The 135,974-nt window shown below is 47.4% G+C and overlaps 1 protein-coding gene and 2 long non-coding RNA genes across 4 annotated transcripts; 1 reads left to right on the top strand and 2 right to left on the bottom strand.

The window, feature by feature from the left end:
* Nucleotides 1-37,208: 37,208 nt before the first annotated feature.
* Igsf9b (immunoglobulin superfamily member 9B) lies at nucleotides 37,209-92,805 on the bottom strand. The gene is given in 24 exon segments (XM_006976571.4): nucleotides 37,209-47,592; nucleotides 50,744-50,865; nucleotides 58,698-60,350; nucleotides 60,871-60,916; nucleotides 61,550-61,711; nucleotides 63,856-63,940; nucleotides 64,754-64,980; nucleotides 66,444-66,619; nucleotides 68,697-68,808; nucleotides 69,680-69,830; nucleotides 70,073-70,189; nucleotides 70,286-70,426; nucleotides 70,712-70,854; nucleotides 73,298-73,443; nucleotides 73,637-73,758; nucleotides 73,760-73,779; nucleotides 74,843-74,873; nucleotides 74,875-74,904; nucleotides 74,906-74,962; nucleotides 75,280-75,332; nucleotides 75,335-75,430; nucleotides 80,288-80,434; nucleotides 82,333-82,530; nucleotides 92,521-92,805. Coding segments are annotated over 24 exon segments (4,308 nt in total). The 5' UTR covers nucleotides 92,585-92,805; the 3' UTR covers nucleotides 37,209-47,383.
* A 1,113-nt stretch (nucleotides 92,806-93,918) lies between these two features.
* On the bottom strand, nucleotides 93,919-94,692 carry LOC143274210 (uncharacterized). 2 transcript variants are annotated; one of them, XR_013052659.1, is made up of 2 exons: nucleotides 94,620-94,692; nucleotides 93,919-94,226 (listed from the first exon to the last, which is right to left on the bottom strand). It is a non-coding gene; the product is annotated as an uncharacterized LOC143274210 (long non-coding RNA). The 2 variants fall into 2 exon arrangements; XR_013052660.1 differs by having other exon boundaries at nucleotides 94,428-94,664.
* A 17,526-nt stretch (nucleotides 94,693-112,218) lies between these two features.
* Nucleotides 112,219-122,129, top strand: LOC121831068 (uncharacterized). Its single transcript, XR_006074464.2, has 3 exons — nucleotides 112,219-112,382; nucleotides 114,858-115,016; nucleotides 121,881-122,129. It is a non-coding gene; the product is annotated as an uncharacterized LOC121831068 (long non-coding RNA).
* The last annotated feature ends 13,845 nt before the right edge of the window (nucleotides 122,130-135,974 follow it).

Below are 135,974 nucleotides of genomic sequence, written 5' to 3'. Positions count from 1 at the left end.
GCAAAGCTACACAGAGAAACCCTATCTCGAAAAACCAAAAAAAAAAAAAATAAAAAAAAATAAAAATAAAATGTGTGTTAAAATATATGCATGTATATGTGTGAGTATAAGGATCGTTACAAACACATAAACTGTTTCAACTTGTGGTACCACAATACTGCTCTCCTCTCAGCAGATGTCCTCAGAACACGTGAATAAGTCACTTTAAAGGGCAAAAGGAATTTTGAAAATAAAATCAAAGTTAGAAAAGAAGACATGGAGCTTCAGAGAAAGCTTAGTTGGTAAAATGAGTTTGAGCCTCGGAACACATAGAACAAAAGTTGGGCTTGGTGGGACATCCTTGAAATCCCAGCAATGGGGACACGGAGACAGGTAGATGCCCAAAAGCATTGGCCAACCAACAGAGCCTTCTTATGAATTCCAAGCAAGTGAGAGACCCTCCTGCATCAAACAAATAAACAAAGAAAGAAAAAAGGTAGGTGGCATCTGAGGAGCAACATCTGAAGTTATCTGGCCTACACACACACACACACACACACACACACACACACACACACACACACACACACACACATGTTCTTAGGTATACTGGGATGGTTTAATCTCAGTCTAGCAACGTGAATCCTAGAAAGTAGAACAGTTTCTCTGGCCAAAGGCAGAGAATTATGTAATAAGCAAGGAAAGCCAATGGAGCTGGAGATGCGATGTGGCTCAGCAGTGAACACACGTACTGCTGGTGAAGAGGGTCCCCATTCGGATCCCAGCACCCAAGTCAGGCAGCTCACTTCAGCCTCTAACTCCAACTTTAGAGATCTGAGGCCTGGCCTCCCTGGGCACTGCACTAATACACACACACACACACACACACACACACACACACACACACACATACACACACACACACACACTGCATTAATAATTTTTAAAATGAAACAGTTAAGTAAATAATCTTTTTTAAAAGGAGAAAAGAAAAGACATATGTGGGAAAGGAACCTGGCTAGAGGAGGCAGAAGTGGAAGCTATCATCAGAGAGACTCAAGGTGTGAGAAGAATTCAGCTCACCAGTGTTAGTGCTGAAGATGGAGAGGATCAGAGCAAAAACACAGAAACCCTCTAGAAACTGAGACTAATGCCTGGCCAATAGCCAACATGATAATGGAGAGTTAAGTGCAAACACACGAAGCTGAATGTGGCCACAACCTGAGTGGGTATGAATGCAGACTACACACAACCTCAGAAAAGCACCCAAGCCAGCCAACACCCAGATTCTTGCCTATAATAAGAGTTGGAGCAAAGAACAAACACTACCATGCTTTGAAAAACAATCAGTTAAAGTAACAAATGACAGAACCCAGGGCCTTGCACTTGCTAGGCAAATGCTCTACCACTGAGCTAAATCCCCAACCCAGCATTCTCTTTATAGTGAGAAGAACAGTGTTCCTACAAAATTCTTACTCATTTAAAACCTCAAAATGAGACCTTATTAGGAAAGAGTCTCTCCCCACACACACACCTTTCTCTCTCACCCTCTGTGTGTATGTTTTTGTGTATATTTAACATGGGAACCCGATGAGGACATCAGGTGTCTTGCTCTCTCTCTTTTCTGCCTTATTCCTGTTGCAGAATATTATTTTAAGGTGTGTTACTTTTGTTTATGTTGCATTTGTTTAATTCTGTGAACCTGTGTTACTGTGCCTGTCTAAAACACCTGATGGTCTAATAAAGAACTGAGTGGCCAACAGCAAGGCAGGAGAAAGGATAGATAGGGCTGGCAGGCAGAGAGAATAAATAGAAGGAGAATTCTGGGAATAGAGGAGGAAAAGAGATAGAGGAGTGAAAAGAGGAAGATCTAGGAGCCAGAAAAGGAGGAGGACTCCAGGGGCCATCCACCCAGCTGCACAGCAAACCATGGAGTAAGAAACAAAGAAAGGTATACTGGAATAGAAAAGGAAAAGCCCGGTAGCCAAAGATACATAGGATAATTTAAGATAAGAAAAACTGTCAAGAAACTAAGCCAAGATAAGGCCGGGTATTCATAATTAAGAATAAGCCTCTGTGTGTGATTTATTTGGGAGCTGGGTGGTGGGCCCCCCAAAAGAGCAAAAACAACAACAATATTTTGGCATATCATCTTGGGGCTCAAATATCAATCTAGAGCCTGAGAAAGCTGAACAAAAGAAAGAGGGATATGGTTATGGTTCCTTTAAGAGTTTCTGCCAGACAGTTTCTGCTAGTGGGCAAGCTCCTGAGAAGCAAGTACATTAAGTAGGAACAAAAAGCTAATTAAAAAAAAAAAAAAAAAAAAAAAAAAAACCTGCCACATTGCAAGCATCAGCATTCTAGAGCTTTAGGAAGATTGAATGCAGTTCCTGGTCAGACAAACCTCCGACCAGCCATGAGTTTCAATGCTTGGCTTTCATGACCAGAGAAGCAGGCAGAGCCAGCCAAGAGCCATACATGAAGGATCCAGGTGACCTTATCAGCCTAAAGTTTGCTCATGCAGTTAAAAAAAGCTCTCAGGAGGCAGAGCCAGGTAGATCTCTATGAGTTCGAGGCCAGCTTGATCTACAGAGTGAGATTCAGGACAGGAACCAAAACTACACAGAGAAACCCTGTCTAAAAAAATAAAATAAAATAAAGACTAGATATATGCAGTAAAAGTAGAAGATATCCAGATGGAAAAAAAAAAACTTTCAACAGGTTACAGTGTGTTTAGCAATGTGCATAGGCTTAAGAAATGAAAAAAGGTATAGTCATGGAAAAATGAAAATTGTTTATAAAATAAAGTCTTTAAAGAGAGGGTAAAAAGAATAAGCCATGTAGAAATGGGAAATTCACAGGGAGTCTAGATCCTGTATGTTATTGTGTTGATTTTGAATTTTTTGAGTGTTGAAAAGCAAAGGACAGCTACAAAGAGACCAGGAATTGAAACAAGGACTGTTGAAATAAATCAGCCTATATACTTTAGGAATGCCTTAACTTTTAAAAAGTCAAAAAATGTATTTGTCAAATGGAAATCAAAAATGCTTTAGAGTTTTGCTCCACAGGAGATGAGAGGCTATATATTCCTTCAGTGTTAATATGGATCAGGTTTGATCAGGAGAGACCTCCTGAAACGTGACAGGTGATATCTATCAGCAAAGGTTACTCCTGGTCTTCCCAGTACTTGGTCATTATCTCAAACTTTTCTCCCTGGGACCCTAAAGATACTTCATCCACAGACAGCAGGAAGCAGTTTGGAGAATGCAACATCCACATCCCAAGAGGGGTGTGGGAGGCTTTTGGTAATTTGGTGGGTTATGGATGCTTGTCATCATTAGTTGGAGTTGTTTATTAATTGTTTGGTATTGACAAGGGAGGAAATTATGCAAATGATATTATATTCAGGGATCTCTTTGAAAAAAAGAGGGGATATAGGAATGATAGGATAAAAGAGTGTATTGTTGAACCTACTATAAAGGACAATTATTGATCTCAAGTATTTTGTATTTGTAAGAACTTTTGTATATTGATATAAATTTAAGGTAATTTTTGTTACAACACACACTATATATATGTGTGTGTATATATATGTATATTTCCAATTTGTTACAACACACACACTATATATATATATGTATGTATATATATGTATATGTGTGTGTATATATAGTGTGTGTATATATGTATATTTCTAATTTTGTTTAAAGGTTTTTTTATATTGATATAAATTTAAAGTTATTTTTGTTACATTGTATATACTCTTGTCTAAAGGGTTTTGTATATTGAGGCAAATTTAAAGTTGTTTTGTTACCACATACTGTATATGTGTTTCTACTCTTGTTTAAGGTATTGTGTCTGTGCAATCTATGAAGTTCATTTTAAAATGTAAGGCAAAGTTCTAGTTTTTGAAAGCTATATAAATTATATAGGACAATCAAGAAACATAGGTCAGTAGTTAGTCATTTATAACAATAAAATTTGTAGATATGTTAGATATGTTTTCTAGGTTAAATAGATATATTTTAGATAGATGGACTTCAAATACTTCCAAGTTCTATAGACTATGTCATTTAAAATGTTTTGTTAATTAAAGTTTTTCATGGCAATGAGACATATCTGCTCCTGGCAGCACCAATTTACTTCAGAGAAGATGATGGTCTAATGTAAGACAAATTGCTAAATAATGGTCTTATTAATTAAAAAAAAAAACCTGGAGCCACATATTGGGGTGAAAGCTGAAAGATCAGGGAAATAGAATGAGCCACAGCCAACCCACCTCGCCAACTCCTCAGTCAATCCTGTTTCCTCAGACTGGAAGCCTCTGAGTCCTTACCCCAAGGGTCTCAGTTGAACTGCTGCTAAAAGCCTTCTAGGAAATCCTTTATCCCAAGAGCCTCTGAGTCCTCACCTGAAAGGGCCTTAGTTGAACTGCTTTAAAGGCTCTAGTTCCTGGTTCTCATGCCTTATATACCTTTCTGCTTCCTGCCATCACTTCCTGGGATTAAAGGCGTGTGTGCTTCCCAGTACTAGTATTAAAGGTGTATGCCAGTACTGCCTGGCTCTGTTTCCAATGTGGCCTTGAACTCACAGAAATCTGGATGGATCTCTGCCTCTGGAATGCTAGGATTAAAGGTATGTGCCACCGCCAACTAAGCACCAGGAACAGGTCCCAATCTCAGTGCTAGGAGCCTTACAAATAGACCAAGCTACACAACTGTCACACACATGCAAAGGGCCTGGGTTGGCCCTATGCAGGCTCCCTAACTATTGGTCCAGAGTCCATGAGCTCCCTTGAGCTCAGGTCAGCTGTCTCTGTGAGTATTCCCGTCATGACCTTGAGCCCCCTGGCTCATATAATCCCCCCCTTACTTTTCTCAACAGGACTTCAAGAGCTCAGCCCAGTGATTAACTGTGGATCTCTGCATCTGCTTCCATTAGTTACTGGATGAAGGCTCCATGATCACAGTAGTCACCAATCTGATTACAATAGATGGCCAGTTGAGGCACCCTCTCCACTATTGCTAAGAATCTTAGCTGGGGTCATCCTTATAGATTTCTGGGGCCTTCCCTGGCACCAGGTTTCTCCCTAACCCCAAAATGGTCCCCTATCAAAATGTCTCTTTACTCTCCCCCTTTGTCCTGCCCCCAACCCACCTCCTGCACCCAGCCTGCCCAACCTGCTCCCTCAAGTTCCCATCCTCCATCCCTCTCACCCCTACCCCCCAGTTTACCCAGAAGATCTCTTCTGTTTCCCCTTCCCAGGGAAATCCATGTGTCCTCCATGTTATCTAGCGCCTCTGGGGCTGTGAAATGTAGGTCAGTTATCCTATAGTTTACTCCTAAAATCCACTTATGAGTAAATACATACCATATTTGTCTTTCTGGGTCTGGGTTACCTCACTCAGGATGATATTTTCTAGTTCCATCCATTTGCCTGCAAATTTCATGAGGGTATTGTTTTTTACAGCTGATTAGTACTCCATTGTGTAAATGTACCATGTTTTCCTTATCCATTCTTCAGCTGAGGGGCATTTGTGTTGTTTCCAAGTTCTAGTTATTATGAATAATGCTGCTATGAACATATTTCATAGTAAGTGTTCTTATAGTATGATTGAGCCTCCTTTGGGTGTATGCCCAGGATTGGTATAGCTGGATCTTGAGGTAGATTGATTCCCAATTTTCTGAGAAACTGCCATATTGATTTCCTAAGTGGTTGTACAAATTTGCACTCCCATGAGCAGTGAAGGAGTGTTCCCCTTGCTCCACATCCTCTCCAACACAGGCTGTTACTTGAATTATTGATGTTAGCCATTCTGACAGGTGTAAGATAGTATCTCAGAGTCATCTTAATTTGCATTTCCCTGCAGGCTAAGGATGTTGATCAACTCTTTAAGTGTTATACAAGACTTTTAAGGAGGTTCCAGTGACTCAAACAGGCGCTCATGCTTGTATATCAAGTATTCTTATTCACTGAGCCACCTCCCTTGTCCTAGGAAAGAGATCCTTACAGATCTAAAACCTCATACTGACTGCATGGTACATTAGCATGAGCTCTCAGTTCAGAAAAGCTGTTTTTCCATGACACAGAAATGGTTTGCAGAGGCAAGCAGAAGAAAACAGAGACTGGAATTACACTTCCACAGGCCACATAAAACATGAAGTCAATAGAAGCTAGAAGAGTATAGGTGTAATTCTAAATGGTCTTATTAAATAAGAAACACAGAGCCAAATAAAGAGCCAAAAGCCCAGAGATCAGAGCAGTAGCCAAGAGCTAAGACCACCTTATCTTACCACTCACTGCCATCCTTCCCCTGAGAGAGAGACCTTCTTCCTGTGTCCTGTCTTTTAATTGCCTTTCTGTTCTGCCTTCTCATTGGCTCTAAACCCAACCACATGAGTTCCTCATCACCGCCTGTCTATACAGACCTCCAGGTCTCTATGGTTGGTACTGGAATTAAAGTTGTGTGTCACCATGCTGGCTGTGTCCTTGAACACACAGAGACTCTGCCTGCCATATGATCAGATTAAGGGCAGGTGCTACCACTGCCAGACTTCTGATTAATGTCTATGACCTCTGATCTCCAGGCAACTTTATTTATTAACATACAAATAAAATCACATTTCAGCACAAATAAAATATCACCATAGAAGAGGCAGTAAGGGTTCTTTCTAACAACTTTCAGAATGAATATGGACCCACAAGCAACCATCTTTATTATAGATTTCTGACCAACTCAGTTGACTTGCTTGAAACGACATACATTTGTTGTGTGAGTCTCTAGAGAACAGAAATGCTACACTGTCTGGGTATGGGTGTCACAAAGTCAGTAGTCAAGGTATCAGCTCTACTTGAACTCTTATCAAGAGACCAGGAAGAAGCCACTTGCATGCTCACTCAGGTTATTGACAGAATGCTTTCCATCGGCGCTTTAAGAATGAGGCCTCCATGCCTTGACCCACCTTTTGCTTGGAGTCACTGACCTCTGCTGCAGCAATTCTTACTCCAGTGAATGAAGTGATGAAGTGCTCTGCTTTTGAGTGCAAATGTGATTAGCATGGCTCATTTGGATAATTTGCTATTCTCCTGGTTTTAAGTTCTGAAATATATCTAGGAATTCCCTTTTACCATTTCTATCATATCATATAGTATACTATAGTAAAGAATTTTAAGGTCTAATACTCACAAAACAAGCTGGGCGGCGGTGGCACACATCTTTAATCCCAGCACTCAGGAGGCACAGGCAGACAGTTCTCTGTGAGTTCAAGGCCAACCTTGGCTACAGAGTAAGTTCCAGGAAAAGCTCCAAAGCTACACAGAGAAACCCTGTCTTGAAAAACCAAAAAGAAAAAAACTCACAAAGCCTGCCCCTAGGTCACATAAACAGTAAGTAACTGGTGGATGAGCAAAGACTTTACAATGAAATTGACCATAAAGTCATGAAATGGGCAGGGAGCTCTAGGGATGCTGCTCTTTGTGAGTTCCATGCATGCTAAGATGGACTTTTTTTGTAATATAGCAGTCTCTGAGTTATCCTTTCCCCTGCAAGTAAAACCCTTGGTTCATCAAGCTAGACTAGACTGTTCTTTGGTCTGTCACTGGGATTGATATTGTTTAATCCCAGTTCTGGAGAACAGAACAGTGCCACCAGTTCAGCTCAGGGGAGGCTTCATGGCAAGTGCCAGCACAATGACTAGACTACATCTGGAAAAGAACTCAGGTAATGCCTAAGGGCTTAGAACACCCTATTCTAGTGTGACCTAAATCCACTCTTACAGGACTCAACCCACTCATGTAAGCAGCATTAATCTAACCATGAGAGTGAAGCCCCCATAAGCCTTCATTCTCAAACTCTTAAAGGCCCTATCATCTCCAAACTGCCACACTGGAGGCCAGGCTTCCAACACATAAACCTCTAGACCAGTGGTTCTAAACCTTCCTAATGCTGCGACACTTTATAATACAGTTCCTCATGTTATGGGGACCTCCAACCACCAAATTATTTTGTTGCTACTTTATAACTATAATTTTCCTGTTGTTATTAATTGTAATGCAAATATCTGATGTGTGAACCTAGGGGTCATGACCCACAGGTTGAGAACCACTGCTTTAGAAGGAAGATTGTATATAAGCCAAAGCAGCAGCTAAGCTAAAAACCTTAATTCACACGGACACTGTTAAAAGGTAGAAACCATCTTTTGTGTGTTTGCCCATAAAACACACATAACATTTACTAAGCAGAAAATTACTTTCTATAAGTAGAATGAGAACAGAAGACAGGCCCCTGTGACAATGCAGTAAACCAGGAATCACAAGAATGAACTTACAAAGAGCAAATAGGGGGACTGAATCTATTTGTTAAGCTCTTGGGTCAAGAAGAAAATCAAAATACAAATTAAACACACATGTGTTGTTGTTGGTTTTTATTCTTTTTACTCTTTTGGGGAGGCCTGCCACCCATCTCCCAAATAAACCACACACAGAGGCTTATTCTTAATTATAAATGCCGGCACTTAGCTTGGCTTGTTTCTTGCCTTTCTCTTATTTCTACAAATCTTACTCTTACTCCATGTCTTGCTGTGTAGCTGGGTGGCTGGGTGGCTGGGTGGCTGGGTGGCTGGGTGGCTGGGTGGCTGGGTGGTTGGATAGCTGGGTGGCTAGCCTCTGGAGTCCTCCTCCTTCCTCTCTAGTTCATTGATCTTTCTTCCTCTCAGATTTCTCCTTTTCCTCTCTGCTTGCCATCCCCACCTATCCTTTCTCCTGCCTCACAATTGGCCATTCAGCTCTTTATTAGACCATCAGGTGTTTTAGACAGGCACAGCAACACAGCTTCACAGTGTTGAACAAATGCAACTTAAACAAAAGTAATACACCTTGAAATAATATTCTAACACACACACACACACACACACACACACACACACACACACGACTATTACCTTTTTTTCTTTAAGTAGACCTTCACACATTCCAGTCAAATAGGAGCTACCAATCAGCCATGAATAAAAGTGTAACAAGTTAAAGGGGTCATTTATCCTAAAGAAACTAAAAAGAATTCTCTTCCAAAGCCAGACATTTCAAGCCACAGGCCAATCAGGCCTACACTGTGTTCAGCACTGAGGTCCTCTTGAGACCATGTCCAGGGTCTAGGACCCAGGCGGAAGACTCTTCCCTATAGTGATAATCACTCAGGCAAGAATACGAAGCCCCTGAGGAAAAGACAGCACAATGAAAAACAATAGAATGAACAATGCCAGGACACCAGCAAAGATCAAATAAGACTGTAAGAATTTTATCATTAATGAGCGATGCCACCAAGAGGGGACCATGAGCTCATGGCAAAGAACAGGCGATAATGAAAGAAGACCGAATGGCTGGCTATCATAAGCGACCAATTAAAAATTTTAGCAATGGCTGACATGACAGAAGCTTAAAGACCAATACAAGGATCTTGATTTGATATTACGCTAATGGCAAATTCATGAACTGATGGACCACATTGAAACACTTAACACCTAATATTATACAAAAAAAAATAGGGATTTGTTTTTTAATACAGCAATTAGTAACCAACAAGACAAAAGAAAAACAGAGGAAATGATCACATATGACAAGAAGACATTCACGAGAGAGCAAAGAATGGCAGCAATTAAAGAATAAGCTTGATAACATCTCATAATTCAGATGTAAGTCCCTGCCTGCTCCCCCACGTGGACAGGGCTCCCTCCAGGGGGCCCTGCTCCCCCCCTCCCTATGCAAAGCCTGCCTCCAGCACCACCTTGCCTTTTATTTTCTTTCTATATTTTTTTATTTAAAAATGTTTTCATACAATGTATTTTAATCATTTTCCCTCCCCAATTCCTCCCAGATCCTCTCCATCTTCCTACCCACCATATTTCATGTTTTCTCTCTCTTTAAAAAAAAAAAAAATGGGCTGGGCGGTGGAGGCACACACCTTTAATCCCAGCACTCGGGAGGCAGAGGCAGGCAGATCTCTGTGAGTCTGAGGCCATCCTGGTCTACAGAGTGAGTTCCAGGAAAGGCACCAAAACTACATGGAGAAACCCTGTCTCAGAAAACCAAAAAAGAAAAAAAAAAAAATGGAAAAAGAAAATTAAAACAAACAAGTGAAAAAAACAATACAATTAAAAAAAATGCCAAAACAAAATGAAGCAAAAAGCCTAGAAACAAACAAGCAAAACAAAAACAAAAAACGTGGAGTTCATTAGGTGTTGACCAACTACTCCTATGCTTGGGCCTCCCCTGAACTCTAATTGATACAGTTGGTGACACTCTGTTAGAGAAAACTGACTTTCCCTTTGCCAGCAGCTATCAGTTGCAAACAGCTTTTCTTTTCTTTTCTTTTCTTTTTTTTTTTTTTTTTTTTTTTTTTTTTGTTGTTGTTGTTGTTGTTGTTGTTGTTTTGAGACAGGGTTTCTCTGTGTAGCTTTGCGCCTTTCCTGGAACTTGCTTTGGAGACCAAGCTGGCCTCGAACTCACAGAGATCCGCCTGCCTCTGCCTCCCGAGTGCTGGGATTAAAGGCGTGCGCCGCCGCCGCCGCCGCCGCCGCCGCCGCCACCACCACCGCCCGGCTAAGCTTTTCTTAATGATAGCCGTTTTTATTAGGATGAGATAGAATCTCAAAGTACTTTTAATTTGCATTTTTCTAATGGCTAAGCATTTTGAATACTTTAAAAAATATTTATTGGTATTTGTTGTGCTGCTTCTTTTGAGAACTGCCTGTTCAGTGCATTGGCCCATTTATTGATGAGTAGAGGTTTTGCAGGGTTTTTGTTTTTCGTGTGTGTGTGTGTGTGTGTGTGTGTGTGTGTGTGTGTGTGTGTGTGTGTGTGTGTGTTTAACTTTTTGACTTATTCTTTATCTATTCTGCACATTAAACCACAGGCTGAATAGTTCACAAACATTTTCTTCCATCCTGTAGAGTGTCACTCTGTGGATAGTTTCCTTTGCTATGAGGAAGATTTTTTTTTAGCTTCATTATAATCTTATTTATCAACTCTTAGGGTCATATCTAGTTTTAAATCAAGATCTTTAATCACTTTGAATTTGTTTTATGCAAGGTGAGAAATATGGTTCTAAAGTCATTCTTGTGCTTGTACATACTCAGCTTTTTCAGGACTATTTGTTAAATAGTCTGTCTTTTCTCCAGTATATATTTTTTATATTTTTGTCAATAATTAGGCAACTATACCTAGATGGATTTATTTCTGGGTCTTCTATTGTGTCCCATTGGTATGTGGGTCTGTTTTGGAGCCAGTACCCACTCTGTCTCTGTCGCTATGGCTCTGTAGTATAATTTGAGGTCACGTATTGTGATACCTCCAGGAGTGTTCTTTTGCTTAGGATTGTTTTGGTTATCTATCTTTGGTCTTTTGTGTTTCCATATGAAATTCATGGGTTGGTTTTTTTGTTGTTTTTTGTTTGTTTGTTTGTTTGTTGTTTTTTCTTTTTTGGTCCTATGAAAAATGGCATTGAAAATTGAAATACCTTTATAATAAAAACTTAAAGACACTCAAAAGTAGAAATTGAAGAATGGACAAGACTTTGAAAATACCATCCACAGGCCTGTACTAGCAGAATTAATATTGTGAAAGTGGGTATAAAACATAAAATAGTCTATGGATTCAATGTAACCCCCATCAAAAGTATATTTTCTAAATACAGAAAATTAAATTACAAACAATGGGGGAAAGGGAGATTTTTGGAAATATTTGAAAACTAAACAGCATACTGATAAAGGATACCTGGGTAAAATGATTAGGGTACTTGAACAGATTTGAACTGAATTCACATGAATAGTTTGTAGAATAAACACAAAGGTACAAACAAAGTTGGGGATATAGCACTTCACTGGCATGTGCAGTGCCTCCGTGCAATTTCCAATACCAAAAAAAAAAAAATGGGGGGAAACAGTATGACAAAGGTAAGCTTACCTGTATGCCTGTATTAGAAAAGAGTAATCTCAAATCAATAACATACATTTTCACTTGGATGAATTCATTTTTCTGGTATTTTGTTTTGTTTTTGAGAGCTTCTCATATAGCCCAGTCTGGCTTTAAACTTGCTATAGGGCTGTAGATAGCCTTGAGTTTCTGATTCCACTGACTCTAGAGAGCTGAGGTTATAGACATCTGTCACCACGACAATCTTACCAATATTATGGAGGATTGAATCCAAGGCTTTGTGCATGAGCCAAATGCCAAGGCCCTGCCTTAAAAAAATTGTCAAAGAACAAATAAAATCAAAGCAAGCAAAAGAAAATTAAAGAAAACAAACAAAAATTAGAATTAACTTAATTAGAGACCAAGAAAGCAATAGAGAGGAAAATAGAGAATTTTACTGCAAACAAAAATGATCTTTGAAAAAACAAATTTTAATGAAAATCATTAACAAGAATGGACAGGAGAAGAGGAAGACTCATTTTAAAAGTCAAAATTAGTATTGAAAGAGGGATGTTGCCCCCAAACCACTTCCTGGATAAAGCATCCGTAGAAATGTCAGGATACTGTGCCAACCAGTCAGGCAGCTTAGCGAAGTAGATCCACAGCTTCAAATCAATGCCAATTAGGATTGCAACAGATTGCTTTCTTCACCCTGTTAATATAAGGAGTTAATTACATTGACTTCCAGATGCTGAAGCATCCTTGCAGTATGTTGATGCATTACATTTGCTACATCTTATTAAGGATTTGACATCAGTGTTCATAAAGGACATTTATCTCTAGATTTCCCCTCTTTTGGTGCCTTTGGCTTAGGTATCATGTCAATGCTGACCAAAAAAAAAATGAGTTTCAAAGTGTTCTTCCCTGTTGAGTTTTTTGTTTGTTGGTTTTGTTGTTGTTTTTGAAAAAATTGGGGAATTAAATACGTGGCACAGTCCCTCAGTTGAGCCATCTGGCTCTGGACTTTTCTATATTAGGAGGGGCTTTATCACTTTAATATTTTTAATATTAAATATTTATATATATTTATATATAATATAAAAATCTTTAATATTTATAAATCTGTCCAGATTTTCTATTAAAGATTCAGATTCAGCCTTGATGGATTATATTTCAAGAAGTTTTTCTAAAGTACCAAATCTGTTGGGAACAAATTGTTCATAGTATTGCCTTATAATCCTCTCAATTTTTACAAAATTGGTTCTGATCTGATGTAATGTTTCTCTTTTTAATCGGTTGAGTCATCTCATTTTAAAATATTGTGTAGTTAAATGCATGTCAGTTTTGCTGATCTTTTCTAAAAAGACTTTTCTGTTTTCTCTATTACTTTGTTAAGACACATCTCTACTATAATCCATTTCTTCCTTCCTTTCTCCACTTTTATGCTCAATTTATTCTTCTTTTTTAAAGTGCCTTAGAATACAATTTACTATCAGATCTTTATTCTTTTAAATGTAAGCATTTACAACTACAATACTAAAGATACAAGAGAATGTTCAGGGTGGTACTGAGAAAGAAAGCGGCTGTAATTGTTAAGGAGATCATCATGACTCAAGAGAAAAATGCTTGTGCTTCATGGTACAACAGGAAAAAGTGTCCTGCGACCAAAGAGCCTAAGCCTGGAAGAGTCCATCTTGTGAAAATCTAAATTCATTTAAAGGAAGAAAGCCCAAGCTAAAGTTGTTGAAAGCAGCTGTCTAGGAGTGTGTTTTCCCAGGGTCAGCACACATGAGCTGATCCAGGATCTGATCCAGGCCCAAGGGGTCCAGGCTCCATCTTGAACTGGAAGAACTTGGCATTGTCACTATGTAGTACTGGCTGCAGAGGCACAAAAAGTGCAAGATTGGAGGGGTCACTGAATCTTCTGCGTGGTTCCAGAGGGCATCTGAAGCCAGGCACTATGTGGCAGGGTCAGAGAACTGAGCGACAGCATACATTCCTGACTACAGATGCAGGTGGCTGGCTGCTTCAAGCTCCTGTGATCTTGACTTCCCTGCCATGATAGACTGCACCCCAGATGTGAGCCAGAATTAGCTCTGGCTTCCATTAGCTGCTAATGATTAATCTATCATAGCAACAGAAAAAATATTTAAACCATTGTTTATTCAAAAGTACCTCTACACTACCTTTCCTAAAGAATTGTTTTTGTGGACTGGAGAGATGGCTCAGAGGTTAACATCACTGGTTGTTCTTTCAGAGGTCCTGAGTTCAATATCCAGTAGCCACATGGTGGCTCACAACCATCTGTAATGAGATCTGGTGTCCTCTGTTGGTGTGCAGACATACATGCAGGCACAACACTGTGTACATAATAAATAAATATTTTTTAAAATAAGAATTGTTTTTTGCTGAACATAAATTCATGATTGACTTTTTTCTTTCATCACATTCAATAATACACTCTTCCCTCAGTATCCAAAAAGTATTGATCACAGAATACCCTGTGAATACTAAAGTCCAGGGGTGCTCTTTCCTTATATAACATGACAGTATGCAATACTCCTATACACTTTAAATTTTCTCTTGATTACTTACAAGGCCTGTAACTTATATAAATAGTTGTTATACAATATTCTTAGTGAATAATGATAATAGTAAAACTTTAATATCAGTACAAATACAGCATTAAAATACTTTTGAAAGTTTATGCTAATTATACATAATGTAGTGGTTTGAATGAAAATGGCCCCCATAGGCTCATAGGGAATGGCACTGTTGGGAAGTGTGGTCTTGTTGGAGTAGGTATAGTTTTGTTGGAGGAAGTTTGTCACTGAGGATGAACTTTGGGGTTTCAGATGCTCAAGACAGGCCCAGTGTCACTCTCTCTTCCTGTTGCCTGCTGATCGGGATGTAGATCAGCTATTCTCCAGCATCATGTCTGTCTGTACGCTGCCATGCTTCCCACTGTGATGACAGTGGACCAAACCATTGAACTGTAAGCCAGCTCCAAGTAAAAGTTTTCCTCTAGGGCTGGAGAGATGGCTCAGAGGTTAAGAGCACTGACTGCTCTTCCAGAGGTCCTGAGTTCAATTCCCAGCAACCACATGGTGGCTCACAACCATCTGTAATGAGATCTGGTGCCCTCTTCTGGTCATACATGCTGCATACAAAATAAATAAATAAATAAATAAAAAGTGATTCATTTAAAAAAAAAAAAAAAAAGCCCAAGACACGTAGTAATGGTCTCATTGTTGCATTTCATACCTGGGCAAGATGTATTTTAGTTGTATCCACTCCGAGTCACCCTCTCCTGTCCCCTCCTCCTGTTGCTGATCCCCTTCCTCTTCCCAACCCGCCCGCTTTCTACTTTCACGTTACTTCCTTTTTCTTTTTGTGACCCAGGGAGTTTCATTAGGATTGTTGACAAGAGCCTGGTTTGGGACTGTGTCCACCTTATCATTGTCACACCACTGAAGAAAGTGTCTCTCCCCCTCTCCCATCACCCATTAACTAAGTGTAAATTCTCAGGAAGGATTGGGGCCCCATAAGCCCCTCCACCGTCTGTGACAGGGTGCCGATGGTCTTCATCTTGCACAGATCTTATGCTGGTAATCACAAATACTTTGATTTCAAGGATGCAGTAAACCAGGGAAAACAAAGATGGTGGAGGCTACCTGTACCCTCTGCGAAGCTCCAAGGAGTGTGAGAGACCCATGAAGGCCCTGAGGGGTGGGGTAGTGGCAGAAAAAGAGTCTGCAGAGTCTGCAGTAGCCCCGGAACAACTGAAGTTGGGGGAAACAAGTGTTATGGGAAGATGCTTTTAAAAAGTGAACTCAGGAAATTAGAAAGAAAGATGGCAGAAGAGAGCTTTGAAGCGGAGAATGATGAAACGATACCTTTCACTGCCACATCTCAGCCAGCAAGCATCAAGCACAAAGGTCCTGCCCAATGAGCCATGGGGCTGGCGGCACTGACTTCAGGGAAATGTGCGGAGGCTGGCTGGAGCCCCTGGAGAAAAAGATCATTACTGAATAGGGCTGGCTCTAGGCCCACCAGCAGGTCTTCCCCCAGCATGGAGCCGCCTCAGCTGTAGCCTGTGCTGTTGGCCCTGCTCGAAGACAGTTCGGGGCAGCCTACAAGCTCAACACTCATGCCTGGTAAACCTCAAGGAGGCCAGCACCAAGGACAGGGGGATGTGCAGCAGCCTGTAGCTCCCCCAGAAACGTCGTTGCTGAATAGTGCCAGTCCTAGGCCCACAAGCTGGTTTGCCCCCAACATGGAGCTTTGGCTGGAGCCCACGCTGCTTGTTCTGCTGGGGGAAGAGCGCGTGTGTGGGGGCCGGGGGGGGGGCTATGCAGGCTACAAGCACAAAGATTGAGCTTGGGAGCCTTGGGTGTCAGTCACTGAGGGCATGGAGGTGTGTGGCAGCTAGGAGCTCACACAGAATCTCTCACCTAATGCTCTGTCTAGCCTCAGTATCACCCTGACTCTGGCCAACAGTAGGATGTCTGATGAGACAGGTCTCAGCAATGGTCCAGTATTTATGGTGCTTCAGAAACCAGAAACCTTGAACCAGATCAATAACCTACTATAATGAATGCTTGCATGTAAAGCTATTTGAGCTATATATATACTGTGTGACACACTGTAGTTTCCAGTGCCACTATGACAAAGGAATATGCAATGATGGAGAGGTGAGAAAGATGGAGGAATGGAGCTGTAGTGCATGGTGGAGACACATGGGACTAGAGATGCAAAGGTTGGCAGGGCCAACAGGGTGGTGTGCAGCAGCCCAGAGCTTGTGCTCGCCCTGGTTCTTAGCAATGACGGAATGTTCACCATGACAAACAGCTTGTTTTCTGGGTTGGACCTCCTCAAAAAGACCTCTATTGTCCTTGCTGCCCCTGGAGGCCATGTTGATGTCCTTAGCCTGTGCTGCTACCTAGGGCTATGAAGGTCCATGGTGCACGCTGTGGCCAAAGACTGTGTTGATGTCTGTGGTCTGTACTGCCACCCGAGCCTGCCACCATGCTGAGGTCTGTGGTCCATGCTTGCACCAGAAACCATGTGGAAGAAAGCTACTTTGGCGTTGCTATCGATGACTGCAGATGCATAGTTGAGAAAGAGGGACATAGCAGGCTTCCATGACAATCCCTTCCCCTACCCCACCCCACCCAGCAACAGCCTAGAGAGAAAACCATCGAGAAAACTCTTAAAAATTGTGATAAGGATGCTGACGTGTAACTCTCCACAACTGATGGCTTCTGGCAGGGGTGTGGGTAGAAAAGGACTCAAATTCCTTTAAGGGGCTGGCCACTGGGACTTTTACCATGCTCCAGTAAGTATATGGGCAACACAAATTAGACTTGCTTTTTCACTCTCTCTCTCTCTCTCTTTTTTTTTTTTTTGGTTGGGGGGGCACAGGGGTGGGGAGGCATGGGAGGTGGGTTTGATCAGGTACATGATATAAAATTCCTGAATGATTCATAAAAATAGTACATTAACAGAAAAAGAATACAGTAACCATGCCATGCCCGAGAGTCAGTGTTCCATACCATTCCCCACTTGGCCTCTGCCTCTTGCATTCTGTCTGCCCCTTCTTCCATGATGTACCATGGACCTTGAATAGGGTGATGGGCGTTCACAGTCATTTATTCTCAGCATGCTGACCAGTCATGCAGCCACTCCTGACCACTGCGGAGAGAGGCTCCTCTGACCAGAACTGACAGTGGCACTAATCTATAGGCATGGACATATATTTAGAAGGTGATTGATAGGCACATCATGTTTATTTAGCAAAACAACACACACCTCCAGGGCCTATGACCTCCCCGGGAATAGCTTTTGACCAGTTTACAGTACAGACATGAATTGCTTCTTGTGGAACATGAATCAAATCCAGTCAGAAAGCAAAGGTTACTCAACGACAATCTTGTCGCTATGACATCAGTGTTTGGTCAGTTAGTATTGTTGCATGCTGAGTTCTTAACTGAGTAAGACTATTGGTGACAATTCTCCTTCAACAGACTGCCATAGATCTGCTAGCATTCTAAGAGCTCAACGTTATCACATTGGGACTCAAGTGTCAGCATGTTGGCCTTGAGAGGAAATCAGCACTCAGAACACAGCAGCAAGTTAGTAAGGGTTCGGCTAGTTGGGCAGGCCAGTAGGGGGGTGGGGAGGAGCTGGGGAAAAGTGGGGGATGGGGAGGAACTGAGGGAAAGTGGGGGATAAGGAGGAACTGGAGGGGAAGTGGGGGGTGGGAAGGAACTGAGGGAAAGTGGGGGATGGGGAGGAGCTGGGGGAAAGTGGGGGGATGGGGAGGAACTGGGGGAAGTGGGGGATGGGGAGGAACTGGAGGAAAGTGGGGGGATGGGAGGAAGTGGAGGGAAAGTGGGGGGATGGAGAGGAACTGGAGGAAAGTGGGGGGTGGGGAGGAACTGGGGGCAAAGCAGGTGTGATTCTGTTCCTCTAGAGAACCTGATTAAAACAGACTTCTATCTGAAAGCATAGGCTTAAACAAACATTTTGCACCTCCCACACCCCAAACAGCCTGACTTGGCATGTCCTGAGACCCTGAAATTGAGACAGGAACATATGAAAAGATCTTTATGCATCTGGGGACATTGAAACCCTAAGATTTTCTGAGTCAGCGGCTCCTTCATCCATTCCAGCCACACTGACCCCATGATGGGCCCCCTGAGGTGCTTGTCTTGCAAGGCAGGGCTGGCTCTCCTCAGAGCCTGCACCACTTCCTCTCTTTCCTGCTAAACCTCTATGCACATTCAAGGCCCATCAGTCCCTAAAATGTGAGATAACGACCAAGCAGAAGATAAGTTACAAAAACTATGCTATTTTTAAATTTTATATTAGAAGAAACTTGGGGCAAGCGTATGCAGAGGGAAATTAAGCGTGTGGGGGACTAGAAGAAGGAGCATACTGTTGAATCAGGTTAGGTTTATTCACACTAGTCCACTAAGCAGAAGTTCTAAACAGAGCTCTGCAGCTTGAGAGCAAAAAGGCACCATTTGTGTGCTCTGTTCTGCGCATGCTTCCAAGTGTTTACTTCTTGTACTTGGATTCTTGAAGAGGTGTTTCCAATGCAGTGGTACACTAGTTCTGTGTCTAGTCTATGAGGCGCAAATACTTTCTACCAGTTTATAATCCTTACTTTTTGATAGAGGACCTTGGTTACAAAATAGTATTCCTGGAAGGTTGCAGATGACCTTGCTCAGTCAGCCCAGAAAGGAATGCTTGCAGAGATAACCCATTTTCCAAGATAATCTGTCTTTGATTGATGCAGACAATCCCAGGAAAGAGAAACTTTCTGCATGTAGCATACAGGGCTGCAACAATTTCCCCATTCTCAAGCCTCTCACCTCCCCCAAAAAGGGTCAACACCAGCTTTTCCCCCTGGCAGACCCCTCAGTTTCTCACAGGAGAGAGGCTACCCCTCTCTATGTAGGCTAATAAACACAGTCCTATCTGTTGAAGGTCAGACTCCAGTTTCTTTTCGCTGCCTCAGAAATCAAACATGTTTTGACATGCGTATGGTGTTTTGATATATAAAAGTGTTCCTAGATTCTTTGTAAGTAAAAGTATTGTTTCTAAATGGTATCAGGATTTGAGTTCTAATAAATTTTTTCTCACACTAATTTTGTGAGGATGAGCATTATGTTTAAAAGTTTAAAATCACTGTGCTTATTTAACTATTTAAAAAATGACTCAAACCTGTAAGCCTCACTGCCCAAGGACAGATAATTTCCTTGAATGCTGGGAGCTGCTGTTCTTGTAATTGCATGGTTTTGTACAAACCACATGCTTTCACTTCTGTGAACAAGCTTGCTTGCCCCTGACTACATGTAGGCAGGATGTGTGCCTGATTACATGTAGGTAGGAAATATGTGAGGATGTATGCTTGCCCATGATTTTACAAAGGCAGTAAGTATGCAGCCTTGTGAGTTTTGCCTTTATAAACCCCTAACTAGGAAATTAGGCACCGTGTCTTGAGAGTGCTCTTGAATGAGGTCCAGGTACTAGTATCTGAATAAAGCCTCTTCTTTGATAAAATTTATTCATGGTCAGACAGTGAACTTCTGAATAACCCCAGACCCATAGCAGATTTATATAGGAATTTACCTGTGATTTGTTCTAAATATGTATAGATACAGTTTGGCTCTTTAGTCCTTCAGCAGTTAAGAACATCAGTTACTCCTGTCCATCAGTTCCTACTTTTCTCAATAATGACACATTAAAGATCAACCCCATGACTGGGGATGTGCCTAGAATACTTGCCTAACAATACCAAAATCCTCTATTTAACCCCCAGAACTGCATAAACTGGGTGTAGTGGTGTACACCTATAATCTCAGCACTCAAAAGGCAGAGGCAAGAAAATCAGAAGTTCAAGGTCATCCTCAGCCTGGAATACCAGAGATTCTATCTCAAAAAAATTAATGTGTCAATGGAATAGAGTAGTATTTATTGCTATAAACTCTTAGGACCATGAACACTTGGTAAAAAAAAATCCTGCCTTCATCATCATGTCAGTCTTGGTCTTGAATAGTATCACCTTCACCTCTGGGCACCAGCTGACCTACCCTGGATTCCTACACAGTTCTAATTTGAGCTGTTACAGCTGTGTAGTTCTGCTTCACGTGTTAGTAATCTCCCAACAGGCTTCCATGGCACGTTCTTACAGCAGTGGCAGACCAGTAGAGCCACCTCTAAAGCAGGGCTCATCTCAAGCCTTTACCTGTGTAATATCTACTGACAATGAGAGAAGAAAGAAGAAAAGAGGGAAACGCCAGCTGCCACTGCAGAAGGAGCAACAAGATGCCAGGAGACTGGTAATGCCACGGCCACATGGCAACTTATAGATTAATAGAAATAGATTAAGTTATAAGAGCTAGCTAGCAAGAAGCCTGCCATAGGCCATGCAATTGGTAATTAATATTAAGCCTCTGAATGATTATTTTATAAGTGGCTGAGGGGGTCACAGGGCTGGGCAGGACAAAGAAACTTTCAACTACATTTGACTACCCAAAATGTTGACTCAAGTTTCGACTTAAAATCTGAGAGAACTTAATAAGAGATTCTAAAACAGAGCCCCAGACAGCTTCCTACTTTATGTCTCATGTAGGCCATGAGATGCTGCAGCATTTGGGCTTGAGTGCAGCATGGCAGACTCTTGCTTCAGTGCACAGAGGTGTCTCCAAGCTGCAGAGCACACTGCATGGTGGATTTGGTCTTTACTCATACAGACAAAAAGGGTTTATGTGCCAGTTGCATGCTACCTGATGGCAGAATGGACCCCAGAGTTGGTGGGATAAGCATGACTCTCCTGGGTACCTCCACCATATTGTTTTTATGCGGCTCTCTTACCCTGCAAGGAAAAGTCGCTATCAAGAGTTTTATTAAGAGGAGGAAAGGACAGGATGCGATCAGGCCTGCTGGAAAGACATGTGAGGAGAAGGGGGAGGTTACATGGGATCTGCCTTTTAAGGAATACCCCTCGAATGCACATGGATCACGTGGTCATGCTGTGCACAATTTACGGGACTATGCAGACATGGATTACTTAGGATGTATGACCCAGAAATTATTAAGTGTCTCGCCGGGCGTATGTGACCATGGGAGCTTGGCTGGAATTCCTATCACACCATGTTGAAAAGCTGAAGTGGGTGGAGTCAGCAGCCAGGGCTGCCATTTCAATCTTAGCCATGCTGCAGTGTGCAATGATCAGAAAAGGGTTATAGATACACAAAATACAGATTCAGATGGAATAAACCTCTAAATGGTTTACATTATGTATAAAAATGTACATGGGCCTGGAAGAGAGAGGAAAAGGAGGATAGACAGTTATATACAGAAATAAATAATTTTTAAAAATAAAGTCTTTAGCCGGGCGGTGGTGGCACATGCCTTTAATCCCAGCACTCGGGAGGCAGAGGCAGGTGGATCTTTGTGAGTTTGAGGCCAGCCTGATCTACAGTGCGAGATCCAGGAAAGGCGCAAAGCTACACAGAGAAACCCTGTCTCGGAAAAAAAAAAATAAAGTCTTTAAAGAGACAATAAAAATAACATTAAAAAAATAAGCCATGTTGTAGTTGGAATTTTCTCCAGTCCTGCCCAGCACCATGGACTCCCACAACCACTTATAAAATAATCACTCAGAAACTTGTATTAATTAAACTGCTGGGCCATTAGCTCAGGCTTACCACTTACTAGCTCTTACATTTAACTCAGCCCATTTCTGTTAATCTATATGTCGCAACATGTTCCATGGCTTTACCTATTGCCTTTACATGTTGCTCCCTGAAGGGCAGGCTGGCATCTCCTCCAGCTTCAACCTCCCAGCCTCTCTTCTCTGTTTGTCCCACCTATCCTATACTTCCTGCCTGGCAACTGTCCAATCAGTGTTTTATTTATCAATCAATCATAGCAACATATATTTATAACATACAGGACATTCCACAGCACCATGTAAAGATAGAAATCACATAGAGAGTCTGGATTATATTGTCTTTGGGATTTTTTTACTGCAGAAAGACATTTGACTGTAAAGGCTACTGAGTTAAACCTATATATATATATATATATATATATATATATATATATATATATATATATATAAATTTTTTAAGGTATCTTGACTTCAAAATTTATGTCTAAGGATACATTGCTTTGGGAAAGAGGTTCTGCTTTTGTCTCCACAGAAGATGAGAACCTGTGGATTGCTTTCAGGCTAATATAGTTTGATCAGCCAAGACCCCCTAAAAGGTCTCTGATGACACCATGGCCCAAATGATCCAACATCCAAAATCAGCTTCAAAGCAACTGGCTGAGATGATCCATCCTCATAGACTATTACAGTCAAAATTTAATTATAATTCTTAATTTTCTCAGGATCCCCATCAGATCATCAGCACCCTCAATCAGCAGGAAGTAATAGAAGAATCTATGCCCAAATTCCCAAAATATTGTTTATAAATGTTTATTTTTATTTAAAGTGGGTTTATCATAAATGTGATCTCTTTCTAGAGAAGAAAAGGGGATATTGTAGATATAATAGGATGAAAAAGTAGATTATTGAGTCTTTTAAAAAGCAATTTGTTCAAAATGTTTTACATTGCTATGGATTTTAGTTTATTGATACAAATTTAAAGTTAATTTTGTTATACTATATGTATATTTCTACTCTTATTTAAGATATTATGTTTGTACAGCTCATTTGAAATTGTAATATATAATTAAGAAATACAGATTAATAATTAGTCATCTATGATAATCACACTCATAGTCATGTTAGTTTTCTAGGTATACATAAATATATTTCAGTTAGGTAGATAATCTTCAAACACTTCAAAAAGCTACAGAATATGGAATTTGAAACATTTTAAAAACTTAGACTTTCTGGACAATGAGATACATATGCTCCTAGCAGCACTGATTTACTTCAAAGAAGATGATGGGCATTGAAGAAACTCCCTATGGAGTTTGCTTTCCTTATGGCAAAAGTTAGCCATTTGGGCAAGAAACTGTTCTTGCCTGGACTGCTTGACAAAATGTTGTATCAACTGAACATGCAGGACCCATGGAAAAATGACCATTAACTTTTACCAAAACAAGGCAAGATGATCCTTCAGGTTCCTGCTTCACAGAAGAGACTGCCAGACATTCTGCAGGACACAGGGAGAAGCAACTGAAAAACTTTAGGCCTGTAGGCTGAAGATGGATACTCTAACATTGCTGAAGAACTTTGGATGACTGTCCAGGCAGCCAGCTGTTTCTGTCATTTCCAGAATTTTAGAAGTTGCTTACAAAGCACTTCCTGTTTGCTTAGGTAATATTATATCCTTCTGGGGTCTTGGATGTAGTCGAAGACTAGATAGATATAATTTTTCTTGGTTATTATAAAAGATAAATTAGATATGAAACTTTAGACTCACAAATATAGAATAGATGATAAAATATTTTCTTTAATTTTGCCAAATACAAATAGACTAGATATTGTAACTGTAATTCATGCTTGATAACTGTTTGTTATGTATAATTTTACTATATTAAAGCTAAAACCTTCCTTTTTGATTAGATAGAAAAGGGGAAGTGCTGAGGGATGTCTTTCTGTATGTTGTGAATATATGTTGTTCCCATTGGTTAATAAATAAGCTGCTTTGGCCTATGGCAAGGCAGCTTAGAGGCAGAAGGGAAAATCCAAGAGATATAATGAGAGAAAAAAGGAGAGGAGAGGGAGATGCCAGCTGCTGCTGCAGAAGGAACAATAAGATGCCAGCAGACTGATGTGCCACAACTACGAGGCAACTTACAGATTAATAAATATGGATTAAGTTTTAAGAGCTAGCTAGCAAGAAGCCTGCCATAGACCATGCAATTGGTACTTAATATTAAGCCTCTGGATGACTATTTTGTAAGTGGCTGAAAGACTGCAGGGCCAGGCAGGACTGGAGAAACCTTCTGGCTACACTCATCCACCCTAGCAAAGCAGGAAGGCTCTAGGAAGCTATATAAGGGTTTGACTACATGGAAGAGTAAGGAATGGAAAGCACCTTTGTAATACCTCACAGCCTTCAACCTCCTATTATCCTTCTTTTATCTTAGACTTCTTTGAGAGTTTCATGACTATCTCTATTTCTTCATCTGCCCTCTTGCCCAGTTCTCAATAATTTGGCTTCCTTTCCTGGTTTTTCTACCCAGATCAATTTTCAGCAAGGTTGTCATTGGTTCTAAACAAACACCCAACATACAGTATACCACTTATATCTTATGTCACTAATATGTTAATGGAGCATAAAGCTAAGAAGATGTTCTGTTAAAAGGTCATGTTTATGCGGGCTACCTTCTTGTTGCCTCCCAAGACCAACTTCCCATTGTTTTCTCCCTGTTTTCTTCCACTACATGGGACACATCACTGGAATCCTGAGCCTTGTGGCTTTTAGCAGGCTTCCACCTGCGGAAACCTTGGGCTCGAGGTTGGAAGGGGAAAGGGCAGTGAGATCAAAGTGTTTGTTCCATGTCTAAGAGGTCAACTGGGGCTCTCATGCATGTTATGCCTCCTTTAACTTCAACGTGTCCTGCAATATGGGACTTTTCTTTTCCGATTATGGTAGGTTCTTCTTCCCTTTTAACCTTCAAACCTATGACAGTGCAATGTTATTATTGGTTATCAACCTGACTGAAGTGGTTTTCCCCTCTTATAATAGGGCCAGCTATTTTTTTGCTAAGACTTCAGCCCTATATTACCCCACCATCCTATGTTGACTCATGTCTGGCTTCAATCAGGAAGTATGTCTACTCTGGCAGCCAGTCAGGGTCCTATCTAGCCACGAGCAGGAACTGTTCTTGCTATTTTCAGTCAAACAGGCCCCTGCCACAGCAAACAGACCCTGGCACTGCAACCACATAACCAGATCTTGTGAGCCAATCATAAAATGATTCCTGTACCAATAAGGGTCTATACTCATCACTTCAAAGTACACTTAACCATAGCTGAAATTCCCCTAGCTGTGCTTAAAAGGAGCCTGCAAGATTCTCTCGGGGTCTTCATTTTGCCACTTTGTCAGATAGTTTGACCTCTGCATGCTGGAATTTTTGCTCTTGAGAATTAATCACTCTTGTTGATTACATACGTATCTGGTGGTCTTTTATGGGACTTCTTGTGGACCCTAACAGTGACAGAATTAGAATCACATGAGAAATGAGGCTCTGGGGATGCCTTTGAGGAATTATCTTGTTAGGTTAACTGGTTAAGAAGACTCATCTTAACTGTGGGTGGGACCATTTCCTGGAAAAGGGATCCTGGGATGTATACAGAGGAGAAAGTAAACTGAGCATCAAATTTGCATTTGTTGCTGATTCTTGACTTTCAATGCAATCCAACTGGCTGTCTTCAGCCTCTGTCACTGTTGATTTCTCTACAATGGTAGGCTGTAACCCTGAACAATAAGCTATAATAAATTCTTTCTCAATTAAGTTGCTTTTGTCAGGGTATTCTCTCACAGCAACAGGAAAAGATATCGAAAACAATGACAACGTCTAGGCATTAATTACCCTGGGTTTTTGCTCTAACAATAGAGTCTTCCTACACCCTGCCACATCTACGAAAACAGCCTCTTTACAAATAACTCTTCCTATGGTTGTTTGTTTTTTATTAAAACCCCAACTTACACAGTGTGATGTCATTCACTGACACCCCTCTAGTATATCCATTTGTATTTAAACTTGAATGTTATTCCTTTCAGACATCTAATCAAATCCAATAAGGTGCATGGAAGCAAAAATGAGGAAAATGGAGAGAGTCCCTAATCATGACTCTTAGAGGGACTAGAAATTGAATGTCCTGACAGTAAACAAACATAACCCCATCAAACAGCAAGTAGGACTCTGTGTGAGCAGTATATGGTTCTCTGAGGCCTGAGAATCACAGTGCTAGGATTTGCATCCATCCACGTTTGGCTGCACCGATTGCTACTTCACTGGCAACAGCGTGAGCAAGAGGGATCCTGACATACACTGTAGAGCCTTTGAGCTGGATAGGGCTCTTGAGCTTGCCTCTTCACCACCAGCCTCTCCAGGATTGCTTCTGTCACTCAGGGAAACACTCCAATGACTCTGAGAAATACAAGAATGAGGGACCTGAGAAAAACTGCCCCTTATACTTGGCAAACGAGATACAAGGACATTGAAATGTGAAAGTTCAATGGATTTTTTTTTTTCAAGGCAGGGTTTTCTCTTTGTAGCTTTGACTGTCCTGGTACTCACTCTGTAGACCAGGCTGGCCACAGACTCACAAAAATCCACCTGCCTCCAAGTGCTGACGTTAAAGGCATATACCACCACCTCCCTACATGTTCAATGATAATTTAATCAGTACCATCCCAGCTAAAGACACACAGATAGCATTTATGGGATTCTCATCAGATTTGACCCTGCTAATAACTCCCAGGTCTCCCTGATTCTCTCTCATCTTTCTGATTTGTCTTTCTCCTATACCATTTTTTTTTCTGCCTGCCCCTTAGATACCAGCATCTCCCAATATTCTAATCTTGGCCGTCATCCATCTCTTTCTCCACATTTTCATAAACAAATACCTCTTGGTTCATGGCTGAGCCTGAGGCTCCATCTGCTCTTTCTCTGTAGCATACTGAATTAGTAAAAAGAATTTGGAAAACCCCGGAGCCAAACAAGGAACACAGTGAATCCAGGATAAATTCTGGTGTGGAGATACTGAACCCCTGGAAAGACTATTACAGTCCACGGTGCTATGCCTGCTTTCTTTCTCATTACCCAAGGAGCAGAGGAGAGCTGAGCGAGGGAGCTGGGTCTTCTTTCCCCTGGTGACAGGAGAGATGACCAAAAACCTGCTGCTACAACTAAAGTCCATGTCTCAGAAAATAACTGGATAGGGCACTGGACTCTCAAAAAATAAATCAAAATCACAGATTTTTAAGATGGATCAGAATGGAAAAGCAAACCATGAGTAATGAATACGTGGAGACTCATATGTGTATTTGTACTCATAAAGACCATTTTACATACATTTAGCTACTATTGAGAATATACATCTGAGAATATGTAATATAAGAGTTAAGAATACCTGTGGGTGGAGAGATGATGCAGGAATTAAGAGTATTTGCTGAAGGAGAGCTGGTCCCACCCCCATGGGAGAGCTGGCCCCCACACTCCGGAGAGATGACCCCACCCCACACCATGGGTTGATTCCTATGGCCTGAGCCCGGGAGACCTGGCTCCACACCTTGCCTGAGGGGGCAGTCCCAGTGGCCCTGACCAACCAACTCAGGTACCACCCAGAGTCACATCCTGGGCCTTGGGTTGGCCCACCCTAACATCTACCCCATCTATAACCTGCAGAAGTGCATGAAGGAACTGGTCTTGCAGAACGATAACTTCAGGATCTCCGTGACTCATGGCAACAGCAGGATGTCCAAGAGGAATTTCAGTGAGGGTCCAGGGATGATGGTGTGCCAGAGGCTTTGAACCAGACCAAAGACTCATTGCAATGAACATTTTGTGGGTGGGGCTCATTGGACAAAAGGGTCCAATACTGTGTGGCACATTGCAGCTCCCAATGCCACTAGGATGAATGAAGAGGAGTTGGAAAGACAGGGGAGCAAGGTGGGTTTTTGTTGTTGCTGGGTTTTTGTTTTGTTTTGTTTTGTTTTGTTTTGTTTTGTTTTGTTTTGTTTGTTTTTTGTGTGTGTGTGTGTTTTGTTTTGTTTTGTTTTATTTTTAATTGTTTTTTTGCAGGGTTTCTTTGGGAGCGGATGCTGCAGGAGTGGAGAAGGAATATAGAGGGATTGTGAGGTGAGCAGTATTGGGGTGCATGGTATGAAATTCCCAAAGAATCAATAAAAATTATGTTTAAAAGAAAAAGAGAGGGCTGGAGAGATGGCTCAGTGGTTAAGAGCACCGACTGCTCTTCCAGAGGTCCTGAGTTCAATTCCCAGCAACCACATGGTGGCTCACAACCACTTGTAATGAGATCTGGTGCCCTCTTCTGGCCTGCAGGGACACATGCAGGCAGAATACTGTATACATAATAAATAAATAAAAAAAAAAAAAAAAAAAAGAAAAAGAAAAAGAGAGAGAGTACTTGCTACTCTTGCAGAGAAGGACCCAGGTTCAGTTCCCAGCACCCTATGGCAGCTCACAACCTCCTGTAACTCTAGTTCTAGGAGATCTGAAGCCTTCTCACCTCCACAGACATGAGGCACACACATGGTGTACTTACATACATACAGCCAAAACACTCAAGAACAGAAAATAAAAAATAAATAAATGGTTAAAAGAAAATAATTTTGAAATAAGAAATGCCCTCATACACAGGTTTCATTCTAATAATTGCTTAAAACAAATACACTACACTGTCACCAAAGCTGGGGTTGAGATGGAGAAGTAAAAACATGTCCAAAGGTATAATTCAGGTTAAGAAAGAAAGAGCATCCTATCAAATTTCAGGTAGAGGGAGCAGTCAGCCAGTAGGGTCCTGGTAGAGGAAGAGCTGGTGTCTGTTGTCATCTAATAGTGGCAAAGGACATATGGTACTGACTGAGTGTTTGGAAATGAAACATAATCATTATTGGAATGAAAATAATAGTTAAGCTCCCAAATTTAATAAGGAAGTAAATAAGCAATAAATATCAATTGAAAATAAACAGCACAAATCAGAAAAAATATACAAAGAGAAAAATCAAGAAACTTTAAAATAAAGGGAAATAAAAACATAAAGCAATATTAAGCACCATGTAAGGGATGATAATTTACTCAGGGTGAGCTAACTGAATCCCCCTCTGCAAAACAGACACTGCCACACTGAGTTTCTTCATGTTAAGAAGACAGGCAATGCTGGGCTTATGACCAACACCTATATCTCAGTAGTAGAAACACTGTAGCGTGGGAATCATGAGTTCCAAGACAGGCTGTACTACATAGCAAGATCCTATCTTTTAAAAACACAAAATTGGGCTGGAGAAATAGCTCTGCACTTAGGAACACTTGTTACTCTTGCAGAACACCCAGGTTCAGTTCCCAGTACCCACATGGCAGCTTACAACCATTTGTAACTGAAGATCCAGGAGATCTGATGCATTCCATAGGCTCCTGAGTACACATGGTGCACATATATACACTCAGGAATACACATGCATTAGGTAGATGATAGATAGATAGATAGATAGATAGATAGATAGATAGATAGATAGATAGATAGATAGATAGATAGATAGATAGATGATAGATAGATGATAAATAGATAGATAGATAGATAGATAGATAGATAGATAGATAGATAGATAGATAGATAGATAGATAGATAGATAGCCAGCAACATTATTTAAAAGCCTCCTGACTATGAAGGCTAGGTGAGCTATGACAGACTTCTAAATGCAGAGCTAAGTTTATTAATTGCTGTTAACCAAAAATAAGGAGGGAGCTGATGCTATTGAGCTGAGCAGAGGGAGTCAGCAGGAGAAGGAGGAAGGTCTGAGCTTGTAAAGAAAGATCTTTGGTTTTGGCACCTGGAGCAAGATGTTAAACACACAGGCTTGTACAAGGCAGACTATTGGTCCTGATAGACCCCTAATAGGATCACATCCTCACCAAAGGAGCAACACAGGGAGGCAGGGATGCTCCACTGGCTTAGCTTTGATCACACCTGCAAGCCTATGTCTTTTCTTACATTTCTCTCTTAAATTCTACCATTTATCTATTTTTTCAGTGTTTGTTGTCTTCACTATTACAAAGTTACCTCATGTGTGTGTGTGTGTGTGTTGTTGTTGTTGTTGTTGTGTTAGTTTTTGAGATAGCATCTTAACTCTGTAGCCCAGGCTGGCCCTTAGCCTCCCAAGTGATGGAATCTAAGGCATGTACCACCATTCTCAGCTAAATTTACCTTTTAAAATACCATTTTAATACCATGGTGACACATGCTTGTAATCCAAGCAATGGAGAGATAGAGTCAGGCTGATCTCTGGGGTTTGCTGGTCATCCAGGCTACTCTGCATTGAGAGTCTCAGGCTAGTGGGAGCCCCTGAGGAGTGATACCAGGGTTGTCCTCTGACCTCAACATGCTTGCTCACATGCATACACCTGTATACACATGAGTACAAACAAACATACATACATACACAGAAAAAAAAATTAAGAAATCAACTTAGTCTGTTGCTAATATATACACTACCTGTCTTGGGCTCAGCAAACTTTCCTTGGTCTCTTACTATTTCTAGTAGCTCATTATAGATTCTGTCCTTATTAGTGTTAACTGTCCATTTGATTCAGCCCAGAGTCATCTGAGAGCAGAACCTCAACTGAGGAATTGCTCAGATCAAATTGGCCAGTGGGTATGTCTATGGGAGGTTATCTTGATTGCAAATTGATGTAGGAGAGCTCAGCCCACCATGGGCAGCACTGCTCCTGGTCAAGTGGTCCTGGGATGTACAAGAAAGTTAGCTAAGCATGGGTCAATGAGTGAGCCAGTGAGCATTGTTCTTCCATGGTTCCTGCTGGAATTCCTAGCTATGAAGTGAGTGCCTTGGCCCGAGATTGTTGTGGTTTGAATGAGAAATGCCTCCCTTCCACAGTCTCAGGCATTTAAACATGTGGTCCCCAACTGATGACACTATTTGGGGAGGTTTAGGAAGTATTGCTTTCTCAGAAGGAGTATGTCACTGGGGGGAGGGGTGGGCTTTGAGCACTAAAGCCTCATGCTCTTCCAGTTCATTCTCTCTTCTTCACACCTGCTGTTCAATATGTGAACTCTCAGGCTCCTGTTCCAACCACCTTGCCTGCTGTTTTTTGTAATGTGATGGGCTCTCATCCCTCTAGAACCATAAGCTCTAACAAACTCTTCCTTCTATAATTTGCTTCAGATCATGGTGTTTTATCACAGCAACAGAAAAGTAACTAATACAGAGGTGATTCTGTTTGGATAGTACACATGCCTGCCTTCAGTTCCTATCTTGATGTCCCTCGATGGTGGACTTGACCTGGAAGTGTAACACAAATAATCCTTCCCTCCCATAAATTGCTTTTGGTCATGGTGTTTCTCACACCAACAAAAAGTTAATTAGAGAAGATCTTGGAGATTTTTTATGTTGATATTCATGTTATTTGAAGATAATGAAAGTTTTGTTTAATTTGCTGAAGTTCAAACCTTCCCTTTGGTGAATGTTAACTGTGAACATTAACTATACTCATTAGATTTTCAGTACAATATTTCATGATGGAGCTGATGTCTTTTTTTTTTTTTCCTAGCTTTGAACTTTAGAGGAAATGCTACTCATTTCACCACTGACAATGATATCCTTCCTGCAAGGTTCAATAGGCATCCAGATTTGAAACAGCATGTTAATCTATCAACCCCCACCTCTGGAAGATAGCCACTGCTAAGCTTCTCATCCAGGCTGGGGCCATCTTCCTAATTCATCTCTTTCTTGGTGAATGGATGTTCCACTATCCCAACTAGAAAACTTAGTAAGCTGTTGGGTTTTCTGGACTGATTTTAGAACAAATCCATTTTATTGTGCCTACTCTCTACGCCTTTCGAAACCCCTAGTCACAGAACTCAGTGGAGTCCTAACATCTGTTTTGGGTGGGCCATCCCTCTCATCGAGCTTCACAGAACCTTCCAGAGCCAAGATTGATAAACCCTGCCCTCAAATGTGCAAAATCTCCCCCCTTGGAGCTCTGCAGTCTGGTCCCTTGATCCAGCAGCCTCAGCACTTACCTGCTGCTCCCATCAGTCACAACTGGCCCACTCTTCTTCTCAGGAGTACTTTTTCTCAGTATCTCTAAAATACATACCTTCGCCTGCACCCTGCCTGAGCTCCACAGAGGCGACAGTCTCAACAATTGCATTGTTAAGGCATGTTAGGGACCACTGCAACTGTATGTAGCATTGTGACAGTGTCCTCTTGGCATCTGGCTTCTGTGGAACCCACCCTCAGAATTCCATCCTTAAGGTCGTCTGGCCAGAATATCTTAGAATGTGTTTCTTATATGCAAAGACTGAGTCAGGCATTTGGGGGTGTGCAACATTGCAGGAACGCTCTTTGCAAAGAAACTTAAATGGATAAAGGAATGCTAGGTAGGATATAGAGAAGTAAATAACAATGTCATTTCAGATAAATTCCAGCCTTGGCCTGATCCAGAAGATCGTGATAGAGGTGGCCTTTGTCTCTGACCCAGCCACAATGGGACACAGTATATAACCTCTTAACTGAGGAGACTTGTGTCAACAGAGCAAGACCTGGCAGCAATGGAACATGTGACACATTAGCCACCAGGACCCAAAGGAGTTGGAGACCTGGCATGCCCGCCTAAGGAAGAGGGTCTGCTGGGCTGCTGCTGTACCTACGGTGCCTCTAAACCCTAAAGCGGTGTCCTGAGAAATGCCTGCTCTGGTCAGCAAGTTCTCTCATCTGCCTCCCAGCCCTGGATTAGGTCATAGCTGTTGTCTCAACTTTCTCCTCAACCCGCTCCAGCTGGGATGGCTGTCCCCACTATTCCACTGAGACGGCTCTTGTCAACAGCAACTACCTCCTCTGTTCAGCCCACACCAGGTGGCCACTTCTCTGTCCTTCACTGAGGACTTTACCATCCTCCGCCCTTCTGTATCCTGCCTCTCTACCTAGGCTGTTTCCTTATTAAATGTTTTAATTTATTTTATATATCAACCACAGTTTCCCTCCTCTCCTCCCGTCCCCCCGCCCCCGCCTTCTACGGCTCCCCATCCCTTCCTCCTCCATCCATTCTCTAGGTTTTTAATACCGCCTCCAGGCTCCCACTAGAATTCCAGGCTCATATCCAGTGGCATCTCCCCTGGATGTCTAGCAATCATTTCAAACTCCATGACTCTGGATTACCTTCCTCTTTCACCTCTCCTCTCCTCCCTTGCCCTCCATTCCAGGCTGGCAGATAAATACCTGTTTTGTTTGTTTGTTTTTCCCCCATTCTCCTTCCTGTACCTCTGATGGCAAGTCTCTCAACAAGTGTGGCAACACTCCCCTGTCAGCACATCTTCACTGGCTTGACTTCTCTTCGTCCCCACTACAGCATCATCTTTTAAAAGCAATGTTCTTAACTTAGGAGGGTACTAGTGATCTTTTCACTGGCCTCCTAAGCAGATACTCTACCCCCAAAACAAAATGGTCTTGATTTGTAAAGCTCATGAAGTTTGCTGCCCTGTGAGCTCCACCTAGCCCTATCTTTATCGTGGTAACTAATCTGAATTTTCACGATTAGAAGTATTACATTGCTCATTACTGTTGGGTTCCCAGGAGCTATGTGACCAAGTCTGGGGGGCGGGGGGGGGGGGAGCGCAGGTGTCCTTGGACTGTGTCATGTCCATAGAAGGGGGTTCTTGCTAGGATCTCATTTCTGTTCTGCAGACATCAAAACTGATGTGAACAAGGAGGAAAGGAAGAGGTAAAGGGATGGGCAGAAAGAGGGAAAAGGGAAAGAGAAGCCACTGAGTGGATCCCTCACTGGTCCATAGGGATGAGGAAGATACATTTTCCTTAGCACATGAGGTTACTGTGAGCACAAAAATGAAATCTGAAATATTTTTGTGAAGCATGGAGTTAGGGGAATGTTTAAAAAGGAATAGGTTAAGGAGCAGGACAGACGGCTCGGCCATTAAGAGCACTTGCTGCTCTTACAAAGAACCCAGGTTTGGTCCCCAGCACCCACATGAAAGCTCACAGCTGCCTGTAACTCCAGTTGCAATGCATCTGACACCATCTCGTGACCTCTGTGGACTCCTGCATGCATATGGTACACATAAAAACATGTAGGCAAGCATTCATACACAAATTTTTAAGGGTTAAAAAATTATATAAACACTATTGAATATAGAAAAGGTCCTTGGCTATGTTCAGTTATTTTTTTAAAAGGCAGAAAATAACTGTATCTGCTTTTAAAAATTAAAACCAATGCATATAAAAATATCAAAACATTTTCCACAAGCCCTGCCAACAAAAATAAAGAGAGGGCAGAAGACATGGAAACCAAGTAGGAAGGAGAATTGCAGCAGATTGTTGAGGCAAAGGACAGCTGTATGAGTGTTGATTCCTACTCATCACTTACATGTAAACTTTTTAAACTATAGCACAAGTTTTTCAATTTGTAGATGAATCTATGTGTGAGGGATTGGTTGACTGGTGCTATGACTTATAGCATGGGCTACATGCTAACAGCTTTGTCTGAAGCCTGAATATTATTGGAAGATCAGGGATCCTTTAGGTGGTAGTACTTAAGAGAGTATCGGAGCTTTTCCCCAGTCATAGACTGAAATAGCTTTTAATTTTATCTTCTTGGGTGTTTGGTCACTGTGCTGGAATGGTGACTGGCATAGTTAGTTGTTTTCTTCACCCAGAACCATAGGCTTATATTTTTTAAAGCCCATGTTTGGTGTTTGTCCTCTACCAAGTCCCAAATAAAGTTTAGAAGGCAGAAAAATGGTGAGTTCAAGACCAACCTAGGCTACAGAGCAAGTGTCTGTCTCAAGAAAAGACAAAAACAAAACTTCCTATGCATAGAGTTGACAAGATAAGGAGGGCTGTTGCCTAACAACAGAGAAGAAAGGATGTCAAGGCCTGAGGGCAGTGTGGTCAGAGAAGGAACCTGTGCCAGTGGTGGCAGCCACACCCACCAAATAACCCTGGCGCTGAGTGTAAGAGTGCAAGCCTGCTGATGCCTTCCTGTGGAAGGGAAGTCAGTCCCTGAGCCCTTGATGCTCATCAGTGAGACTATCACAACGGGTTGAGACTCAGCTGGTTAGGGCTGACTTCACAAAGGTGGAGTCAAACTAGAAAGTAACCATTGGCACACACAATGCCAGGCAGAAGTAAAAGACTGCATGGGTTTTTGGTAAAGACAAAGCTTCCTTCTCGCTCTTTCTCAAATGTCATCTTCCTTGGGAAGCCTCTGAATATCTTTTAGCCCACAATTGACTCTTTCCTTCTACACTTGAGTTGTACCTTTCCCCACTTTTTCCCCACTCATGTTTACCCCATTTTTTCCAGTCACCAACCACTTTATAACATCCAATGCAGTTCTTACCGCAATCATTGCTGACTGCCCGGGCACCACTACAACGGAAGTTCCTAGTGGATAAGGAGGCGTATCTATTTTTACCCCTGGTGGATCCCAGGTGCAGACTACAGGGACTCATGCAGAACAACCCCTCAGAACACACCTAACCAGTAAATGAAGAACAACTAGTTCAGAATCACATTGAGCCGTGAGCTAAAATGAGCTGATGCGGGAGATCTGAGGCCAGTATGAAAACTATGATACCATTAGCAAATACTCTAGATAATTAGAAAATAAATAGAAAACAAACTTTTTAAGCAAATTTTTATTTATATCAAAATACAAAACATTTCTGAAGCAGAGTAATGTTACATGAGGAGCAATTAAATACTAAACGTTTTATAATCAGCTTCGCTTGCAATGTCCCCAAGGGTGCCTTCACTGGCTACACATCTGGCTACTAGATGTGCCTTCTTTCTCTCACGGTTGCCGTGTTTGCTTATGTACTGTTGTCTGTTTGCAGAAATGAGCATGCAGTGTTATGGGTGATGAGTTGGTTAGTTTCAGCAAGCCTGAAAGAGCCAGCAGGTGAAGCAAGCCTGGAAGAACAGTCCAGGCCAAGGCAGACTGCACATCTCCTTCCGGGTGAAAATCTTGGGTGGGTGCTCAGCTTTTACACTGACAAGTCTGAGGCCAGTGGAATCACTGTCCTCAGCAGCCAGGGCAGGCATTATTGATTGGGACCACGGAGCAGGTACAGCTATGGGTCACCCACAGTGAGGCCTTCTCAATGGGCTAGGGAGCCCATCCAGGCCGAGGAACCGGAGATGTGGAGATCCCTGGAGGAAACTTTGTCCCCAAGAAACTAGGCAAGGGCTAGAGAAGAAAGAGCTTCCTCCCAGCCTTAGGCGGTGAGGATTTGGTAGCTGAGGTACCTGCCCCATGGACAGGCCCTTCACAGATAATTTGGAGATTTTGAGGGGGAAAGCACCTGTTTGAGAGGGTAGCTGTTTCTGATACACCTCAACTACTAACCTAGAAGAAAGGGGAAATGGGAAACAGGAAGGAGCATGCCCCTCACTCCCATGGCCACCCCACACCCAGGCCTACCTGGGTCTCTCTTCCAATCCCCAGGTAGTGCATTCACTTTGGCACTATGCACTGGTGAACTCATGTACACATGCATGCACGCACGCACACATGCATGCCACACACACCAACACCTGGTTCCCCTTCAGTATCGGCTCAGGCAAAAGATGGGTACTCCACTTCCACCATCATCTTCTGCTCCCAAGAGTCCCCTCGACCCACGGGTCTCCAGGCCGCAGCCCCAGGCTTGACACACACTGGCATGCCCAGGCTTTTGAGAAGAGTGGTAAAGCAGGGGGCTCCCCAAAGACAGAAGACACAGAGTGTAGAATACGTCATAAGGCTTTGGTACAGCACCAATTCAATGTTCGTATAGTTTGATTTTTAAGTTATCTTTTAGAAGAAAAAAAAAAGCTTACTGAAAAAATAGTGTTTTTATTTACTTTTCAGTTACATACCTGAAGTTCAAAAAGTATGCCTCTAGTTGCCATCCAAATTCACACTCAAAGGTGTTCTGTGTGCAGCTGTACAATGTGTGGTTTAACTGTAATTTGGAACCAAAGTCAGCTGCCCATGATAACTGACTTTAATCAATCCATACATACATACAGAGAGGAAGAGGAAAGAAGGAGAGGAGGAGGAGGGAGGGAGGAGGAAGGAGAGAGAGAGAGAGAGAGAGAGAGAGAGAGAGAGAGAGAGAGAGAGAGAGAGAGAGAGAGAGCACAAAAGCTACCCCTAAATCTGCCACCCCAATCCCCTAGGGAAAAACATCTAATAGAGACAAAATACAGCAAGATCTAGGGAAGCAGAGGAACGAAGGTGGCTGATTTCGTCCCGCTGGCCCCTTCCAGAGCAGCACCATGAAGCACCCTAGCGCAGTGATGTAATAATACTCAACATTCAAGAGATGGAAATGAGGTCTGAATGGTCTCCATAGGAAGACCGGGCATGAGTGGGGAAGAGCCCCAAAGGAAGTCAAAGGAAGAGTAAAGGTTTGAAATGAGAGCAAGGAATCTCATGACAAAACTGGTAGTCATGTCCAGATATGTTAAAACTAACAGCCAAGAGGTTGCCAGGTGCAAGAGGTGCACAGCCTGTGAGGGACCCTGGCAGGGAGCTCCAGGATCCTTCACCTCCCCATTTCTGTGTCTACAGACTATGGGGGGGGGGGGATAACGGGAGGAAAGGAATTCATACAAAAATTGCCTTTAGGTGAGTGAGGGAAGAAATATGTCCACGATGATATAGTCCCTCCTCGTGAAAGAGAAACAGGCGGTGATAAAGGGAGCCCCAGAGTGACTGACCAAAACAGGCCAGCATCTGCTCAGTCGGGGATTACACAATGACAGGTAACTTGGGAAAGCATGCCCCACCCCTGGCCCCATTCTCCGGCCCCACAAATGTCAGTTAAGAAGTTAAATTTGAATGGAGCTTTAAGACTTTCTGAGAGTGATATACAGGACTCCGTGAACAGAGCATTGGTCTACCGCTCCCTTTGTGACACCTCAGCCTCAAATTCCGACATCAAGATCATTTCACAGAGCAACTCCTTTCAGTCCTTGAAGGTGGCACTTGTCACTTCCTCAACAACAGGACAAAAACTCCTACTCCAACATCATAATCCACCCCTCACTCTCACCCACAGGAGGGGTGCTGTGTCCTGCCCCCCCTTCATGCTTTTATATTGCCCAAAATGGTTCCACATGTGTACCTTACACAAGGTGAGGCCCAGGCAAAAACTGAGGAGTGGTGGATGTGCTTCTTTCCCCCAGGCTCCGGGTTGAGGACAGTAGAGAAAGGACAGAGCTAGAGCAACCCTTGGGAGAGCAAATCCCAGATCGGTTTCCACACTCATTCCAAAGAGCAGAGATAACCAAACTCAATCTCTTTAGACTCCCCCTGTCTCCTACCAATAGGGAAGAACTTCACAGTTCAAAAACCTTCCCATGACCTAGGGACCAAGATGAATCACAAGTATACAAAACAGTTCAGGGTCCTGGCAGCAGCTTTATCAAAGCACCCCTCCCATTAACTGAGAGATTCAAAGATAAGACAACTGGCCTTTTCCATATATAATCAGACCCTGACCTCCTTTGCTCTGTGTTCCCTTGTGGAAAGCTGGCTCTTTTGCAGACTAGGTGACTGATGTTGGGCCACCAGACCTTTCTCCTCCAGTGCTCACCTTATACCATCTTCCTGAGGTCATAGAAAGGGCAAAAGTAACATATTGCCCAAGCCCTAAAACTTCAGGGGAAGGGACATGTCCATCTTCCCATTTCCACAGAAGGGTCCAGTTAGACATCATGAAATAGCAAGGCGATTTCATGTATCTCAGTGCTGCTGAGGTTTCTAAGGACCAAGCCTTTGGCTCAATGTGGAAAGAGTAGAGTCAGAGCAAACCTGGGCTTCATGGAGTATGAGCCCTAAGATGCTAAAATGATGAACTCTGCTGGTCTCTAGGACCAGAAGTGAGACAGAGTCTACATACAAAGAGAACCAAAAAAACTGTAATGGAAACCCCTCTTCGGTAAGTAAGGAGGGGACTCAAGCTAGGAAGGGACAAAGAATTTGCTGTTCTTCCTCTTGTTCAATCTCTCAGAAAATTTACAAAAAACGCCTAGCCTTATCCTCCTTTGGTCTCCCGAGGAGGCTGCAGGTAGGGCCTGCACCTAACACTTCCAGTTAGACCCAGTGCTGGAGTCCATCCAGTACTACAAGGACAGAGCCCATTTTCCCACAATATCCTTGGAAAAATTCGAGCATGTTGAGCAGATCATGAAGGGAATCACAAGGTCTCCATAAAGCTCAGGAATTCGACTCAAGCTCCACTCCACCCTACTCTGCCTATCACCCCTGGTCCCCAAAAAGCCCATCCCATGGTTGAGGCATCCGGGGTAGGAGCTCTTGGCTAGCATTGTGTTCTGCTTGGGAAGAGGGGTTCTTCGGCTTCTTCTTGAGTGAGAAGCAGGAAGCCTGGACTACAGCCTTGAGTCTCTCCTAGCTTCTGCAGCTGTTTCAAGCATATCACTCTGATCACTTGGCACATGAGAAGAAAGAGCTAGCACCAGAAGACGCCAGCTAAGGCTGCAAAGTGTGGCCCTTACAGCGTATGTGAGGTCTCGAATTCTCAGAGAGGTATTCCTCAGAGTACACAGCTTCCTGGCCAAACACAAAGGAACTCCTCCCATCCACACCACATTCTTCCAATACGTTACTTAGTTCCAGAGTCCTGGGCTGAGTAGGAGGAAGAAAGCAGTGGGATTCATCCTTCAAGTCCTGCCCAGCATCGGTCTCTCATTTCTGCTCTTCCATTCAGTGTTCCAGGACTAGACCACCCACCCCATTTCCGATAACAATTTATTTTCCAATTAAAAATAAGTGAAAAAGCACAGATGCTATATTTATACTAGATATCACATTCACACTGGTTCCAAGAATCTGCAGCAATAATTACCGGGGTGTATCTTCTCCAAAACTGAGCCCACGCAGTCAGCCTCCAAAATCTCACCACCTTCTACAGGGGACTGCTTGAGCCCAGGCGTTACAAACCAGAACAGGTATTGATTGCTGTAAGACCCAGACAACCTGACTCCCTCTGTCCAAGATGCTGAGCTAGATTTTTTCCAAGGAACTGAGTACCAACCCTTAGCCATAGGGGCATGGATTCATGCTTAGCTCTCCATCATCCTTTCTACACTGAGCACCTCTACCAAATAGCATGAGTTAGGGAACCCTCCAGACAGAGACATAGCAGGACCTCCCTGCCTTCAGCGCTCTTGCCCTTCCGGCAGATGACTTGAGTTTTTTCATATATACACGTTTCTATTGGAAAGACTCGAGAAGCTCCAAACAGACAGCATGTCTCAGGAAGGATGGAAAGTAGGTGGCATGAGCTAGCACCCCGGACCACCTGGGGGAGGTGACACTGCTCAAAGTGTCTCTAAGCACAGGTACAAAAATAAAGCAAACTATGACTTCATATAGATATAGAGATATAGAGATATGCTAGATAGAGAGCTTTATATAGGTTTTCTTTATATTTATATATGAGTGCCGAGGGCACGAGCCTCCACTCCTGCCTGGCTAACATTGCTTCCCCACCCCCTCCTCCCACTCCCCGTGTGGACAACTTACCTGAAGCTCCCACTGTTAGTCAGCACTATTGCATCTGATTCTCCCCCTCCCCCCAATAAGTCTCATCTCACCTTAAAATAGAACAAGTTATATATATTTATATAATTTTATATACAATCTCCATAAAAAATACACTCAAGATGGTATATTACGAGTATGACCCTCCTACCAAAACAGAAATTTGTCTAGCAAAGAAAGAATCAGCCATAACTAGACCTGATGCTACCCAGGCAAAGCGGTGTCTCTACAGTTCCCTCATACCCACCCTCATATCAAATACACATACAAACCATACCCATACAACACACACACCACACACACACACACACACACACACACACACACACACACACACACCATACTGCACACACATACTGCACACACAAATACCTTGCATACACCACATCCATCCCAGATACTCACACCCATCTAACACACTTACTTCTGAACACTGGAATAAACAGTTGGCCAGGGGTTCATGACCAGGCAGATAACCTGATGCCTACAGAGAAACATGTGTGATCATTCCATTTCTCCAACCCAGCCAGGGCAAGGTCAACCTGTGACAGACTGTTTAATTGTTCTCAGTAGGCAATATACTCAGGGACAGAATGAGTTTCCCTTCTAAGGTTTGCAGGGTGATTGTGAGGAGGCTTATTCTCCTCTACCAAATAAAATAGATCCCTAAGCCAAAAAGACGCCAAATGCCCCCTAAGTCCCCACCTCCCATAGGAGGAGCATCAGGCATTTTCCCTAACCCTAGTTTATGTGAAAATCCCGGGTCACCCCAAAACATGCTTACAGTATTTTTAAGGTTGAAAATGCAAATTTCCTTCCCCAGTCCAACCCCTACACCCTCCCCAATTCTCTCCCTGACCCAACCACCTCCCTATTGCAGACCATGCACAAGCCAGAGGTCCTGGAGCCACACACAAGTGGAGAGAAGGAGGAAACAGAGCTGGAAGGGTAGAATGTGGGTGGAGGGAGAGCTTGCTCTCCTTCCTGAAATAGATCCAGGAAATCCAACACCAGTGGGAGATGGGATTGGTGGGATCCATTTCCTTGGGACTCAGAACAAGCCCTGTCAATCACTTGCCGTCTAGATAAGGTGGGTGGGAAAGGTACAGTCATGGCCCTGGCTGCGAGCTGAATTTCTTGTGATGCTTTGGTTGAATTCCCTAACCAGGGGTCCAAAGCTGATCACTGTTCATCAGTGCTCTTCAGAATCCTTAACTGCTGCAACCAACCCACTGCAGAAGAGAATGTCCAAGTGATTCAATGGCTGGCTGCTGATCTACCCAACTACTTAGCAGTTAGGACACCCCAACTCTCCCCTCCTAAGGCACGGCCAGCCACTAAAAAGGTTTGCACTAAAACATTTATTTTTTAATCTACACAGAAATCCCTATGATCTGGGAGTGTCTTTGGATCAGACTCAGTTGATTAGGGATTTTTATTCTTCTTATTATTTTAAATGAGGTCATGAAAAAGAATTCTACCCTCTTGGCAATCCAAGACACCAAACATCTGGTGTAGACAGTGTATTTGTTCCTGAAAGGCTTATTTGGAAATATAGACAGGGGCCCAGATATAAGGCTCTGGACTCATGCTGATTCAGCATCAAAAGGTGAAATAGTTACAAGCCAGCTCCATGTAAATACCAAGTTGAATGAGTTGGTAAGAGTTACTAGAGTCCAACCAGAGCTTTGATTCTCATTTAGCGACTTCTCTTAAAGAAATTTTCCATTATTCCTCTTGATCCAAGAGGAAGTTGGATACATTAAGGAGTAGAGAATAGATGGTCTCTGATTTCAGATGAAATTACTTCACTCTCTTAGCTACAGTGCAGTAAATGTAACCTATCAAAGGAAGAGAAATGGAAGGCAAAACCTCTAGACACCAGGCCACTGTGTAGCCTCCAGGATGAAGAAATTCTCTACGGCTCAAGAAAGACTGACAGGTCCGGAGGCCCCGCCTCCTGTCCACCATCAGCACCAGTGTCCGGTGGGCATTTTCAGACACAGATGAGAAGAAGCACAGTGTGACGCAGCTGCCAGAAGAATGGGCACCAAGCTCCTAAACCCAGCCTTCCCTCCCCACTGGAAAGCAGTTACCGGTGGCATGTGAACGCCAGTCTCCCAGTGTTCACCGGAGAAGTTCCACAAACAGAAAAAAAACTGAGGAAGTCTCTATTCTGCACTCAGCGTTAGAGGCCAGTTCTACAAGCAGAAAAGCCCTGCCTTAAGCAAGAGTTCCTCCAAGATCCAGTCTGGGCCTGCTTACCAGGCCCTGCCCACAACCTGGTCTCCGTGGCTACATCCTTCCTCACATCAGGGGTACCTGCTCCTCATGACCCTCCCTGGCAGTGACTCGTTTCCTTGTGAGGACTGCCCCCAACCATCTACACTGTCATCTGGGCTAGCAGAGTGGCCATAAAGAGAACTGGAAGCTTGGTGCATTATTTGGGCTTTAACCTCGTCACCCCAGGTTTCCTGTACTCTCTACAGTGGATTTAATACTCGCTCCCTCTCAGCCTCACATACCTGATCACAATCAAGCCTTCTCTCCATGGTCCAACCCTCTAACTTCTCTTCCTGAATCACACCTGCCCTATCAACTATTGTATCCAATGCAGAAGAGCTACTTAGGCTCTTCCCGAGGCCCTTCCCAAAGAGACAGAGGTAATCCACAAGACCCTGAGCCTCCATTGTCTTGGAGACTGCAGAGAGGGTAGGGCCAAGACAGTGAGCACTAGCGGAAATACTCAGGATCCCAGAGAAAGCATTAATGGCACCTCCCTATACCCCCCATCTCTGCCCTTGACTCTATCCTCCTACCCCCATGTCCTGCAGTGCCCCCCAAAGCACTTTTACATGCAAGCAAAGCAAGTCCAAGCCATTAGCTTTTCAATTCCTAGAGTTCTCTACATACTAATAAAATGTCCTTACCTACAATTCTCCCAGCCCACCCCCAAGCCCTCTAAAGGATTTTGCTATCAAGATCAGAACTGGCTCAAGCTACGCACACATCAGCCTCAAATACAGATCCTAGGGAGCAACTAAGATGCTCTAACATTCTGGGATGCCTCCCCTGAAACTAGCATGTACCAATCTCACCAGGAGGGGAAAAGAAAGGAATCCCACATCTCAACCTTACCCAGTTCTCTCTGTATAAAAAGGGCAGAAGAATGAACAATTAAAATCTGTTTAGCCTCAAATAGTTTAGATCACTGTGCAGAAACCAAGAGAGAACACACTGGAAAAAAAATGTCAATAAGTAACTATTCTACTCCACCCTGCTGAAATCTCCCCCAAATGCATAACCCAAGCCCGCGGAGATGGAGTACAGCTCCTGCTCATGCTGTGTGATCCAACACCCTTTCCACTGAGAAAGAATCTCTGAAGACCTTTTCTCTCCTATCCTAGTCCCTCTAAGAAAACTGGGGAGAAGATAGGCTGGCCATTAGGGAGGGACCAGCATCAGATGCTGGACCAACAGCCACCAATGACCATGGATGCACAGAATTCCACCCAGAGCCTTGAAGTGAAGCTCTGTATGGTCAGCCACCAAATAAAGAAGTTCACTTCTTAGTTTTCATCTTCTCTCCCCCAAATTGAAGTCTTTCTGGCCCCTTAGAGAACCAGTTTACTCTCTTTCTGGATTGTGGTTTAAACATTGAGATAGCATTTCCAGTCAAGGTGCAGAAGAAAAAGATAGGAGAAATACTGAGTACAGGAATAGATTTTGAACTGGGTTACTTCTGCAAGGCTACCAGATGCAAAGGGAGGTTTTGGAAGACACGATCTCCCACAGCAAGGAGGGTGAAAGCCCCAGGAAGCTCAGAGTGGTCACTGCCAGGTTCAAAGGCAGAGTATAAAGGTCATTGGTCCCTAGAAGTGGATACACCCCAACATCACACACCTCTAACCAGACTGTCAAACATGTGCCCAGATCCAGCACTTGAGAGTGTGTGCCTATGACACCCCGATCGTCGCACTGACCATGGGGACTGTATCCTGCCAATTTGCTTTGCAGCCACCAAAGGAAGCGCTGAAACGCTTTCCCAAAGTGCGGGAATGCTGCTGGCCTCCAAGAAAAGTCACAAGAAGAATGCACCAGAGGCCACTTTGGAATGGATAGATGTTGTGCCCCTTCTGGTCCAGGGGACAAATAGCACAGCTGCCACCCAGCGGCCAGTCACAAGCAGTTTCTACCATTTGGTCAGCTAGGCAGAGGTGAAGGGCACTGCCAGAGGCAAGAAGAGGAAGAAGTCAGCACCTTTGTTTGCCCAGCCTGCAAGCCCAGCCTGCAAGCCTAGCCATGGACTGAGGCATCTCAGCCCACAAGGTTTGGCTCTTGGCCCTACAACATCCAAAAGAAGCAGTCTTCCACCTCAACTTCCCCTCCGTTCTAACCTCAAGGTCCAGACAGTATCAGGGCCAGAATTCCCAGGAGGGCTCTCTGAATACTTAGCCAAATTCAGTACAAAGTCTACCAGCCCCAACAACCTACTTTTATACTCCATGGTTCAGGAAACACGTGCTGTGAGAGAACAGGCAAAGACCACAGACCAGGCCACTGTGAGCCTCCAAATACTACCCCAGTATTTCAAGTAGATTTGTTCCCAACAGCCCCAGGAGACACTTGAGTGAGCAGCCCGTTGTGGCACAGTGGCAGAAGCAGTGGCCCACTTCTGAAAAAGGACGTGAGTCTTCCAACTCAACTCTTCTATTTTGACGGAGTTGAGGTCTAAGGTCAAGTGCTCTCCAACACCTCTGAGAATCACATCAGTTGGACGGTCTGAGGTACATGGCCTAATCTCAGAGCAAAAAAATACTCTGCCCTCAGCACCTCTTTTCCCCATATGTCTGGAAGAATGCTGCGCTAGTGTGGCTTGTGTGGTGAAGCCTCAAGTATGGAGTCCGTCTCGAGCTCACTGGGAGAGAGAAGGAAGCACCAAGGCCTGGCTGCAGGGATGCAGTTGATCCCCCAAGATGGAAGCGCTAAGAAAGGTCAGTTTCCTAGCCCCTGGGACCTCATCAAAGTCACTAAGCCAAGTGACTGGCAGCTTCTGTGGGACCAGCAGAAGCCTTCCAGTAGACATGGCTAATGCCCGAGGAGGTCACTGGGGAGAGACGGATACAGCAGCACCAAGAAGGAATACTTCCAGGAAGCTGGCAGTTACCACTTCTTTAGGCAAAGCAGGAGGGAAGGAGAGGGCGGGCCCACTCTCCGCCTTTTCTACTCTTGAGCAACGCCATGACATTTTAAGGAGAGAGAGAAGTATCTGAATTGACAAATGGCGTCAGGAAAACTTCCAAGTACTAACAGTTTGAACCAGGGATCTGTACAGAGAAAAGCCCTGGTGCCTGCCCACCGCTCCTCCCAACATCATTCCTGTGCCTCAGCCAGCGCCACACAGGAGCAGTGAGGAAAGAGGAGCCCGGAACTCAGCCATCTGAGGGTACCCTCACTTCTTCATCCATGCACTGGAGATTGGGTCCAGGGGGTGGAGAAGGACCCTGGAGCAAAGCAGAGTGGGCAGGCGGCGCACGGAGGGTATGCCAAGGAGCCGCAGGCAGGCCCCACAAACGGCAATTAATCAATCCGGAGAATTAGCAGACACAAAAGGAAAGGAGGAGCCAATGGGCCGCAGGGGAGCAGTGCTCTGAGTTCAGAGCCAAGCTGGGTATAAATAGGGCTGTGGCAGCTTGCTGCTCAGCACAGGTGGCTACGGAACAGGAGGACCTTTGGCTGCAGGGCTCCGAGCCCTGGCTGGACCAGAAGAGACCGACGCATGACCACATGAACGGGGCTGTACACCAGGCCTGCCTGTCAGCCCCGCGGCTAAACCACCACCACTTGTAATGGTGAGTGCCAAACTGCAGAAGAAAGGAAGATGCCCGTCTGGCCTTAAGCCTGACCCAGCAAGCAGGCAATAAAGGCTGGGGTTTAGTTCAGGGGTAACTTGGTGCTAACCCCTGCAAGCAGGGAGCTAGGAATCACGGCAAGGCCCCATTTCTGCTCTAGAGGGTAAAGGTTAGAACAATGGTGAAGTCAGCTGAGAGGCATGAATCCTGCTTCAGCTGGAATGATCTCCTCCCAAGACAGACATGAGGACACCCACCAGCCCACAGCCCGCCCTGCTCACCAAGCCCAGCTGTTCAGTACCTTCCTCAGTCCTTCACCGAGCACAGGGAGAAACAGTACTTTGCTTCAATGTACATATATATACACATAGAGAAACCCACCAACTACACACGAGTGTATTTGTATCTATATCTATATATATGTGGAGTTTGGAGGACAGGATGTAATTCTAACCCCCTCCCAGGACTTGGAAAACTGAAACAAACGCAGAGTAGGAAAAGCCATTGATTTTTCTCTTCTTCACGTCCTAAGACATTTGAAGAGGTGAGAAGAATCTAGTAAAGTGGGAGAGGCAGTGTTGAGATAGATGTTTCCTGTCCTCACACACCCCCAACTGACCCACAGGTAAAAGCTCTCCCCCCAGTCCTCTGTCCTGTGGGCAAGGCTAGCCAGCGAGATCGTGAGGGAGAGGCCCACTGGCAGGAAGGAACACACATAGGACAAGGGCCTGAGCCATCCCATGATGGGCAGAGGAGGGCAAGGCCCTGTACAGTGGTCCCTCTCTGCCCCCTTAGCCTAGCACCCCTCCCTGGGGACACTTAGAGAGACGTCAAGTCATAGCAGAGTAGCGTGGCCTGGGTCATCATGATCCACGCTGTTGAGGATCGCCGTCTGGTCTTCTGGAAGCTGACGGTGGTACAAGTCCGAAAGCCGAGCAAAGGGGTCAGGACGAGAGTGTCTCTTCTTCTTTCGGAGGCAGACAGCTTCGTCGGGCCACAGAACCTGAGAGTTGGGAAGCTGCTGAGCCTGGGAGGCAGAACCGTCTACAGAGAAGGAGACAAACACACAGAAGGAGAGGCATGAAAAGGTGGGTCAGATCCTCACACACTCCATGCATCTCCCAGGGCTGAAGTCCAAGTTACCACTGAAACCAAGGGAGCACCTGTGTGTATGGCTCTGAGACCAAACCGCCACAGAGAACCTTCTCGTTACCCACTGGAGCAACCAGCAACCCAGCCTTGAGTCAACGAAGCAAGGTAGGTATTTTCCCTTCTATGAATTCTTGGCTCTCAACGATCAAGCTGTTTCCGCCATCAGTCTACAAATGTGTACTGTGCTGTGCTGTGCCTCTTGGATACCAGTTATCCTCCGAGGTGGCAGGAAGCAGGGCTTCAATATATCTTTATCATCTATGCCAAACAATGACAGACATTACACGAGACTTGAGACTTCAATCATGAGCGACAGTCAGGCCCGCACACCTCTACCACAGCCAGGGCCATTCCTCTGCCTCACGGCCCTTCTGAGGATACAGTAGGAAGGTTTTGTTTTCTAGATGCTACTCAGCAGGGCAGTAGGGAGGAAGAGGCAAACCGTTAAGACTTGAAAGACACAGAAACTGGATTCTTAGGTGTTGCAAGCACAATAGCAAAGGAAGATGTAATAGGAATGTGCCAGGGGCCAGGGCCCTGCTTCTGTTTCCCCAAGTGTTAATATCTGGCTGGAGTCTTGAACCAGGAGTCTTCCCCAGAGAGCAATGAAAATGGCTACCATCATAAGAACAGCCAGTGCAGAAACCCGAAGTTAAGAGTGGGTGTAAGCCAGTATAGCGGTACAAGCTCATAATCCCCATACTTGGGAGACTGAGACAATAGGATTAGGAGTTCGAGGCCACTGGACTATATAGTGGGACCTTGCCTTTTAAAAAGGAAAGGGAGGAGGAGAAACAAGGAAGAACAAGAAGAAGGAGGAAGAGAAGAAGAAGAAGAAGAGGAGGAGGAGGAGGAGGAGGAGGAAGAGGAAGAGGAAAAGGAAAAGAAGCAGAAGAAGAGGAGGAGGGAGAAGAAGAAGAACAAACAGTACGCTCTAGAGAGAGAAAGATGGCAGTTATGCCAACAGAGTTTAAAACTTCTACTTGATGCAAGGAAAAGCTTCTAGAAGATTTTTGTGTGAGAGTGTGTGTGCATACAAGTGTGTCTGTAAACACACATGTTAAAAAAAAAAGAGAGAGAGAGCTAGAGCTCACTCGGGTGAAAGCCAGAGTATTGGAAGTTCAAGGCCAGACCTCGATAGTTTCAGGACAGCCTGAACTGTACAATGAGATCTTGTCTCAAAACAATAACAAAAATAATTTTCTTTTTCACTGCTTCAGTATTCCCATTCGCAGACTGATAGGAAACCAGCCAACCCCAAAGGCAAAGTGATCAATGAGTGATGGCTGTCTCCCTAGGTAAGGTTCAGGGTGTCAACTCTATAGGATTCTGTAAGAACGTAGATGGAGCAGGAGGGCAACTGCCAGGTACTGCACCAGTCCAAAAAGGAGAGGAAGGGACTGGAGTTTCCATTTTTGCAGTGAGAACAACCAAAGAAGAGCAGATACATTGCAAAGGTTGACCCAACACACCTCACCAAAAGGATCAGATGTGAGCCATGAGGGCGAAAGAGTCCGGGGAGAAGCTGAGCATCAATGCAGCATTTACACACTGAAGAGAAGTGGAAGAGGTTCAATGGCCAACCAGAAATATAAGATGTCCAGAGAAGACACCTGGGCTAAAGGCAGACACCAGAGAGGGATTAACACAAAGCAGGCACAAGAGAGAACATGTGCAGTTGATGTGGCCTATTTTACAATAATTAGGTGACATTTATTTATTAAAACGGACAGTTGTGCACTTCACAACAATGTTTTAATGGAGAACAGGTCACATATTCAATGACAGTCCCATAGACTGTATTACATAGTGACTGTCTGGTTAATATAGACATAGTCTGTGATGGTCACACAGTACCCAAATCATTAACTGTGCATTTCTCAGCATGTAGTCCTATCATTAAATGATGAGCACGCCTACACACAAAAGGAATATATATGTATGTATGTTGTGTATATGTTTAAATTGAATGAGTTTAAATTCAGCTTTCAGTCAATCCTGACCCAAGCCCCAGAAAATTCATTTTTGCTGAACATGGCAGCACACACCTGTAATCCTAGCTATCAAAGGGTTGCAAAAAGACCAAAAGTTCAGGGCCAGCCTAGGCTACACAGCTAGTTTCAGGCCAGCCTGAGCTATCTAACCAGACTCCGTCTCAAGACGACAGGATAATTTTCTTTTTTTCTGCCTTTGTATTGCCATCAACAAACTGATAGGAAACTGGCCACATTCAAAGGCTAAGTCATCGATGACTTCTTGGCCTCTGTGGGACACTTTCCCACACCTGGCTTATTAAGACAGTTATTCTACAGTAGTCATCAAAGATCTGCAAAGAAACTGCTGAACATTCTTCCTGGACAGGCTGTCATAACATTCTTATAAGCATTGATACAAAGAGAATGCCTAATAAACATCAACTGCTTTTCTAAATGAATGATCCATTCTTTTTGCACTATTTCACAAGCTACCCATCACTGCTGGATATGCATCAACTGTATTTCAGTGGAAGTGCCCTTTAGGAGACAATGGGATTTCACTCTCTCTCCTTAGAAAAGGTTAGTCAACACAGAGACTGGCCCATGCCACATGACCCTAAGCTCTATCACGCCTGCCCTGTGTTCAACTAGAGGGCTTGAAACGGTGACGGAGAACCGTACAAGGAGACAGGGATAACAGCAAGGTGTGCTGCAGAATGGGAAAGAATAGGACACTACTTACGTTGCTCAATAACACACTGAAGCAATATGGTGCACTTTCTAAAGCTGTGAATACAGAAAAGTCTCTACAGGCACACATACTCTCAGAGCAATGGCTCCCCAGGGGGGAGGAAATGAACGGGGAAGGGAAGGCAATCATATCTTTCTTGTGTTTTTATATGAAAATCATGTGTGCATTATTGAAAACGAACGTTTAAAAGAAAATCAAGAACAAGAGAAGCTGGCTTCACTTCTAGAGAACACCCAAGGTTGGGATCCTGGGCCCACAATCCTCATCAAATGGGACAAGCACGGTGGAAAGAGGAGCGGAACTTCCCACCATTTACCGGATCGTTTCTTTGACTTCGAAGAGCCCTTGGATGACTTTTTGGGCTTCTTTATCCGTTGGTATCTCAGAGCCTCCAGCCTCTCAGGCACAGCAGCGTTCCCGGATGCAGGTGGAAGTATTCTGCAAGGAACAATTAGAGAGGCACAGGTCAGCTCCCAGAAAGGAGCCTTTGAAGAGGGCTGGAAGAAAGCCAAAAGGCTGCCCATTGAAGGATGGAGCCCAGGGATGGAGTCCGGGCTGTCCACAATCATTCCCGGACACTTGCCTTCCTACTGCTCCTGGAAAGGAGAAAACCCGATAGAAAGCTCCAGCAGCAGGGGACCTAGCTCAGGTGGAAAGCAACCTGTGGAGCAATCAGAAGACCCTAGGAAAGGAGAGAGAGACTTTAATGTAAGCCCACCATACATCACTTAGGCTGGGAAAAGCAAGTGCCAGAGAAGAGTCGCTTCCTAGAACTCACCATCATCAAGACCTTTAAGTAAAAAGTGAAGAGCAGATTAAAGCAGCAGGAGGTGAGCAAATCCAGTCCCAGCAAGCTGCCTCCCATCTGCAGAGACAGGAAGGAGCAAGTAGCCAGTGAGGTGTGGGCTCTGCAGAACCCAACTTCACAGAGCTACTCTCTCCGTCTGCAAGATTCATCTAGAACCTCACAGCTAACTGCTGTGGCACACCAACATCTTCAGCAGGCATGTCTGCATGACACTCCGCAGACTAGGCTCAGACTTCCTCAGTCTCATAAGAAAATAGAAGAGAGTAGATGTAGATTATGACAGGGCCGAGTGTTCAAATCTTACGGCCTCATCACAAAGTCCTCGCTGTGTGTCACTGGTCTCCAGCGAGTTCTGTGTCTTAAGATTCAACCTAAACATTGAGATTGTTAAGAGAGGAGACTCCTACATATTGACCCTTCTTTCTCCACCCCAGTTATGGGATGGATCAAGTCAGCCATTTAACCAGAGCCTGTGCAACCTAGGTCACAAAGAGAACCAAAGCAAGCAGAAAGGAGAATAGTATTGAGACACTGTGCCTATAGAAAGAGCTTTTCCCAAGAGTCATAAAAGACGAAAATGGAGAAGACATGTTATCCATCTCAGTTTTTCTCAAAGTAAGACAACTTGGAGCCTGAGGAACAAGGAGGGCAAGAGAAGGGCAGGGCATGCTTTCTTCCCACAAACACTGGTATTGGAATGAGACCAGCAAAGGCAGGGACTCTTTTTGTCTCCAAGCACCACATCTCCCTTCCCCATGTCCATCACAGTGAGGTTTTAGCAAATCCTGATTTAAAAAAAAAAAAAAAGACACCCTGATAGTCCTGTGAGAGCCAAAGAAGTCCTCAAGGGTCCGCAAGCTATCTGAGGTAGCAGGGGAGAGTGAGGGGGCGGCAAAGAGAAAGGGATGAAAAGACAGCGTTTCTCCAACATGGAAGGCCTCTACAAGCACCGGGAAGAAGAAACTTACAGACTTGTGGTAGGTAAGCCTCTGGTCTCTGGAAGTAACTGGCAGTGAAGGAACCTCCATCTTCCTTGATGGATGCCATTTGTTCCCAAGTCTTTTAGTGCATTGAGGATCAAGAAACACTCTCAAGTTCAAGTCAGAGGCAACTCCTTAACATTCCACAGCCCCCCACCCCACTGCATCACTATACATCACACAGGTACCCACGCCCCATGGAAAAGGGATCTAGTTCACAGTGTAAGCAAGGCCCCTCAAAGACCCAATACGCCAGTGCCCAATCCCTCTCCCTTCTCCCAACCCAGTTCTACCCAGAGATCTTCCCCAAAAGCTGCAGCTGGAAGGGATTTTGGAGGAAGCCTGCATTACCCCTTCTCAGCTTGGACAATGTTCTTTGTGTTGCCTGAAAGGAAAATCAAAGACATGAATCCTCCACCATTTGCCATCTCTAATCCAGATCCTGGCCAGTATTCAGAAAGGCCATGTGAGGTGAGATACATAGTCAGAGGAGACATGTGACAGGCCGGAACAGTGCTCCCCGACACAATTCTTGGTGACCCCCAGTTGCAGCACAGTCCTCCCTTATTCCCTAGCCAATAGGCAGAAGCAGCATGGGAGCTGCGTCTCCCTACTGTGTGGATGGTAGGATGGGAAAAACAATCTACTAACACATGATAGCCAAGGAAAAGGTGAAACCACTTTCCATGTGCTCCATAGATAGCCATGAGTTCAAAAGCCAGTGCCAACCCAGCCAACCACAGAGAGATCCCTTGGTGGTGGGGCCAGGGCACAGGCTATACAAGAAGCTGGTACAGAGTCCCCCTGAAAATTCCCAATGATTCTTCAAGGTAGAAATTTTCAGGGGGCAGGATACCAATAGCAGAATTAACATATTATTGCTATTATCATCTGTATTATATAATGTGTGCTTACCACTTACCATGTCTGTAATTAGTTTAAGAGGTAAAGACTACATTAGCCATATTCTAGATGAAGGAGGTCAACTTTAGAAAAGAGAGCAACTTAGCCAGATATAATCCATCAGACAGACTCTTCAGTATTAGGCTAAACCGCTCTTTAAATTTCTTCCAGTAAAATGGGTACAGAGGCTACAATAGACATAACAGAGCTTCCCTGCTCCCCCGCCTGCTCTGCAGTCCACTGACCGATGCCACCCTCTGCTTCAGTGTGACAGAATAAGACAGACCAGGGACAGGGCAAACTGCTAAAGTTTCATCTTCAGGCACAAACTCCCAAACAACAATGGCACTTGGAGAAAAGAAACCAATTTTCACTTGAGAAGCAGCCAAGCTCCAGACCTTCCAAGATACCTGCTGCCCACCTGTGTGAGCTCCTGGCTCAGGACACAGACACGGCAACACAGCAGACAATGTCTCCTGGAGGCACCAGGATATACTTGCGTAATGCCAGGCAAAAATAAAAGCAAGTCTTTAGCAGGACAGGTGGGAAGAGAAGGACAGACACAATGCATCTGTTTTGAGTGAGTTATACAGAAAAGACTTGCAACATTTCCCAGTACACTTTAAGAACAGTGCCGAGAGTCCTCTGGTTATCAACCTGCCTCCCGGTTTTAGGAAAGATAACTGTGTCTCATGTCAATACCAAGTCTACCTGGCAACCCTCCCCGACCTTTGAAACTTTTGGTGTTGGTGTCTGGGATAGGAATCAGGATGAAAGACGCATAACTCTGTAATAAACCTGACTTGACCTGTCGGTGAGGTGGTTACGACAGACTCCAACCCTGGTCTCCCAAGGTAAGGCTCTGTTCTCCTTCTGGCCAGTCTTGACTTTGCTCCACATAGAGGAATTCTGCACACTTCAGGTCCCCTTCTCCCAGGAAATGATCCGATATACTACTGACGGACAAAGGCCTCCAAGCCTATGAGCTTTTCTGGTCTCACATTTCATGTAAATCCTGGTTCTGCGATCTGGTGGTGGTCCTTGCAGCTCAGGATTACCAAAAATTGCCAACACGTACTTTAAAATCCACCCTCATGCCAGTTGACGCAAAATTCCCATCCAACCCATTCAACCCAAGAGGTCTTATCTGCCTACCAAACTGCTCCCTAGAACCACTAAGAAAAGATGTAGCAGATTTACAACATAGGAAAACCTTAGGCCAGGAAAGTCAAAACCCAGCTGGCCATTTCCTTGCTTTAATGCCCTAAGAACTGGCCATTAAGACACATAAGACAGCAATTCTTGACACGCCTGGGAGCCTCAGCTAAAGAACTGCTCCCATTAGACTGGCCTGTCAGCATGTATGCGGAGCATTTTCTTGATTGCTACATGTAGGAGGGTGTAGCCACTGTGGGCGGTACCATTCCTAGGCAGGTAGGCCTGGCCTTTATATGAAAGGTCATTGAACATAAGCCTGGGAGCAAGCCAGTAAGCAGTGTCCCGCCACGGTCTCTGCTTCTCTTCCTGACTCCAGGTTCCTCCCGTGAGCTTTTGACCTGACTTCCCTGAATGATGCATCTGTAAGTCAAATAAACCCTTTCCTCCCCAAAGTTGCTTTTGGTTACGGTGTTTATCATAGTAACAGAAAAGGAAATCAGAGCAACACAGTTCTCCATGACTCGCCCAGATAGTAGGCAGAAAGAAGTAGCTTGGAGGCTGCCTCCTGTCATCATGGGTCAAGGGACAGGGAAATCCATTCAAGCACATATAATAGCCAGGGAAAAGGTGAAAGCATTCTCAGTGTACCCCACAGAGAGCCAGCAACACTCAAGCTAGCACCATGCCAGCCCAGTCACAAAGGGATCTCTCTCTGGTGGGGGTCAGGGTGCAGACCCAGTGTTCTGCCTCAGGACTCAGGAAACACTTGTATCCAAATGGGGACTCCTTCTTAGAATACACCTAAATAGAAGGGGATCAGGTTAGGCTTTCCAGGTCCCTGACAGCGGGCACAGTAGGTCATAAGGGGAAATGGAACTCGACAGAGATGGAACATCTGAGTCTCAGCAGCATCAGAGGGACACTGAGAAAGTGGCTGGGCCCCCAGTGACCCACGGAAGAATAGACCCGCATACTGAGATGGGAGCTGGGGAGAGGATAGAGAGGGCAGGGTGGGGGAACAGCAACAGGGATGAACAGGAGGAAAGGACAGAAACTGAGTGGAGAGAAACAAAGCAAGGACAAACGCAGACAAGAAGCATCACAACTTCTCCAAGCAAGACCAGGGGACACATGCAAAGGCGCAGCATGAAGACAGCCTCTAGGGAGGAGCCACCGCTTCCCCATGGCCCAGCAGCTCCTGTGCCCCCAGGGACTCTTTCAGCAAGCAGGAGGATGAGCAGAGGTTCCTGTTGCCTAGCACCACAAAGGCCTAACTCGGATCATGTCCAGGACTTCATTCTTCTGGGCTAGGGATGCCAGCCAGGCCCGGGAGAGGAGCAACCGTCCCTCACTGCTGCCCCTGGATTCTGGGTTTTGCCACAGTGATAATGTGGCTGGGTTCTCTCAGGTCTGATATGATGAAGACATTGGGGAAGACAGGGTCAGTGGAGTTGTCGGGGGAAGGGGGTCAGGGGCGGGGGGTGAGGGGGTGGGACTGGAAATCACAGATGACAGGAAAAGTCTAATTTCCAGGAACTGGGTAAGAGCTGCCGCAGGGCTACCAAACCTCAGGGGCAACAAAAGAGCCATGCCAGGGAATAGTGGGGAGGCCAGGCATGGGGCAGGGAAGCTAATCAATCTCCCCACTCTGTAGCATCCATCCAGGAGGCCCTGGAAGCAGGTGAGCTCCCAAGCGCTATATGATCCTGCCAACAGAGGTGGCTACAGGCTGACATTTAGGGCCTCTGGGATACTGACTGACAGTTTTATAGCTGCGGGTCATAAAGAAACGTCCCTGCAGTCTCTTTATGGGAGGCCTCTCTGATGACACAATGAGATTTATAGTCCTAAGTTGTGAAGAGCAGCCTGCCATGGCGTGTGTGAGGAGGGAAGCATGCGGCTTCTTCTCACTTGGAAGCCAAAGCACCAAGACAAAAGCTCCCTCCCTCCCTCCCTCCCACCCAGGAGCCTGGTGCAGTTTGCCATTCCTACAGCATGGGCAATGGAGCATGTGTAAAAAAACAAGCATCTCTTTAGGTTGCCTTGACAGAGAGGGAGCTCTGAGTGTCCCGAGCATCTTGAAGAGATACCTGTCTCCTTCACTGGGAGCCCCTTCTTTTGGATTCCACCTGGTAGGATGCTAGAGGAGCCAGCCGCAGCAGGGGAGGGCACCGTGCTGATCACCTGCGTTTTCAGCTTTTTGCCAGCTCAACTCCCTTTTTCCTGGCATGAGTTCTCCCCAGGCCTTTTCCCAAGAACATGACCCAAGGAGGCCAGCGGAGCCACTACAGGGGCCCTGAAAGCAATGTGGCTCTAAGGACGAGGTCACATTTCAGTCTGGCCACAACCGCAAAAGGGTTGCAATATGCAAGGAGCATAGGAGTGGTTACACTTCCCCGCTTCCGAAGCCCTGGAAGCCACCTGACCCCGAGGACCCAGATGGATGTGGAAGAGGGATCTCTATCATTCAGAGCCCCAGGAAGGGGGGAGGGAAATCCCAGGAAAAGCTCCGAGTTTAGGGGGAGGGGTTGGCAGGAGGACGCTATCCCTGAGTCTGCTGGGGAAACTGAGCAGTGGGGTAGAGAGGATGAGAGGACCCTGGATCCCTTGATGGACCCAAACAGGTCCTCAAGGGTAGAGATGCAAAGCTGATCGTGGAAATTCCAGGTCCTTTGGGGTTCATGCAGGGTCCTGCAGCTGCCGTGAGGGGTCTATGTGGGTGTTGGCAGCGCGATGGCAAGGGTCTGAGTGAGAACAGCCTGCGTCCCGTTCTGGAAAGGTGGGTGTAGGCTAGGAAGTCAAAAGCTACAGCTAGGCAGTGCCCCGGCATGGCCGGCTGGGCAGCTGGAGCAGCAGAGCAGTGCGATGTGGGGAACCCAGAAGCCATGGGAACCCAGGAGCAGCAGCTGCCCAGGTAGGGCAATGAGGGGATGTGTTTCTGGATCCCCTCTTACAGAAGCAATGGCCCTGCTGAAGCCCCATCCACCTGCCCGCCCCGCCCCGCCCCGCCGATGAGCTCCCTTACCTATTGAGCTGAGGAGAGGCTTGTCTCGACAACACTGCCCAGATAGCTGAGATAATCAGAAACAAAGCAGTTACCAACACCGGCCAGGTGAACCACCCACGCACACCCAGAGGGGAGGAAGGGGGCACAGCGAGCAGAGACCCACAGGCGAGGCCGGAGAATGGGTGAGGGAGAAGAGAGAGCCAGAGAACCAAAGGCATGATGGAACAGAGACGGTGAGCGGGCTGTACGAGGCACAGACAGGGAATGACGACAGAGACTCCTGCAGACAGAGGCGGGCACCCTAGCTAGCCTCTCCGATCCCCACACAGCCTGCCCACCAGGAGCGCCCACCTTGGCGCCGAGGTAAGCTTGCAGTTTCCAGCGACCAGAATGGTGGGAGGGGGAGGGCTGGGCTCCCTCTTCTTCCAGCTACCTCCCATCCCCCCACCAGCAGGACAGCCTTCTCTACATCAAGAAGAGAGACGGAAGTATTGAACCCAAGAGAAAGAGCAAGAAAGAGAGGGGAGAAAGGATGAGGGTAAAGGCAAGGGAAGAGGGATAGGGTGGGCACAGCAGAGGCATGGCAGGCTCTTCAGAGCAAATCGGGTCAACCTCAAGGCAACGGAGAAGGAAAAGAGGAAGACAGACTGACTTGAAAAGGAACAAAGGCCAGGAGGAAGGGAGGAGGGCAGGTGGACAGATGAAGAGGTACAGACAGGCGTCCAGGCCGACTGGTACCTGGAATACCAGCTGCTACAGTACAGAGTGTGCTCTCTCAGACGGGCAGATCTCGGGAGCTTGTCTGTCTGTCTGTCCCTCTGTAGCTTCCTGTGAGGCACACAGGTGGGTGGGGATATGACTCTCCCACACACACACACACACAGGTCTGAGCTTGCTTTCAGCCTCCAGGGGTACCTTCCTGGAGAGACTATGGATGGCCTGGAGTTCAGCACTTTACTGGGCATGCTAAGGGGCCCCTGAGCAGTGGCCCTGTTTGGTGCAGAGTGAAGAGGAGACTCAGACATGAGATCTGTAGGCAACTGCAGAGAACCACCACTACCCAACACCAAGATCGCAGGGGTGTGGTCCACCTCCACCTCAAAGGCAGCATTCACAGACATCGCTGCCTGCTAGCCTGTTCCCTTTCCCTCCCCCACATTCCTGATACACCGAGAGCCTTCACCGAACTCTGGGCTGCGTGAGGCCACTCATGAAGCTCCCGGCCGGGTACCAGCAGGTGAGCCCATCAGTCCCAAGCGAAGACACTGCCAATGTGTGGCCAGAGCTCCTCTCCCAGGGCTGGTGCAGTGTGTCCCAAACAAAGTCTGTTGTTGGGATGTTGGGGAGGTAGGGGACAGAGTAAGGCCTGGGGAGCTTGGCCAGAGGTAGGCCAGAGACAGTGCTTTACACTCACCCTGAACTAGGTAAGGTTGTTGGGGGCTCTGGCCGGAGTGGCTCCTCCCCCATTCTGCGAGGGGAAGGCGTCTGTCCAAACACATCCAAGTTGTCCCCTGGTGCAGGAGGGGCAGGGCCCGGTGGAGGAGAAGGGTAGCCTGTGGCCAGAGTAGTGAAGCCCATGGTGGACCTGTAGCTGGGGCTCCCACTGCGGCTGCTCTGTGAAGGAGATCCAGTGGACGGCGTGGACTTGCGAGAGAAGCTGACCGCGGCTGGCGGCTGTAGGGTGATCTCTGACATCTCAGCCTGCTGCAGTAGGCCTGGTCGAGGTCGGGCACGAGCAGCGAGCTCAGGGGAGCCAGTACGGGAACTGAGGGGGCTTTGGGTCAGAGGTGAGAGCCGGGAGGGCTGTAGCACCACTTGATGTAAACTGGGCTCGGCTCGCCGGGCCTGCCGGGGGCTGGGCCGGGGCCGGGGCTGGGGCTCATACCACCGGGTGTCCAGGCCAAATGTGCTGGGGCCACCGTGCCCCCCGGGCTCGGTTGGCTCGGGGTAAGGCAACACCGGTATCCCCATACCTTGGCTGGTATGTCTTAGCTGCCCTTGGCTGACCAGAGGTTGCATAGGTCTGTCCTGCCACTTGGTCGCAGGGGGCGCCGGAATGGGGCCCCTGCCGGGTGACTTGCCTACCCAGCCCTTTGGAGCCTCCAGGGATAGCATGCCTGGATAGGCTGCAGGCACCTGGAGCGGGGTTGGGGGCAGTCCTCGGGGCAGGCAGGCCTTGGGCTGCAAACTCTCGGACACATCACAGGGGTGCAGCTGATGGGGGAACATCATGGCTGGGGTCTCCAGTCCCCCAAAGGGAAATTCTGGCCGGCCCCAGGGCTCAGGAGAGCGCCCTCCTGTAGGTGTCTGAGTCAAGGGCAAAGTGCTGTTGGAAGCATTCTCTCCATTTTCCTCGGGGATGGTGGGGTGGCCGAAAGGCCCCTCGGTGTGCAGGGGTGGGGAAGACATGACTGAGCTCAAGGGGCTGCCCACTTCTGGCATATAGAAGGGTGGAGGCTCCACCTCCCCAGGGCTGCTGCTGCTCAGGTACCCATAATACTGGCCGTGGTGGAAGGGCCGAGGGGCAGGCGGCCTTGCTTGGCCAGTAGCCTGAAGTCGTCCTCCCAGTCCACTGGGGCCCTCAAGCCCACGAGGCTGGAACCGAGGGCTGTATGCTGGTGGTGGCAGGTAAGATTCCTGGCTGGAAGACATAGGGGTCAGTTGGGGCTTCAGAGCAGCCACAGATGTGGGCACCAGTGTGTCTTCATTCTCCTCATCCGACTGCCGGAACTCAGGGTACATGTCAGTCTCCTCGGCGAAGGGAAAGCCCTCGATCCGCCGGCCCTTCACCGAGGGCTCCATCTCAGAGGGGCCCATGACAAAGCGGCCATCGGGGCCTCTGCTGATCAGCTCAATGGGCGTGGTGGCCTCAGCCTCGGCCTCAGCCTTGGCCACACTATACTTTCTGCTGCTGATTGCCCTCTTGGTCTTTTTGTACAAGGACAGCTCTTTCTCCCTCGTGGGGCTCAGCATCCTCTTGGCTGCGGGCTGGCCCTGGTCGTCAGAGGATTCAGATGGGGCACGGAGTGTGCGGATGCTCTCAGGACTCACCTTGCCAGAGGACAAGCTGTAAGTGAAAGGCACAGAAGGGGATAAGGGGTGCTGTACACAGCCTGCGGCTTCTTTTCATTAACACTGACTCTAAAGGGAACAGGCGTGGATGGGCGGGATATTTTGGTCAGAAACTCTGGCCAGCTCTCTCAATTGTCTAGACACGCATCATCCATTTTTGGAATGAACACCCACACTGCCACTTTTCTTCTGGCCAGCCCCTAAATTTGGTACACCCCTGCCTAGGAACGACTCCAGTTTCGTCCCCTAGTTGTTCGAGAAATGCAAGCTAATATTAACACCGACTCTAGGCAGGCAAAGGACGGAAACATTGCAAGGCTAAACAAATAAGTTACCAGCTTGGACCATCTAGACTACACTCCCTCAATCCACGTGGACAACTCAAACATGACATGCCAATCCACAAACACGAAACATCTTAGGGAAATGGGGCCAACTGTACTCATAGTTTACCTACCTATGTCCAGCCTCCCCCGCCTACCTACAGTAGACCCCCAACAGGCAGAGATACTCACGGAGACTCAAGACTCTTCCTACAGTGAGTGATGGACAGCGGAGGATCTGGAAAGAAAACAAAAGGAAGAGAGCTGAGCCCACAAAACAAAAACCAAAACTGGTACCCTCTCCCCCAGGATCCACAGAGAGGCCCGATGTATAGTCACAGAGGGGAAAGCCTTTCGCTTGCCTGGTAGCTCTATGCCCAGCTCAGAGGCCCTCTCTCCCTGTAGCCCTGGCCCATCCTCTTCTCTCCAATACCCTCGCTCTCCTCTTCCCCCTTCCAAATCAAGTCCCACTGAGCATGGAGGCACATGCCTATAATCTAAGTACTTGGGAGGCCGAGGCAAGAGAATCTCGAGTTTGAAGTCAGCCTGGGCTCTCTGTCAAAATAATAATAACAACAACAACAACAATAATAATAATAAAAGAGGACATGAAGTGGGGATGGACCTAGGATGGTCGGTCCTGGAGGGAGTTGGAGGTAGGTGTGGGGGTGGGGGGAGATAATAGGTATATGGAATTTTCCAGAAATGAACAAAAATATTTTAAAACTGCAACCCCACCGTCAGCTCTGCCTGCAAGCTCCCCATGCCCCTTTTTCCAGAGGAGAAGCACTACAGGTCGTTTGCCTGCCTCCCACTAGAGAACGTCCGACCTCAGCCAGGCCCGGACACGGGCAGAAGGACAAACACCTACCTTTCTTCCGCTTGAGTTTGCGCTTGCGCTGCTTGTTGACAAAGCAGGCGGCCAGCGTGCTGAAGAGGATGGCAGCCGCCAGGAAGCAGATGGTGGCCACTATCCCAGCCAACACTGGCCGGGCCAGCCCATCGTCAGTCAGGTCCGGCTGTGGGAAGATGTCTGCAAGGAAGGCCAGGAGCACTCATGGGTCTCACGCCTGCCCGAGTTTCCCCACCTACTCTGACGCTTGATCTCTAGGGACTTTTCCCTAAGGCAGACAAGGCTGGGGCCTGACCTCCACACCGGTTCTAACATGAGCCTCCAAAGAGGTGTAATGAGGGTGGAGCAGCAGTGTGAAGAGAGTTAAGAAAGGGACAGTCTATGACAGTCAAGCAACTTCCTTGTAGCTTACAAAGAAGAAACGATCCGGGCGTCTTCCCTCGTGAGGATAATCCCGAATCATCCTCTGTAGCTGTCTATCACTGTGAGTGCGGCAAAGTACTACCATGCATGCTATCGGGGCTCCCGGAGTAACCCTGCGAGCTACACAGACTCCCCTTCCCTAAGCGAAGACACCGACTGGCAAAGCTTGAGTGACTGGCTCACTCTGCTATTGGTACCCTAGCAGGAGCACAGTTGTTCCGATTTGCAGTCAGGATTTCCTGCCTTCTCCCATGCCATCTGTAGAATGAAGATACCTTGGGGATACAACTCTAAATCGGGGAGAGGAACTGTTACGACAGAACATAGGCCCATCCATCTTCTAACTCCTTATAGGACAGGCTGGCAGCTTCCTACAGCAAGGACTAGTGTATCTTGATCATTCAGGCTCCAGAAGCAGACTGGAGCTGTAGAGAGGATGAGATGGACTCAGTTCTCCCTCTCACGGTTAAAGAACAAGCTTTATGCAGGATTCACAGGCCAGCTAGTGACAGAGCCGGGACCAGATCCCAGACCACTGCCCTGGACACACAGGCCGTGAGATCAGTAAGTACCACTCTCAAAGAATGCCAAAGGGAAGTCCAAAACATTGTGATATGGCTGGCCAGAGTTTACTTCCACATCAACAATGATAACGGACAGAAAGAATCCATGTCACACTGATGGACCGTCATCTTGAAAAATAGGGGTGTTAACTACAGGGAATGCTGTTGTTGCTGCAGCCTCGCTCACCCAGATGGGCATGCTTCCTTAACTTTTGGGGGTCAGCCACAAGGCTACTGAGTAAGAACAGTTCACAGAACTGAGCGCGCAAAACACTCAAGTCCTCTACGTTGGCTCTGGCTGGAAGCTATTTTTCTAGGTTCTTCCATCTCTCTGCGTCTCTATCCTGGAGGGAAGCCAGAACAGAAGCAGCTAAGTTTTGCTGCCTATGGGAGATAACTTGAGTTTACATAGCACCCCAGGGTGCCTAATATGGGAGAGAGAGAAAAAAAATCACACTCTCCTCTTCCCCACAGTGCCCTTGGCTCCACGTCTCTCCTCCCATCTGCCCTCCCAATGCTGTCGTAACTCTGAGAGGCTCCCGACTAGAGCTCTCTGGCCAAGACCCTGGCCTGCCACCTGGCCCCAGAGGTCTCAGAACACGCTGCTCCCATAGAAGTAGTGCCTGGGCTGGCTTACTAAGCCAGAGCCTCTCCCGCACCAAGGGCACCGCTTCCCTGGGGAGGGTCTCTGCTGTGTTACAGGAACTGTGGAATGCAGAGAAGACATGTGGGAATGGGATCGGTGCCAAGAAAAAAAAAAAGATAAATGGAGAAAATGCTAGGGAGTTGGCTTTATTTAGTCTGAGGAAACACAAACACACACACACACACACACACACACACACACACACACACACACACACACACACAACTCTAGGGAGAGGAAGCAAGGAAGGGAAAACAACACCAAACAACAATTTTCCAAATAAAACCCACATAATTATAAGGAAGCCTATAATAGGCATCCAACAAACACTTGTTGACCTGCGGGATCTTCCCTCTAATTCAGGGGGCCGCCCCAGTACACAGCAGTGCTCGGGAGCCAAGCGACAGTGTAGAGCAGGCAGCACCCACTGACAAGATGCAATGGGTCTCCCTCCTCGGCGATCCTGCGGAAGGTATCAGAAGCCCAGCTCCATGGTGGGATAAAACAATGTGTCAGGAATCACGGGTCGGATGGACTTCATAAATGCTAGGACTCACGAGGTTTCAACTTGACTCCTGCTTCAGTCTCTAACCCAGCCTGTCCTCCCCGATGAGCTGTTCCACAAAAGGACACTCATGTGGCTCTAAGGCTTATGCCCTGGCTGTTGTTAGACAACGGGGGACCCAAAGTACCTGTGCTGGAGACACCGGCGATGTTGCTGGGTTCGCTGATCAGATCCTGCATGACAGCCAAAACCCGGAACTCATACCATGTATCCTACAATCCAGGGACAACACCCAGTCAGCTGCAGGGCTTAGGACCACAGTCACTGACCTTGTGCCTGACTTCCATAGAACAGGCTGCCCAGAGCACTGGTCCCAAGAAGTATTTAATGGTGACTGCTTGCATTTGGCCAACATTATAGTGTACATATTCCCACCATTCAAACTATGGACTTCAAGCTATGCCCATGAGTCCACTGAAAGACTGCAGAGAAAGATACACAATGATCTCTCAAACAGCATCATCAATCAATTCCAGCAGCCATAGAGAGCATCTAGGAAAGGGGAAATGGTAGGATATGTGAGATCTCTTCTATCTATGAAGCAAGTTGCTTTCTCTCTCAAGGAAAAGATGTTCCTGCTTAAAAGATGTCCACCAAAATAAAGAGGGAATGTGTTTCCTCCCAGGACTCTGAATTATTAAAAGAAGAGCCCTTCTCTTGGCCAGCCTAGAAGTCAACCTTTACAGGGCCTCTTCTGTCCACTCTAGCTGGGACCAGGAAACTGGGGTCTGGGGTCTGATGATCCCTACTGGCCTCACCCTGCTTTGCCCTAGTTAGTGTCTGTATTTGAGGAAAACCATCTGTGTAGCATTGGTCCCCAATGCCACTAAGATAGCTCTGGTCTAGGGACCAATCCAACCCTTGGTAGCAAACGAGGGAGAATCTAAGACCACAGATAAAGAGGGCCTGTGCTGGGCTTGACCTGATGCTCTGGAGGTGGGTCACTCAATGCTCAGTGGCTTTACAAATAGTTATGACCATTCCAGAAACTAAGAAAAAAGAGGCATGAAAATTAAAGTCCCCACCTGTGACAGATCCTTGGCAAAAAAGTCTCCATCGGTGCCTGGAATGGCATCATCCAGCATCTCCCAGCGCTCCCCGACTCGGAACTCCATGATGTATCGGTCGATGGGGAAGCTGTGGTTGGCAGGTGGGAGCCAGGACAGGAGCACACCCTGCTGGGTCCGGTTGGCTGTGAGGCACCTTGGTGGGGTCACCAGCACCAGAGGTTCTGGAGTTGTAACAGGGAATGCTGTCGCAGGAAAAGGAAGAAGAGAGATGAGGGCCACAAACCCCCAACCCAGTGTGGGAGGCAGAGCCTGCCGAAGGACGAATTTGTCTCAGAGAGATGAGAGGGTGTCACCTACAGTAGCCCTCCTGTTTCTAGGAAAGTAAGTCAGGGCTGCTGACCCAGAGCTCTGTGACTCTTTTCAGGACAGGGCAACTGCAAGACGACCAAAAACCTCCTCAAAAGGGAAGAAGCAGCGGGCACCATAGAGAAGAAAGAAAAGTCTAGTGCCGAGCACAGCCATGTGCCACATAACATCGACATCAGCACCATCCCTGATGGCGGCCCCATGAAATCACGGAGCTGAAAAATTCCTATCAGCTAGTAGGAGAGTACCACTGTAACAGAGAACAACAGGTTCCTCACACGTGTGAGGTACACTGGTATGAATCTGTGGCACTGAGGGTAACATGGCATGCAGCTGTGTACAGCGCAGAACATGTGACAAGAGTAGCTCCCAACCATGCTCCAGGATATGGTTTCACTATGCTCTGTTTCTCATGGCTAGCATGTACTCCAATAACAGAAAAGGTTTCCAATGAAAACAGCCCACGCTGTTCTCCCTGCCTCAGCTCCGCTGATCTAAAGTTCCCTGTCTTTCTAGGTGGCATTGTTTTCTCAGGTGCCGTACATCTACACAACGACCTCGCTGCTTAATGACAGGTTTCTTAGCTGTGATTTCCTCGGATGCTTCCCCCACTATTAAGAGGTACATGATTGTATCTTCTGTTCCCATCCCAGGAACTGGTAAGTTCTTCTCACGACACATGAGTCATACTTTTGATTCCATTTGGAGCCTTTGAGCTCAAAACGAGGCCCAGGACAGGCTTGGTGGTGTACACTTTTAATCCCAACACTTGGGAGACAAAGACAGGCAGATCTCTGTGAGTTCAAGGCCGGCTTGGTACAAAGTGAGTTCCAGGCCAGGTAGGGCTACACAGTGAGACCCTATTCAAAAACAAACAAACAAAAAATGAGGCCCAGCAGAGGAACTTCAGAGTTTGGGGTGAGCATTTTACACCTGCCATCCACGGGGCAGAAAGGGAGCTGGAGTCATGATCTCTAGTCCATGTGAAAAGAGTCTGCTTGCCAAGGCCTGTTCTTGGAACCCCAGAAGACACACCACTTCAGTCAGATAATGCAGAAGGACTCCTGTTCCCTTGTAGAATGGCCAAACATTTATACATATCATTGAACCCCTCCGTTCCATCTGAGGGTTCAACAGGAAAATAGCCAAAATGCCATGATATGGGACCAGGCAAACCCTTCAGAATGTCAAGTCTTTACTGGGAAATCAAAAGAAACCATTACAGAGAACACTTACTAAGGTACTGGCACACTCAGCCCTAACATTAGTTCTGTGACCATCTTTGTCTAGCCCAGATCTGCTAAGAATTAGCCCCAATACACCCAGCCCAGGGCCTCACCTAAAGTGTTCACAGTGACCACCTCACTGAAGGCGCTGGTTCCCAGCCTGTTCTGGGCCAAGACACTGAACTGGTATGCAGTCTCAGGCTCCAGGCTGTCTACCAGCAACCAGTTGGGCCCCGGTGGTACTGACAAGGACAGCCAGTCGTGGGGCCCAAACTGAGCCCGCTTCATCCTGGCCAAGAGAGAGAGAGAGAGGATGGGGGAGAAGGGGTGGGGTGGGTCACACTGGAGAGAAGAGCATGCACACAGGGTCCCCAAGGAAAAGGCAGTGAAAGGTCAAGCATTCCCAGGTTCAAGGGCAGGAAGAGGGATAACCAAGGTGGGGTTACCTGCCTGGCTCTGGCTATGCCAACTTTCATGGCACCAGGGCACACCCCACTGTGGTACCTCCCCAGTGAAAAGAGGTCCTCGGGTATAAGTCATGCTGAAGATACTGGTCAGAGTACCAATTGCACTGTGAGAGAATCCCACTCCAAGCGCTGCTTTATAAATGGGTTCTGCTTGATAGAATAGGGACACTGGATTTGAGAATGAGCAGCTAGGCAATGACATGGCTAGAAAAGGGACCTAGACAACCTTGACCGTCTACCCTACCAGGGAGAGACAAAAGTGTGGCCCAAAGTCATCCAGGATGCTGAGTTCAATCCAGTCCAACTTGGGTCATCTGAGGATATCCAAGGCATGTAACAAAAAATGATCGGCGTTTGCTTCGTAGCAGGACCAGGACTCCTAAGGCCTTGAAGGCTAGAAATCTCAATCAAGGGGAAAGTTACAGTGATGGAGAGTAAAGAGACTAGGGGTGAGGCTTTCCTCTCTAAAGCCGCCCTGCCCCTCAACTCCCCATAGGCAAGGAAGCCACTTGCTACGGATGCAGTCCCAGATGACACCACAGGGGGGAGACATTGTCCTGGGTAAGTGATACCCACAGGTTCCTCTCTAGGTTTTAAGACTCACTATGGCTACCAGGTATGCCCAATAATGTGAGCTGAGGCAAAAAGAAAGCATGGATGAAAAGGGGGGAGGGGGACAGCAGGAGCCAATGAGCCAATGTACCATATCAGTACAATGAGCCAGGGCCTGTCAGAAAGAAGGGAAAACCTCCTCTACCTTGGCAACTGACCTTCCCAACCAAAGCAAGTGAACAGAGTGTGATAAAGGAGATACAGATGGACCGCAGTATAGAGCAGCACCACAGGCAACAAGGGAGCCCTTCGCTGCCCAAATGTCTGTCCATCCCAGCAGACAGCTCTGCCATACCAGATGCCACCCTTCCCCAGCTCCGAGGGACACAGACAATGCAGGTACAGTTCATCCACGGGGCTCTCAAAACTCCCAAGGTATGCAATCAGGCTGAGAACTGCTGGGGAAACAGAAGACCCCTCAACCTCATGCTGTTGAAGGCTCTCCCTGAGGTTTACATCTGCTTCTTCCTCCTCCCCAGATTCAGGCTGAACCAGGCTGAAGGAGAAGGAAGTAAATGGATGGTCTTCCCCGCTTGAGGAGGGTGTCCGTGAAGCTGGAGGCTGTAGTTCCCAGCTCAGGATGGGAATGTTAGGAACGAGAGGCCCTGGGGACCTGGGAAGGGAGGGAGTGCCACTCGGCTTCTCTTCACGCCATCCCAGGCCTTGGGTCCTCATCCTGGTCCATCCATGCGTTTGTGAGACCTATCTACCCCGAGGTTTGGGCAAGGATCTTAAGTCCCTGGTCTGGTTAATAACAGACATGAAAATGACATGCACAAAGTCCTAGGGAGAGAATACAGACAGTGGAGGCAAGGGCAGGCATGGGAGCACCTGTTCTCCTAACGGGTACCTAGGACCTCTGGGCAAGGAACAGAATAAAAACCAGACCCTACCCTTCACATGCTATTTTATAACAGCATCAAGGTCAGGAACCTAGAGAAAGACTGCGGTAAGATGTAGAGTGAGGGGACACTGAGAGATGCCAAAGAGAGAGCAGAGGGGGGACAATTTAAGCCCAAATCAACATTCTAACCTCCAGGGTGGTGATGCAAGGATGCACGGAGTCCCTTGGAGACATCCCTAGCATCCTTGAGAACTCAACCACTGCCTGGCCCACTTTGCTGTCTGCAGACCCGGCAAGTACAGATCCTAGCCTCCTTGGGCCCACCACCCACCCCAGGATGGGATGGGATGGGGTGGGATGGGGCAGACTGGATGCCCTAAGTGGGGCAAAGGAGGGAGAAGCAGAGAGCAAAGCATGCGGGACTGACTCACAGAGGTCCGTACCAAACTGAGAATGTCTGCTCGTAGCCTCCATCATAGCCTGGCTCCCAGGACACATTGGCAGTTGTCATGGAGACCTGGACCCGGACACTGCCTGGGGCGTGAGGACTGGTGCCTGGAGACCAAGGAAGACAGCTCAGACCAAAAGAAGCCGAGCCTATATGCTAGGTCCCCATCACCTTCTTGTAGGAGACAGGAGAGGACAGAGCATGTAGTACCAAGATGCGTCATAGGAAGCGGCGGCGACGGCAGCGAGGGCAGGATCCCAAGCCCACCCTGGCTCTGCTGGAGTCCCACCTGCCACATAGGCATCCCCAGCAAGAACACAGGCCAGAGGAAAAACAGAACCCTCCCTCATCCTGCCCAAATTCCCATGCATCTTGTGAGCTAAGAAAAACATTCCCTTGACATCCTAGGAAAAACCAAAAGTCACATCCCCCAAATCTCTAGCTCCAAGAGACAGCCACATTGCACACAGCAGAAAACAGTGAGCCAGGCCTAAGGCCAGCACCTCCTGCGGATGAAGGATGTGACTCTGAGCAGGAGCTCCCCTGCTAGGCTGTGAACGACAAGATGCTGACCACTTTATCCACAGCCTAAACTGGCAAGAAAATACTGGGTTGGCTTAGGGTACAACTGTGGCTGTCAGCCTGTCAGAGACAGGCTACACTACACTCCGGCTGACAGGTCCTGAGTCATTGGAACAAGGAGTACTAGTCGCTTCCTCATGCCCCAGGCTATGGACACCAGCCCTACCCTCAGGCAGCTCAGTGCCTGCCTGGCCAAGGTGCCACATCTGATTCTCACTCTTCCTACTCCCGTCTCCACGTGCCTGTCCTCCCCAAGACGGGACCAACATGGATGCTGAGCCCTGCTGCCAGAGTCCCCTGAGGTCAAGGGTTTCAGGGTGTAGCCCTTAGCCTAACTTAGGAAAGCCACCTGCAAAGTGAGCAAAGTCCCCCCAGCTGGCCCGTGCAAGCGCGTACCGACGACAGTGAGGTGGGTGCTGGCAGTGATGCTTGTGACCACGTTGGTGGCAACACATTCCCACTCCCCGTGGTCCTCCTTACTCAGGGCACGGAACTGGAGACTCCCACTGGGCAGGGCGTTGTGCTTGCTTCTGCTGGGCTTCCCTACCTTAGCCAAACAAGGAGCAGGGAAGAGGATGGGAGCAGGGATTCAGGTTAAGGGATGCTGGGCTCACAACTCAGGAGTCTCAGCAATCCCTGAGTCCGTTGCCAACACGCCACCACTGTCCACTCATGTGGCCTCCCCACTCCACCCCCCAAACATCTGTCCTGTCCCCACAGGTCCATACAGAACCACCACTGGATCCTCCCTGCCTCCCCCACGGTGCAAGAGCTCCAAAGCCCAGGTACCTTCCTCCAGGTGATGACAGGGAACGGGTCCCCTGCCGCTGCACAGGGGATGAGCAGCTCCCGGCCGGCCTCCTGCCTGTACTCCCAGCCTGGTAGCACCGTGAAATACGGGGGGTCCTAATGGACGCACAGAGACAGTTGTGAAAGGTTGGCCACAGGAAGACTGACCACCACAGGGGGGGAGGGGAAGCATGCACAGTCCTCCAGACACACCTTCAGGACAAGCCGTGCGGGGGCAGACTGGCCCATGGTCCCCAAAGTGTTGTAAGGCACACACGTGTAAGTGCCAAGAGCCTCCTCTGTGGCCTCCTCAATGCGAATAGAGCCATCGTCCATCAAGGTCCAACCCAAGTTCTGCCAGACACAGATAAGAGAGCAGGGAGCCAGGGTCAGGATACAGGCACTGCACCCCAGCCACTTCCAGGCAGGGTCTGAGCTGGGCTAGACCGAGTACAGGCTGGCACTGGCACCCCCTGTGGGCCTGGAACACAGCCAGACTCCTGCCTGATCATGGCTTTTTGTTTGCCTAGGCTTTTTAGGAGGAGTGGGGCTGGCAGAGAACCAGAGCCCAGAGGCAGCATCTTGACTGTCAGAAGGATGCCCCTCGTCCTGAGTCCCAACACTGCATCTCACTCATACCTTCTCTACCTGCAGCGGCCGGCCATCCTTATTCCACTTCACCACAGTAGCAGGTGGCTCTGCATCCACAGGACAACGGATATAGCCATGGATTCCCACGGGCACATAAATTACAGGGGGCATGTTGAGGACACGGGCTGGGTCTGTGAGAGGGGTGGTGTGGAAAAACATGAGAAGCCACGCGATCACTCAAAGCAGAAGGTAAGCCAGTGCACACTCCCCGTTCCTTTGCAAAAGAACCTTTACATCTGCTACTTCAGATTCTCAACATTCAGCACAGGGCTAGGAGCCCGGGCCACCAGCAATCCCACTCTCCAGCACTTACAGCCTAGGGGCCACACGCAGCAGGCTGGGGCAGGCTGCACACTTCTTTCACCTGCCCAACTTGCTATGCTTTTAAGAACCTTAGGACGTGCAAGAATGCATGGAGGCACTCAAAGGCACATCTCAAATGGCCCTGGTCTTCAGAACTCGGAAATGGCTCTCACTGCAGACATTACCCCAGCCCTGCCAAGCCAACAATGACCATGCACTTCTCCAACTACTTTGTATCCTGAAGTTTCTCAGGAGTAAGCAGTTAATTACTTCACATCCTACACCAAAAGAGCAATGTCAGGTCTATGTACAATGCTGTCCCAAGCATAAGGATTGATATTCCTTCCGCTGGATGTCTGGCCTCCCTTGGCCACAGTATTCCACTTGACTCTGCAGTTGAAGGTAAACTCCACCACGGCCCCAGGACAGAGAGCAAGAGGCTCAGCAGCCCTTGTGCTGAAAGTTAAGTCACATTTTCTCATTTCTCCCCAGGACCCCTAGGGCTACAAAGGAGAAAGATCCGGAGCTAGGAAGGCTGTGATAAATGAGCTGGTACCTTTAAAGCATTCTGAGCTCTTCAGAGAACAGCCTTACATAAATACCAGGCCGGGTTATATATTTAGATGTAGCTTCCTACTTTTGTATGATAGTCTTTTTTTTTTTTAATTCCTCCAAGGTTTTCAAAGGGTTTATGAATGGGAAATACTCTGAGCACGGCTCTTTAGCAGAAATAAAGATCCTTGTCTCACCCACCTATAAATCTCAACTCCCTGGATTCTCTTTGAAGGGAGGAAGGGGGTAAAAAGGGACAAGTGGGAGTGGGCGGTAATGCTGGTGCTGAGGAGAGCCAGGGAACCCAACACGCCTCTGCAAGAGAATAGTGGCCCACAGCTCCCAGGATGGAGCCGTCACCTTGGCTGGCTTGGCATCCTTCTGAAGGCTGATCCCTGTTGGCTTGCTCATGCCTGCAACACTGCCACCCTCGGGCTCCTGTGGCACTGCCCGCATCCAGCCCAGAGGGACAGACACGCCTGCCAGGTGAAGCAGCCCCTTCCTGGAGTCCCCAGGATTGCAGGAGCACATCCCGTCTCCTGCTTTTCCCACTACGGGTCTAGAGGGACCCACCCAGTGCCCTGGGCTTCCCGACTCATCAAAGTCTGGAACTGGCACCACAGCGTGCTACAAATCCTCGTGAGTCGTCAGCAGTGCCAGAGAACTGAGGCCTCTGCTCCCACCAGCAAAGTCACCCCACAGAAATGAGAAAACACACAGCATGAGGAGTGAGGTGGGACATCGTACGCCCAATGGAGATTCACCTCTGTGACCTTGCCTGTCCAACAGCAGAGCCATGCAAACACTGGGACCTGTGCGGCCATCAAGGGGAGCTCCCAAGACCACCAACTGTTCCTCTAGTTGTCCTCAGCTCAGAGGCTGACTTAGGCCACCATGTTACATTGTTCATCCCTGCCACTCCATGTCCTCGGGTGTCCATAACTCTCCCACACCAGCATTCCAATAATGGAGGTCTGTCACCTATAGCAACAACCTGCGGCCTTGGTTGCCTGAGTGACAGGGCCATCCATGAGTCAAAAGGAAGACATTGATCTTCATTACCCATCTTCCCATCTCACTTTGTCATGATGTCCAGCTTGTCACAGGGTAGGAAGCAACCCAAGGTGCCCAAGTATTAATGCGAGGTGGGATCTAGGGCTCACACAGAAGCCCTCTGTGGGTCTGGTGGAACAGCAGTCAATGAATTCGAGTCTCACAGCCCCTGAGGAGAGGGACTGGGGAGCCAGAGGGAGCCAGGTATAGAAGCAGACCAAGTCACCCCAAAAGGTCCTGCTCCACTCAGTACACAATGTCCATGTGTGGAAAGATAGAGGGCAACTGGCAGAGAAACTAACCCTTCTCCCTCAGACACCTAGGAAAATTAATTCAAGGCCCAGGTAGAAACCAGTATAATAACACAAGGATTACCATTCTGAATGACAAATGTCCAAAGCGAAGGTCTGTTTATCCTTGAACATGACCTAAACTTGAACCAATGAATTGGCTGACACCCAGTGATGACGAGCCCACAGAAGATATCTGCCAGTATCAGTTCATTCTATTGACTAGACTGGTCATGGCCTCCTCTAGAGGAGGACTATTCCTCCCTTGGATGTTCCTCTAGTCCTCAGAAACATGCTGGGTCCTCAATTTCCAATCTAGCTAGTGCAGCTTGCACCTATTAGAATGTCCAGAACCCTCTCCCTCACCCCTACTCACACTGCACAGTCAGGTATGCTGAGGCAGAGGGGGAGCGCCCCAGGCTGTTGCTGGGGACACAGGTATACTTTCCAGCATCCTCTGGCTTCACTCGAAAGATGATCAGTGTCCCATCAATCAGGATCCGCACTCTTAGCTTCAGGTCACTGCAAAAGAGTGACAAGCAGGCAAGGAGAAGAGGGATGTTGGCAGGGATACAAGCAAGGTAGCAATGAGTCCCTTCACCTCCCCTAGCGGCAGCAAGGTGACTGCGGGTTCCCAGGCACTGCCAGGGTCCCTCTCTCAAGGTAGGGGCCTGTGGGGACCCATGTGAGAGGGTTGGAGCAGGGTGCTGCTCACTTCTGGAAGTAGACGTTCTCATCCTGCCAGTACCAGGTGTAGGTGAGGTTGCCGGGATACGCCTCTGCCCTGCAGGTAAGCAGAGCATCCTGGGAGATGTTGACGGTGATGTTCTCAGGAGGGGGAAACAATGAAGGGAGGCCCTGGGGAGAACAGGGAATAAACATCACCTCTCCTGATTGGGAGGGCTACCATGCCAAGCCTCCCAGGAAGCTCTGGGATGCTCAAGATGGGGTGTCCCAGCAGCAGAGCCCAGGCAGTTATCAGGGAGATGCTCCCAGCTGCTGTGAGGTTCGGGGGCCCCTACTGTACCATATCTGCAATGGCTCCATGATTTCCAGACCAGCCGTTTATAACCCCCATACAACTTTCCTGCCCAACTCTCTCCAACAGAGCTCAGGTTGGAAGGTACAAAGCCTGATCTTGTCTCTGAAGTAGACAGACTCTTACACTGTTCTCTTGTTGGAGGTTCTGGCCACTCAGGAGAGGTGTCTGGGGAGCCAAGAGGCAAAGCGCAGCCAGCCTTGGGACTGGTAAGCCAGACCTCAGCAGAGCTGGGCTTCGGCCACCCTCCCTTAAGGGGTATGCCGCTTCCCACCCTCCACCTCAGCTCCCGCTCAGCCCTCAGAGGCCAAAGGAGAGAATGTCATCACGGTTGCCCTGCCAACTAGACATAAGCACCCTAACTCCCACCATTACTCCGGCATGCAGAGACCCCCCCTACCTGACACCCTTCCCATCCTGGGCAGTGGATGCTCAGCCCCTTTCAGGGCACTCTGGGGCCAGACAGTCAGGCCAACATCTCGCAGCTCACTACAGAACCCAGCTTTGCTCAAAGTCTCTGACGTTATTTAAATGTCAGGGGCTTGGATCATTGTCCTGTCCTTATGTATTGATGCTGCCCCTAATGGATAGATGACCTTAAGGTGTTTCCTCCCTGATGAAGGGGGAGCCATGGCCCCAATGCCCTCTCAACAGGGAATCAGAAACGGCTCAGCACACTACCTGTCCTCCTGCCACGCCATTTCTCAGCTGACCAGGGTGGGAGACAGGGTAAGTGATATATGTAAGACAGGCCCCACCCAGCTCCTCTAGCGCCCCCAGTTGGGCAGGCTGTGCCCTGAGAAAATGTTCTCCATGGGTCAGCAGGCCTGGAAGCCTCCTGCAGAGTTCCAGAGATACAGAGGCTGAAAAAAGTCTCCCTACCTTGAACAAGCAGATGGGTTGTATGCACAGCTCTCACCCTGGATGCTATATGCTCGGCAGGTTATAGGCGCCTCTGTCTTCCCGACTGACTGATGTCACTGTCAGGCTACCGTCACTCACCTAGAGGCCCAGAAAGAACTCAGCATCAACCTGTGGGCCGCACCAGCGTGTCTCTGAAGAACAAGATGAGTTCTGAGAAGCTGTAAGTGGCCTCAGAGACTCATATACAGGGGCAGAGAGAGGACAAGGGCCTCCTTCTTCACCTTCCTACAAAAGGCAGCAGAATGCTTGCCATCAAGCCAGGCCATTGGTTTGTCTGCCGCCACCCTGGGCCCGCACACATGACATCAGCGGCCAGCTGCCTTAGACGGGGAGATGGGTAGGGAGAGAGGATGAGGAAGAGTGGTTGCGGTACCCGGGATGACAGCTGCACTCACCTGGTACTTTCCACTAGCACCGAGGAGGGTCCCTTCCTTGAGGCAGGTGACGATGGCTTAGGGTTCCCAAAAGCAGTGCAAGTCATGGTAATACTTCCACCTTCCTTGGCCTCAATGTACTGGGGGGGTGTTTCTGTAAAGGTGGGAGGGGCTGCAAAGAACACCAGGAAAGTGAGAGACAGACTCCATCACCCACCTGTGCAGAACTCTGGAATATGCAGGAACCAAGGAACAAAAGCAGAGCGCAGAGACTTCTACCCTGTATCTACCAATGTATCACGCAGGTTGGCGGGGGGGGGGGGGGGGGGGGGGGGGGACGGACATGATGGACCTACTGATTATGTGAGGTTATCCTCTCCCATGCTCTGAAAGGATGAATAACACTCCATCCTGTTTGGATTATCGGCTCTTAAGAGACTCAGCACCCTCTGCCTGAGCTGCTTGCAGAGACAATCTGGTCAACTTTGACCTACTCTCAGCCTGGCTGTCTGCAAATCCTATACTCATCCAACCGAACTTAGCTACTACCCAGTAAGGTATTTAAGAACACCTACTATTGGAAGCTGCTGTGCTCAGTGCTAGGAACAGGACAAACAGAACTGAAGAATCTCCCACCTCCCTTCAGGATTATCACGCCAAACAGGGGCTCCTACTTCCTGTGTCCCAAGCCCATTCATTTACAGGAGAGTTCTTGACTGAGTCCCAGCAAGGCCTAATACAGGTCCAGGCTAAAGATGCTCAATCCTACTTTTACCTCAGTCCACAGGCAGGGAAAAATCTCCCACCTGCCTGCCTCCTCGTCTTTGGGTCCTGTGGATAAAGGCGAGCAGTGAAGGCCACTACCTTCTTAATTCTCCCCTGATTACACGAGGTTATCCTCTCCCAGGCACTGAAGGTGGGAGTAACACTCCATCCTGTTTGGATTATCGGCTTTTAAGGAGACTCAGCGTCCTTTGCCTGAGCTGCTTGCAGAGACAATCTGGTCAACTTTGACCTCTCGGACTACTGGCTTCCATGCTCTTCCAAAATGACTATTCTGAGTCCTAGCACCAAAGCCAACAACACTAGGATAGGCCATCCTGGCTTCCTCTCAAGGGCCCAAGTTCAAGTACTAGCCTGCCATACCATCTCAGGCAGGTTCTTCAGGCTCTCAGGGCTTTCGCCTCTAGAAAATCCTCCTCCCTCTAGAATTGAGGTAGGTAATGAAAGGGACAAGGGCTTATGAAAGATCTTGTGTAACACGCAGAAAAATGCTTCAGCAAACTCTGATTGCTCTGCCATTATCACCCCTGGGGGCTTTGGTCTGAAGACGAAGGAAGAGCTTCAGAAAGGCTCTTTCCACCTCCATAGAGCCATGCCCCAAGAGTCAGTCAGAGGGCACCAGAATTGGATCCGGCCTACACCGGACACGCCCTCCTGCTGACTCTAACAACACGGGCTTTCTGTGTTTCCTCTGCAGCAAGAACTTCCAACCTCAAGACTGTCCATTTGCAGAGCTCTCGCTCGGCCTGGAACTCTATATCCAGATCCCATTTCGTTGATGCACGTGAGCAGGTGCCTTTCCCTGGTGCCACTAAATGCTCAAATTTCCTGTCGCTCCTGGATGTAGAGTGCTCAACAGACATTTCTTGAATGGAAGAATGAATGAAATAAATGAATGAAGACCTGCAATGTACACAATGTCTATAGCCCAATACAAACGCAAGTACATCAATCCTCAAGGAAGCAAGACCAAGCAGGGCCATGTTGGCCTCAAATCTCCAACACCTATAGCTGGTCGGGTACACAGGACATTTGGAACTACAGGGTGAATAAAGAAGTACATTCTGTCACATGAAACGCACATCCTCAAAAAAAGCAGTGCTCAGCCCACGTTCAGAAAGACTAAAAGCAATGGTGGCAAGCCTTCCCAAGTCCTTGGAAAAGTGTCCTGGGACTCCGGCCTCCAAGCACTGAGAATGTGTACTCAGACCAGAGCCTACATTCACCCACCCTGCCCCTGAAATTCAGTTAACTCAACCACAGCCTCTATTACCTCTGGTGTCAAGCTTAAAAGAAAAGATAATAAATTAAATTATGTCCTGAAGTGACAAATTAATTACTAATTACATAATTACTTTATTATTTAGGTGCTAATCAGGAAAGTACTTTGAACAATTTCAAGTTTTCAGGAAAATAATGGTTTGACTCTCAATTATTTACTGAATTAGGTGTTAGCTTGCCAGCTGCATTTCCAGGCTTAATTCCTCTTGCAAGTGCCCTATAATTAATAGCGCAGGTTGAAAATAAGCTGGCCTCTCCTCCAAGCCATACACCAGACCTAAAGTAAGACTCGGCTTGGGCTTCGGAGGTATTTTACGTGTGACAGAGGAATAATTGGGATTGTTTCCACCCCACCAGTCTTCAGAGAAAACACAGGAGGCGAATGAGACCACTTGTAGCTTATTTTTGTCCTGGGCTTTCTGGCTCCAAAGGTATCCCTGTCACAAAACGCCTGACACTATACATTCTGCTCTGGGTGTGGCACAAGGCTGGCACCCGCTCCTTTCTGTCCAGAATGGAAATATTTACACAGGAAGAAATTTTGGAAGAGAGGAAATGGGGGCCTGGGTGGGAGCCCTCTTTCCTGAAGGCTGCTGCTCTGTTCTACTTCTTACTGGCTGGCTCCTGGGTGATAGTGAACTGCACTCAAAGGCCTGGAGCTCAAGCACAGAGCAGATGGTAGCTCCACCTCAGGACTCTGCCCGGAAGTTGCAAGTCCACAGACTGCCTGCACTCCCCAACTGAGGTGCTCTCCTCCAGGTTCCCAAAGGCCCAAAAGTCCCCATAGGGAAGGAGCCTTCCCACCTCACTCCCCACTCTTGCCTAAGTTCCTCCCTGGCCAGGTTTCTGGACAGAGGCCATGTCCTCAGAGAGGCTCTCCTCTGTGCTCTCGAAGGCACAAGGCAATCGTTTCTTGACATGACTGGAAGCCTTAAACACCAGGATTGGGTCATGTCCCCTGCCTGACTCCCAGAGCCTGCCAGAGATAGGACATTGGGAAATACATCTTGAATGGATAATTTTTGGTAGATTCACAAGGACCTCAGTGCCCTCTAGCCTGCTATCCTGGCCACCCACATTTTGATCAGCTTGTTTCTTCCCCACTGTGAAAATATGGTTGCTCTCTTGCCCATAACTGCCCTCTGATAATTAGTGCTCAAGACACAATCTCACAGAGCAGTCCCCTGAATCTTGCAACATCCTGCAAACAGGTTATTTCCGAGAAAGCTGAAACTTAAAGAGGTGATTTAACTGGCCCCAAGGACTTACTATGCAATGGGTTCAAGAAATAAGCCACATCTTTGACAGGTCTTGGTCCATGTCTATTCCACTCTGAGAAACTAGAAATGCCTGAGTAATCAACTCATGCAAATGAAGACAATATCCAGTAGAAAGTAAGTTCCCAACAACTCTACCTTCCTGAACATGAATCTTGGCTGCACAGCTGGAGTCTGGGTTCCCAGAATAGACACCATCAATCAGGATGATGGGAGAGCTAGGCCACACCTCAAGGCAGTTTCAGGCAGTAGGAAAAGGCACAGGAAAAGAAGAAGAAAAAAAAAAGAAAACAATAATGATGGTGATGATGATGATGATGATGATGATGATGATGCAGGATCTCCTCACTTGTTGCTCAACCATAGAAGCCCTGAGCAGCAAATCTACCTTCTGAGTTATGATCTGCTTGGGTTCCTGAAGAGAGGAGATTTCCCTGCACACACAACAACTGGTTCAAATGGTCACAGGAAAGCCAGCTACTGCTGGAGAAAATCCACACAAGGTTTAAAAATCTGCCTTCAACAGCAGAAGCCAACAGCAGTTAGTGACGAGCCTGCCTCTCACCTTGGGTTCACCAGCTTTCAAGTGTCCTGCACTATAGGCCAACACGCTTGCTAAAAACAATCTCTTCCGGGGTTAAGAACATAACTTTGGCAAAAGCATGTGCCTGGCCTGCACAAGGCCTTGGCTTTGATTTCCAACACTGAAAAAGAAATATTTATCTCTTAGGACAAAAACTAAAATCCTCTGTTCTCCCAGACTCTGGACAGGCTCCCAAATACAGGGAGAGCATAAGTCTACCCAACCCCACTAGAAAGGAGAGAGAGAACCATTCTTCAAAGCAGAATCATCTCGAGAAAAATTTCTAATTTAGGAGCATCAATTCTCAGGGCCACAGCATCTATATAATCCCAGATACAGTACATCTCAGCACGGATGCTATTAAAACCTCATCCTATATGGAGACCTTAAGACTCAGCCCCTAAGACCATCGCCACTGTGGACTCAGGACACTCCAGCCTAGACCAACCCTGGAGCTCAGCGAGCTCACCCAGGCCTCCTTGCCCCAGTCAGACACATGAAAAGCGTCTTTGCATAGCACAATCCATTTAACATGAGCTATAAATAACTGACAGCCATTAAAACAGTTCTTCTTCCCAGGATTCTCACATTTTATTAGCTGGTAAACCCTGTTCAAGCAGGAAATGGGTCTGGATTTACTCAGCGTTATTTACCCATCACCTGGTGCAGGGCTAGAAACATAATAGACCCTTGGTACTTATTATCCAAATAAATGCACTTAACAAGGACTAAGTGAGCAACCTGGAAGAGTCGTGCTGAGACTCAAGGAACTCCACCTGAGAAAAGACATTCCCAGGACTAGCAGAGTCATCCGAGGCCGAGAAATGATACAACACTGGCCAATTCAAAGCCCCTGGTGCCCAGAAGCAGATTCAAGCCTTCCTGAGAGGAACTCTGATGTCACCCCCACACACAGGGTATCTGCTGCTTCCATGCATGCTTTTGACCCATGAATTCCAGGAACCCATCTAGAGGTGTAAATAAGACTCGAATCAAGATCTTATGGGGCCAGAGCTTACTGGGGCTCCTCTTAGTAGAGGCACTTCCTCCAGTGTAGGTCCCAGAGGCCATCTTCCTTGGTCACTCCCAAGAAACATTTACGCACCGTTAATGGTGAGATGGACCCAGCTGCCGTTGTGGAATGTGTCATACTGCTGGTCCAGCATGAGGACTTTGCATTCGTACCAGCCCTGGTCCTCCGAGCGCACCTGCTCCAGCCGCAGAGATGCTTTATCGTGAAGACTGGCCCGGCCTGGGGGAGGGGGGGTAGGACATAGGGAACAAAGCCCAGTGAGCCATCAGGCCAAGCCATCAGCTCTCCCACTCCCCCAGCAAAAGACAAAGGGACCCTTCATAACCTTTAGACCACTTCCCATGGCAGTGTCCCCAAACGGCAGTCGGCACCCACCGTGGGCCACGGGGACGAAAGCCAGGGCAAACTGCCTTGACCATGGGCCACTGCCCCTCCCCAGATGGCCCTACACCAGCCTACAAGGGCAACTTGCTGTGAGTGGCACTGACAACAGCCCCCGCTCCTTAAAAATGCACCCATTCTTCTGGAGATCTGGGCAAAAGAAAGGCATGATAGATGCAGACATGAGAAGATACAGAAAAGGATAGACTGGGGTTGCCCCCATCAGGACCCACACTATCTTGGTCCCAGCTGGGTGCTGAGGACTTATCTGAATCAGCTTCCTTCTGTCTGCCTTCCCTCAACAGGCAGAGGGAAGGCAGGCCAGGGCAAGATTCTTGGGTCCCTCCCTCTCCTGCTACCAGTACCAAGATGACATATGCCCCCAAAGACCACCCTGGAAGGGCCAGGCAAGGCAAGGGTTGGCAGTTCTTCTTTAGCCCCCTCTGCGACACGGAGGGCAGCGCAGAGAGCCTGCCCACACTCCGATGGACAAAGCAGCCCTCTTGCCCCACCTTCCGCCCCGGCCCACATTCACCCAAACCAAAACCACTGTTTCCTGCGCTTGTCTCCCCTGCCTCAGAGTCAAGCCTTCCTTGCAGGAACTCTGATGCCACCCTGCCTAAAAAGACTACCAGAGGTAATCCTGGCCAAATGGAGGGTAGGGGACATAGGCTCAACAGAAAGCCAATCAGCAAAGGGCCTGGTGCCGTGGTACAGGCCTATCATCCCTGATACTCAATAGGCTAAGATGGGAAGACTTCTGAGAGGTAGAAGCCAGGACGGGCAACTTAGAGAGACGCTGACTCACAGAGACTAGGGTGGGGTTCAAAGGAAAGTGTGATGCTTTGAGTTCCACAGTCAGCACCAAAGGAAGACATGCAGGCAGCAAAGGAGGGAGAGAAAAGAAAAAGAATGGATGCATCCTCAGAGAAAGTTAATTCAGAGCTCAGAAGCCATAGGAAAAAGAAAGGCAAAGGCAGGACCCTGCCTGCCTCCTCACTTTCTCTCAGCTCCAGCACATGTTCACACTCACAGACATACACATGCACAAACACACACCCTGCACCCTCCTCACCGGCAGGCTGGCGGGGTGGCAGCAGTGAGTCACAGGGAGACCACGCTGGCACAATAATTACAGAGCAACACACGAATGGGGCCAGGGAAAGCGGGGGGGGGGGGGGGGGGGGGTAGTGGCAGAGGAGGTGAGATTGGGTATCTGCCAGGGCCACAGACAGTAAACAGTGGAGATGCACACCAGACTCGGCACAGGACACCCAACTTCAGAGCCAGGACAGTGGGGGGGCACACAGACAGCCGATCCTGCAGCCTTGTACCATACCTGGGGAGGGGGGGAGCTGTCTGTCTGACTCCCTTCTTCCCTCTACTCCGTGCGTCCTCCCACGGGGCCCCCTTTCTAGCTTGCCCTGGACTCCTCCTGGCCTCTCATCACATCCCCAGACTGAACAGACAGGTCTGCCTCACCTCCCACTTCCTCTCCTACCTATGATGAAAACCGGGTAGAGGGCAGAGAGAGAAGGCAAAGGGCAAAGACCATGAGAAACCGAGATAATAGGACCGACCAGTCAGGAAAAGGGCCAGAAGTGACAGAGATAGAAATGAAGAGTACCTGGGACTTTGTGGATACCACTGAGTCCTGGCAGGAAGGTGCCACACAGCCACAACCTACAGGAGGGTGGAGAGAAAGCGGGGTACAGCCCTCATCACTCATACCTTACCTGCATACTCAGGGTCCACATGTGGGGGATAGTAGCCAAACTTGATGAAGATAGGGATGGGGACCCCAAACTTGAACCACTCTACAACATAGGGCGGGGGCTGTCCCGTCACTGGATGGATTACGTCGCATCTCAGGACAACGCCCTCACCGGCTCGAGCAGTCACAAACTCGGGTTCCTCTCGCAGGCCGTGGGCACCTAACAAGGACAGCCAAGGTGACACATGAGGAATTGGCAAAAAGATCCCGCACCTACAGTTTGTGCTGATGTCCAAACCTCCCTCCCCACTTCTGGACCTGCCCCTTGCCCTACCAAGTGTCCGTGGACACCCATCTCTTATGCATACCTCCCTGTGCCCTGAGGACCTTCAAGCTTTTCCTGTATAGCTTTGGAAGAGGAGAAGAAAGGAGGGGGGCATCCCAATTTCTCTAGTCTTGCAAGCAAGACTTCCCATCCCAGACCCAAAAAGCAGCAGGCATAATCATGCCTGGCCTGCCTTCCTCGGGTATCCCCCGCCCTTCGAAGAAGCATCAGGAGCTACAGACACAGGAGATGCAGAGCCACATCCCCTTCAGCCCTGGGGGCCCTGCCCAGCTGTAGCCCTTACAAACATTCAGCGTTTCTTTCTAAAGCAAGGCACACTCCCCAGTGAAGCCTGGTGGGCGAAGGCAGAGCCAGCCTCCTCCTCTGCCTCCCCCTCCAGCTCAGTCTGGTGTTGCTGCACTGAACAAGAGGGCTCCTACAGGAGCGGGGGAATCCCTAACAAGCTAAGGAGGCTGCTTGGCAACACCAGAGGGAAAGCCCCACGGGCCTGAACGGCCTCTCCAGCCCCTCCTCCAACCCACTGCGCCAGCTTTTGCTGCAGAGGGGAGCAGGAGGCTCTGCAGCCCTCTGATTTCCAGACCTTGAATCTATTAGACTCCCACAGTAGCCCCAGACATCACCATTAAGGGAGAGAGATGACGGTAACCAAGGAGGGGGCACTGGAGCAATCCCCCTACCTTCCACAGACATCAGAATCAGGGAGCCAGAGAGGGCACACCCACATGGGGAAGAACACAAGGGACGGAAGCAGGCAAGAGAGGCCTCCACCCTGCCCAAACTGCAAGCTTGAGGAGCCAGGAAAGAGGCTGACCCTGGGGATGCTGTCCACATATCAGAGCAAACAAACCCTGAAGTCCACCTCCAGCCAGACACCCTTCTCACACCAGGAAGGGAGAGGGAGATGACAAGGTCACCTTGATCACTTCTTCCAATGAGAAGGACAGCCTCACCTCACCCCTGCCTGCCTTCAACAGCTCAGGACTCCCAAGCTAACTACACATTTTCCTCTGTACCCTCCTCCAAGCCCAGCTCTCCAGTGCAGTACCAAGGACAGCAGCCACCAACTGGAGGCTTCAAGCCTGATGCCTGTTGGGCCCTCTCACCCAAAGATGCCTGCAGGAGAGCAAGTGAGCTTTGTGTGACCACTTCTGCTTTCTGCACCTCTGACCCCATGAGCTCATGCCTCTTTCTCCCCTTCACATCTCTGTGTCTAGCTGTGTTTTTCCTGGCCACTGTCTACCTCTCTGTCCTCTGCACCAGCTTTCTCCTTTCTCTGGGTCTTGTTTTTCTCTTGCTGACTCCTCTGGGTATCTGTCTTTGTCTCTTTCTGGCATTCACGCGTATGTGTGTTTGTGTGTTGTGTACCTGTGTCTGTCTGTCTCTCTCTCCTGCTCCTTCCTCATGTCTCTTTGTCAATGCCTCCATCTCTGTTTCTTTCTTACTCCCACTCTGTGTGGGTGATTCTGTCTACCTGCCTCTCTCTCTCTCTCTCTCTCTCTCTCTCTCTCTCTCTCTCTCTCTCTCTCTCTCTGTCTCATGTGTGCGTGTGTGCATGCGTGTGTGTGTGTGTGTGTGTGTGTGTGTGTGTGTGTGTGTGTGTGTTGTGCCCGTGTCCTGTGGATTTCTGCTGGCCTATGACATAAGGGATTTTGCCTGCTTTTCAGAAATGTGGAGCTTGCTATATGCATGTGTGCTTCTTGTCTGTGCCTCTCCAAGGAGTCAGTGTGTGTCGCCTGTGTCTCCCTCTCCCCCCCCCCTTCCTCCCTCTTCTCTGCAACTTGCGGAAGGAGGAGGCAGAGAGGGAGGCAAGCCCTTCCAGAAGCCTATTGGCTCCCGGTGACATCACTGTTTTCTAGAGAAAGAGCTAAGATCACTGAGTATTTTTGGAGCAAAGCAGAGTGTTGCACTCACCTGCCAGAGGCCCAGGCAGGTTTCCCAGCCTCCCCTCCTCCAATCTGGCTGCAGGCTGTTTGCAGCCCAGGTCCTCCAGGAAAGGAGAGGGCCCAGCTGCAGGGAGTGTCTCCCAGCATCCCCCACATCCCACAGAATACCTGGGCAAAAAAGCCTACTGAATCCAGGCGTACAAAGACCAGCAATGGACCAAGAGGAATGAATGGCCAGCAGGATCCATGAGCCAGAATTGGGGCGGGAGGGGGGGGGGGCCCGGGGGGGGGGAGCAGTAATGCACGTGCATATGTGTGCACACATGCAAAAACTACCTGCAGCACAGCCTATGAGGAGATTAGGAGACAAACTACAGGAGGGAAGTGATGATTTTCCCCAGGTCCAGGTTACCTGAAGGTGGGCAAAGTGGCCCACTAAAGGTAGCTTGTTTCTCCCTAAAGTCTGGGCAGAAAGAAGAGGACATGGAGGACACCATGGAGCTCTAATAGTCAACTTCTGCTCTGGACAACAGACTGCCAAGTCCAGAGCTCTGGAGAGCAATACCCAGAGGTAGGTCCACTTTGGCATGGGTCCCCACGGGGCCAGCTGCTCATTGCCGCCCAGCACTGCCTGGTTCTCACCGCATCTCAATCAGCCAGCTTCTTCACACCTTCCTTCCCAGCCCTGAAAGGAAGGCTTCAGGCTCACACTCCTGGCTTCAGCCAGCTGCTGGGCTGGGCCTGGAGCCCTAAGCATGAGCACCTCCCCCCAGGTAGCAGCAGGGCAGGCACTCTCTCACCAGCATCTCTTCTCCAGAGCATCCCGACCACAGACAAGTGACTGCAAAGTGGATGCCTCCCCAAGCTGACAGACGAGACAAAATGAGACAAGTTTCTCCACAAAGAAGGCGAGGGGGAAGCCATGTCTCAGCCTCCACACTCAGCCCAAGCTCTCCTGGGTTTCAGGATCTCAAAATAGTCGTCTTCTCTTCCTCTTATACACACACACACACACACACACACACACACACACACACACACACACAGTGTGTTCCCTCACTCTATCACCCACAAATACCTCTCTCTAGGCCTGATTTTTCTCTGAGCCAAAATATGTCTAATAAACATCTCTCCAGAAAAACCCAGTGAGGGGAAAGAAAGAAGTCATCAGCCTGGCATACGGTGGGAAGAGGCCTTTAAAAAAGGAGAGATTGAGAAATGAAACACAGGAGAAGCAAACCCCAGTCCAGGAATGAAAAAGACTCATCGGGGCATGAACTTAGTGGGGGCGGGGAGCGGTGGGGGCGGGGCACAAATGGATCTAATGCAAGCTGGGTGCATACCCAACCCAACTGGGGAGACACTCAGGTCAGTTACCAGAACAAAGAGACACTGGAATTGAAAGAACCCAAGAGTCAGAGCAGAGCCTAGGTAAGGCAGACATACTTGTCCCCAGCAGAGCCACAGGGAATAGCTGGAAGGCAGGGGATGAGGAAGGAGGAGGGCCAGAGAGATAATGCTCAGGAATAGCGACCACACATCCCTCCCTTAGACTGGCTTTGGCAGCGGGTGGGCATTAGAAGGAGGCTAGCAAATGCCCTTGGCCCCACACAGCCCTTTTAAGAGGGCAGAATATGGTTTTGTATGCCTAGTGAATCCTAATCCTGAGTGTCTTCCCAGCCCACTTTAGGACTATGCCAGCCTAGCAGGAAAGAGGAAGCAAGAGGGCAGGTGGATGGAGTGGGGCCCCTACAGGTTGGCTGACCTTTTGGGACGCCCGTAGGATATAAATCTCCCATTCTCTGGGCCAGGTGGTACCCAGTGGGTAGCTGAGTCCAGCGCTGCCAGCAGACACCCTGTGTGCACAGAACCACAAGGCATCCAAGACCTGGCACAGCCCCACACCCAACAGTCACAACCTGGAGCCAGGAAAGGGCTGGCGAAGAAGGGTCCTCAGGATGGAAAACCACTTTAAAGTACCCAGAGAAGAGGCAAGAGGCAGGTGTCGAACCTTCAGCTGCAGCTGGAAGGCAAAGAGAAGACACTGCCCAGCCCCACCATATACAGGGTCTGTACCAGGAGTGTGATGCTATGTGCCTATAGTGTGACCCCTGACACGGTGCTGCTATCTCAACCTCACAGATGGGGGCAGTATGTGGCTCCCCCAAAGGTACATCGGTGAGTCAGGATTCCTTCCAGAACCCAGGTGGCCAAGGTCCCCTGTACCCCTTTCTTTCCCTAAATAGAGTCATAGCTTCCACCCCCATTCTGTATAGGTTCTAAGAGTTCAGACCCTACATTCCAAGACCACAGAAGGCTTACAGGACAGGCCTGCCTCCCAAAAGCAGTTGGATCAGATGGAGCGACACGGGCTGACCCTGGTGAAGGCAGCTCTACCCGGACCTGGAAGCCCTGCTGGGTCTGATAATGGCTAAGAGGAGGGAAGTGGCTGAACACCAGCCTCCATGGCTCCTTGTTGCAGCCTCTTCTTCCTCCTCCTCTGGGCACCAGACTCTCAAACCACAGGCCTGTTGTCTAATAATACCAGCGACAGCCACCGCCACCTCCATCTGCCAGCCTAAAAATAATCCCTGCTGAGTCCAAAAAAGACACAGCCCCCAATAGTCCCCCAATCCCTCCTCCTCGACAGGCCAGGAGGCTCCAGGAGATTCCAGGAAGCCGGCAGACTTGGGCTCTCACCACGTGGGAGGCACATACCCAGAGGAGGGCCTGAGGACAGCAGAAAGTTGGCTCCTGTCACCCAGTACCAGGTGAACAGAGAGTTTGGCCTGGAGAGGAGGCCGAACCCAGGACAAGAGGGTGTTCCATTCTCGGCACACACAGGGAGGATGGATTTGAGGTCATCATGGCATCTATCCCCCCTCTGCCTAGAAAGGACCCTCACATGCTAGAGAAGCCCTACCTTGTTGTCCTCACAACCTTTCTGGACCCCTCCCCAAGGAAGCCAAGAGACAGTGGGCCATGCCAGGTAAGCCCCAACTTTAGGAACAGCAAGGTACTAGGTGGACTGAGGCTCCACCCTCTAACCCTTCTGGCTGGACTGCCCCCCAGCCACTGTGAGGTGGCAATGTTATTAGCGACCTTAATTTGCCGGGCTAGATTATATTTCCCAGAGCCCTTTCCCCAGGAGCCACAGACAGGAAGGAAGTCTGTAATTCAATCTCAGTTCAGAGCTCCTCGGCAGAAAAGCAAAGCCACACCCCCTCCACCCACCACCTGAGTTCCACCACCTGGATGGGAGCCCATCCTCACAGAGCCTGTGTAGCCCACAGGGCAATCTGGTATGCACACAGCAAGGCTGGCCAGTGAGGGCACCACAGCCAGGCAGGCACAGTAGTAACTAGTGAGAGGTTCCTCCAGGTAGAGCAACAGCAGCAGCATCCTTGCTCCAAACCAGGGGGAGGACAATGAATGATTCATGGGTACAACATGTGCCCACGTAGAAGTTTTATGCCGCAGCCCCCTATCTATGGGCACAGTTAACCAGGAAGAAGATGAAGGGAGAGCAGAGAGGGCAGAGGGCCAAGTTATCAGTCTCCTCTTCGTCAGAAGTTCAGGCCGGCCGGCCGAGACCTCTGTCACAGCCCTGACCCCCACTGAACCTACAAAACCCTCACTGAGGCCCCGTCTCTCCTCACCACTCTCCTGCTTACTCATGCAAGAGCGAACAGGAAAGCAGGAAGATTTCTAAGAAAAATAGGTCAGTTGCCTCAGGCAGACCATGCCACACCCATGGGCAGTGCCCCTGGGGCCGAGCCTGACTGCAAGCTGCTTCTCCAACCCCAACCCTCTCCCATCTCCCCAGGCACCCAGAGCTTTGTCTACGCTCTGGACTGTACCAGGCTGATGGCAACTAATGCCTCTTAGCAAGAAAGGCAGTCAGCCTCCCCATGAGCCAAGCCTCTGCCCTGACACTAACTAAGGCTTTCTCTATTGGACCTCAGGCAGTCTTTGGTCCCTGCCTTGGGCTGGAGCCTTTAACTCTAAGAACATCTGGGCTGCCTGGATGCAGGTGCAGAGCAACGAACAGGGAAGCTAGCAGTTTGCTGAGCAGTCTCCCTGCATCCCATATAGTACTCGAAAGAGGGGCTCCCACCTCAAACTTATACATAAGTGCTCTTGTCCTGACGTAATCCATTGTATGTGCACATAAACACACAAGTGCTTGTAAGTGCATGTATATACAGATCTAAGTGTGAACACCATTACAGAAGCATGTATGCATACAGGAATGTGTGTGTGTGTGTGTGTGTGTGTGTGTGTGTGAATACATTTAAAATACGCACATTCACACATGCATATAGGAATACACATAACACACATTGAAATGCATACATATATGCACACATGCACATGCACACACATGCACACTCTTCTAAAAAAGCTGAAAGTTCTTACCAACCACAGCTCATTCAGACCCCCTCTTCACACAAACTGCTCAACCCATCCGTGGAAGCAGAGGGAAAGGGATCACTACCTGGGGGCCCCAGCTGAGAAGCCCACAGAAGGGAGCAGCTCTCGTGGAGAAGAGAACCAGTTAAATCTCACTCACTGCTCATAGTGCTCTCCTGACTGGGCCTCACCTCCCACCCCCACATTTTCAGTGCAAACTGGGGGGGGGGGGCTGCAGGGAGACCTAATGAGCACCCAACAGAACTGAGAGAAAGCCAAAGCAGAGGCACACATGCGAGCTAGGGGCTGCCCTGCCGGGGAGAGGGCAGAGAGGGGACCTAGACACTGGAAAGGGCAAGGCATGGCAAAGAAGCCAGGGCTACCAGCTAGCTTGAGTATCTCCTAACCCGGCAACCTTTGCTCCTTGAGAAACCAGATCCCAGCTTTCTGTTTCAGACATATAAACATGAAACCACCTGCACCTAGGACCTGACAACTCCACAGACTGACGTACGCCGGGCCACAGGCCCACAGCTATGAGCTAACTCCAGCACCCAGCATCATGCCTCCTCCCACTCTGGTTTCTTGCATGGGGGCCTCCTACCAGACACACCTCCGCCTCCGTGTAAATGTCCTGAGACACACTCGTACCAGCACTCACTACCCACTTCCTGAGCCAAGTCCTCAGCTTTAGGCTGTCCAGGGGTTTAAACACACTCCTTTCCATCTCTATCAACAAAGGGAAGCGGGGTGGGTCAAAGCCAGTTAGAGGGCACTGCTCCAACTGCAAGCAGAGTCTGAGTCAGACCCTAATTTACCTGGGCACTCAGGAGCCAGGGCGTCCACCAACAGACTGTGGCAGACAGGGGAGGTAGCACTGGGAATACGGAACAGACTTCTCTTCCTTACAGGAAGTTGAAAGTCAATTATACCCAGCTCAGGACTTCCACATACTGTGGAAACTCCCCCAGATTGAAGGGCCGATGTCTGGGGTGCAGAGACCGCATCAGTAGCCTTCCTCTTTTCTTTACTCTCCTAACCTGAACATCGATCTTGGTCACTTCCAAAATGCCTGACCAGAGTCAAAAGAAAGGGTCCATACCCACCTCTGTCCCAGACTTGCAAATTGACAGTCCCAACCTGGCAGTCTGATGGACCTGACCCTTTTCACCTAGAGTGGCCCCTGCTTTAGACAGTTCTAGAAGAAGCATCCTGCAGTCCCTGGGATTGGAGGATTTCTCCAGAAGTCACCTCTGCCACTCACAGAACTACTGGACCCCCTAAGACCTCTCACCGGCACTCCAACCCTGGCCTCTCACGCAAGCAGCTGCCCTCCCCCCTCCCCCCCAGGCTGGACTCTGCATCCTTCCTGTGGCATCTGGCAGCCAGCAATACTTCAGCTTAGCAGACCTTGTAAAGGACTTCCAAGCAATTGTACACGCCCCACCCACACTTCACTGGGATGCAGGGAACAAGAGGTTCTACCAGACAAGGTCAGCCCATGAAGGGGGTCTAGCCTCCTCACAGGCAGACCTTTGAATGTCCCCCAACACACGCCTAACTCCCAGCTCCCTGAAAAGCCCAAAGGAAAGAAACTGGTTAGGAGGCAGGAATCCTACAGATACTGAAATACTAATAATGACGTTTGGTGAGCACACACTTCACAACAGGCAGGCAGTCACTTCTTCGTCACAGTACTGTTCACACACACCCCAAGTCTCGACAAGTTCACACAGCTAACCCATTTTCCCATTGAGGTTTAAGTGGCATTTAGAAAAAGCTGAGAGATTTGTCCAAGGTCACAGGGTCAGCAAATGGAATAGCCAGGCTTTGAATCCTGTCAGTTTATTGGTAAATCTAGGTCTGTGATGGCCTCGTAGAACCATTTTAGACTAAAGAAGACCCCAAGACCAACTGGGTCACACTTGCTCCTAGATAGAAGCGGGGGTTCCAGATAGAAGGGCTAATAACCTTCATGTCCAGCAACCTTCAACACTGGGAAGTTCCTCCTTCTGTCTAGCCACTCGGCGAATCGCTGCAATAGGAAACCAGTTTCCTTTTTCTGTGTTTAATTTTACCATGCCTACACCCTCGCTGAGGCTGGGAGTCTAGTTCAGAGCCTTCCTTCAGTGTCTCTTCGATTCTGATCCCAGCACAGCCTTTTGTGCTTGCAGAGACAGTCCCACAGCAGAACATACCAAAACCTGGAGGGGAGGAGGAGGAGGTCACTGAAAGACTGCATGGGAGGGGGGAAGGGAGGGGCACAGCAAGATCCACCCTTTTTCCATAGGCTTCTGAGGTCACCCTGTCTCAGTTTTCCCACCTGACAAACGGAAAGCTTTAGAACCGTCCCGACCATCACGGTTTTTGATGGTCTCTTGTTCAGAGTCCCCTCTCAAGTAGCAGAGGAGACACATTCCAATCCGGAAACTTTCTCAAACCACTCCCCCCCACACGCCCCCAGGCAAGGTGCAAAGAAGCCGCCGGGAGCCCGCACCTCCAGCAGAGCCCTTCCAAGAGGCTCCCTGATCCGCAGGTCCTCGCCACCCTGCCGGCCACCCTGCCGGCCACCCTGCCGCCTTCCACTCACAGACCGTTCCTCCCCCGCCGCCATCTCTCCCCTGCTCTGCGAACTTGCCCGCAGCCGGGTCCGTTCGGCGCGCAGGAGAAATCTTGAGCTCAGAGTCCTGGCAGTTCAGGCTCGGTTCTGACTTCCATACAAGGGACGAGAGCCGGGTGCCACCCAGAGCTCTGCCATCTCCAAAGCCCTCGAGCACAAGTATGCACCCCGCGCCCTGACTTCTCCCTAGCTTCTTCTTGGGCTCAGATTCGAGAAGGCAGGAAGAAAAATCCCGCTCGACTCTGAGACGCAGCGGAGCAGACCCCTCCCTCGCGGCCCTCGTCCCCAGGCCGCTGGGCCTGGCAGCCCCGAGCGTGGCGCGGTGATGGCGCCTCCCCGGGAACTTTTGACTGGCCGGGGCCCAGGTGCGGCTAGGGTGGGCGCGGGCGGCCGCCAGGGCCAGGAAGAGCAGATGCTGCTCGGAGTCGCTAGGTCAATTCTGCTTGTCACCTGCCAACGGGATCCGACCTCCGCTGCCAAGATATACGGAAAGGAAGGGCGCAGGGCGGAGAACCGGGTCCCTTAGAGAGCCAGTACCAAGCTCTTGGTCGCGCGCCTCCCTGCAAGGTCTCCTCCATCCAGCGGTGCTGTGCAAGGAGGGCTGGAACGCGCGGAATCCTGCCGGAAGACTGGCAAAGTCTCCCGCAGCCAGAGTTAGAGCACCAGGGGTTCCCCAAAGCTCGGGTTCGACGTGCGGTTGTGGACCATGGGACCCACGGTGGGCCAAGTCCACCTCGATTCCAAGACGCTCGTCCCCGCAGCCTAAGGGCTCCCGCACCTTCTCGCCGAGTTCCTCCCGCCCTCAACTCCCTGGCCCTCGAGCCAGTGCCCCGAGGTGCGCCTGGACGGAGCCGGAGGCTCGCCCTCTGGGTTCGAGAACCAGATCCCGGAGGGGAAGGTCTGAGAAAGCCAGGAGACTTGGAGGAGGGACGCTGCACTTCAACTCACCTTGAGCCGCAAGACCTCGGGTGCTGATCACACTTGCTATCAAAGTGGCCACATACCAAATCATAGTACTACCGCGCGCCAGCCAAGAGCCTCATCCTATCGCAAAGTGCTCCTGCGTCTGCACTCTTATCGTGCCCCAGCGCCTGCTTCTCGCCCGCCTACACCCCTTGCCGGTGCTCCTGCAGCCCGGGCGGCCCGCTCTCCATCCCTCCCTGGCTCCGCTCGGCTCGGCGCGCAGCCTCCCGGGCCCCGGCGCAGCGGCACCTGCACTGCCAGCGGAGGCAGAGCGCAGCCAGGTCCACGGTGAAGCCTAGCCGGGCCTGGCCTGGTGGCCCGCCTCTGCCGCCTATCTATTGGACGTTGCCCACGAATCTAGGAGCTGATTGGTTTAACTCTCTGTCCGTCGCTGCGCGAAGGAGGCGAGCCCATTTCAAGGTGCGTTGAAGTGTAGCGAGCAAAGAGCCGCAGAATCATGCGCATTGCCTGGGAAAAAGGCGTTGTAGCGTCTTTGCTCTATTCTGTTCTCAGCTCAGATTGCATGGCAAGTTTCTGATGAAATAAATGGTAGATTCTCGTACTGGCTAATGGGATCCTAGGAGTCTCAATAACCCTTGACAGGTCCGAGGGGGATGGAGCCCCCGCCCACCTTGAGAATCCAACATCCGGTTTCTATGAAGAAAAAAAAAAAAAAAAAAGGCAGTTCCCGGGAGGATCATGCTGATACAAGGATGGGGAAACCCAAGCATCCTGGGGAAACTAGGGAACGTCCTTTGCTGGAGATCGGTTCAAAGGGGTCACGTGATGCCTCCCCACCCCCACTCCCTTGCACTCCCTTCTCTCGGAGCACACTATCTCCATCAAATGCGATATTAAGTTAGGCTCCATCCAGCCCAAAGGCAGGAGGATGACTAAAATGACCTCTAAAAGTCGCTAAATTTGGAATGAGTCATTGGCTCAGCTGCGGCGAATCACAGACCCCTCTGGAACACATGTGCACACGTACTGCCACCCCCACGGCTGGTCATCGTTGCTCATGATTACTGAATCCCAACTCTGAGCAATTAAACTTTTTCCTCCTCCTTCTAAATAAACGCTGCTTCTCCAGCACACGATTGCTGCTTCCCTCCTACCTTACTCAGAGCCCAGCCCCATTTCAGCAGCATAAAGCCAAAGCGGAGTTGGTGAGCGATTAGGGGGTGGGGCAGAGAACCAAGGGAAAGGGAAAGGTCCTTCTCATTCCGGTAGAAGATAGATAAGGAAGCTGAAAGAGCTGCCTGTATCCCAGGCTCCCTACTCCAGCATCTCTTCATCTCCTCCCTCAATAGAGTTGTATTTACACCAGGAATAAGTGAGTGTCATGGAGACGTCTACAATCATCTCACGCCAGCATTCTGAGGCTGTGGTGAAGATGTTTATTCTTTCAAGGACTGGAAGCAGTGATGAGAGCCACAGCTCCCTAGGAGGGGCTGTTGGCCAGGGAAGGAAATGGAGGGGCAATGAAGGAGAGCTCTCAAAAAGCATAGAGCCCTACTCTAGGACGTGAAGCACCACACAAAACAACAAACGGACTTGTTGCTGCTGGAAAAGCCCACCTGTGCACATGGGCTCGTGTATCTCACATCAAAAGTGGCCTTGAATGGTGGAGGGCCAGCCTTTTCAGAGAAGTCCACTCTCATTGCCATCCAGAAGGTGAAAAGCTGGTGACCCTAAGCAGAGAAGCAAGCACGTTGATAAGCTTCTATTATCTGTATATAATCTGGAGAACCGGACTTCTGAACACCACCAGCTTGCCCCACTCACTCTGTTCCCGCAACACACACTCATGATGTATCACTCTGACCTCCAGCTTGCCCACTCACTCTGTTCCTGCAAACACGCTTATGATATATCACTCTGAGGATGTGGACCTCCGCTTTATGGTCTCTTTCTGGGCCAAGATGCCTTTCCTGGGGCTTTGATGAAAGCTGCAAGCTCTAGACCTCATTGATGCACTAATTCTCGGGCAACATGCCACAGAATAGCAATTCTACCTCCAACACATACATATACATGTGTACCTATAAACATGTTTGCACTCAGCCACATACACCCATACATACTTTCTCTGGATCTTAGATCTATCAAGACTTTCTGGGATCCATTTGCAGAACAGGTGATATGGCTAGGATATGGTTTAATTGTCACTTCACAAAGGTTCGTGTTGGAAACCTGATCTCCAAGGTGCTAGTACTGAGAGAATGGAACCTTTAAGAGGTTGAGTCCTAGGGGCTGCAGAGATGGCTCAGCAGTTAAAAACATCAACTACTCTTGCAGAGGGCTTGAGTTTGGTTCACAGCATCCTTACCAGGTTGCTCACCACTACCTGCAAATCCTGCTCCAGAGGATCTAACACCCTTTCACAGGCAGTGCGCTCCTGTGCACAAACCCACACAGAGACTCACATATGCATACAATTTAAAATAAATAAAGAGGTGAATTCTACTGAGAAGTTCTTAAGTCGCTGGGAAGCAAGCTATTGCAAGGTAATTCTCCTGGGATCCCCTTGGTATTCTCATCAGAAGGTTATCATGAACAGAGATGGATAAGGTGGCTCGAATCAATCCATCCTAGCCTTTGGAAGATCAGGAGTTCAAGATCATCCTCAGCTACACAGGAAATTTAAGGTCACCCTGAGCTACAAGAGACCCTATCTCAAAAAAAGAAAGAGAAAGCCAAAGGAAGAGCTGTTACAAAGGGGGAAAGACTGGCCCCTCCCCCTCTCTACATGCTACCCTGACTTGAAATCCAGCCAGTTGCCAGGACACACTAATGCCTTTGCCATCCCCCATCTATTATCAGATATAAACCTTCATCAGAAATAAACCAATGCAGATACCACACCCATGCACCTACAGAATTGTGTGCTAAGTAAATCTATTTTTCTCCATGGAGTCTACTTCCTTGGATGTTTCATGATGTCAACAAAAATAATGGGTGATACAACTGATGACCACAGGATTCCTCCCCTTCATAAATTCTACACAGCCTTTTGATACCTGTGAAGTGATGTTCTGTGTCTCCTGATGCTGGGGTACAGGCAATGTTGACTCCCTAGGCTATCCCCTGTTCCTTGAATCCTTGAGGTGGACGAGACATACCCGCTTAACATCTATGGAGCATCTACTCTGAGGAACTTTCTTCTAGTGTCCCAAAGCTGAGGAAAAGATGGAGTAACTCCTGCAATCCACCCCCACCATACTTGCTTGGCCACCCAGGTTGTCCTCTGGAAGATGGTGATTTCTGCTAGGAAGTTAAAACTATCTCAAATCAGAAAGGAAAGAAAGAACATTAGAGCTTCAAAGAATAGAGTGGACTGTGGACTGGGGAGATATTCAAAGAAAACTATCTAAAGAGAATAAATTTCATCTAGAGAACTCTACTGGAAATAGAATAGAACACAAGAGTGATGGCAGAGAGGAAAGGGGATAAAATTGATTTGAAAAGGGAAAAATTAGCATTGTGACCATTATCATACAACATATGTCAGTTCATTTCAGATCAGCTCAAGAGAGACACGTTGGAGCAACTGGCAGAGAGGAATGAGGCCAGTCGGATCTTCTCCTCTTGACATATGGCTGAGCATTTGATTCAGGAAGGATGGCAATCCCTCCCTCCCTAGCAGAGACATCAAGCTGAATACTCAGGGGCAGCATGGACCTCAGCTTCCAAGAGGCATATGAAGAAGGAACACAAGCCAAGCCCTATGAATAGGTGTACATGGTTCACTGCCCTGTCCACTGGGTATGAGAATGTCTGTATCCTTCAGCCTCGTGGAAAAGTTCACTTCCAGAAATACATAATTCTCTTCTGATCCATTATTCCAAGGAAAACACACTGGCTACCCCTCTCACATTCCCACAAGCCCTCAGAGAACACATAAAAAGGCAGCCAGTGGAAGCCTAGGTTCCCTCTTTACACCCACTAAGTAATCAAGCTAAAAGCAGCAGCTTGTGCTTACCTTCTTTGGAGTTCTTGGTAGGATCTTGGATAGGACAGTGGTTGAGGCAGCTCCTTAGAAGTAAGAGGAGATGGTATAAACCAAAGGAATTTACCCAAAATAAATAAAAAAAAATGTTTGGTGTTTATACAATTTGAAAATTGTACTAATAGTCTCACCATATAAAAAAACCCATCCCAAAATTATAATGACTTAAATTTATTTGAGCAATGCTTAGTGGGAACACCAAACATTAGCTTCAGTGGAGCATGGGCATTCTACTCTCAAGATGGCCCAAGCACCTGGCTGTTAGCTGGTTGTTAGCCAGGCTTGTTGGTGAAGGTTCAAATCTCATTCTCTCGCCAACTTCTCTATAGGCTACCTGGGCTTCCTCACAGCTTGGTGGCTAGGTTCCAAGAGGAGTGTCCCAACGGAACCAAATAGGAAGAGTCTTTATATTCTCCTATCCTGGATAACACTGCCTCATGCCTATAGGTGTGGACTACCTACCAGGCTAAAAAAGGAAACCACATAGATCTCTGCCTCTCCATGCAATGATGTCTGCGTCACACTCTGAGATGAGCTTGTGGAATGGAGGGAGTGTTGCAGGCATTTTTGGAATGGTACAATTTGCTGTGAAAACAGTCTTCAAAATAAAAGCAAAAAGTGAACTCTAGAAGAAATCTCTGGGAAAAATTATATTATGGAAATTGCCTCATGCAATTATGGAAGCTGAGAAGTCTAACAATATGTTGTCTAAAGGCTAGAGAACCAGAGAGACTGGTAGTGTGATTCAGCATTGAGTGCAAAAGCCTGAAAGCAGGTGTGAGTTATGGAATCTGAAGACCTAACAGCCTAGAATCCCAGTGTCGGAAGGGCAGGAGGTGGGTGTCCAGCTCGAGAAGAACGCAATTCACCCTTTCTCTTCAGTCTCACTCTCAACAGGCTGAATGATGCCCACTCGTGGTAGCAGGTGACACCCACTCAGCCTACTGCTCCAAGGCTGACTTCTTCAGGAAATATCTTCACAGCACACCACAAAGTCATCTTTTGCCCATAAAAGGTAGCATGGGGTACCTTTAGTCCAATAGAGCTGACACCTAAAGTTACCCATCACAAAAGCGTTTGACATATAATATCTGGGTCTAAGATTGTTCTCATGCTAATTCAAGCTGCTGCTATGTTCCGTAGACCCAGGGATGTACCCTTGACACTTTCAAAAGACTAGCCAATTTGAGAAGCCAATTCTACTACCTTGTTTTCTCTAAATACGACATAAAGCTGGTCCGTATGATGTGGAAGAACTTAGTGCCAAGCCTGGTGGAGCATGCCTCTAATTCCAGAATTGGGATTAATTGGGAGCCAGAGACAGGTAGCGTTCTGTCAGTTGGAAGCCAGTCAGGGATGTACAGTGACACTTGTATCAAAAAGAAAGGAAGGGAGGGAGGGAGGAAAGAAGGCAAGGAGGGAGGAAGGGAGGAGGGAGGGAGGGAGAGTTGGGGGAGAGAGGGAAGGAGGGAAGGAGGGAGGGAGGAGAGGAGGGAGGGAGGGAGAGAGGGAAGGAAGGAAAGGGAAGGGTAGGGTTGGGGGAGGGAGGAGGAACTGAACACGAAGAAAATTGGACTTCCAATAGCCAATCTTAAGGTATTTGATGCAGGCCATTGGAGGAGAGTTTTGAAAGCTTCTCAGACTCTCAAGTTATAACCCTTGTTCTTTTGACTGAAGTGCAAACACTGATCTGTCTGCATTGCCCCTTGCTTGGCTTCCCTCTCTCCCATCCCACTTGTCTCTTGGCCTGTGGACTCTTGTTTCTACAGACTCTAGTAGCTCCTAGACCCTACCAGTTCACCTTTGACTTTTCAAAAATAAGTTCCTGACAACTTTTTCCTCTATTAAAATTTGATTATGACTCGAGTTTCTCTGGCTATCCAGAGTTATGCTTCGTAGCTGCAATTACCCCTAAAGGTCATAGCCTAGTTAGGCGGTGCTAACGGATCCAGGTAAAACATGCCTGGACTACTCTGTACTGTGCCATCCAGATGAGCCCAAAGTCCAAGAGGAGGGTCTGCCAGAAGCCCATCCATTTCAGGAGCAGCTTCCCATTGCTTCACTGTTGTTTTGCCATCTTGGACAGATGCGATAAGAGTTGCATGTGCTGAAGATGCAAAGGACACTGTTACCTACCTCACATGTGCACAACAGGTGTGACCAGGTGTATAAAGAATTCTTGTTTGTTGAACCTAAAAGTCACGGTTCTTAAACACGTACTTATATCACTACAATAGAAGCTAATTCCTGGAATTTAGATAAACTATATTCATTTCTTGCCTGGTCAAAAAAAAAAAGGAGCAAGGCATCTATAACTTATGTTTTTCTATTTGAAAACCATGCTCACTCTTCTTTTTTCTCTTGGTGTTACAAGCCAGCTTTGAACACCCTCCAAGAAGACACATGCCATATTTGTATGGCTTCATTCAGGGGCACAAAAGGGAGAGTTGGTGCTCTGCATAATGTTTGTCTCACAGAACTCAGGACCTGAGTAATAGCCTTCTTTGTGGACTGTCCCCCAGCATATGCCACCATCACCCCTCAATAATTTCTCACCTTGCCAAAGGCTGCACTATGGAGAGTGTGGTTCTTGGCTTCCTGGGACAACTCTGGTACGCCTGGGTATACCTGTGCCTGTCCGGGGCTAAAGGATTCAGTGGTAAGGTGCTGGCACAGATAGGTGGAAATGGTCCTTACTTCCACACCCTATCATGTAGAAGTCTAACAGATAGCGAAAAATCTGCTCTCTACTGGATTGCTCAAGCCATGTCCACAACAGATTACAGGTTTGGGTCACTCCCTTTCATTTAAGTTATTATTCTTCCAACTACAGAAGAGACAGTAGAAGCTGGTAGGAACTGAAGTCTGCAGGAGAAGACTTAAGCGTTGTTACAATATAGCTCTTCCATAGGTTCTCCCAATAACCCAATTTCATTCCTCTGTGATACTGTATAGGAGGCAAATGGAATCTGGAATTTCTCCCAAAGCATTGCAGGGCCATGGATTCTAAAATAGCATAGAAGTGTTCCCAGAAGCACATGGGGTCATAGACTCAAGAATCTGGTACCTTGAAACCAACAACAGGTTGTTAGAAGCCAAGGGTCAGAAAGGTATACAAAATTATCAGGTCATGGTTAGTGCCAGCGATAGGGAGATCAAGGACTTGGGCTCAGGAAACATCGGCAGAAATAGCTTCCCATTGGCTAAGTAGACCTTGAACACAAATCTCCAATTGAGGAGACAGCAGAGACAAGGCACTTGGCACCCAGATACACACTTGAGTCTGACCATGTGAACAATTCTTATGCATGTCTGTCAATACTAGACCACAGAAAGATACTGGCCTGGTCCATTTTGGTTACTATGACAGAATATTCAAATACGGGTAACAATTTTGCTTTATATTATTTATTGATGTTTTTGTAGGGGTGCATATGTGTGGTGTATGTGAGTATAAGCACACATGCCACAGCCTTGTGTGGAAGTTAGAGGACAATCTTCAAGAGCCAATTCTCTCCCACCATCATGGAATCTAGATTTTGAACTCAGTTCATCAGCTTGTTGGCAATCACTTTGTACCCACTGCTCAACCTCACCTGTTCTGGTAACTTCCCTGGTAAAAATAAAATAAAAATAAAGAGGTTTGGGAGCTGGAGAGATGGCTCAGTATTTAACAGCACTGATTGCTCTTCTAGAGGACTAAACTCAACTCCCAGCACCCATGTCAGATGATTCACAGGCGGCTGTAACTCCAGTTCTGGGGGAGCTGCCACTCTCCTCCCATCTTCTGGCACAGGCTTGCACGTGACGTATACACACACATACACATAAATAAAAATAAAATTGTTTGAAAACAATGTTTATTTAGCTCCAATTTAGAGATAAAAATCTAAGACTCAGTGGCTTTTTTTTTTTGGTGAAGGTTTGCAGGATCTAATTGTGTCTAGTGTCACTGTAGAGTGAAAGGTCACATGGCAAGACAAGAAGCCAGAGGACAAGTCAAAGCTTGGGCTCACTCTCACAACTCAATATCGTAGAAACCCAGGGTCTTACCTACAAGAACTACCTTTGCCCCTTGCAGGGTCAGCCCACTCAATGATCTGGCTCCTCTCACTGTGTGTTACCTTAAAATCCCACCACCTCTCTGCCCAGTAGTGGCCAAGTTTCAACACGTGACCCTTTCAAGGACAAAGCCACATCCACACTACAGTGCCCAAGCTCGCACAGCCATAGGCCTGCGAGAAGGCGGCGGTATGGGTAGGTAAGGTCTGAGCTCAGTCTTCAGTAAAGAGTGAAAGAGAACAAAGAGACTGCTGGGGAGTAAGTTGTGGGTCTGCGGCCTGTTGAGGGCAAGAGCAAGCCCGTATGGTGAGCATCCCTCCTGTCCATCTCGGAGTGGACATTCAGCAAGTGATCATGGCAAGCAAATATGCAGAGGTGATGATAAATTTATCTGTCTAGCCGGTGTGTACCACAAAGATGCTTCCATGTTAGGAAAATAGAGATCAAGCGTGGTGGTGCATGCCTTTTATCCCAGCACTCAGGAGGCAGAGGCAGGCAGATCTCAGTGAGTTCGAGGCCAACCTGGTCTACAAAGTGAGTTCCAGGGCAGCCAGGGTTACGCAGAGAAACCCTGTCTCCGGGGAGAGAGAGAGAGAGAGAGAGAGAGAGAGAGAGAGAGAGAGAGAGAGAGAGAGAGAGAGAGAGAGAGAGTAGTGTGTTAAGAAAATGAGGAAGAGGAAACTGGCCAACTGGTGAAGCTAAGACCAAGGAGTAGGCAAACCAGAGTAACACGAATAAGTACTAAGTACTTAGTACTTAGTACAGTGTTAATAGAGAGATGACAAGCAAGGTCTGGTCCTATGGACGAGCAGAGAAGAAAGCATCACTTTTGGTTCCAATGAAACCAAAGGCACTGAAGCTGGGAGTCAAAGAAGCCCCTACAATGATGTAAGGAGGAGGCTGTGATTCTGCTGTGGACCCACAGATGGTCGGGCTGGGGATGGGGGAGGAGAGCAGGCCCTGAAGCCACAGCTGGAGAGTCTGCAGGGGTCTATTTTTGGCACCCATTCGACCCCAGACCTCTCATTCCCGGACCCCTCCACGCTTAGCTCTCAACTCTGCACAAAAAGGGCCTTGTGTGGGAGTGCCAGGAGATGCAATGCATCTTTATATCATTGCCTCCCCTCCCCAGAGCCTTGGCATGAACAGCACTCCACCAGGTGCGGGAGGCAGGAAGGGAGGGGCTGGGCACCAGACAGGAGCCAGAGGGCAGAGGGAAGCACCAGCCTGTCCCCACTGCTACCTTCTCACCAGCCCACCCCTCAGCACCCTCCTGCTGGCTCCTTCCCCTGCACCCCTGTTCCACTCCCATGGCCCTTCTACCACAAGCCCCTCTTCTCAGTTTCTTCCTTCTCTCCCTCTCTGTCCTCCTCTTGCTGGGCTGCAGAGTCAGGGGAACCTAGAGACAGAGCCCGATTTACTCTTGGCAAACATCCAGGACAAAACATACCACAGCAACAAGTTTCCATGGTGCTTGGACACGGGCAAATGAGGTCCAGGGAGAGATTTCTGGCCACAGAGTTTTCAGCCCTGAGTCCCATCCGCACCTCACTCCATCAGTGATGCATCCTTAAATAAGACATTTAGCCTCCCAAAGCCATGCTGGGGATCCTGCCAATGATCAATCACTCAGTCACCACCATCAGGATTTTGTAATGCCCGCTCAGCAGCTTGCACACCAAGAGTACACAGAGTACCTGTGGTGTACTGCCCCTCCACATGTGGTGTACTACCCGTCTACATGTAGTGTACTGCCAGTTCACGTGTGGTGTACTGCCCCTCCACATGTGGTGTACTACCCCTCCACATGGTCCCTGCATCCACACAACTGGCAGTTAATAGCAATAGGGTTGCATGGAAGAACGGTGCAAACAGAAGGCCAGTCCAACGTCAGGGTTCAAGGACCGGCATGCCCACAAGGTATACCAGATCCTGAGACCTCCGGTCGGCTCCATGGAATGTAAGTGTTGTGACTCCAGGTGGAAGTATGAGTTAGTGCTGAATCCCAAGGCTTGCCTACAGCCAATGTCTACTCTAGGTAATTAGAAACAACAGACAAAAGGAGAGTGAAAACTCATCCACATAGCAAACAGTTTGCTGGACCCAAGAAAGCCTAGCTATAGAGACATTTGTGTGTATGAGGTGTGTTCCTGGGGGTGCGATGAAGTGAAAGATAAATTGTGGTACAATATGTTTGGAAAAGGGAAAAGAATTTTATCCAGAGCCCCAATTCCTGAGAGATCAGAAGGTAGGTGCCTGTGTATAGAGGGAGAGACAGAAAGACAAAGACAGAGAGACAGAGATAGAAAGGCACAGAGACAGGGAGAGACAGAGATAGAGAGAAAGACACAACGAGAGATAGGCAGAGAGAGACTCAGTCCCTTTCTAGGAAACCAAGTTAGAGAAGGAAAAGCCTGTGGACCTGGGGGCAGGCGCAGCTGCCCGTAGGAGGTTCGGGGAGGCCGTTGGAGTCTCTCAAAAGAGAGTTTCATGGGAAACCAGCACAATGAGCCGATAGAAGGAGGAATGCGGAGAGAAAAGGACAGAGGGGCAGGCTGCCACGAGCGCTGCTTGCCTGGCAACGTCCCAAGGTTAATCGAGGGGCACCAAGCAGACTCTGCAACATTCCAACACTAGGGAGGCGGGTTGAGCCGTTACCGTGGGGAGAAGGGGCCCTTCTCTGCCCTCCGCTGATGTTCCTTCTGGAACATGAGTCCTACAAAACTCATGGTGGGTTTCAGAGTGGGGTGTCCATTCATCCTCCAAGCAGACAGTCCTTTGCTGGCAGACAGGAAGGACATCAGGACCTAGTTCAACCGTCCTTGAACCCTGAAATGACAGCAGTTGGGAAACTCTGCACACAGAACTCCACAAAGTCAATCTCCACCACAGAAGTGATGGACATTTTTTAAAGTGCGTGAAGCGAACAGGAAGAGAAGAGGAAGCAAGTGTCAGAGGCATGGAAATGGGGTGTCTACACTGTAGGAGAAAATGGAGACACTCTCAGGGCTCGTTTTCTAGGATGAGAGGGTTGGCATGAACAGAAATACCAGGATCTTTTTATATGGTGTTACTACAACCCAAACCCACATCTCCAAGTGAACACACAAAGCAATGAACTGCACAAACACTAGTTCAGAAGACATACATGTGTGTGCCAGAGTACATGTATGGAAACCCTCACATCAAAGCAGGACACTCTGCATGTAGATTGGTACCCAAAATCCCATTAGATCATCGCATATGCATAACCTACAAAGCTCACTCACTCTACAGCCACTCTGTGGGCAGGTGTGGCACTCCCCCGGGTATTGTCGGGCTCATAGACACTGAGCCACAGTTCAGGTGCACTTGGGTTGTCTGTGGTCTGCCACAACAGAACTCTCAGCATGGGTGTCCCTAGAACACGCTTCCTTTCTTGTCTGTCTGAATCCCGTCCCAAGAGCATTTGTCCCCACAAAATAAACCTTTTTCATTCTCGCACAGTACCCAACATCTAGGTTGACATGTACAAACTCATCTTCATCCTGGTTTGTAGGGTACCCAGCTCCCCCAGCTACAAATGCTAAGGAATAGCCACCAGCAGGTGGCACCATCAGGAGCCTCTTGGAACCGGGAGTGGGATTAATGAGGACAAATTACATTTCTAGAAGGAAACCTGGTCATGCCAGTGGGTGAAAAAACCCTCTTTGCTGTGCCAGAGCCAAGCCTGGAAATGAATTTGTCAGGCATTCAAGCTAACGATGACCACTCCCAGGAGGAAAAGAGAGAGCACGAATAACAGCACAGAGGGAGGGATCAGAAGAGCCATTTCTGTGTGAGCCGTTGGGATTGGACACGTGCACACATGGGTTAGGTCTCCACCAACACATGAGTGCTGCACTATGATGTTAGGCAGTTATCTGTGTGTCAGTGGATGTGGGTAAAATAGGTGCAAATAAGCTTGAGAATGGAGGGAGAGCGTGTATACAGTTCTGCAGGTGCTGCTACATAAGATGAAACCAAGCAAGCTAGAACTCTCCCAGCCACACCAACAGCACTGTGCAGACCACAGTTGTTAGCCTCCTCCCACATATACCCCACCTCACACACTGGAGTCACACACACACACACACACACACACACACACACACACACACACACACACACAATCATAACACCCACACAGACAGGTGCTATGCTGCCACATACAGACCTGCTCGCCCACACACTTTCACACATATATACAGGCCCAGAGAGAACCTTAGGAATACATATAATTGCCACAAAGACACACACTGCTCTGCATGAGCAAGCACAGGTGTGTACTCTCACACATTTGGTGCTGGATCTGTGAATTCCCATGACCTCACACTCGGGGAAATTGAAAAATAAGAGGCTCTCCTATTTTGCACAGCATCCTAATTTCTGAGCCTCTGGGGACATGAGATATATGTACAGACAATGAGCCTCCTGATCTCAGGAAAGGGGGAAGGGGGGACAGAAAGGGGCAGTCTGTATGTACCTGGCCTCCGAGTCCTGCCAGCTTCCTCAGCGTGGTAGCCAGACCTCTACATCAGCAGGAAATCCCCTAGCACGTCTTCAGAAGTGAAGTCTGGAACCCTTACTGCATCCAGAAGGGGATGTGCAGTCAGGACTGATCCAACCTCTGTGGTTAGGGAGGCTTACACACGAGTCAAAAAAGTGTATACCTTCCACAGCTGTTGTGAGCCACAGGGCACCCAGACTAATGCCTGGCACATGATGGGGAGGTGCCAGAGGTGGTAACACCTCATATTCCTGTCACCGTTAGCTCCTAGACCAGGAGGGGAGCAGTCTGTACAAAGCATACTAAATAATTTGGTGACACAGCATATTATGTTTCAGGGCTGTAAGCCAGGAGACTTGGCTTGCCAACCCCTGTGATCCAGAAAAAACACCTTCCCCATCTGAGTCTCAGTTTCCCCTTTAAGGACCCAGATGGTCACAATAACAGCACTTACTCAAATGGAGCTTTCCACATGCCAGGCCATGTCATAAATACCTCACACAAAATTAGTCTCTGAATTCTCATGACATTCAGTGGAATGGCCTGTTATTCTCTCCACTTTACACAAGAAGAAATGAAAGCCCCTGTCCATGACCAGGTACATGGTTGGAGATGAACCCACACATCCATCAACAAAATCCATGTTCTTAATTACGACACTGCACTACCTCCTTGGTGGCATGCCCTGTGCGTCAAATGACATCATGGATATAGAAGTTCTTTGAAGACTGCAAAGCATTATACAAATGTGAAGATAATATTGTTATGCATCTCAGCCGAGCTCATGGATGAGTAACCGCATAAAGAGTGAGAACCACACAGAATACAGGAAGCAGGATGGAGATGAGTACCATCTGTGACTGGCACACCATACAGAGAAGAGAGAAATAGGTAAAGAATGGGCCAAAGGGGGCCCATGAAGCCTTGTGTGGCTTCTGCCTCTTTAGTCAACCTATCTCTGCAAGGAGGTCAAACTATTTTTCTATTAAAAAGAAAACTTTCAAGTCACCCTAAAATCCTCCTCTTCATTATAACCATTTCCTCAGCAGTCTCTTTTCCCTTCTGCATTTCCTGCCACCACTTTTCAACCAAATTACCTAGAACTCAATAGTCCCAGGACAGCTCTCAGAAGTACGGTCAAGAGGCTTCGAAGAGCTGGAAACGGTGTCTCTGATGCTCCAAAGACCAGGGCAAGGAGCCCAGGAAGGTTGTTGTTAATTTCATGAGAGAAATGAAAGCCTTGGCTTCCGTTCTTGGTTCTCAAGCTGATTCATTCCAGTATGACCTACAGGTTCTAAGAAGAGACTCACTTGCTGGACACAAGGGCAGACTCCATCTCTTTAGAGACACATTTCCCATGCTACAGTGGCTTACCCTCAGGACAGAAAGGCCATGACAGGAAGGGGAGATGAAACACTGCCCCCACTTCCTGTGTTCCCCACCCCCCTTTACGGCCCAGAATCCCTGGCAACCTTCCCGTGGGTGCTGCCCCTCTTCCCTCCCCTCCTTGCTGATGAATGCATTAGCACAGAGTCCTCTGCTTGTGATCCTCGAGCTGGCAAAGCTATCTCAGGCATTTAGTGGCAATGGCTGTGAATCTGTCACCATTAGCAGAGCAGTGAAGGCACCAACCATACAACGTGGCTCTTGCTCCTCTTCCAGCTCCTCTCACACTACTCTCCAATATAGTGTAGGGGGTTGGGGAGTCCCGACTGTACTGGAGAGGAGTGTGTGTGTCAGAAGATCCTGTTAGCACACTGGAGTGATGCAATGATACAGGAGGCGAGGAGCGTGGCCTTCAGTCCCCAGCACTCCCTGGGGGAGTCTTCTCTGAGCTTTGTCCTGAGACTAGTAAAGGAAAGGGGGCAGGGTAGATGTCATGTACTAAGAGAAGGAGCCCTTGGACTTCCTGGAACTAGCTTCCCCTATGTCCATGCCTTGCTCTGCCCTGGGGGCCAGCAGCCCCCATCGAAGGCAGTGGTCCCAGTCCTTTGCATCAGCTCCTCTACCTCTAATTACTCTTTACACATTCTGGCGCCAGGCCCTCCAACCAAATTACAATTGATTCTTCACTCCTCCTAGATCAATGCCATCGACCTGGAGCAGAGAGGACAAATCCAAATTCAGCTTCTGGGAAGCTAACAGCCCAAAGCAAAGCCCAGAAGAGAGAAAGGCATGCCCCAACACAGTGCACACACACACACACACACATGCATGTGCACTCACTTGCCTAAGAAGTACAAGGATGAATATGTGCACCAACAGCTCTGGACCTCCAGGTACATGTTATCCACATGCAAACAAATACATGGTTCAATATACACCCTAAGCATTCTCATGTCTACCTACATATATATCCAAAAAGCACACATACACATGTTGTTAACTGGGAGAAGTGGCACTTTGGGGCCACAGGAAGCATGCTCTCGCCAAGTGATGCACAGAATTCGATCACATCCTAGCCTTCTTCTTCATGCTCAGGAGCACACACTATTTGTCAGTCATAGGTAGGATGAGCCCAGCATTCCAGGCCTACCTCTGAGCAGAAGCTTTTCTGCAAGTTGTGGTAGACTCTGGTCTTCCTCTTCTGCAATGTACCTTGCCTGCTCATCTCTCTGTGGGCATTGGAGCAGTGATATTTTGGGTATGCTCTAACAAATAAAGCTTGCCTAGAGATCAGAGTGCAAAGCCAGCCACTAGTTAGCCATAGAGGCCAAGCACCGGTGGCACACAACTTTAATCCCAGCACTTGGGATCTCTCGTGCATTTGCTCCCAGTACTTGGGAGTCACACATGCCTTTAATCCTAATGCTAGGGAAGTTGAGACAGGAATTGATATGGCTGGGCGGAGAAAGGAATATAAGGTAGGAGGAGATAGGAGCTCAGTCTTTTTGACTGAGGAGTTGGCAAGGTGAGAGGTGGCTATGGCTTGTTCCTTTGTCTTTCTGATCTTTCAACATTTATCCCAATATTACCTGCTCCAGGTTTTTATTATAAGACCAATTAAGATTTGAGGTACAGTGGGACACATGCCCAGCCATTCTCCACCAGGCAGAAACGTTATAAATTCCAAGATAAGAGATCCTTGAAAAATACCCCAAATAGTTATAAATGAGTAGCAAACCTTACGGTACCAATCTGGGTCAACAACCATCAGCCCACTCCTACCCAGCACAGATATGGAACTCAAGTATAAAGAGAAAGCAGGCTGGAAACCCACTCAATAGTGCCCAGGTGGTTGCCTGTGGCCTCTTACTAAATTGCTCTGGCCCTGTGGTCAGTTTTGTTACTCTTATAGATGCACACCCCAATGGCTTCCTTTAGTCCATGATCAGAAGCGTAGAACATCATAAATGGAAAATCCTTGGAGATTATCAAGTCCTTTCTACTCACACACTCTCAATGTCTAAGTTTTCTTAATGACGCTCTCCAAAAACAATCGTCTATCTTAATGAACACAGACACCATGGAGAACGGTGGTTTTTTTCAGTTTTAAAATTTGTCTGTATGTGTGTGAGCCTGCATGAGTTTATAGTCACTATATGAATGAAGAAGCTCACAGGGCCAGAAGAGGGCATCAAATCCCCTGGAACTGGATATATAAAAAGTTCTGAACTATCATGTGGATGCTGGGGACTGAACCCCTTCTTCTGCAAGAACAGTAAGCACTCTTAACCCCTGAGCCATCTCTCCAGCACCAAGACTGGAGATGTTTGTCAAGCAGTTAGTCTTCAGGATGAGCAGGTTCAGAAATCTCTCAAAACAGAGTCAGTTTCCTTTGCCTGGGGTATACCAGTTGTCATTAATAGAGAGTCACTGTAAATCTAAATGGTGGGTGATTTTATTGAAACTGCCTAAAGAAAAGGCCTTTTTTTTTTTTTTTTAACGCTACTCTATTTTCCAAATGTGACTGCATCAAGTGTGTTGGGGGTGGGGAGGCATGCTGTTATGTAGGTGATTGTAGCCTCCTGTACATATAAGAAAGATATTGAAAAAGTCTGAGATGTCTTTCAGGCTACAAAAGAGCCCCATGTTTCATGTCCAATTTTCCCTCTTGATTTGTCTGAGTAGCAGTAAGAAAATGCATAGTTCTCACTAGGGCTCACCTCCCCCCACAATAAAATAAGTTAATAGGATTCCAGAAGACAATATGTTTGCAGAGAACATTTTCAGTGCTGGATAGGCCCTAGGACAGTGGTTCTCAACCTGTGATTCATGACGCCTTTGGGGATTGCATATTAGATATCTGCATGTCAGATATTTACATTACAGTTCACAACAGTAGCAAAATTATAGTTATGAAGTAGCAACAAAATAATTTCAGGTTGAGGGTCACCACAACAGGAGGAACTCTATTAGAGGGTCACAGCCTTTGAGAGGTTGAGAACCACTGTCCCAGGAACATCCCTAAATCTTGGTACCCACATAGAAAGTGAAGATCTCTGGCCTTGTAATCTCACCCCTCATTCACACAGAATTTTGCAACCCATCCTTGAAAGCTGAGGACCATCAGACAGCCCAATGGAAATTCTCATACCCTACTAGGTGTAAGTGCTTAGAATTAGGTTTCTTGCCATTCATCAGTTCTTCGAGAACCAAAGCAATTGAGAGTTCTCATGGAGAAGAGACACCCATCACCACTACCCCATCACCTGCACAGAAAGGCTAGAAAGCATTCCCAAACCACCTAATTCAACTAATTGCATACACTCCCGCAAGATCTAAAAGTCAAGCGGGAGGTGGAGAAATGCTTCCTGCAGCTTGGGCAGCTGATGACGGCTTTCGGGGTTGGGATGGTCTTTTTGGACAATGGGGTGCTCACTGTGTATTTTCTAAGTTTCAAAACAAGCTTATAGCAGCCTCTGGATCTAACGGGCTAACCCTTGAATTCTACTGTCTCTTGTCCCACCTCCACGGCTCCAGGAAAGGCTTCTCGATGGCCAGTAGCAGCACTGATCCAAATGGACATACCCCAGTGGCATGCTGAGCTAGTTTCCCCAATCCTCTGCTGTTTTGGAAGGCATCCTTGTCATCTCAACCCTTGACCTACTTCTGTCCCAGCGATGATGGCTTAAGTCTGACAATTCTGTATTAAACCCCTTTTTGCCACAGCTACCTAGAGAAGAGTCTTCTCCTTCACTGAACCTTGACATACAAGGTGCAAACTGAGCTAAGAACAGTTTATGGTGTCAGCCCCACTCAGCAGATATTTAGTGAGTGCTAAACATTTCACTGGGCGTTGTAGCTATAGTGACAGCGTAGAGAAGCCATCTCTGTTCCAGACAATTGATGTCTTCACATGGTTTGGAGAGGAAGATAAAGATGGGGGGGGGGAGAGAAAGAGAGAGAGAAGCACAAATAACAGAATAAACTGCAGATAGTCCCCCATTTACCATAGTTACATTTCAAAAAATAGTAATAATATCATAAGTCAAAAATGTATCTATCCCAGTGTGGCAGTGCATTGCTACAATCCTGGAACTCAGGAGGCTGAGTAGGAAGATCCTGAGTTCAAGGACAGTCTGGGCCATATAACAAGACTGTCTCCAAAAAAAAAAAATTGCATTTAATACACGGAGCCTACCAAGTTGTATAGCTTAGCAACACATTGCAAACAGGGGTTTACACCCTTGTCATCAATGTCACTCCCAGCATCTCTAAACATTATCACACTATATACTGCTATCCTGGGAAAAGATCAAAGTCCCAAATGCAAAATACCATTGCTACCCAAAGTATATAGCTTATGCATCATCAGAAGATCAAGAAAAATCATCCATTGAACCTCTGTTGCTGGGGACTATCTGCATTTGTCTCTGGTCACTTTTCACAAATGCAGAATCCAAAGTTGGGGTTCATGTTGTGGCATGTGGGCTGATCTCAGGAAGCACTTACAGAAGTAAGGAAAGCAGAGTGGAAAGGGGGAAGGCAAGGGATGTCTCCGTTCTGCTCTCCTTCGGAGTTCTGAAGCATGAACAGCCCCACAGACATGGCACAAGATGAAGAAAGGGTCTTTAGTAACCTCAGCATTCAGTCACGGCTGTGCTATGGGTCACTTTGGTGGGCGTCCATTCCTAGGCATTTCCCTCAGGGAAGACCACAGCTGTGAACAGTAGCACTGTACTCTCAGAGCCACTGGGGGAGGGGAAGGGGACCCAATAAAGAAGCCTGGGGGGAGCCTGACTGCCAGAAGTATAAAATAGCAAATGCACTACAGGATTGCTGGGCAATGAGAACTGGACAGAATGGGGTCAAGGGAAAGAGCAGGTTCCTAATGTGGCTGCCTTTCTCCTCCATTAGCTGAGCCAGAGCTGAGGGTGGGCAGATTCCCATCAGCATGCCACATGGCCACAACAGCATTGGTTATGTGTGCAGGTGTTTGGGGATTAATAATAAGCTTATTAATTAAGCAACATATAGCTGCAGGGTGTGTGTGGTTTTTTTTTAATCGGGTGCCACAGAGATGTCATTTAGGCAGCCGTGAATTCTGAACTGTGCACGGGACCTATGAGCCACTGACAGGCCCGTTATTCTCACATGAGGGAGCGTGGCAGAGAGAAGACATCTGGAGTTACGTTCACAACGTATGATCACGGCATCCAAAAGGCCCCGGGTTGTGTCTATTTAGCATCTCCCAGGAGCCAGCAAGTGCCTGGCACCTTTTCTTTTCTTTCTTTCTCTTCCTTTCTGTTCATTTGTTTGTTTATTGGTGAGGGGAATTGAACTTAGGTCCTTGTATATGCTAGGCAAGAGCTATACCTCTGCACTACATTTCCAGCCTCCATGGATTCCCTCTTTTTGACCAGCCTCTAAGGAGGCCTTCTGTATCCCATTCCGGGAGGTAGCACTGTCTTCCCCTCAGAAGAAAAACTTTGTACAGGGCAGCCTAAGAAGACCCAGGGCCAGAAGCAAAAGAACAGGCTGACCACCTTCAGGGAGACCTGGGTACCTGGCACTCCAGCCAAGACGAACAACACCACAGAGACCTGCTGCCCTGGATTGTCTTTCCAGGGAAATGACGTCACAGTCATGTGCTGCCTGCCTGGTTACAAAGCACCAATCTTGTCTCTTTGAAAATCATCTCTGAGGCAGAAATCCTGCATCCCAGCTCTCCAGTCCCAGCATACCTCTGAGACACTGGAGCTGTCGCACCAGGAAAGCAGACATTTGGGCCACTCTGCAGAAGTCTTAGTTTCCCTCTCCTCAGTTTGCTATCCCTGCATTTTCTACCATGCCAGAAATGAGCAGGTGAGGGTTCTCCTCAGAGTGGAATTGGGCCCACAAGAGCACCTCCTCCGGTCAATAAGAGTACGGACAGTAATAGGGCCCAGAGAATCTGTCTGGTTTTGGATACATTGGACCAGATCAGTGAAACAAATGTCTGGTGCAATTGTCCCCAGACCTGGCAGGTGTCCCGCTCCTGTCCTGAGAAGACAAGACACTGGTGGCTCCCTGTTCACCTGGCTGGCATTATACACTGTCTTAATTTGCTGCATAAACCACGGCTAAATTGGCTGTTCTTTACATGGTGACTGCTGAGCTGGATCAGTAAGAAAGGGTTATAAAAGAATGAGGAGTAGACTCCCAGAGTAGCCACTAAAAAGTGAAGACTCAAAGTCAGGAGAAAAGGGGAAGAGAGAATCCAGGGCAGCGGGTCACTGTGGTATTGTTCCTTCTTGCTGGGAAAATGGGTCTCGGGTGCCAGGGACCAGAGACATGGATGGCAGGAAGGTTGCCAAGAAGAAGGGAGGTAGATGAAGCAGATACAAGCAGGCAGTCTGCCTGGCTCAGGTGATTGTCCCTGATAAAGCTCAGGGTAAAATTCTGCCTTGATTCCCTCTCACGTTCCTCGTGTGTTCCAGGAAGTTCCTTTAGGACATTGCTCCTCTCACAACAGACACTTCCTTGGCCCTACTCTGAAGACTTCAGAAGGGCTGTTTTAAAACCTTGGTTACATCTGGGGTTTTATAGAAATCAAGATGCCCATCCCCTTATCTCCAGAGACTTACACATCCGGGCTGCAAGCGGCCTCCTTTTCCCATGCTTTAGTCACGTTAGCACAGAAGATATTGCTGGCCAAAGACCAAAAGCCCTGTATGCCTAAATCATTGCGCCATGACCACTCTCAAGCTGCATTCAGCCTTTGTATTGATCCTGCAGACATATATTCAGGCTTACAACGCCAGGCCATGACATACTCGGAACGTTTGTGTTGCCAACCCACAATGGTCCCTGATGAGCAGGGTTTTTTTTCTGCTAGGACTGATTAGACACAGGTGTCTTTCCATCCTCCTCTCAAGTTCTACACCCATTTGAGCCAAGAGCAGAGGAAATCCATACCGAAGTACCACGGGGAAACAGAACCATTTCTTTTTCAAGCCCAGAGCCTAGAGCCCCTGTTATGAATCCATAGGTCAGGGCAACTTACCAATAGGAAAGAAAAATATTCTAGGCCACCAAATTCTCAAGGACAGATACCATGCTTTAGTTTAAATCCCCCTTGCCATTGTCCCACAGAAACTCATCTATGTTCCACACATTTGTGAAATGAGGGGAAGAATAAGGGAGCGGTGAGATCTTGAGGCTCCCTTGCATTACAGAGCTGGGTCCAGCTGGGTCTAAATGTGGTAGAGCGCCTGGATTCTCATCCTCAGGGTCCCCTTACTCTCACCTGAGCAAACAATAAAAGAGGGCCAAATTGCTGCCGCCGTGGGAGGCTGAAAATGGTGTTTCCTGTGGGTATTATTCTCAGACTAATGTTGTATGAACATAGCTCTGCCTGGTGATTACTATATTATTATATATTAATCATAGGCTAATGATACACACTCATCCTCTTTCTCTTCTTAGTCTGAGCAAGTTTCCACCTAGGTCCTACTGCACTTACTTATTCTCCTTATACCTGTACCCAATCCCACTCTCGGTGACCAGCCCAGTCTTCAGCCACCCTTTTATATAAGAGGGTCATTGTCTTGTGTCCAAGAATAGGATATAGAGTTCCCCAGGCTTGTTAGTACAAATCCTTGATATTCCTTAGCTGTCTTCCTCGTCTTCAGATGGCAAGGTCTAGGAGGTAAAATGAAGTCCAGAAGGGGTGGGGGCACATTCCTTTTATCCTAGTACTTGAGAAGAGAGGATAGGATGATCATAATACTGAGTCCTCCATAGCAAGTTCCAGACTAACTTGGGCTCTATAATGAGATCCTATATCAAAAAAGGAGGTGGGGCAAAAACATCCAGAAAGAGTGGGAAATTATTTTGATGGTATCTGGAAGAGGAAAGTGAAGCTTGCACAAGCTGGTCATCTTGGGCTTGTTAAACCACATATTCTGGTTTAGTGTGACTTGGGGTTAGGTATTTATTCACTTAATCAAATTTGTTAAGACTTTACTTAGTAAATACTATGTTGGATAACATGAACAAAGCAGACAAAGTCTCTAACTTAATGTCAGGCTTCAGAGTCACAAAACTGGAGGAAAGATCTGAGACCCTGATGGGGAATTACTTCAAAGGAAAAAACAGCAGCCTTGAAAGAGAAAGCTCCTCCCTGATCCTAAAGAAGGTAAGGTCTCATAGGAAAGGCATAGAGATGAACTCAGCCCAACTGACCAGCAAAGAATGTGCATTGCAGAGAGACTCACAGAGTCAGGGGAGAGTCTCTGGGTGTGCCTGCATCTTTCCAAGGGGTCAAACACTCATCTGTGATTTGTTTTGTCTTTGAAGGCCTGGACATTTTTTCAAGAGCCCTTCTATGCCACAAATTCACAGTCCAACCAGGCCATAGAAAATGCCCCTATATGTGGTATATATAATGTCCTGTGCTTCTGCGACCAGAAGAAGCAGACACTGGTGATGAAGATGCTGGAGATAAGAAGCTTTAAGGTAGGAGAATGGGTCACTGGTTATATACCGAGCTCAGGCCATGCCAGTTTATTTGCAAGGTATGAGCACATCAGGATTTTGTTTGCCCTACTGATCTTTGTGCCCCCAGCCAAGCAGTCTACAATGTGGTTACTGGTGTACATGGCTTTTAAAGAGTCCCCTTCTCCAGGGCTAAAAAACAGCAAAGCAATGGAGTACCGCTCACAGAACTAGATCACAGAGGCATCATGGCTTCTGCCTTAGTCTCCTGGATTGCTCATGTGAGGAAAAGCCATTACCAGGTCATGAAGACACTAGAGTAGAACTCTAGAAGGGTCTGTGCACTTGGGGACTGAGACCTACCACCAAGATTCAGAACCAACTCATCAGGGTATGAGTGGCTGGTACTGGAAGCCATGCCCCCAGCCATATGAGCACATAATGCTGGAAACAGCATCCCTAGACCCAGTCAGGCTAGGGTGGTGGTCCAGGCTGAGATATGATTATAGTATCATGAGGCACCCCCAGACCAGGACTGTCTGCAGTCGCTACTCTTGGATTTCTGATCCATAGATACTAGGAAGTAATAAATGGTATGGTTGTTTTATTTTTTTTTTTTTTTTTTTTTTTTGGTTTTTTTTTTTTTTTTTTTTTTGGTTTTTTCGAGACAGGGTTTCTCAGTGTAGCTTTGCGCCTTTCCTGGAGCTCACTTGGTAGCCCAGGCTGGCCTCGAACTCACAGAGATCCGCCTGGCTCTGCCTCCCGAGTGCTGGGATTAAAGGCGTGCGCCACCACGCCCGGCTGGTATGGTTGTTTTAAAGGAGAGCAATGGTATGATAGTTTAAAACTACTAGGTTTGAGATAATATGTTATACAGCAGAAATAACTAATACATATACCTAGCAATAACAGTTTCTGGAACACAGGATATATTCAGAAAATGTTGGATGAATGGTGAATGGATAGGATTTCCAGCAGGACTATGAATCAAATGTTCTGACTACTGATGAGAGAGTGAGCATGGTCATAGCTAGAGAAACCAACACTCAAAATCTAGAAGAAACCAAACCTAACCTAAAAACTTCAGAATACAAGAAATCTCATTTGTTCTTTTAGTAGATGTATATAAAGTATTAGCGCTCACTAGACAAACTAAGTAGTGTGTGTGTGTGTGTGTGTGTGTGTGTGTGTGTGTGTGTGTGTGTGTTTATGTGTGGGGGGGATGAAAAAAGGGAGGAAGGAAAGGAAGGAGAGATTGATTGGCTGGTTGACTGACTGACTTTTATGGAACTGGCTCATGCAATCAAAACAGCAAGTCCAAAATCTGCAGCATGGCCCAACTGACTAGAAACCCAGAGAAGACACCATGCTGCACCTCAGGGCTCACAGAAGATCGCCTCTCCTTTGGGACAAAAATGTCTTCATTCCTAGTTAGTTAGTTAGTTAGTTAGTTTTGACAGGGTCTCTCTACATAGCCCTGGCTGTCCTAGAACTCACTTTGTAGACCAGGCTGACCTTGAACTCACACTGATCTACTTATCTCTACCTCCAGAGTAAAGTGCTATGATTGAAGGAATGGGTCACCATGCCTGCCTGTCTCTTTTTCTCTTAAAATATCTGCTTGATTAGATGAGACCCACATCATGGGTACTACAGTTTAGGTCTTGAATGTCCCCCCAAAGCCCATGTACTAAAAGGCTCTGGCATCAGCTTGTGGTGTTATTGAAATATGGTAGAACCTTTAGGAGTTCTGGTCTTAATGTTCTGGAAGGTCTTAAGGGGTCTGGAGAGAAGTTAAGTCATTGAGAGCACACCCTCGGAGAGGCTATCTGGATCCCATCTGCTCTGACCCTCTCTCCTTCCTAGTTGCCATGAGATGAGCCACCTCCCACTCAATGCCTTCCTGTCATGAAATACTGTATTGTCACAGGCCCAAAGCAACAAAACCAAATGACCACAGTCTGAAGGTGATTTCAGAGACAATGGAAATATTTCCTATTTCGAAGTTGATTATCTCAGGTATTTTGTTACAGTACTGGAAAGCTGAGTAACAAGGGAGTAACAGCTTTACCCAAAGTCTACTCATTTAAATATTGATCTTGTCTAAAAAATAGCTTGTAAGTAACATCTATTTTAGTTTTTTATCAAAATCTATGCACTGTGGCCTATCCAAGTTGTTACATAAAATCAGCTATTTTAAATGTCATTGATCAATCCCAGACATTGAGATTCAAGAGTAAACAAAGATGCATGAAAGCCTTTGATCTACTGGAGCTTCTACGGTCTAGGTGAGGGGAAACAATTACACACAACCAAGTGCATGCATAGTATGTTGCTAGTACTAAGAAGGAGCTAAAATATAAATCAGACAAAATAAAAGAAAGTAATGAAGGCTGGAGAGGTGCTTTAGGAGGGTAAAGCACTCATCATACAAAGGCGACAACCTGAGTTCAAATCTCCAGAACCCACGTTAATCCAACAGTGGTACACATCTGTAATACCAGGTCTCTGTAGGAGAGATGAAAGGCAGAGACAAGAGAATGCCTGGAAATCACAGGTCAGCTATCCTGGTGATGCAATAGCAAACAAGGAGAGATCCTGCTTCAAAGAAGGTAGGAGGTGAAGACTGGCACCCAAGATTGTCCTGTAACTTCCACATGCAAGGCATGGCACACATGTGCCTTTTGGGGACACTCAAGATCCAAACTGTTACACCTTCCTTAATGAAAGCTGGTCTCATACTTCCTCCAAAGAAGAGGGAATTCTGCTGACAGACTCGATTTGTAGCATCGTATCTTCCCTAGGTCTCTGGTCTGTGCTAAAGACTTTGAACTTGCTGTTTCAACAGCATGAGCCAGTGTGTGTATGAACACACAACACACACACACACACACACACACACACACACACACACACACACACAAAGCAGTCCCAGGCTTTGACTCACTTTAATCCTCTTGATCATGGACTCACCCTCTGAAACTGTAAGCCAGTCCCCAATTAAATGTTATATTTTATAAGTCTCCTTGGTCATGGTATCTCTTCACAGCAATAAAAAGTAACTAATACAGAGATGGTGCACAGGAGAGCAGGCACAGTAGAATACACAATGTGTGTTCCAAGGACGGTTCCTGGTGCTGGCCAGAGCGTAGGCCATGGTGAGGAAACTGGCTTCAAATGAGGGTAGGAATTGGGCTCATGCTTCCATTCTGAAGACTGTATAGAGAAGCTTGCATCTCACTCCATGAGTAATTTTTAAACTTGAAAGGCTTTTCCCCGCTTTGAGGCAAGCTCTCAAGTAGCCCAGACTGACCTCAAACTCTTGATCTCCCTGCCTCTCCTTCTCAAGTGCTGGGATTATGGGCGTGTAGCATCATACTGTTGGAAACAGAAAGTTATGAGGGTCAGTTGATGTTTCGACAACATGTGCTGATATGAACATCCAGTATGAGTCAGCTAAAACATGCCGACCCCGGACATCCAGAGGTGCTGAGTCAGCACAAAATGGCTGACACCAGAAGTCCAGGAATGCCGAAAGTAAACAGTAATGTGATCTGCTACATAACTATTCCTAGAAGAACACCACTTTTGTGTGGGTTTTGTAAAGATATGACTTTGAGGTCAGCAGGCAGAGTCCTTTGACGTCACCAGCCTGCTTATATGTGTTTGCCTGTAGGTCTGTGTGTTCACCTCTGTGTGGTCCGTGTGCTGATCTGCATGAGTGCCTGTGCCTTGAGTCCATGTGTGCCGGTGTGTGCCGAGGTGCCTGCCAGCGGCTTCCTGCCCAATGGCCTCTGCCCAAGGAGAATAAAGTATTTCTCATCTGCCTGAGACTCCTTGAAACCTCTTCCACCCCCGGCTTCTCACGTTCCTCCTTCTTTCCTGGCCCCAGAGCTTAGACCTCACATGTGCCCTGCTTTAAAAATTCATAAGCAGGGTCATATACCTATGAATTCTGAGAAAAACAACACTGGCATCGGCAGGTGGAACAGTCAGTCTTCATTATAGATTTAGAATCACCATGGAAACACACCTTTGAATTCTACTGAGAAGGGAAGATCCGCCATGCATATGCACCTTCTCATGGGGTGGGTTCTGGGAGTAAATAAAAGGGATACAATAAAAAGAGGGAAACAATCTCAGCACCATGGTCCCCCTTTCAGTTTCCCGGATGGCTGCAATGCCCGCAGCTGCCTCACACTCTTGCCGCCGTGGCTTCCCCGCCATGATGCACTGTACCTTCTAACTGGGACCCAAACTACACCATTCCTTCCTTAGGCTGTTTTTGTCTGGTATTTTTTTCATAACAACAAGAAAAGCAACTAAGACAGCAGAGTATGGGGTGAGGGGAGATTCTAGCAGAGAATGACTAGGAAGAGGGAACTCAGATATTTGGAGTCCAGATCAAGGGTGTAGGCTGCAAAGTGTTGCCAGTCCCCCCCACACACAGAGGCCATGCAGCGAGGCTTGGGGATGAGCGTGCAGACAAGAACAAAGTTTCTGATGGAATACCAACAACTGAGGGTAACTGGACAGGGTGGGCGTGGAGGTAGACAGCTCAGGCATCCGTCTGACTTGGAGGGTGGAAGAAGCACGTTTGGAGGAGAAAGCTCAGAACATTACTCATGGGAAGGCAGTGGCTATGTCCGTCTCATCCTCACCTTTCACAGTGGGCCGCACAGAAGATGTTTGGTATCATCTCTGAACCACGTGATCAGAGTAAGAAATGCGAAGTGTTTATTATTATGGTTTGGATATGAAGTAGGCATCATTCATTATTCCTTTCATGTGTGAAAGCTTTGGTTCCTCCACCTATTGGATCAATTATTGAGAAGTGACTGGGTCATGAGGGCTTTGTCTTCACCAATGGGCCAATCTGTTGATGAGTTTATGGCCTAGTAGCAGTATTAGGAGGCAACAGGGATTGGCACTTGCCCAAAGGAAGAAGGTCAATGGATATGTGCCTTTGAAGGGTATCTTATTCCTGGTCCCTTCTCATCTCACTCCTCCTACCTCTGGATTGCCATGAGGTCAGCAGCTGTGCTTCACCGGGCCATCTTACCATGATCTTCTGTCCCACCACAGACCCAGAAACAATACAGTCAAATAACCATGATCCAAGACCATGGACAAAAGCAATTTTTCTTTCTTAATGGCGTTGGTGTCTGGGATTGTCACAGTCTCCCAAAGCTTACTAACACAATGGCAGAGAAGGAAAAGGAACAGGGCCCAATGTGTTGGCCTGCTGAAGGTGACAGCATCGTGCCTGTGGTTTACCCTGCTAGCGGCAGCAGCATCTCACCGAACACACAGGAAGACCTGGCCGCTGACGGGGTGCCTGGAAAAGGTTTCGTTGTAGGAGTCTTGCCATTGATGCCTGCTCTGTCTTGCTTTCCAGCTAAATGGGAGGCAGGGCCCAGGATGAGAGGGTGAGTGAGAAGAGCAGACCCTACAATGGAATGAGGGCCATCAGAAGGCAGCAGCTGAGCACCAAGGGGGGACAGTGGACGGGCTGAAATCTATTAACAGCAGGAAATCCATAACTGGGTATGAGGCCAAGAAAAGGGATTTGCAAGAAAAAATTTTATTCAGAGCATATTTCCTTCTTATCACAATAAATGGTCTGCAGAGGAGTGATGCTGTGGTAGAAACCTGCTGTCCTTTCACAATTGAGCAGACCCCACGAGTCGTATCTGCCGTGTGTAATACATAGGAACACATCCATCCCTCCCATCCAAAATGTAGGCCCTCCCACTCTCAGGTGTGGGGCAGTGAGTCCCAGGGATAGCCTCTCTCTTACGGGAGGCCAATTTCCCACTTAAAGGCCATCCTGGGATGTTTGATTCTTGACAAACTCGGCCTCTTTCTTTCTAAAAGATTTATTCTTATTTTTAATTTTCTTATTAGTGTATATTCATTCCACAAGATAATAGATTTTACCATGACAACATTATTAAGGCTTTGATCACATTCTCCCCTCCTCACTATCCTTTCTTGTATTCTCCCCACTGGTCCTCGTCTCCTTCCTTTTATTTTCATTTATGTTTTTAAATATAGATTCTGCATGTGAGAGAAAACATGTGATATTTATCTGAATCTGACTTTTCTCAATCTTCATGAGGATCTCCAGTCCCATCCATTTTCCTACAAGTGATATAATTTCATCCTTCTTTGGAAGGAGTAAAGTTTTATTGCAGCATATATATATATATATATATATATATATATATATATATATATATATATATATATATATGTATACACACACACACACACACATATATACACACATATATATACTGTGGGATGTTCTGTATGGCAAATGTGTTGCTCTGATTGGTCAATAAATAAAACACTGATTGGCTAGTGGCTAGGCAGGAAGTATAGGTGGGACTAACAGAGAGGAGAAAAGAAAGAACAGGAAAGCAGAAAGAGTCACTGCCAGCCGCCGCCAGGACAAGCAGCATTAAGCCACCATGACAAACAGCATGTGAAGATGCTGGTAAGCCACAGGCCACGTGGCAAGGTATAGATTTATGGAAATGGATTAATTTAAGCTATAAGAACAGTAAACAAGAAGCCTGCCACGGCCATACAGTTTGTAAGCGATATAAGTCTCTGTGTTTACTTGGTTGGGTCTGAGTGGCTGTGGGACTGGCGGGTGAGAGAGATTTGTCCTGACTGTGGGCAAGGCAGGAAAACTCTAGCTACATATATATATTACATTGTGTATGTGTATTATATGTGTGCGTGTGTGTGAGTGTTCAGTCACACACATGCACACCTGCAGAGGCCAGAAGAGGGTATCTAGTCTTCCTCTGTCACTCTCTTGTTCCTTTGAGGCAAGGTTTCTAGCTTAACCTGAAACTCGTTTATTTCGGCTAGGCTGGCATCCAGCAAGCCCCAGCAACCTTCCTGTCTTCGCTTTCATCAGCACTGGGATTGCAGGTACACACAGGACCAGGAGCAGCCTTCACCTGAGTGCTGGGATCCCCAGCCTCAAGCTTGGAAAGCAAGCATTCCTAGCCACGAAGCCATCTCTCCAGTCCTCACCTTTTTGTATCCGTTTGTCTGTTGAAGGTTATCTAGGTTGAGTCTATATTTTGGCCATTGTGAACAGTGTCGCAATAAACATGGTGTACAGTGTCTCTGTGGCACCCTGAACTCTATTCCTTGTGGCACATACCTGTGAATGGTGTATTTGGATCATATGGTAGATATATTTTTAGTGTTTTGAGATGATTTTCATAGTGGTTGTACTAATTTAAATTCCGACCAATAGTGTAGAAGGATTTTTTTTTCCTCTCCCTCTCATCCTTCAGCATTGGATTTCTTGATAACAGCCATTTTTTCTGGGGTGAGAGGAATTTTAATTAAAAGATTTTTATTAATTTTGAAGGTACTGGATTTTAAAATTATACAGCACAATTAACTATCCTTTTCTCTCTAGTTCTATGGATTTTACACCTCCACAGGGTCATGAAAGTACCCTTAAGATCAGAATATGCAACAGTTCCACAAAAAAAACCCCTCCTTCTAATGTAGTCTATAAAACTACTACTACTGGCCGGGCGGTGGTGGCGCACGCCTTTAATCCCAGCACTCGGGAGGCAGAGGCAGGCGGATCTCTGTGAGTTCGAGGCCAGCCTGGGCTACCAAGTGAGTTCCAGGAAAAGGCGAAAAGCTACACAGAGAAACCCTGTCTCGAAAAACAAACAAAAAAAAAAAAAAAAAAAACAACTACTACTACTGTATCCTCAAGCCCTCACACAATCCATACTTCCCACAGCTGCTGACTTGTTTGTCATCTGAATAATTCTGTCTTTTTTAGAATAGAAAATAAGTAGAATTCTGCAGTCTATGATCTTTTGAAGCTGGCTTCATTCCCCGCAAGCAGTTCCCTTTATCATCAGTGCCTCACCACAGCTTCATAGCTCAGCAGTATCCTGTGATACAGATGGACCTCAGTTTTCTCTCCTGCCCTTTGGCCCATCTCACACGGCCTAAGGATTCTTGCACTGACACCCCTCTGCTGTGGGATGGTCTGTATGTCAGATTGCTCTGATTGATCAATAAATAAAACACTGATTGGCCAGTGGCCAGGCAGGAAGTATAGGCGGGACTAACAGAGAGGAGAATTGAGAAAACAGGAAGGCGGAGGGAGTCACTGCCAGTTGCCCCCATGACAAGCAGCATGTGAAGATGCCAGTAAGCCACGAGCCACGTGGCAAGGCATAGATTTATGGGAATGGATTAATTTAAGCTATAAGAACAGTTAGCAAGAAGCCTGCCATGGCCATACAGTTTGTAAGCAATATAAGTCTCTGTGTTTACTTGGTTGGGTCTGAGTAGCTGTGGGACTGGCAGGTGACAGAGATTTGTCCTGACTGTGGGCAAGGCAGGAAAACTCTAGTTACACCCCTCTTCTCTGCACTTTGGCTTTTCCGCTTCTTGCATTAAATTAGTGTTTATGGAGCACCTTCCTTACACTGGACACCAATTTCATGACTGAAAGATGCACATGTGAACCAAAGCAGGCAACAGTCATTTGTGTCACTTGTGAAGCTTCAGGTCTAGTGGGAAAAGCCAGGCATTCTATAATATGCAAGTAGCATGTCATATTAGGAGGCCATGGAGGAGATAGAGAAGGGTATGAGACAGGTCTGTGGTTTAGAAATGGAACAGCAGGTTAAGGTCTCATAGAGAAGGGGACATTAGAGAAAACCCTTATAGAAGAGCAAGTGAACATGGTTGATATTCAAAGGAAGAACAGCCCACCTGGCAGAAGGGCAAAGCTACAACTTCTGCTGGAGACAAATGGACAAAATGAAGTATTCAGCACCTGTCACTAAGTGTGCCAGCCACCAGGTCACGGTGCCTCTCCCAATCTCTCCAGCTGCTGCGAAGAATTCAGGATCATTGTCTCTTCCTTGACTCTCAGCGGAGGGCCAGAAGAGGATGCAGGCTGGAATGTACAGGCTGAAGAGACAGGTCCACCAAGCCCTCCAGGAGCACTCTCCTAAAGCCTTCCTAGAGCCAGGCAGAAGGCGCTAAGCCTCTCCTGTCCCACAGGCAAGGCTTCCAAATCTCATTAGCATTTACAAAAGTGGAATTAATCTTCTCTTGGTAATCTGGTGGTTATTGATTTTTATTTTTAACTCTTGTTTCATGAAGACAAATAAAGTGTCTGGAGCAGCATAGATGTCCCCAGGGGTGGAGAGGAAGCAGGGGGCAGGGCGTTCAGACAGGATCAAGAACCTCCCCTGTCACCAGCAGGTTCCAGAAACAGAATAGGAAGTGAGACATATCCAAGATATTCATCGAGTCATGAGCAGGGAGAACCCCTAAAAAATGACACAGAAACCTGAACCCCAGCACCCCAATTAGACCCATCTGCAGCTGGTGGAAAGAACTCTGATTCATCTTAATCACATGCAAGTTAAAAATAAACATCAATAACCAGCAGCATGGAGGAAGGAGTAACATTTTGAAATGCAAATGAACTAGGAAGTCCCAAAGCCAGACAGGAAGACTCACTAATCCCAGTGCCCCACAGCATGCATGGCCTGCAGATAATTTTTAGATTACACCCAGACCCCACACCTCTTGGGACCGGGTATGTATGTAATGGCAGCTGCTCATTTTCCAGGCCAGGAGCTGCAATGGCTTATTACACCTGGGACCTCTACAGTTAGCAATGGTTACAAGGACAAATATGGACATCGGAAATAGAAGACAGGAGTTAAATCTGCACTCTTCCACTTCTTGCCTCCTGAACCTCAACGAGGTAACATGATGAAGTCACATCAACGCCGGGTGACACCTGGCACATACGTAGTATTGCTCAGCAAGTCGTTTTCTGGTATCCACTTTCTATTTTCCTCAGAACACAAACTCCAATATTGACATCAATTAATTCAAATCACAGAAGGTGCAATTCTTGACTAAACATCAAGTAGGATAAGTTTAGCATACTATATAATAGGCATATTGTCTGGTTATTTCTTCCAAATCAAAACATTCCCTCCTGGAGGGAAGGGTTTGGAAGCACATGGGATTCAGGAAAGATGATGAAGTTTATATGATTCAGGGACTTAAAAAGTTGATTCCCACTGCTCACCCACCCCAAATTACAAAAGCAGTAAGCCGTTGCTGGGGAGGCTTTGCAGTGGAGCTGGGAGCAGGAGTGCAGATTTTATGAGTCATCACCATTTTGAGGTTGGTCCCTTTCCATGATGTAGCCACCTATGGAACACTGAGGTTCCTAAAAGGAACCCCAATAAGTTCATTAGTTCAGCAACTACACTTGGGCAAGAAAACTTCTTTGGACTGTCGTCAGCCCCCTTTCTGGAGTGCCTAGATGTTTGTTCACGCCACCCCAGGAAAAGGAACCCCTCAGGCATCAAGGATTCTACAGGTGTATATGAAAGCCTCAACATACACTGCTGCATTTTAGTTCATCTCATCTCAGGCTGTGTAATACAGTGTTGAACCCATAAAATTATGATAGGGTAAAAAATGAAATCTCCCCTTGCCTAGTAATGTAGCTGTTGTAATGTTGTGTACATGATGTCCCTCACACATTTATGATATTAGTGCATGTCCAGCTGTTTAAAATCAAAGCATGAGACTGAAAAGGGTGGCATATACCTATAATCCCAGCGCACAGGTAGTTGAGTCAGGAGGATCCGGAGTTCAAGGCCAGCCTGGGCTACATTGTAGGACATTATCCAAGAAAACAGAATAAAACAAAACCATATAACATGTACAATTATGTACAGCACATAATGCTTGACAATGATAAGAAACAACATGTTGCTGGCTTATGTATTTACATACTTTGTGCATTTTTTGGTGGGAGGGTATGTGTGTACAAACATATTGGTGTGTGTGTGTGTGTGTGTGTGTGTGTGCAAGTGCATAGATCAAAGGTTGATATCAGGTGTTCTCTTCTATCTCTTTCCACCTCTTTATTTCTGGGTTTTGTTGTTGCTGTTTTTCAGAGTCTCTCACTGAACTGGGAGCTGGTCAACTTGACAAGACTAGCTGACCAGCAAGGCATTGTCTCTGCTTCCAAAGCACTGATAACAGGCATGTACCACCATGCCTGACTTTTTACATGGGTGCTAGGGATTTGAACTCAGGTCTTCATGCTTGTCTAACAAGCACTTTACCAACTGAGCCATCTCCCCAGCTCCCCTGGGTTATACTTTCCAGTGTCATTTTTCAAAAGTTCACAGTAAACTAATAGACCAACATCGTCCTCATGAACCTCGGGTTTACTGTGTCTTGTGATCGCCCCGGGAGACCGTGCAGTAACCTATGCCATCTTCTTGTGTCAGTGTCCCCAGGTTTGCAAAGTGACAGAATTACTGGACAGCACAGCCGTCCCCAGCAGTAAGTCATACATGGCTGGATATGAAATAATGAACTTCAACTCCTGTCTACACAGATCCTAAAAATCTAGTAGGGGTGTTTATAAATGATCCATTGAGCATGAGGGAAGTAAGAGGCCCCTGGAGACGGCATGGACCACTTCCTGGTAGATATTGCTGTCTTGCTTATATCCTGTCCTGCTTGGAAGCCACCACAAATGGGAGAGGAAAAAGCAGCTGCCGAGACTAGGCATCTCCATCTAGGATGTTGTGTTTAATCCTTACAGCTACCTCCAAGGATTAGTGTTCTCATTGTCAGATGGACCAATCAGAACTCGGATAAGGTAACTTGACCAGGCCAGGGAATTCTCAAGGGTTCTAAGGAGGCATCAGCTCAGAACTTTCACTCCTGCCAACTCATTGCACTCTGGAGTTCCCAAAGCCTCTTCTGACTGAACTCAATCTTGCCAAGCCCTTCTGAGATCACAACACTTCCTTGTTAGCATAAAACCCCTGAGTTGTTTTTTTTTGTTGTTGTTGTAGTATTTTTTTAAGTGTGTGTCTTCTCCACTTTAGGCTTGCCTTTCTCTGGTCAGCTCCTGAGCCTGGGACCTGGCCATCTACCCAGCATTGTCACTGTCACAGCCAGCCAAGGACAGGAAGGCCACTGGCCTACCAATGAGCTGGGTCACCCTTGGCCCAGAGGAGACCAGGCCAGACTGAACCACAGAGAAACTTTATCCTCTGGTTGCTGGTGTGGAGGGCTCAGATGCAGCAATTGGCTGATTAAGAAGGCCACATTAACACCAGTCAAAACAACTCCTTAAAACAAGCTTTGACAAAATTGTCACATTAGATGTATCTGAATGAAGTCAGCCGGGCAGCTGGCAGAGCACAATTCTGCATCATTTTGACAGCCTGCATTACGAGCTGCAGGCACTACTGGGAAATCCTCCAAACGAAGCCTAAATTACAGCCGGTACCACATATTCCAGCCTCAGTCGGGTGAGAGGCAGCCAGGGGAAGCTTGGAGGGCAAATAATGGCTATTTTCCTTCTTCTCTTCCTTCACTCAGAGTGGAGCAAGGTACTACTGCCTGGTGGGAACATAAAAATGGATGTTCATACAATTAGAGAGCCTTCCTGTTCCAACCTGAGGCTAGCTTTTCTCTAGGGCTGGAAGTCTAGAGGCTGGGGAAATGTCTCAGACAGGGGCAATAAGTCTGAATTCAAATCCCTCCTTCTGGCTCTAATGAGGTCTTCCATCTTGGGCAACTTCTCCCCCATCCCTGGCTCTCTACTTTCTTTCCTAAGGAACAAAGAACAAGAGTCAATGTTGTACAAGCTGTGTGCCTAGGTTTGCAGATGCCATCCCAGGGATGACATGTTGAGGGGTGGGAGGCATCACGTGTCAAGCCCAGAGACACTGGAGCTGTGCTGTTTTCGTGTTACATGACCAGGGCTGTAGGGAAAGGTCTTTGCAGGAAGGGTACTTCTGCTCAAAGAAGAAGAAAGGTTGTAGAGACAGCTCAGCGGGTCAAGGGTTTGTCTTCGTTAGAGTTGCTGTGAAGAGACACCACGACCATGGCAACTCTTACAAAGAAAAACGTTCAGTTGGGGTAGTTTACACTTTTCAGAGGTTTAGTCCATTATCATCATAGCAGCATGCAGGCAGATATGGCGCTGGAGAAGGAGCTGAGAGTTCGACATCTTGATCTACAGGCAACAGGAAGTGAACTGTGTCACTGCATGTAACTTGAGCATAGGAGACCTCAAAGCCCACCCCTACAGTGACACACTTCCTCCAACAAGGCCACACCTCCTCATAGTGCCACTCCCTATGGAGACCATTTTCTTTCAAACCACCAGTGTTTGGCAGGCAAGTGTGAAGACCTGAGTGCAGATCTCCAAAACTGGTGCAAGGCCAGAAGCAGTGGTAGCATATGCCTGTAGTCCATCCCAGCACTCTCTTTGGGGACAGGGGAGATACAAGTAGGAGAATCCCCAGAAGCTCAGGGGCCAGTTAGCAGGAAAACAAAAGATTCCACCTCACACAAAGTAAAAGGAAAGAAGCTACACCTGAGCTTGTCCTTGACCTCCATACACATGCATGTTTGCATTCACACACGCGCAGGTACACACACACACACACACACACACACACACACACACACACACACAGAGGTATGTGCATGTCTGCATTTTCTCTCTCTCTCTCTCTCTCTCTCTCTCTCACACACACACACACACACACACACACACACACACACACACCCCAAAGGCTTTTTTTTTTCTTCTCAAGGAGAAGGAGAATTAGGAGGGAGGGAGCATGAAGGAGGAAGAAGAGAGGAGAGAGAAAAAAAAGGACAAAGGGAGGAGGGATCAGATGACAGAAGTTAGAAAGGAGTGAGGAAGCCACCAGACTTCTAATTGCCCTTATAGTCTCTACTGAGAGAACCCCATCCTGCACTGCTCAGGACAAGTCCTTTCCAGAGTGATCATTCTCATAGACTCATGGCAATAGGGAGCCAGTGTGTCTTGCATTTTTTGATTATGGGAAAACCTCACAGCCTGAGCTTCTTGCTCCAAGAAGGAGAGAGGAAGTAGGGAGAGATACCTTGGTTCCTCTGCACACGGAGGCCTCCATATCCCCACTCCTGAGGAGTGTCACTGACTTGGTCTGATGTAGCAGCCAGTGTGAGGAGAGACTGAAGAGGAAAGATGCAAAAGGGGCCGAAGAACTTTGAATATTCATGATGCTAATTAAGCAAAAGCTAATTGGAAAATGTTGGATTTTATTAAGACCTCAGACTTATATCATTTGTAACAGGCATCAACATAATAACAATCACCTAATGGACACTTTGGGCTCCTTCCAGAGCATCTTTCCTCTCCCCCTAGTTGCTAATGCTCAGGAAAAAGCAAGCCAGTGAGTAGAGGGGCCAAGGGGAGCTAGCACTGTAAGCCGGTGTGTGCAGCCTAGAAGTATAGTCTGTCCACTTCCCTGTGAGAACTGGAGAGCCCTGTTAGCCTCTTTGTGTTTGAGGATTTCTAAGACTTCTTCTTCTCCTTCTTCTTCTTCTCCTTCTTCTTCTTCTTCTTCTTCTTCTTCTTCTTCTTCTTCTTCTTCTTCTTCTCCTTCATCTTCGTCTCTTTTTCTTCTCCTTCTCCTTGTTTTTCTTCTTCCTTCTCCTTCCTCCTCCTTTTCTCCTTCATTCCTTCCTTTATTCCTTTTCTCTTTTTCTGGTGTGTGTGCACATGTGCGTGGCGGGGGGTGGGGTGGGGTGGGGGGGTGGGTGGAGATCCTGGAGACTGAAATCAGGTTGTCAGGCTTGTTAGCACATGCTTTTACTTACTGAGCTATTTGTTGTCCCTAAAGACTTGAGAGAGAGAGAGAGAGAGAGAGAGAGAGAGAGAGAGAGAGAGAGAATGCTAGGCCATTGGGAAAGGGATTGGGAATTTCTTTGTACTTTGGGATTTTGGAGGAGGCCAGAGGGTTCATATATAAATGTGTGTGTGTGTGTGTGTGTGTGTGTGTGTGTGTGTGTGTGTGCGCGCGCGCGCGCACCACAGCACACATGTGGAGGTCTTGCAGGGTTCTGGGGATCTCAGGTCTTCACACTTGACAACAAACACCTGTACCAGTCGAACCTTTGTGCCACCTCAGAGGCTGGGCAGCTCCATAGAAGTCTGTTTCCAGTCCCAAAGGAGCAAGGACTCACAGAGCTCAAACAAAGAGGAGATGTCAGGGACGGAGAGGAATGAGAACAGGGTCACTGCAGGGGCTGCAGCTTCCTGGAGTGTTCTCCCAGGGAGCTGAGAACCAGTTGGCTCCTCTCCAGTTCTTAGGACTCTCCAGGCCCTTGACAGCCTGAAGCACTGAATGGCTTCAGGAGCTGGGAAAACCCCAATCTACTGCTTTGATTTTTCCCACTCTGCAAAGAGAGACATTGCTGATCCCTGTACACATTAGTTCAATGCTCCAGCACCAAGCTATGCCCAAGCCTGGAAGCCCCTTTTTAGGAACTGTCTCTGACTACTTCTGAAGGTATCAGAGTTCAGATGTGCTCCAAGTCAGCGTTTATTAAACAAATGACAGAGAAAGGGGGAAGATAAATGCTTATTTAGAAAACAGAAACTGAACCTAATAGCTGGGTGTGGTGGTACCTTCGATCCTAGTACTTGGGAGGCAGAGACAGGAGGATCTCTATTAGTTTAAGGCCAAGATGGTCTACATAGCAAGTTCCAGGCCACCCAAGGCTACATAAAGACACTCAGTCTCTAAACCAGAGAAAAACAAAAAAGCTGAATAGGAGAATCAAAGGAAATAGCCTTAAGTACCCCCTGATGAGTGGTGTATACAATTAATCCACCTACTTTTCAGAACAGGCTGTGTCGCCAGCAATAGGCATCTGCTTCCCCAGGGAAGCCCATCTGCAAGCCTGAGGTTTCCTAAAGAGGAGCAGGATGAAGGCAGTGGGACTCCAGCTCTCCAGGCCCTGCACTGGCCCAGCAGACAATGGTTGTCTTGCAAGGACCGCTTGCAAGGATGGGTCTCCCTCAGGTGACAAGGGGACTGAGACCCTCCACCCTGGCCTGGGGAGAAGGAGGGTGTTTCTGGGTGAGACTAGCACTGAGTGGATTCGGGGATGTAGATGCCTCTCCAATATGAGCAGGCCTTCTCTAGGTCACTGAAAACGTGAACAGAATACCAAGTAGAGGAAAGTAAATGTGGACTCTTCTGCCTGCCTGCCGGCCCAGGTTGGGCCCTTGCATCTCATCTCCTGCCCTAGGGCTGGGATTCACTCCCTGGTTTCCCAGATGGTCCTGTTTAGAAGAGAACTACACCATGGACTTTCCTGAGTCTCCAGATAAGAGTGGACATTGCTGGGACTCCCGGTGAGCCAAGTCCTCCTAATACGTCTCTTCTCACACATTTCTCATACGTGGCTTATGTTTCCTGAGACCTCTAATAAACTGACTCACCTCCAAGACTCAGGAAGTAAGAATCAACTGACAAGAAGGCCTGCACTGACCCACAGGCTTTCCGCCAGTCTGAGTCACAGTTCCCGTCTACAGGACACACAGTGAGCAGGGACTGGAATCTGTGGAGGGAAAAACCATCTGAACACATTTCATCCGGTTTCATTGTCGGAAACCCAAAGAATGTATCATGCCCATCAGTTTGGTTGTGGCCAACACTTCACGATTAATAAGTGAATTTCCCATCATGGGGCAAAAATTAAATATATATGTTCCTATTTACCAGTTATACTACAATGAATCTGAGAACAAAAGAAGATTTTGCTTTTTAAAAATCTGAATGTGTTTTTGTCCTTTTAAAATTCTATTCTTGTGCCAGGTGGTGGTAGCACATGCCTTTAATATCAGCACACTTGGGAGGCAGAGGCAGGCAGAGCCTGATCTACTATGAAGGCCTAGACTTAACTTTACAGGTTCTATTTTAGGGAAAGGGCCACCATCTCAGACTACCTGCTGTACTCAGTTCCAGGAAGGACCAGCACAGTATCCTCCTGCAGACATCCTGTCTGCAGTTTAGGCCCTTGAACATATCTAGATAATCCTGCTGAGCAGTCCAGAAAATTCTGTTCAGCAGGTTGTGGTTCCCTGCCAAAAATCTAACCCAATGGTTTCAATGTGGTTTAGTGCCCAAAGTCTAGACCAATAGTTTCAAAAATCACCTTGCCCCTTCTACCCAATCCCAGGTTGCCAATTCCCGGCTTGTGGTTTTTCCCTATAAAAATCCTCTACACCTGGGCTCGTGGCCGCCGCCACATTTCCTTCCATCTGCCATGCAGTGGCCCAGGTTAAACCTGAATAAAAGGACCCTCATGTGCTTGCCTCAGAACCCAGCTCCTTGGTGGTCTCTGGGGGTTTTGCGAAACGGGTACAACACTACAAAGCAAGTTACAGGACAGACAGGCTATGCAAAGAAACCCTGACTATAATAATTACAATAACAACAACAATAATAATAATAATTTTATTCTTGCTTTAAAAGGGGAATATTTAATTTATTGCTGGAAGTTACTCAAAATTTAATGTTGAAGCCCATGTAGAACCCTCTATAAACTGTATGTGTATATACATATATGCACACAGTATGCACATACAAATATGTATACACACATGTATTTCCCTCTCTTCCTGCTCTACATTTCTTTCAGAGGCATGGTAAGCCTTCCATTTTTAACCATGAGCTTTCACAATATGGACTGTCACATAACTCAGATATTATATACTCGAGATTTCCTGCAAGCTTATCCTTCTAAGTATTTAAAAGTGAAGCATTTATCCAACAGTAAACACTCTCCCGCAACCCCCAAGAGTCTGAAGTCAGTCACAACCCAATTGTGAGTGTTTGTGAGATGAGTAGGAAGAAGGCAAGCCAAGGCTTTTGGAGCAGCCAGAGTGGACAGAAGAGTAAACGCCCAGGACATGGTGGCAGGGAGACTAGAAGACCAGGATGGCCATCTGTGAACAGAAAACCAGGAATACATGAGGGGTCAATGCAGAAGCTCAGACAAGAGTGAGAGAGACCCCAGGGTAGGAATAGGAGGGACAGAGCAAGGAAGAACTAACTACCCTGCTGGCACACTGTTCCCAGGAAGCCCATCGGTCCCTATGGTGGGAACAGATCCAAACAGAATCCTGGCTCCTGTCTAGGTTTGACTCCGAAGCCCCCAGATCATTGGACCACTTGAAAGCATGTACAAAGAAAAATGGGCTGTTATTTCCATCATTTTCAGATCCCCTGAGTTTTTTGTTTGTTTGTTTGTTTGTTTTTTTGTTTTTTTTTTTGTTTTTTTTTGTGGAGTTGAGGGGGGGTGGGCATGGTCTTGCTATGTTGCCCAGGCTGGCCTCACTCTCACAAGCCTCCTGCCTCAGCCTCCCCCATCCTGATATTACTAGCATGTGCTACCACACCTAATTTGACTATGTTTTCTTGAGAGAAGGCAGACTATATGCAAAGCTGCTGCCCTCAGCTCTGTGGCCTTTGTATCTCACCTCACCATATCCACAGGTTGCACCCAGCTGCCCATTTCTCTGGCCTTGAGAGCAGCCCTGTCCATACCACATGTGTCTTCCTGTCTTTGTGCCCTTATTTTCCAATAATCTGTGTCTCCCCCAGGCCTTATCTTCCTTCTCCTGGGAATCCTAAATCCCCTTATTCCACACACAGTGAAAACCACCAGTCCCAGGGAAACACTAGTTTGTCCTCAAGGTGCTATTGTTCCCTCCACAGAGAAGCACCCCAGGCGTCTCCATTGCCTAGGCATAACAATAGGTTCTAGGAATTCCAGAGTGAACTATTCCTATCCTAGCTAACGGATTGCTTCAGCAAGAAACGCAAGGACTGTAGCCCACATGACTTCTCTGCCCCTTCTCTCTCAATAGCAGACAGCCCAGGCAACCTAGCAGGAGAGCGGGTGCAGGCAGAAGCCGGTGGGGTCTCTAGAAAAAGGCTGAAGAGACAGAGAGATCAGCCTGTGTGTCACTTCAGCCTCCCCACTGAGTCAAAGCCTGCCGCTGACTTGGTGACAGATTGGACTACTCCCAACCCACCGTCTGGCTGTCTCCCTGCCAGCACTGGGTCTTGGCTCCCTCTGAGTCACCCTGACCCCAGCTGCCACTCGCAGCAGGCTCTGTCAGCCACACCATCTCCTCGCTAAGTGACAGCTCTGCTATGACCCTGTAGCCAGGCAGCAGCAACCAGCGTCCTTGAGCTTCACCTGCCTGCCGTGCAGGCTGTACTGTCGCACCTGCTGCAGCTCTGTTCACCTGCAGTGGTCTGGTGTTCTCTGCTGCAAGATCCCCACCACCTAGGAAACCCAGTTCGCTCGAGCCCCTCTTTTCCCACAGACATGAGGATAACCTCGGTGGCTCTCTGCCCCTTCCAAGCAGCTTCTCTCTTCTCTTAGAAGAGTCATGGACTTGGCTACCTGCAAGACAGCCATGGAGGTGAAACTGGTCCTTGGGCGTGACAGCTGTCAGCTTTGCAAACAGAACAGTACTATAGATTCTAAGATAATGATACCATTGCCATTACTCAGATTGTAAGCTACCCCTAATCTGACCACGATAAACTTGAGATGGAAGGAGTTTTGATAGCCAAGGATGTCTTCTACCTTCAGCCATGAGATTCTACTGAGTCACTCCCAGCTTGCCCCAAAGCTCAACCCCACAGGAGTGACATTAAGGCCTCCTGTAATCATGATAGTTAAATTTATGCTTAAACTTTATTGGCTTGGGGCTAGTAATGTGGCTTACAGGTAAGATCACTTGTAGCACAAGCAGGGTGTCCCTGGACCCCACATGGTGGAAGGAGAGAACCTGCTTCTGTAAGTTGTCCTCTGATCTCCACTATGGAGTACACACACACACACACACACACACACACTAAATCAATAAGTGTAATGATTTTTTAAAAACCTTGCAGTTGGTCAAGTATTGTTCTTCATGAGTCTTGAACTGATTCTGGCTAAGCTTACAGTGTGAACTGGCAGGCTGGGTACAGGATGTTGCATTCCCTGGTATGGTTAGCCTCCTCCAGACTGGACAAAGCAACTAGGCTGACTCTCACTAAATAGGAAAGAATTCCTCTGCCTGATTTTCTTTAAATCAAGACACAGGCTTTTTCCTGGGTTCACACTTGAAATGAAACAGCAGCCATTTCTGAGTCTCCGGTCTGCCCACTGTTGACCTTCAGAATGGGAACTAATCCATTGGCTCTCCAGCTCACTGACTGCAAATCTTTGGATGTCTCACCCTGCAGAACTGCACTAACTCATTCTGCTAATAAATCTGTACACACACACACACACACACACACACACACACACACACACACACACACACGGTATGTGGGGGTTTCTCAACTTAAGATAGGCTTAGGTTTCATAAATTTATTGTGAGGTAAAAAGCAATATGTTGAAAATATATTTAGCACACCTAACCTGCTCCACACTGTAGCTCGGCAACAGTGCCCTCACAACTGTGTAGCTGACTAGGAGTTATCTCAAGAGAGTATTCTACTGCATATCACGAGCCCTGAAAAGGATTAAAATTCAGAATTCTAGCACAGTCCGACTAAATGCATATGGCTTTTGCACCATTATAAAGTCAGACTATGGAAGCTGTGACTGTGAAGTGTGTGTGTGTGTGTGTGTGTGTGTGTGTGTGTGTGTGTGTGTGTGTGTGTGTTTGGTCTGTAAGTATATACACACACTGTTGGCTCTATTTCTCTAGAGAGCCGTGACTAATACAGTGATTTTCCAGGGGTCCTCGTGAGGCAGTGTGTGGGAATGGAAACGGTTCTGGGGATTTTTCTTGGTTGTCAGAATGAATTGGGAGAGGAGGTGCTAGTAACATTTAGTAGGCGAGGGCTAAAGATGCTTAAATGTTACCTAATATCCATGCCTGCCTCACCCAAAATGCCAGCAGGGCTCCATTAAAACAATGTGCCTGGAGCCTCCGCTATTTTCTCCAAGTGCAGCCCTCTACTCAAGCCGTGGCATACTCCACCAGAGCCACACAGCAATCCTGATCCCTTCTCTTCTTCTAAACGCTCCTGGGTAGTTGCT

Source organism: Peromyscus maniculatus, chromosome 7, assembly GCF_049852395.1.
Source record: "Peromyscus maniculatus bairdii isolate BWxNUB_F1_BW_parent chromosome 7, HU_Pman_BW_mat_3.1, whole genome shotgun sequence".
Classification (NCBI taxonomy): domain Eukaryota; kingdom Metazoa; phylum Chordata; class Mammalia; order Rodentia; family Cricetidae; genus Peromyscus; species Peromyscus maniculatus.
The sequence above is the reverse complement of the archived record's forward strand: the minus strand, read 5'-3'. Positions and strand labels throughout refer to the sequence as shown.